The 119,890-nt window shown below is 45.5% G+C and overlaps 3 protein-coding genes across 3 annotated transcripts; 2 read left to right on the top strand and 1 right to left on the bottom strand.

Annotated features, from left to right (window-relative positions):
- Positions 1-9,161: 9,161 nt before the first annotated feature.
- On the top strand, positions 9,162-23,856 carry GMFB (glia maturation factor beta). Its single transcript, XM_065403602.1, has 7 exons — positions 9,162-9,221; positions 13,776-13,872; positions 14,524-14,573; positions 18,015-18,064; positions 18,928-19,010; positions 20,408-20,481; positions 23,324-23,856. The coding sequence occupies exons 1-7, from the start codon at positions 9,219-9,221 to the stop codon at positions 23,393-23,395; spliced, it is 429 nt and encodes a 142-aa protein (XP_065259674.1). The 5' UTR covers positions 9,162-9,218; the 3' UTR covers positions 23,396-23,856.
- A 23,413-nt stretch (positions 23,857-47,269) lies between these two features.
- On the top strand, positions 47,270-57,676 carry CNIH1 (cornichon family member 1). The gene is made up of 5 exons (XM_065402380.1): positions 47,270-47,426; positions 50,877-50,945; positions 54,331-54,443; positions 55,725-55,868; positions 56,787-57,676. The coding sequence occupies exons 1-5, from the start codon at positions 47,346-47,348 to the stop codon at positions 56,812-56,814; spliced, it is 435 nt and encodes a 144-aa protein (XP_065258452.1). The 5' UTR covers positions 47,270-47,345; the 3' UTR covers positions 56,815-57,676.
- Positions 57,677-62,165: 4,489 nt separating this feature from the next.
- On the bottom strand, positions 62,166-69,695 carry CDKN3 (cyclin dependent kinase inhibitor 3). The gene is made up of 6 exons (XM_065404170.1): positions 69,627-69,695; positions 67,114-67,158; positions 65,722-65,944; positions 64,820-64,851; positions 63,606-63,709; positions 62,166-62,252 (listed from the first exon to the last, which is right to left on the bottom strand). The coding sequence occupies exons 1-6, from the start codon at positions 69,670-69,672 to the stop codon at positions 62,166-62,168; spliced, it is 537 nt and encodes a 178-aa protein (XP_065260242.1). The 5' UTR covers positions 69,673-69,695.
- Between the last annotated feature and the right edge of the window lie 50,195 nt (positions 69,696-119,890).

Raw genomic sequence — 119,890 nt, 5'->3', positions numbered from 1 at the left:
TAGATTTGCAGTTGGAGGTTATTGAACTTCAGTGTTCAGCAGTTTACCGAAATAAGCACAGAGAAAGCAGCTTGCGGGACTTCTACAAAAGTCTGGACAATGAAGTTGCACTGAAAACGTTCAGCATTTTTGGACGCACTTACATATGTGAACAAACATTTTCCATCATGAACATGAATAAAAACAAGCAACGTTCTTCTCTGACTGACGACCATTTGGAAGACATTATGAAAATATCCACTTCAAATATGACCCCCAAATGCGACAAGCTTGTTGCCGAAAAGAGATGTAATATTTCTCATTAAATTTGCAAGGTAATTATGAAAAGTACAAATGTTTTCTTTCAACGGAACAGATGTTTTTAATTTTTCCATGATTAATAAAAAAATTTAAAAGAATTAAAAAAATTGTTTGATTTAATTGAAAAATTCTTAATAAAGTATCACACACCCTCCCCCGCAAACCTTAGCTGTTTCGGCGGTGCGGTGCTGGGGAAGGAGGGTTTGTTTCCGCGGGGCTGGGCGGTGCTGGGGGAGGGGGGGGGGTGTTTCCGCGGGGCTGGGAGGTTTCGGCCCTCAGCTGTTTTCTTTGGAGTAATATGGCCCTCGCCGCTTTACGAGTTGTGCAGGCCTGCACTAGACTTAATGATAAGTAGTTATTTACAACTAATTTAATCAAACAAAAGGGTTCTTCTGATCCCAAAGGACCAGCCACACACCCAGGTCAATATATAACTCAGATCTTATCCAATAATAACGGTGTTGCCAATCCTGTAGTATCTAAAATCTAAAGTTTATTGAAAGAAAGAAAGAAAGAAAGAAAGAAAGAAAGAAAGAAAGAAAGAAAGAAAGAAAGAAAAAGATGAGAGTTAAATTTGGCTAAAGGAATCAAATACATACAATAATTGCAAAATTCTTGGTTCAGGCTTGTAGCAGTGATGGAATAAACTGCTGGCTTGTTAAGTCTCTGATTCCTTCCAAATCACTGGAAGGTCCTCAGTCCCTTGGTTAGAATGCTCCCATTAGTATCAGTTCATAGTCCAGAGGTTTGAGCAGGAAAGAGGCAAAATGGAGATGTTTCCAGGGCCTTTTATAGCTTCTGCCAAGTGAAGGGAATCCTATTGTTCTTACTGTGAAAAATTACAGGTAACAAGATGGTATTTGGAGTCATATGGACAAGTCACATGTCCGTGCATGATTTTGGTTAGTCATAGCAGAAGCCATTAAGTGTAGATAGGCGTCTCCCATGGTTCATTGTGAGTTAAGTGTTTCTTGATGAGCCATTTAACTTGAATAGTCCCTTCAAGATGTGCAGGCTAAATACTTTGTGGGTGTTACATTTGAAATACAAGTACACAGTTAATATTTATAACTTCAGATACAAAAATTATACATGCATACAAATAGCATAATCACATTCAGCAAATCATAGCCTTTTCATAGACACCTTCCTTGACTTTGTAAAGATTTGTTGCAATTACTGTATATAACAGTGGTAGCATCAATGAGCTACATGCTCATATTTTAATCACATAATGTCACACAAGGCCATTGTGGAGAAGCTAAGGCTCATGTCTACACTACAGAGTTAAGTTAACTTAGGTTATGTCGATGATCATAAATCACTTAAATAACATTGGTTGTGCATATCCACGCAACGCACCTTGTGTCGGCAGAGCATGTTTACAGTCATTGTTCTTGCATCAAGAGAAAGAGCATGCATGGTGGGTAGCTATCCCACTATGCAACTCGCCACCCTCTGCTACTGGGTACTCTGGGAACGGATCGTGGTGCATCATGGGGACGTGCTCACCATCCCATGATGCAGTTCTTTCCGTCCCATAATTCCATGGGCTTCCTATTTTTTTGTGCCGTTTTTCAACAGCCCTTGTAAACTGTGCACCTGCCATTTCTGCCTGATAGTATGGATTCTGAGCTGCTGGCCAGTCTGGTGATGAACGTTATGAACACAATGCAGCTGGTCTTAGCAGTATTTCATGAACTGTGAAACAGAGAGTGAATTGGTGATGTCTGCCATGAAAACTAATAATTCAGGATTGCTGCTGGCATTCACGGAACAGCTTGCCACAGTGGACTGTCAGTACTGGGCTCGGGAAACAAGCACTGAGTGGCGGGATTGCATTGTGATGCATGTATGGGATGACAAGAAGTGGCTGCAGAACTTTTGGATGCGCAAATCCACCTTCCCGGAACTGTGTGCCGAGCATGCCCCAACACTTTGGTCCAAGGACACCAGAATGAGAGCTGCTCTCATTTTGGACAGGGTCGGATTAATGCAGAGGCTTTAGGGGCTGCAGCCCAGGGCCTTGGGCTAAGGGGGGGGCCCTGCAAAAATAAATCCATAATTATATACAATTCAGTGCTCACCAACCTGTCGATCACGATCAACTTGTCGATCCTGGAGCCTCTGCCAGTTGATCGCGATCTCCAGGCCACTAAAAGTCCAGCGGCGGAGCAGGGCTCAGGCAGGCTGCCTGCATATCGTGGCCCCACACCGCTCCCAGAAGCGGCTGGCTGCTGGCACATCTCTGCGGCCCCTGGGGCGTGGGAGGCGGCTCAGCGCGCTGCCTCCACCCCCACCACTGTCCCTGCAGTGGGGGCGGTGCTTGTGGGGGTGGACACGCGCAAGCAGCACACGGAGACATGGGCGCACAGAGACATGCCAGCAGCCAGTCGCTTCCGGGAGTGACGTGGGGCCATGACATGCAGGCTGGCATCTTGCCTGAGCCCTACTGCACCACCAGCCAGGAACCGCCTGTGGTAAGCACCTCCCAGCCGGAGCCTGCACCTCACACCCCCTCCTGCACCCCAACCCCCTGCCCCGGGTCAGAATCCCCTCCTGCACCAAACTCCCTCCCATTGCCTGCACCTCTCACCCTCTCCTGCACCCCAACACTCTGCTCCAGCCTGGAGCCCCCTCCTGTACCCAAACTCTCTCCCAGAAAGAAACTAATATAACAGCTCTTCTAAGGTAAGAAGTAGGCTATTTTGAATTAACGTAACTATATTCTACATGTTTTAAGACTGAAATGTAACCACAGAACAGCTTTATGTTAATTAAAAGGCAAGTTTAGTACAGCTTTAATAGCCTCAATGCCATAATTGTGATCATTTTGTTTTAAATTAGGAAAAAGACTTGTATACAGGGGCCCCACAAAATCTAATAGCCCCAGGCCCACAGGAGAGCTAATCTAGCCCTGACTGTGGAAAAGCGAGTGGCAAGTGCTGTCTGGAAACTGGCAACTCCAGATTGCTACTGGTCAGTCGTGAATCAGTTTGGAGTTGGAGAGTCCACCATGGAGGTTGTGGTGATGCAAGTGTACAGGGCCATTAATTGCCGCCCGCTATGAAGGACTGTGACACTCAGTGATGTGCAGGAAATAATGGATGGCTTTGAGACAATGGGATTCCCTAACGGCGGCAGGGTGATAGATGGAATGCATTGCATATCTCAATTTTGGCCCCTGACCATTTGCGACAGAGTACATCAACCAAACACAGCTACTTCTCCATGGTCTTGCAGGCGCTGTTGGATCACCAGGGCCGTTTCACTGACATCAATGCAGGGTGCTCCGGGAAGGTGCATGATGCATGCATCTTTTGGAACACTCGACTGGACTATGTGGAAAGCTGCACGCTGGGACCAAGAAGGCTAACGGGATTTTGGGCTGTATAAGTAGGGGCATTGCCAGCAGATTGAGGGACATGATCATTCCCCTCTATTCGACATTAGTGAGACCTCATCTGGAGTACTGTGTCCAGTTTTGGGCCCCATACTACAAAAAGGATGTGGAAAAATTGGAAAGAGTCCAGCGGAGGGCAACAAAAATGATTAGGGGGCTGGAGCACATGACTTATGAGGAGAGGCTGAGGGAATTGGGCTTGTTTAGTCCGCAGAAGAGAAGAATGAGGCGGGATTTGATTGCTGCTTTCAACTACCTGAAAGGGGGTTCCAAAGAGGATGGATCTAGACTGTTCTCAGTGGTACCAGATGATAAAACAAGGAGTAATGGTCTCAAGTTGCAGTGGGGGAGGTCGAGGTTGGATATTAGGAAAAACTTTTTCACTAGGAGGGTGGTGAAGCACTGGAATGGGTTACCTAGGGAGGTGGTGGAATCTCCTTCCTTAGAGGTTTTTAAGGTCAGGCTTGACAAAGCCCTGGCTGGGATGATTTAGTTGGGAATTGGTCCTGCTTTGAGCAGGGGGTTGCACTAGATGACCTCCTGAGTTCCCTTCCAACCCTACGATTTTATGATACACAAGAGCTCAATCTACTCTCACCGTGCAGTATCAAAGCAAAATAGTACTTACCGGAGCTCCCCTCTCCAGCATCCTGCGGGCCAGAGCCAGAGTGCTGGGACTGGCTAGACCTCTCCAGAGTGGAAAAGAGGACTTGACTCGCTGTGCTACCAGATGACCCTGATGTGTGCTCCACATTGTCCTCCAACTCCACTTCCTCGTCCAGCACTTCATCATCAGGGTTGAGCCCACTGGGCACTGCCTCCAGTCCCCCCAAAGTATCCACGGGGATGTTAGTGGTGGAGGTGGGGTCGCCGCCGAGGATGGCGTGCAGCTCCTTATAGAAGCAGCTTGCCTTCGGCGCTGCACCAGAGCGATGGTTGGCTTCCCTGCCTGCCTCAGCTCCTTGATCTTAGCACGGCACTGCTGCCTTTCCCTTTTGTGCCCCTTCTCCTGCATACCACTAGCAATCACCCCATAGGTATTAAAGTTCCTACAGCTGGACTGAAGCTGTGACTGCACAGCCTCCTCTCCCCATAGACTCAGCAGATCAAAATGTCTCCAAAGTGCTCTTCACAGGAGAGTGGGTGCTGTGGAAAGCCGGCATGGTCAGCTACGAAGATTCTGTGTGAACTGTGCACGCTGAGCAAACAGGAAGAAGAACTGGTGCGGGACGTGATGTCATGGGTTGGGACTTGGTGCGGGATGTGATGTCATGGGGATGTGACGTGCTGCTGTGGCACAGGGACTTGATGCGTGACGTGATGTCACGGGGCTGTGATGCACTGCTGTCGCGCAGGGACTCGGCGCGGGACGTGAGGTCACGGGGTTGTGACGCACTGCTGTCACGCAGGAACGTGGCGCGGGACGTGATGTCACAGGGCTGACGCGCTGCTGTCACGCAGGGACGTGGCACGGGACCCGATGCCACGGGGCTGTGCTGCGCTGCTGTCGCGCAGGGACTTGGCGTGAGATGTGATGCCACGGGGCCGTGACATGCTGCTGTCGCGCAGGGACTTGGCGCGGGACGTGATGTGATGGGTTGGGACTTGGTGCGGGACGTGATGTCATGGGGCCGTGACGCGCTGCTGTTTCACAGGGACTTGGTGCGGGACGTGAGGCCACGGGGTCGTGACGCACTTCTGTCGTGCAGGGACGTGGTGCGGGACCCGAGGCTATGGGGCCGTGACGCGCTGCTGTCGCGCAGGGACGTGGCGCGGGACCCGAGGCCATGGGGCCGTGACGCGCTGCTGTCGCGCAGGGACTTGGCGCGGGACCCCATGTCATGGGGCTGTGATGCGGTGCTGTCGCGCAGGGATTTGGTGCGGGATGTGATGCCATGGGGCCGTGATGTGCTGCTGTCGCGCAGGGACTTGGCGCGGGATGTGATGCCATGGGGCCGTGACGCGCTGCTGTCGCGCAGGGATGTGGCGCGGGACCCGAGTCCATGGGGCCGTGATGCGCTGCTGTCGCGCAGGGACTTGGCGCAGGACCCGATGCCACGGGGCTGTGCTGCGCTGCTGTCGCGCAGGGAATTGGCGTGAGATGTGATGCCATGGGGCCGTGACGTGCTGCTGTCGCGCAGGGACTTGGTGCGGGATGTGATGCCATGGGGCCGTGACGCGCTGCTGTCGCGCAGGGACGTGGCGCGGGACCCGAGGCCATGGGGCCGTGATGCGCTGCTGTCGCGCAGGGACTTGGCGCGGGACCCGATGCCACGGGGCTGTGCTGCGCTGCTGCCGCGCAGGGAATTGGCGTGAGATGTGATGCCACGGGGCCGTGATGCGGTGCTGTCGCGCAGGGACTTGGTGTCAGATGTGATGCCATGGGGCCGTGACGCGCTGCTGTCGCGCAGGGACGTGGCGCGGGACCCGAGGCCATGGGGCCGTGACGCACTGCTGTCGCGCAGGGACTTGGCGCGGGACCCGATGCCACGGGGCTGTGCTGCACTGCTGTCACGCAGGGAATTGGCGTGAGATGTGATTCCATGGGGCCGTGACGTGCTGCTGTCGCGCAGGGACTTGGCGCGGGATGTGATGCCATGGGGCCGTGACGCGCTGCTGTCGCGCAGGGACGTGGCGCGGGATGTGATGCCATGGGGCCGTGACGCGCTGCTGTCGCGCAGGGCCGTGGTGCGGGACCCGAGGCCATGGGGCCGTGACGCGCTGCTGTCGCGCAGGGACTTGGCGCGGGACCCCATGTCATGGGGCTGTGATGCGGTGCTGTCGCGCAGGGATTTGGTGCGGGATGTGATGCCATGGGGCCGTGACGCGGGACCCGAGGCCACGGGGCTGTGCTGCGCTGCTGTCGCGCAGGGAATTGGTGTGAGATGTGATGCCATGGGGCCGTGACGTGCTGCTGTCGCGCAGGGACTTGGCGCGGGATGTGATGCCATGGGGCCGTGACGCGCTGCTGTCGCGCAGGGATGTGGCGCGGGACCCGAGTCCATGGGGCCGTGATGCGCTGCTGTCGCGCAGGGACTTGGCGCAGGACCCGATGCCACGGGGCTGTGCTGCGCTGCTGTCGCGCAGGGAATTGGCGTGAGATGTGATGCCATGGGGCCGTGACGTGCTGCTGTCGCGCAGGGACTTGGTGCGGGATGTGATGCCATGGGGCCGTGACGCGCTGCTGTCGCGCAGGGACGTGGCGCGGGACCCGAGGCCATGGGGCCGTGATGCGCTGCTGTCGCGCAGGGACTTGGCGCGGGACCCGATGCCACGGGGCTGTGCTGCGCTGCTGTCGCGGAGGGAATTGGCGTGAGATGTGATGCCACGGGGCCGTGATGCGGTGCTGTCGCGCAGGGACTTGGTGTCAGATGTGATGCCATGGGGCCGTGACGCGCTGCTGTCGCGCAGGGACGTGGCGCGGGACCCGAGGCCATGGGGCCGTGACGCACTGCTGTCGCGCAGGGACTTGGCGCGGGACCCGATGCCACGGGGCTGTGCTGCACTGCTGTCACGCAGGGAATTGGCGTGAGATGTGATGCCATGGGGCCGTGACGTGCTGCTGTCGCGCAGGGACTTGGCGTGGGATGTGATGCCATGGGGCCGTGACGCGCTGCTGTCGCGCAGGGACGTGGCGCGGGATGTGATGCCATGGGGCCGTGACGCGCTGCTGTCGCGCAGGGACGTGGTGCGGGACCCGAGGCCATGGGGCCGTGAGGCACTGCTGTCGCGCAGGGACTTGGCGCGGGACCCCATGTCATGGGGCTGTGATGCGGTGCTGTCGCGCAGGGATTTGGTGCGGGATGTGATGCCATGGGGCCGTGACGCGGGACCCGAGGCCACGGGGCTGTGCTGCGCTGCTGTCGCGCAGGGAATTGGCGTGAGATGTGATGCCATGGGGCCGTGACGTGCTGCTGTCGCGCAGGGACTTGGCGCGGGATGTGATGCCATGGGGCCGTGACGCGCTGCTGTCGCGCAGGGATGTGGCGCGGGACACGAGTCCATGGGGCCGTGATGCGCTGCTGTCGCGCAGGAACTTGGCGCAGGACCCGATGCCACGGGGCTGTGCTGCGCTGTTGTCGCGCAGGGAATTGGCGTGAGATGTGATGCCATGGGGCCGTGACGTGCTGCTGTCGCGCAGGGACTTGATGCGGGATGTGATGCCATGGGGCCGTGACGCGCTGCTGTCGCGCAGGGACGTGGCGCGGGACCCGAGGCCATGGGGCCGTGATGCGCTGCTGTCGCGCAGGGACTTGGCGCGGGACCCGATGCCACGGGGCTGTGCTGCGCTGCTGTCACGCAGGGAATTGGCGTGAGATGTGATGCCACGGGGCCGTGATGCGGTGCTGTCGCGCAGGGACTTGGTGTCAGATGTGATGCCATGGGGCCGTGACGCGCTGCTGTCGCGCAGGGAATTGGCGTGAGATGTGATGCCACGGGGCCGTGACGTGCTGCTGTCGCGCAGGGACTTGGCGCGGGACCCGATGCCACGGGGCTGTTCTGCACTGCTGTCACGCAGGGAATTGGCGTGAGATGTGATGCCATGGGGCCGTGACGTGCTGCTGTCGCGCAGGGACTTGGCGCGGGATGTGATGCCATGGGGCCGTGACGCGCTGCTGTCGCGCAGGGACGTGGCGCGGGATGTGATGCCATGGGGCCGTGACGCGCTGCTGTCGCGCAGGGACGTGGTGCGGGACCCGAGGCCATGGGGCCGTGACGCACTGCTGTCGCGCAGGGACTTGGCGCGGGACCCGATGCCACGGGGCTGTGCTGCGCTGCTGTCGCGCAGGGAATTGGCGTGAGATGTGATGCCACGGGGCCGTGATGCGGTGCTGTCGCGCAGGGAATTGGCGTGAGATGTGATGCCACGGGGCCGTGACGCGCTGCTGTCGCGCAGGGACTTGGCGTGAGATGTGATGCCATGGGGCCGTGACGCGCTGCTGTCGCGCAGGGACGTGGTGCGGGACGTGATGCCACGGGGCCGTGACGCGCTGCTGTCGCGCAGGGAATTGGCGTGAGATGTGATGCCATGGGGCCGTGACGCGCTGCTGTCGCGCAGGGACGTGGTGCGGGACGTGATGCCACGGGGCTGTGCTGCGCTGCTGTCACGCAGAGACTCCTGTTGGACACGATGCTATGGCCCTGTCACAGGTCGCTGTGCTTTCACAAAGCTCCTCTGTCCACAGCCACTGGGCCTAGAAGGCTCTAGAGGGGTTAGCGTGGGACCAACCCCACCCTGCACGTGCCCTGCCCCGCCTTGGCCGCGCCCGCTGCTCTCTCAGCGCACGGAGCCCCGCCCCCTGAGCCCGGGAGCACCAGCTCAACGCTCCGCCAGGGGGGGCGTGAACCTTCCCGCGTCCCGTAGCCGGGTGAAGACCGCAGTCCGCTCCGGCCGGCCTCGCTGATTGGCTCCGGAGCTGCCCGGCGCAGGCGCACTGGAGCCAGTCGCCGGGAGGAGGTCGGCGGCGCTTTCGTTCTTAAAGTGCGAGCGGAAGGGGCCGGCGGCTGCTGCAAAATGGTGGGTGGAGCCGCCGGAGGGAGCGGTGCCCGCCCGGCCCTGGGAGCTGCCGGCGGCGGCGGCCGCGGCGGGAGGGGCTGCCGGGCAGGGGCTGGCGATCCCCCGGCCCGGGACACGGCGCCGGACCCCGCGCCCCGCCTCGCCCGCGGAGGGGGTGGATGAGGGAGGCCTGGCCGCTCGCAGCTGCCCTGGCTTGGGCACCCTTCGTCCCCCCGCTCCATCCCCTTCCGTGGCAGCCCCAGCGGGCGAGCCCGAGGAGGTTGGCTGGGGCGCCTGTCCGAGGCGGGGGCCAAGCGGCCACCCCCAGGGCCCGTCCTGTGCAGGGCTGCGAACCCGCGTGTAACTCAGGGCGACACCCGCATCATGCGGCTGGGGGTGTAAAAACCGGGCAGCAGAAGCCCGTGAATCCCAGCGCTGGTTGAACCCGGGACACGATGGACGGAGCTCTTAGCTCTGCCTGTAGCTGTTTCCATGGCTTCGCAGCGGCACAGCAGACCGGGGAGGCTTGGCATTGATGTGTGTGTGTGGGGGGGGGGGGGGTGCTGGAAGAGTTGTGTGTATTTGTGCTGCCGTGAGGGTCTGTGTGTGCTTGGGGCTATTATGGGTGCTGGTTGTGTTCTGTTGTGTGGCTGGCTGTGGTGCTTCATGATGATCTGCACAGGTGATGAGTCAAGGGGGTGCTCCGCCCTTAGGGGCTAGGTGTGTTTGGGGCTCTATGTGTGCTAGTTGTGTTGACTTGTGTCTGGATGGGGGGGAGGAGTTGAAAATTCATGTTCGTGTGCACAGGTGGCGAGTGCTGCAGTGAGGGGCTAGGTGTATTTAGCGTGATTGTGTGGGTTGTGTTGGTGCTGAGAGAGTTGTGTGGGTGGTGAATGAGATGTGTGTGTTTGGAGTCATTGTGTGTCTTTGTCTTTGAAGAATTGTGGCAGCTGGGCCAAGTAAGCCACCATCTGTGCAGTCTCCCTCATAGAATCAATGAAATTGTTTTATGCAAATTAGCCGTAGAGTCAGGGTGGTGGTTGGCTGAATTGTCTGATATCACAGTGGTCTAGGAGTCTTGGTAGGTAGTAGATAAATAAATGCCTTGCAGTGGGTGTAATTTATAAACTCAAAATGGCAGAGAGTTTATAAATTACTGCAAATCCCACTAATGATATTTGGAACAAAAAGCTCTCAGCCATGCTTGTAGCTGTTTCTATTGCTTCATGCTGACTCAACAGACATTCTAGGCTTCAGAGTGACAATCTTGGAATCTTATTGTATAGATGGAGCAAAAATTATACCTGAAACCAAATGGGCAGGGTCTGAAGGGGACAGGAAAGGTGGAATCCTGCAGGTGTGGTCTCTAGAGTCACTGCTAGTGTATCACTGTTTTTCCACATGCTTCCCTTTGGGTTTGCTACTTTGTAATAACTTTTGTTAGGTGGAGGTGTGACAAGGGAGAAACAGTTCTAAAATGATACTGTGTATGGAAACAAGATTGTAAACTGAGGGCTTGTCTACACTGGCAATTAACAGTGCTGCAACTTTCTTGCTCAGGGGTTTGAAAAAACATCCCCCTGGGCGCTGCAAGTTGCAGCGCAGTAAAGCACCAGTGTAAACAGTGCCCCAGTGCTGGGAGCCACGCCCCTCGTTGAGGTGGTTTTTTTTTTATTTTAAGAGCGCTGGGAGAGCTCTCTCTCAGCACTGCGCTGTGACCACACAATAGGGTGACCAGATGTCCCGTTTTTATAGGGCCTATCCTGCTTTTGGGGGCTTTTTCTTATATAGGCACCTATTACTCCCCCCCCCCCCCCATCCTGATTTTTTACAGTTGCTGTCTGGTCACCCTACCACACAAGGCACGTTCAAGCACATTAGCATTGCCAGTGTAGACTAGCCCTAAAGTAGTCATGATCTTGCATGACTCCTGAGAAAGCTGCATCCTTTTTTCTTGAAGTAGAGTTCAGAAAGGTCACACAATGAGAAGTTCTTCTAGCTCTGCAGTAACTGAAGATAAATGCTTCAGTTGAAACATGCATTTCTCAGCTTCTTGCTTACACTTGGTGTATTGCTAGAAAGTGATCATTTGTGGCTGTGTGTGTGTCTATGGGGATGAGGGATATGAAAACAGTGTGACTAACTCTTAACAGGTTTCCATCCTGCCTTCCTACAGATGTTGCAATATGAAAAAATTTCTGTGTAAACAGTTTGAAAAGTCACTCTTCTGTGATCAGTTGGGAGGAGGGCAGCTGGCTAAGCTATCAGTTTTGGAAGAATTTAAAGTGTGGTTCTAGCCAGAAAAGGGACATGGTAAAAAAAAAAAAAAAAAAAAAAAATGGCACTCCGTTACTTAGCAGATTTGCTCTCTCTGCATAGACAGTCATAGATCTGCTGGCTTTAGTGAAAGCATATTTATTTATGTATTTATGTTTTACCTCTAGTGCTGGAGAGCCAGCATAGCCAATAGGGAGTGAACTGGATTATGTTCCTCATGTAAACACAAAAGAATTGTTTGTTTAATTCTATTTACAGGGCTAATTTGAGCCACCTGTGGAACCCCAGGGGATTGCACAAGTGGTTTGGCCTGCAGTACTTGCTATTATTGGAGAGAAAAGAACTTAGATAGTCTCTCATCCCAAAATGAGTTTGTGGAGCTGGCAGTTGGAAGAAATGTCTTGCTTTCAAAATGGAAACACTTGATGTGCAGTATCATTTAGAAACAATTCACATGGATCACCATGCAATATTTAATCACTTTCAGAGTAGAACCACAGTACTATGACAGCAGCAGAAGTAGATGCTAATACTAGCATGTGAGTGAGGATGATCCAAAATATAGTCTGGGGAAACAAGCACACAGCCATCATCCTCATCCTTGCAGCAGCCAGGAGCCTGAGAAAGAGTAGAGTAGTAGAGTGCCATCCCAGCAGACTCCTAGGTGGAGGAAGAAGTCTCCATTCCAGCAGTCATAGGGAGCAAACTCAAGACACCTTTCCAGAGGCTGATGAAGATGGAGTCCAAGATGCAGAATCTAGAAACAGCAAGAGAATGCTTGGATGAGGTTTGCCCTTGCTCGTTTTTTAGTGAGGAAACCCTCCTCTCTCCAATATTGGCCTCTAGTAAGGTGTCTGGTAAACTGCTCGAGGCCTGAGTTTAAAGACTAAATTTCTTCTGATCACTAAACTAGTGATGATTTCTTTTACTGAATGATTCATTTAGTGGCTGCCTTCAATAATTTTAGAATTGTTGACTTGTATTTAAAGATAGGTTTTAATTAAACTACCCCAGCAGGAAAGTTCAGGCATGTCTGAGTACTTGCAGGGAAACATTCATGGGACTTCCTCTCCCTAACTAATTCTTGACAAATTCCTCTTTATGGAGGAAGCTATCTGTAAACTAAGATAAGTGGACTAGGACTTTGGTGTAGTTGCATATGGGTTCAGAACCTTACTTCAGTATCTTTCTAAACTCTAACTTATTCCTTTAAAACTTGCTCCTCATAACATGATCATTTAGCTTTATATATGGATTTTGTTAGCCCTGATTTCTCAGGAGTGAGTGTATAAAGGAAACTCCTATGTATGGTGGTTACAGTAGTATAATTGAGCTAAAGATGGTGAACTAATTTTTCTTCCTTCTGCTTGGCAACGGTGTTCTGATATGCTTGGCATTCAGTCAAAGCTACCTATGATGACAGAACATTTGCTGAGCGGTGGAGCTGACTGTTACAACAAGACATGGGAGGGAGTGTGTATAAAGAATGATGCAGGAAATGGGCCCTGGTCAGTGTGGTGCAATTACAAATTATATGTAAAATGGTTTATAACTTAGAGGGCTAGCTGTGAAGGAACTGATCACTTTCTTTCCTACCTTCAACAGGATAATTTTTCTAATACTTCATTTTAGATTTCACTAACTCTAAGTTTTCAAAAAAGTGACTTGTAAATATAATAGTAGGAAAAGTGCACACTTTTCTCATTTAATATAGTTTGTTAAACACTTTGCGTGTAGGCAAAATTTGAAGGTTCAGAGTTCTGCTTTCATACCTAGCACAACAGGGCCCTGATTGGGGCCTCTAGATGCTATTGAAATATTAACCGCTCTTATTACTTTAAATATTCACACTGCTGTACTGGCATTAGTGTATTAAATGTGTATTTAATAGGGTGTCTTATTTCAGGGCTAAACTTGCAAAATCAGTTGCATATCTGATTCATTATTTTAACGTGTAAGTTGCAGAAACAGGATCGCTTGATAAGGTAAAAGTATAGAAATTTTCTGACTTCAGGAATCAAGAATAAATATGGAAAGACATTTGGTCCACATTTTTCTGATATTTAACTTTCCTTTTTTGGCCCAGTATGAAAAGATAAGACAAGATTTGTTTCTTGTGTACCACAAGTCCATTTTTCACTGTGTTTAATGCTTATGTTGTCGTCTTTTGTCTTTTAATACTTATGTTGTCTTTTTTTGTACATCTGAATTTTATGCATGTTCTGAATCTTCAACTAACTTCATGTAGTCATATAATTTTGGGAGGATTTTTGTTAACGGAAATTCTTTTTTCTGTAGAGTGAATCTCTGGTGGTTTGTGATGTTGCTGAAGATCTGGTGGAAAAGTTGAGAAAATTCCGGTTTCGCAAAGAAACTAACAATGCTGCCATTATAAGTAAGCTAAAATCATTGCCAACAAAAGCTACAAGGTCTTACAGAAAATCTTTGATAATTTTTAGGCTGCTGCAGCAAAATGGCGTGGACTATGCTTCTACTATAACACTAACTTTGATATTTTCCCATTCCCTCTTAACAGTAGAACAACATTATTTTATGGTATGGAACTAAAGCTTTCAGAATAAAAGCTGTCACACTTGCTGTTAATAGAAATACTTATGTGCTTAAACACTGCTTAAAATGGAAAAAGTCTACCACTGGCAGCACGAAGGTGGAGGATAAAGCGAATACTTGACCCTCTTAGGTTTGAGTATATTTGACATTCTTAAAGTAGGCTATTTCGAAATTGCTAGTTTTGTAACAAAGTTTGGGAGGAGAAGTCTTGACTGCACTGAAGTTAAAACTCCCATTGACTTCCGTGGGGCCAGAATTCCACTCATTGATTGTTGTCAGAGGGGGCGGGGAAGAAGAGGAGGGAGTGAAACTACAAGATAATGCAGTAGGTGGGTTAAATAAAAAGCTGATTATTATATGCATGTAATTCTAGAAAAGTTGCAATTTTAACCTTTAATTAAAAAAAAAAAAGGTGTGTGTGGAGACAGCACCCCGTATAGATGCACAGTTCACCTATGTTATGTTTTTATTATAGTGAAGATTGACAAGGATAAGCAGCTGGTGGTACTGGATGAGGAGCATGAGGTTTGTTAAATGAACTGTAAATAAGAATACCTTCAGCTTGCCGTGTATTGTTGCTGCTGAGGTGCTGTCTTAGTGTCAAATTGTTCTCAAACTGTTAATCTCATTTGGGTTATGAACCTCCTTCAAATCTATGGTTACTCTGCGGGTGAAGCATGATACGCTATTAATTGAGCTGTACGGTAGCAATTGTATGGCTAATTATCCAAACAAAATGGTTTAAGATTTAAAATGTTAATTAAATTATATTTGAATAAAAATTATGCAAAAAGCATCTCTCTCCATTTGCTGGCTCTCTGGAAGAATTCTTGCTGAGCCTTTTGCTGACTTGTACTCTGGACTCTGCATTGACCTGCCATTAGTTAGAAGTTAGGATTGTCTTAATCCCTGTAGACAGGTGGAATAATAACTTGATCTCAATCTGTAGTGTTGGCCTACACAGGGACAGCATGAAACCTTATGCAATGACTTGAAAAATAACTTTTACCCCTCTCCCAGAATGTTAAAAAATATAATATTTGAAGAGGAGAATATTGGCCACTATGAATGGTTAGGCTTGTTCACTAGTCCAGGAACTGGTCTCTCACAGATGGAGACCAAGGGCTAGATTTCAGGATCAGTTTGTATTGCTGGTTGTAGCAAATCTTGCACGCTCGTGTTCAGTAGCAGAGATTGAAATATGTGGTGAGTGCCAGTATATCTAAAACTAGAGTGGAGCCACAAAACATCAGTTTCTTAAACTGATAAGGACACAAACAGATTTTTTTTTATATTAACATTAAATCTCTTATACAAAATTACTAAAGCAGTTTAGCAATCAATTTACAGTGGAATCGTCCTATGACTGTTCCCATAGGATTGCTCTCAGTTAAATTGTAGCGATGTAACTCTAGATGTAGCAGTGTCTTACTCCCATTACCCTCGTATTCTAGCCCGTATAGTGTGTAGGTCTGAGTTTCTCGATACTTTAAATGACTGCTTCTTGGAGCAGCTGGTACGGGAACCCACAAGGGGAGAGGCAACTCTCGATTTAGTCCTGAGTGGAGCGCAGGAGCTGGTCCAAGAAGTAACTATAACAGGACCGCTTGGAAATATTGACCATAATATAACAACATTTAACATCCCTTTGGTCGGAAGAACACCTCAACAGCCCAACACTGTGGCATTTAATTTCAGAAAGGGAAACAATGCAAAAACGAAGGGGTTAGTTAAACAGAAATTAAAAGGTACAGTGACTAAAGTGAAATCCCTGCAAGCTGCATGGACGCTTTTCAAAGACTCCATAATAGAGGCCCAACTTAAATGTATACCTCAAATTAAAAAACACAGTAAAAGAACTAAAAAAGAGCCACCATGGCTTAACAACCATGTAAAAGAAGCAGTGAGAGATAAAAAGACATCTTTTTAAAAAATGGAAGTCAAATCCTAGTGAGGTAAATAGAAAGGAACATAAACACTGCCTAATTAAGTGTAAAAATGTAATAAGAAAAGCCAAAGAGGAGTTTGAAGAATGGCTAGCCAAAAACTCCAAAGGTAATAACAAAATGTTTTTTAAGTACATCAGAAGCAGGAAGCCTGCTAAACAACCAGTGGGGCCCCTGAACGATCGAGATAGAAAAGGAGCGCTTAAAGACGATAAAGTCATTGCGGAGAAACTAAATGGATTCTTTGCTTCAGTCTTCAGGGCTGAGGATGTTAGGGAGATTCCCAAACCTGAGCCAGCTTTTGTAGGTGACGAATCGGCGGAATTGTCAGAGATTGAGGTGTCACTAGAAGAGATTTTGGAATTAATTGATAAACTTAACAGTAACAAGTCACCAGGACCAGATGGCATTCACCCAAGAGTTCTGAAAGAATTCAAATGTGAAGTTGCGGAACTATTAACTATGGTTTGTAACCTGTCCTTTAAATCGGCTTCCGTACCCAGTGACTGGAAGATAGCTAATGTAACGCCAATATTTAAAAAAGGCTCTAGAGGTGATCCCAGCAATTACAGACCGGTAAGTCTAACGTCCGTACCGGGCAAATTAGTTGAAACAATAGTAAAGAATAAAATTGTCAGACACATAGAAGAACATACACCTCTACCTCGATATAACGCGACCCGACATAACATGAATTCAGATATAACGTGGTAAAGCAGTGCTCTGGGCTGGGGGGGGGCGGGGCTGCGCACTCAGGTGGATCAAAGCAAGTTCGATATAATGCAGTTTCACCTATAATGCGATAAGATTTTTTTGGCTCCCGAGGACAGCGTTATATTGAGGTAGAGGTGTAAATTGTTGTTCCTGTAAAGGGAAATCATGTTTTACTAATCTATTAGAGTTCTTTTGAATGGGTCAACAAACATGTGGACAAGGGGGATCCAGTGGACCTAGTGTACTTAGATTTCCAGAAAGCCTTTGACAAGGTCCCTCACCAAAGGCTCTTACGTAAATTAAGTTGTCATGGGATAAGAGGGAAGATCCTTTCATGGATTGAGAACTGATTAAAAGATAGGGAACAAAAGGTAGGAATAAATGGTAAATTTTCAGAATGGAGAGGGGTGTTCCCCAAGGGTCAGTTCTAGGACCAATCCTATTCAACTTATTCATAAATGATCTGGGGAAAGGGGTCAAAAGTGAGGTGGCAAAGTTTGCAGATGATACTAAACTGTTCAAGATAGTTAAGACCAAAGCAGACTCTGAAGAACTTCAAAAAGATCTCACAAAACTAAGTAATTGGACAACAAAATGGCAAATGAAATTTAATGTGGATAAATGTAAAGTAATGCACATTGGAAAAAATAACCCCAACTATACATACAATATGATGGCGGCTAATTTAGCTACAACTAATCAGAAAAGAGATCTTAGAGTCATCGTGGATAGTTCTCTGAAGACGTCCATGCAGTGTGCAGCGGCAGTCAAAACAAACAGGATGTTAGGAATCATTAAAAAGGGGATAGAGAATAAGACGGAGAATATCTTATTGCCCTTATATAAATCCATGGTACACTCACATCTTGAATACTGCGTACAGATGTGGTCTCCTCATCTCAAAAAAGATGTACTGGCACTAGAAAAGGTTCAGAGAAGGGCAACTAAAATGATTAGGGGTTTGGAACAGGTCCCATATGAGGAGAGATTAAAGAGGCTAGGACTATAACAGCGTTTAAAAGAGAACTTTATAAATTCATGGAAGTTAAGCCCGTTAATGGATATTAGCCAGGATGGGGAAGGAAGGGTGTCCCTAGCCTCTGTTTGTCAGACGGTGGAGATGGATGGCAGGAGAGAGATCACTTGATCATTGCCTGTTGGGTTCACTCCCTCTGGGGCACCTGGCATTGGCCCCTGTTGGTAGACAGGATACTGGGCTAGATGGACCTTTGGTCTGACCTAGTATGGCCATTCTTATGTTCTGAGTTCACCTATTGAAAGACTGCTTGTGTTTTAATATTACTAGGGCATTTCCCCTGATGAACTAAAAGATGAGCTGCCTGAGAGACAACCTCGATATCCTTTTTCTAATGTTGCTGGTATTGTTTTGTTTACTGAAAAAAAATTAAATCTAAAATGCATTTGAAATTGAATTTTCCTTTTTTTTTTTTCTTCAAACAAGTATTTGCCTACAATGGAAATTCTCCCTATGTTAATTCAAAAATTGATTAATTTTCATGATATATTCTGTAGTCACATGCCATTTCTTAGCAAAGACTTGTACAATGGTATAGTGAAGTCTCTACTTCTAAGACTTGGTTACTTTCACCGTGTTTTGAATGGCTTTCAGTCTGCTCTTTTGCAGGGATATTCAGCACATTAATTCAACAGAAAGATTTAAATTAACACTTTAGCTATAGGTTCTCCATTTAAAGGTTAGCAAAGCACACGAAACCATCCAATGTTTGATGTGCAAAGAGCTACCAACAAATAGTTTGCAAAGAGAGCATGCAAAGAGCAGCAAAAATTATCTCTTTAGAAAAAGAAATCTGACTACTTATGAAGTTTCAGCTAAATCAGATATTTAAAACATTGTAGAGAGAAATCATTGGAAAATGACTTGTAGTGAAAAGGACAATATTGAGAACTAACATTTATTTTACAAAATATTCACACAAACACCTGTCTCAGATGTGGGTTATGTTACTGAAAAGCAGGGTAAATCCTCCAATGGCTCAAACTCCAATCGGAATAGAAACTGAGATGGGAGCAAGATGAAACAGTACAGAAACTGATGTATGTAAGCATCTTTTAGAACAGATGGCAAAGGGAGATTTATTTTTGCCTATAACAAGCTCAGCTAATGAATGTAAGGATTATGTTCTAAGAGATCAGTGCGTTGTGGTTTTTTTTTTTAGTTTCCTTAACCTCAGAAAAACATTCATTGTGTATAGTTACAAGTATCAGCATGATGATGGAAGAGTTTCTTATCCATTGTGCTTTATCTTCTCCAGTCCAGTCGGTGAGTAAACATTGTGAATGGTAGTTGCTATATCCTATAAATGTGGAAGTTCTTGTATCTATGAAACAAAAAACGCCTAATGCTTAAGATCAATGGTTTTCACACTTAAGGCCAAATTCATCAGTATGCTCTCTCTGGCTTAAAGGGTTTGCAAATTCACAGTAAGGGCTCCCTGACAAACTTCTTTGGAGGGGGAGTTCCTGGCAGGCACAGAGCCAGTTGTATGCGACCTCCTACAGGAGTGTCAAATATTCCTGTGTCCCAGCTGCCAGAACAGCTGTTGCAGCTGGGGCCCACATTAGAGCAACTCTCATGCTGCCTTAGTCCGTACCAGGGACCGAATGGCCCTGAAGAAACCTAGGAGGGGGAGGAAAAAAGCCAACTCAGCACCTCGACTTTGTTACAAACTCTGTTCATACGCAGGGAATGAATTGGCCCTTGAGATCAGTCTGCACTTTCTGAATTGTAATAGGGTGGCTTTCTGCAGCTATTAAATTACATTGTAATCCTTGAGAGAGAGAGAGAGAGAGAGAGCATTGTTTTACCCTTCACTACTCTGCTTGCTTGAATAACCAGGTGGGTGTTAAAGTTTAGCAATAAAGGTACAGAAAAAGGTGTGGATCTTCAGTAGTTAATTTCTGTAACAAGTTCTAAGCCATGCCTATGGTGCTAGGTTCTGCTCTGTGAGAGCTCGACCCGTGGTAAGATGCTTCACAGGAGACCTTATCTAGAATTTATTTCCGTAATTATTGTATCTTAAGATTTTGTTTGTAGAAGTTCCCCTCTATTTTCAGTGTCTGGTTAAAACTACTACAAAGAGTCAGGACATAGATGGCTTGCTAAATGAAATAAAGCTGGTAATATTATTTTTTTTGTCCAATCAGTTTATTTTTCTTTGTCTTGCCCTGAAAGTTATTGCATGAGATTAGTGGCTAGACTCAGATAAATGCATTCCTTGTATAAGACTGCATCTGTGGTTCAGGAAGAAATTGGAATCTATTAGAAACAGCAGCAAAGGTAACTTGCTTTCTGGTAGATCAACGCTCTTGTAGAATATAAGATAGCAGGAAGAGGTGATGGATTTAGCCTCTGCTTCGCTGGCTGTGCAGTTTGAATTGTGATACAATTGCTCTCTTGAGTCCAGTTTTAAGCAGAACTACAGACACAGCTAGATCTGACCACCGACCCAGCCCACTTTCACATCACTTTAATATAGTCTTGACAAGTACTAAACATTCAAAGCAAAACTAAAGACGATACTGTGTACAAAGAGACAATTGGGTCATTCTGTTGATTGGAAACTTCCTGCATACAAGCTGGATTTTAAAAAAAATCTTGTTCATGAATTTCAGTCCAACTGTCAAACACCGCTTTGCTTTCCTTCCCCACAACTACAGGATGCAAGCCTGAACAACAGATGATGTACGCTGGGAGCAAGAATAAGCTGGTACAAACAGCGGAACTCACTAAGGTATAATTTATCAGGGGGTAACCGTGTTAGTCTGTATCTACAAAAACAACAAGGAGTCTGGTGGCACCTTAAAGACTAACAGATTTATTTGTGCATAAGCTTTCGTGGGTAAAAACCTCACTTCTTCTGACCAGTTGCAAGAATCTTTCATAAAAAGCAGAATGTGAGTGTACATAAGATGCTGTTCTGTCTTGACAGTCTGTCTCACATGTACACAATACAACAGGATCGTTATGTTCTTGCATGTTTTAAATTGCGTTCAGCAGGTGTCCATCTTGCAGGAAGCCTAAAGAAAGAGGAGAGTAAGCATGGAGATTTAAAAAAAAAAAAAAAAAAATCCACAAGAGGACAGTGAGCCCCGTAATTCATGGTTGAACTAGGATGTTTTTAATAGAAGTACATTGTCTTGATTTAAAGATTTCAAATGGTGTGGTAGAACCCCCATCTCTTGATAAGCTGTTGCAGTGGCTAATTACCCTCACTTAAAAATATGTGCCTTATTGTAGTGAACCCTTCATAACCATCGCTGAAGCATGAAACACCTTAGGTGTCTATTTTCTAACAATGGTAGAATGGGTCTTGCCAACTGAAGAAGCATCCTCTGGTTGGATAGTTGGTTCTGACACTGTTGGGTCAGAAATAGGAGATTATAAAATCTCCCCCGGACACCTGCAGTACACCTGAAAGTTAATGCTGAAACTCACAGGTGCTATTCTGCTTTCTTTTCCCCTTCCCATCTTGGTTGCTACCTTTGCAAATCTTATACTTTAGCCAGGGAAGAACAGGCTTAGTGGTCTGGCTTGCAGTCAGCTCCACGATACATTTAGGAAACACCAAGTCTGGAGAAGAGGGCCCTCCAGTTGGAGGGGAGAAGTGGGAGGAAGCAGGCTTTAGAGAGCTGGCTGTTCTGGCAGAAGGAGACTGTCTCATAGGCCTGGAAGGAACTGAGGCATGAGAACTATAGCCTGTAAGAAAAGAGGGGGGACAAGGGGTGGGGGTCCCCTGAGGAGAAAGGTGAACTCAGGTTATGCACAGCTAATCCACTTGGTGAGTGGGGAAGTCTGGTCAGGTTTCTCAGGGGCCAGGGAAGCTAGAGACCAGCTGCATGTGGGTGTTACCCTCTTTTTGGCAAGAACCACAAACCGTTTGAAAATTGCCTGGAGGAAGGCCAAGGAATGGATTAGTCAGATCTGATCTTCTGGAACTGACCCCACTCTGTACCCAGGTCAGAGTGTTAACTTTCTGCTTCAGATTTAGATTTTAAATGTGCTTTATTCATACCTCTCACTGAAGCTTGATTTCATTCTGGCTCATGCTAGGGCCTTCTCCTGATCTGGGTCTCATACATGACTTAATCGACTTACCCCACTTCTTGGTGGCTTGGTAGATTAGCCTAGTTTCTGTTATGCTAGTCTGTGCTATCATATTGATCTTTTTCCCCATCTTTTACTTAACAAATCAATATGCCAGTAGACAGCAGTGAATAACAGATTGAACATGAGAATCCGTGTCTGTAGACTGGGATAGAAAACAAGAAGAAGATGGTGCAAAAGTGGAAATAAACAAAGGGACAAAAAAGATGTAAAAAAACAAAACAAAAGACCTTAATAATAATAATAAAGAAAACCTTGTGGATTACTAAGAAGGTAGAATGGATGGGGAGGAGTAAACAGATGATTCATGCCCTGCAATGGGTAAATTCACTGGTGATTTTATGTATTTTGTTATCCTTTTTACTCTCAGCTGAATACTGTAGTGTCAACATCAGCGCTGTGTGTGTGTACACGTGTATATGTATAGTGCTGAAAAATGTGACTCTTACAATTTCACATTGGTCTTAATAGCATGGTCAAAATATCTTGCATTCTTCTATTAGTATACAGTATGTCTTGTCTTGCTAATAATTCTAACTTGATTCTCCACAACTTCAATTTTTTTGTCTTGATTGCATTAGATAAAAGAATGTTCTCAAGGCTCTGTGGACATGTTATTGATGCAACATTGTTTTATATTGACCTAGCAATTGACTGTCCTAAAAAGATTGGGCATCACTCAAATGAGTTGCAATGATTCCAAATGGAGTGGAATAGTGTAAAATTCATCTATTCTGTGCCAGTATCAAAATCCAGAGTTACTTTCCTGCTAGGTGTGTATTGAGCAGGGAATGGTGTACTTGTTTCTGTTTAATTTGCTGTATCAAGGCCTTACTGAAGACTCTCTTCTGCAAATCTTTGTATGTATTTAATACTTAGATACACCAATGAGTACTGCCACGATACTTTTAAGTATCAGATGAGCAAAATATTATGGTGATACTTTGAGGCTTCTGCCTGCTTACAAGTTAATAATAATCCTGGGCTGAAAAAAATTAAAAGCCTTCAGAGTTAATTCAGCCCAGAATATGGTTATTGTATTGCAAACAGGAAGCACCTTCACATATTATAGTAAATCTATTAGCATCCCTGAGCTGTGACTGACGATGCCACTTCAGAGTCACTTAAAAGATTGTTTGTTTGTTATATCCTTATCATATATAATGTAGAATCTTAAGAGAACTACAAATGAAGGTAGCAAGTCCCAGAAACAGTAATTATGGCTCTCCGTAACTTGACCAAATCGTAACATGTATTTCCATTAGGGTCTCACGTTTTATTCTAGGTTATTAACCTGTCCTTGCAAAAAATGTGCATGAAGCAAAATGGTAACGTGATGATTCCTAGTGTAGAGTGACTATTTTTTAAAAGTACACTAATGCATTTTATCAATAGAAGTGTGGTATAATGTGTTCTTTTCTTCCAAGGACTGAAATGTAAATATTTAACCTGATACAATTTTGTTTTAGGTATTTGAAATAAGAAATACAGAAGACCTAACTGAAGAATGGCTGCGTGAGAAACTGGGCTACTTCCATTAAGAGAACCTCTGTATTAAGTATTTATATACCATCCTGACAATACTGGAACCAGACACGAATACTTACGCCTAAAAATGCACTATATTTACAGCAGTTTCCTGCAGTATATTTCTTGTACAAAGTTTGGGGAAGGAGAGGAAGATTAGTCTCCGTGAAGTAAAACTTTGCAAAGTGTTTCCTTGTGTAGAACTCTAAAAGGAAGCACTTCTCTGCAGGGATTCTCTTTGTGCACTCTTGTGACTAATATTTCTATAATTACTACAGTTCAGTTCAGAAACTGTTAACTATTTACAAACATTTGGAAGCTGACACTAACTTTTCATGAGCTGCAAATGCATCCTTTTGACAGATCCTGTATACTAGCAGTTTGTATGTTAAAATAGCATACGGCCACTTGTTAAAATTGAGAATTTTTTTTGAATTTCCCTAATTAAAGTCTATGGAAGTGTTAATATTAAACTGAAACCAAGTGTTTATATGACAAACATAACTTCACATGAAAAAAATTCTTTTTAGGACTTTTCAGTACTGATTCTCTTTAATTTTAATAAGTATCTCCGTTGATTGTGAGTCAATCTAACTAAATTTCAGGGTAAAGTTCTATGACCACTAGTCAGTCATAAACTAGTTTCTGTAAGACTATTTTATAACTCTTAAGGGCTTAATTACAATATTGGTTACATGCATTCTGGATTTTTACATGCAAGACTTAATATTACACTATTTATAAATTAACCTCTTCACTCACATTACCTGTTATATGAACACCTGTTAATACTGTGTGCCTTTAATTTGTTAGCTTTAAAAGGACTAAGAATTTTACATTATTTACTCCAAATTTGGTAAAAACTAACCTTTTTTAAATGGTCTAAGTAACATGTTTTCTAATGCCTAGTGGTGCAATTAAACATTTATAAAATAAAACACACCTCGACTTAAAATGCCAGCTATCTGCTCCCATCAGTAAAGACCTGGGAGTGCAGGGGTTCAAAGCTCTTAAGATCTTGTGAGTGATTTAGAATAGTCTGATTTTGTTCGTGTCGAGAAACCTTGGCCATATATAGACCTTGTATCTTTTTTTTACGAAAGGAGGTCTCCTAGCTTAATTGCTTGTCAGTCAAAACTACATTCCAGCTAGGACTTCTGCGCATAAGTAACCTCATTCAATCTTTAAGTTTCATCTCTTTTTGGTAAAATAGCAAAAATTCTAATATGAAAATAGTACTTTTTATAATATAGCTAAAAACTAACCTTTTAAAGGGTCTGTTTTATATAAAAGTAGAATAGTATTTTGAGTTGGGATATCCTGGTTAGCCCATGCAGTGGCAAACAGGTACTCCCGTGACAGTATCTCAGTTATGACTCACATGAGTGTTTGTCATGCTACTGAATAAGTGGCTTCTCATGAGCAGCTTCCAATCATGAACAGCTGTAGCTTAAAGTATAGTTGCTCTAATAATGTGTGTTTTGGTGAGGAGGAGGAGTGAATTAATCAGTTGTTAAATTGGGAGGCCAGTATTTCATTCTGTAAAACCTTTGCTGGGAGAATGCATGTTTTCTTGCAAACACATGCTGTGTAAGAGTATTAAACATGACTCTGTTTAAGACGACCACATGGACCCATGCAATGCTCTTCAGTAGCAGCAGTTCATGTTTAGCTTGACTTATTGATTTATTCCTCCTTCATACACACATCTCTCAAACATCAGAGGGCTTTTCAATGTGTACAGGCTATGATGTGATTGAGCGAGACCATTAGTTCAGTGTAGGAAAAGTGACTTTTAACTGGAGGAAATAAGATCCTATGTTGATGTATTGAACTGGAACAACATTTCCTCATTTCCCTGGACAGAACGTGTATTGATTGTAAAAAATGTTCTTTTGTCTTTCTCATGTGCTACAGATCAATAGAAGCAATTTCTTTAGTTAAATAAGGCTTTGGTCTTTAAATTGGTATTACTTGCAAAAGCAATTTAAAAAAAAAAAAATCCGACTTGAAGGTCTTGCTTCACTTGTATTGCATGAACTATAAGGCATTGTGATGTCAAAATCCAGTAGGGCAGAAAGAAGCTGCCAGTTGTGCTGTGAGCCTGTGACATTCTTTAATATTCAGCCTAGCTTGTGGTGGGAAAACTGGATTTGTAAACCACTAACCCAGAGCAGTGTGCTTTGTATGCTATGTTGGACTGGCAGTAGTCACTTTACTACTTGCACAGGGCTTAGCAGGAAGAATGCTCATAAAGGGGGGGAAATGTGCCCCATCAAGAAAACTGTTCTTAGTGTGTCTTTTTAGATGAAAATATGGGGTTTTCTGTGCTAAACTTATAATTGTACTTACAAATTAAGTGATTCTGTGAGAGTCACCTGGGGTGTCACCAGTTCTCTGCACATAGTCTCCTCCTGCCTTGATTCCCCATATCAAGAGCACTTCCTCCTGTTCAGTTCTTCCCATTCCCTTCTTCAGCACTTCACCATTCTACCCACCCCATTCAGATCTCAGATGTTCCTGCTGCCCTATCTTCTAACTTCCCTCCACTGCACCCCATACCCCAGAGTCTTCCCTTTATGCTGCTTCTCAAGAACCTCCATTGCCTAACTCCCAGTCATATGGGACTGCTCTGAAGACTGACGTGATGGGTAGGGCCTACACAGGCAATGAATTCCTAAAAGCCTTGGTGGACCAGGCAGCAGTGTTGCTCTGTAAGTTGTGGGAGTAGAGTGCTGTCTTTGTCCCCTTTCTTCTCAGCTCTGCAGCGAAAGGGAGGGAAGTGTGGGGGGAGTCCTTGCGGAGAACAGCTGCTGTTTTAGGGCTAATCTACACTTAATATATGTCAAGATACTGTACAGTCTCCTGCTGCTCACTGTCCAGTTCTCAAGGTCCCAGGACTGGCTCTGAGATATGGTAGTGTGCAGAACTATAGTACTTTTAAAGTAAAGGCATAACTAACCCCATTCAAATCTCTACTGTGGATGTGAGATTTGTAATGCTATCATATCGCTGACTACCCAATCTTGTTGTTTGAACTGCCTTTCTTTACAGCTACCCATGAAGATTAGCAGGAGGCAGATACATGGTGTTCAGAAAGCCAGTATATTCTAACTTTGTTTATTGTTAGTTTAATTTATGCCTGTCTGATGTAACCAAACTCCTCTCTTCTCTGCCAGTGTTTCGGAGATCTCTAAAGAGTACTCAAAACATGGGGCAGAGGCTTGCTTTAAATTATCACGAGACTTGTTAAGCTTTGTAGCTAAAGGTCACTCAGCATTTTCCATTAGAAACTCCTATTTTTTTTTCAGGAGTCAATCACTCAGCCATAAAAAGGTTTCCTGACCAGAAACTTTACTTAAAGGTCTCCAACAGGTGGCGTTTTTCTGCCACACTTAATTTGGCTGTTTTAAATTTCAAATAGGTGTATGTGGCAGGGAGGAGTGGGAGGAATCTCTTGTAATCCCGTGTGTGAGGAAAAAGCCAAACTGACTAAAGCATGAGAGTTTTTGCATGTTTTCACTTCATAAGATGGACTGGTTATATTGCATATGTTCGTGAAAAAATTAAATGCACTATTCGGTGGTTTAAAAGTATTTCTCGTACTATGTATGCCTCCCTTGATAGACCAGAATGTCAATAATGCTGGGACCTACACCTTTCCAATGTATTGTGTAAAGGTGCCTTGTACATTCCCACTGAGCTGATATTTTTGTATCTTAATCTATAAAATGACTTTTAGTCCAGAAGTTACATAAAATTAATGCTAAGGGTCAAAGTTAAATGTGCAAAAGCAAGGGAATTCCGATTTTAAAAAAATCGCTCCGGGATTTCTCAGTTGTGCTTTGGAATGTAAGCGTGTCTCAGCATTCCGCTCGGACTGCAAAAGTGAGTTGTGATGGGAGTAAAGGCTCCAGTGGAAGCTCTCCACTTCTTCCTTTTGCGTTTATTACGTTGGGTCAGGTGTACAATGTTACCTTTGGGTGCTGATGTATGCTAAGGCAAGCTGCCAGTGCTACGGATGGTAAAAAGATCAGGAGCCTTGAAATATTGATGGTCAGTCTTATTAATCTAACCATTCCATGTAACTGTTAATGTCAATAACTGGCACAACTTCCATCTGGTATTTAGTCTCTGCTAGTTCACACTGCATGTTTATTTTTAAACCAAATCTTTTGCTAAGCATGGTGCTTGTACTGGTTTAAATAAAATGTGAATACTCAAATCACTATTCTGTTTCTTGTTTTAGCTACCTACAGAATGCTGGGCAAGGTCTAAACACGTGGCCCATGTGCAAACTAGCCACAATAGGCCTTTATTCCATTCTCCTTTAAGCAACGGACACTGTGAGTAGGCCCATCTGGGAGAGAAGGAGCTAGTGGACCTGGTGGGTGGGAAGAGTACAAGTGCCATGCCATGATTCTTTCCTCCTCCACCTGTGGGATCAAGGTTGACTGTGGCAATTGGGGAGGTCTCTACCTCTTACCCCTCTGAGGCGTCATCTTCCATAAAATAGGGCTAACTTTGTTGCCCTTAACTAGCATTGTCACAGCTGGGGGAAGCAAATGGAATCCTGATTCTCCATTGCCTTGGGTCACTGTAAAAATATGATCAAATTGGAATGGTAGCACTCTTTACACCTGTGCAACAGGAGTATAAGATGACACAGTCAAGAATGGGCCTTAGCACAAATAATAATTGTGTGGGGTTTCAGGGCAGCAGTCATTAGAGCCCCTTCTAACGGAACCATGCTACCATGGACAGGGTCGATCGAGTTCATCGCTTTGATTCCATAAACCTGCCTCTGCTCCCAGCTAAATGATTCAGAGGAAGCTATGCTGTAGAAGTTAGCTATGTGTACACACAGCTTAAGTTGGTATAAGTTAGAAGTATGAATAAGCTACCCCCCTGAGCGATGTAAGTTACACCAACCTAAGCACTAGTGTGGACAGCGCTATGTCTGCAGGAGAGCTTCGCCCACTGACATAGCTACTGCCGCTTGCAGGGGCTGGAGTAATTAAGTCGAGGGGAGAGCACTCTTCCACCAACTTAGTGCCTGCACTAGGAGCGCTATAGTGGTGCAGTGCACCACTGTAAGCTCTGTAATGTAGCCATAGCCAAACTTCCCCCTTCCTTGCCTACCTCTTCCTTTTGATTTAGCTCTGCTATTGATTAATTCTGCTTCCCTAGTTCTCAGCCCCCTCCCTGCTCTCTGCCAGACAAGGTTCAGATGACTTTTGTACACCCTTCCTCACTCACCTGGGATGGGGGATGACCTGGCCAATCTAGGGAGTCGATAAAACAATAAAACCTGCTAATGTTCAAGAAAGGCTGCAAAGAAATGCTGTGAATAAGCGGAAGTGCTTGTCAAAGCAGAAAACCTGTGGTGAGAGCTATTTGTAGCTCTAAAGATGGAAACTCTTTGGATTTAGCCTCTAGACCTGTGACTGTTTGGCAGAGCAGTCTTGTAACTACTGCTTGAAAGATTTCTCACAGTGCACTCCTTTGGTGCTGGAAGCCTGCCTGTTACTTCTCTGCAGTGGAGATCCACATAGGCAATGAGACAACTGCCTTTGTGTGGACCCACACTATCACTTCTTCCTTCCCCACTCTGTCTGGAATTGCAGAATATTTAGAGGAAGAAAGTGAGTGGTGGTTGGGGATGTTATCCTTTATATTGTATTGGGGTCTGAGGTCCTAACAGTGACGACAGATGCTGCTATTAATGGTTCACGTCATTAACGCAGAGTTAAGATTGCCTTATGATAGCTTGTGCCATTCCAGAACGCGAGTTTGCCACTCAAACTTCTGAAAACCAGGAAGTACAGAGTTAAGGTAAATGCCTACTGTGATAGTCTGTAGCCCCATATTCATCCCTTTTGCAAGACTCTGTTAAATTTTGTACAAAGCATACTGTGTAAGGTATCATTTGAAAATTCATGATTTGCTGAGCATTATTGTCCTGGTAAAATGTGTGGCAACACTGTATGTAAAGATATAAAATTCCACTGTATGATATTACTCAGGACATGTTCTGGAGGGCAGTCACAGACAAGTTCAACAGGGACAAAAGGCTAGCCAGGGCCTCAGCCAGGTGTCTGTGAGATCAAATGGACCACCGCCTGATTGAGTGGCCACTCTTGGGCAAGAGAGATCTATATTTTGACAAAGCAGCAGGTTAAAGTTCCTGGCCACACCAACTTTCTGTCTCTTGAACATCAGCTGGAGATGATTCTTGCGCAAGAGAAAGGGCTATAAATGGAGAAGTTAGACCCCCCCACACACACATTCCCCAATCATCTTCCCCTTGCTCTCCACTAACAGCATCATCAAGACTTGAACAAGGAAGCAGCATTGAACTGGAGGGGCGGGGTGAGATCTTGACTGAAAGACGTTCAGCCAATAAGACGGCTGGAATATGTGGGGTGAGAGACCTTTGCTTTGTGTTCACTTAGCTTGTTAAGTTAAGTGGTGTTTGTGTTTTCCCTTTTATGTCCTTGTAACCAATTCTGACTTATATGCTTCGTTACTTGTAGTCACCTACTAACTATAGAAATAATAGATTTTTAAATTTGTTTTGTTTTTATTCAAATCAGTGTGTTTGGATTGAAGTGGTTGGGGAAACTCCATTTGGGATAACAAGATTTGTGCATACCATTTTCTATTAATAAAATGACGGACTTTATATGAGCTTGTGTTGTCCAGGAGTGTGCTGGGCAGTACAAGACGCACAGTGCTGAGGGAAAGTCTGGGACTGGGAATTCGCTGGTGGTGTTGCCCTGCAGTGTAGTTCATGAGTGGCTGGCTACAGCACTCGTACAATGTAGCTGGGAGTGATTTACATGCTGGGGGCTGTGCGTGAGCTGACAAGGAGTGGTCGCTCTCACAGCGAAGCAGTGTAAAAGGCATCCCAGGTTGGAGAATTGAGGGGGGACAGCTGTTCATCAGTCCAGATTGCACCCTGGGGAATGTCACAGTAAGTAACCACTCTTGGTAATTGGATGGGGGTGGCTTTTGGCTCCCTAGAGGTCATAGGAAGCAGTTTGGGATTGTGGGATGTTTCTGCCAAAATGATCAGCAGTGAAGTCACTACAGATATGAATGTTAATTTATTGTTAGGTTTCAGAATCGACATGACTGAGATGAATGGGCAGTATACACCTCTGAGCTGTTGCTTATGGTAGACAACACTGGACTGGCTTATGCTCCATTTGTGGTTTTCAGGGTTTCCTTTACAACCACAACTCTTTATGAATGCTTAAATTCTTAAGTGCAGTTTGGTGGCAAATTTCACAGCTGTGTAATACACGGGGCTCTGACTTTTGCTTTTAACTTGTTCAATATGTTTTTTTTATTGATCATGACACTTTGTATTGAAAAGTTTAACTGAGCAATTACCCTATTCAAATTTTCTATAAACTGCTGATCTTTATCACTTGTGAGGTAGCAATACTGAGAATACTGGTTCTGGTTCACTTACTGATCTTGATTAGCAGGAGATGAAAAGGCCACTTCCATTCTATGCAGAAATATGCTGTTATCACTGTAACCCTTTCCTCTATTCCCTCCCATCACTCCCTTCACTATTATGATGTGTCTTAATTTAAGATTGTATAAATGCTTTGGAACAAGGGCTGTCTATTATGATACATCTGTACAGCACCTAGGACAATGTAGTCCTTGGTCTGGTTGGAGGCTCTAGACAGCTACTCAATACACCAGGAATTGAAGCAAACATTTTTTTTTTTTTTTTTTTTTTTTTTTAAGAATAGATTTACAAAATAAGTGAAGTTTATCAGCCTCTTTCACCTCTTGATTATTTCCCCACAACCATTTTGTAACATGTCACTCTTTTGGGAACCTCAAACATCCTTTCAGTTAGGTAATTTTCACTGTTGGTGTTGCAGAGATGTCTCCTACCTAAATTAACTGATCCTCATTGAGATTGTACTCCGCCTAATCTGACCCCTCGAATCATTTAGATGTATTAAACAAGTGTTCCCCAGCAGGAAGCTAGAATAGCACAGAGGGTGCGGGCAGAAGAGATGTGGATGTTTGGGATAGGTACAGGATAGTCAGTCCCCCTCACTGCAAATGTAGTTCTGCTCATGGGGGTTTTCTGGAAGGAACATACTATCCATCCCTGCTGCTGTGATGGCCCATAAGGCAGCTAGCTCCAGGAATATGGCTTCTCCGTTCTCATGGCACTTAGCTAAGCTACATTGAAACCCCCATGCAGAGCAACATGTGCTGTAACATTCTCATCAGTGGAGAAATAGGAAGGGGGGATAGAAAAGACAAGAGGGAGAAAAACTAAAAGGGTGGTGGTGGTGGTGGGGAAAAGGATACATCAGCAATTGTGTTTGTGCAAGGGGGTCAGGAGATAAAGGGGACCCAGCTGCCCACCTGTCTGAAGGGAGCTCCAATACAATCAATCTGAGTAGGGCAGGAGTGATACTTTTATGCATCCTCCTTATAAGGATTTATTATTTAATACAGAGCCAGTTGGAAAATCCTAATGGATAATTGGAAGGAAAACATGCCTGCCCTGCTCCCCCATGCTGTGCCATCTGCTCTGACATCCACAAATCCTGCCTTGATTTGTGAATGTGATTAATTCAACTAGGAGGACTGGCTAGCTCAAGGGATCCCCTGAAGATGTACTCTACCCCCAACTGTGAATGTGCAATTGTTGGCCTCAAAAATGCAAAGCAAACTGCCAGCTAGGTTTGTGGAGGAACAGTCAAGTATATGCATCTTCCGTGCAGCACATTCTATCTAGTTTAGATCTTTAGATGTCCTCTCACCACTGTATCTTACAATCTATAATGTATTTACCCTCACAACACCTCTGTGAGGTACTGAAGTGCTCTTACCCCCATTTTACAGGTGGGGAACTGAACCACAGAGAGACCAAGGGCCAGATTTTTAAAGGTATTTAGGAACCTAGTAGGATTTTCATTTTGAAATCAACAGGAATTGGATGTGTAAGTGCTGCTGGGTATCTGCCTCTTTAGGCATCTAAACACCTTTAAAAATGTGATCCCAAGTGACTTGCCCAAGGTCCTGCAGGAAGGCAGAGCAGGGAATCAAACCCAGCTCGCCTGAGTCCCAACTTACTACACTAACCATTGGGCTATTTTCCCTACAGCTAGCCTGTTCCTTAAACCTAACATACAAGGCAGAGGTTCTAGAACTATGCTGCACTCCTCTTCCCTCCACCTTCTCCTCCTCCATTTTTCTACCCCCAATCCAGCTCAGCCCAATCAGTACAGTATCCCTCATGTTACTTATTTTGATGTTAAATTCAATGGTTGAGATTTTCAAAGCAGTGTAAGGGACTTAGACGCATTTTCTCTTGGTTTAAGATGTCAACCCAAGGTCCTTTACTCTGCCCACAAACTTTCAGTTTTCAATGTGCTGCTGATTTTCGTATAGAAGGTACATAATTGCCCTGTAAGAGGTGCTGGGGGGTGGGTGGGGACAGAAGGTTGTGACAGTTGGGTTGGGATTTTTAGTTCCTGGGATGGCGGGGGACGTGGTTGGAGTATTGGGTCCCTGAGGTCAGCTGAGGATTTTGGAACTAGGAAGGGGCTGCATCTCCCCTTTCATCCCTTCTTTTGGGCAGAGGCAGTGGTGACCTATTTTGAGGAGGATGCTTGAATTTCTAATTCTCCATCGCAGTAACTAGCAGTTCATAGTGCCCTGCCCCAACATCTTCAACTGCATCCAGTAGTCATGGGTAAGTGTATATTTCTGCTAAAACAGTCACCAGTGAAATAGTGAAGTGTTGAGTTAAATGTTTAGTTCAAACAAGGTTAGTTAAATTACATTTAAAATGGAATTAGGGATCAGAGTTACCACCACCTTGAGAAGAATGGGGGTGGTCATACCTAGCTAGAACCAACAGCGCTGATATCTGTAGATTCATGCTGATGTCGCTGCATCAATCTATATTTGGTTCACAATTTGAAATCTTTCTCCAATCTAACAAGTATATTATATATACTTTATACTTTTATTTATATATATATAATTATATAAATTAGTGGAATTTTCAAAATGGTCATTGACTTTAAATAGCAATTATTGGGCCCTTTGCACAGCCACATAGTCACGTTACACACACAGCCTTAAATTTACAGGTATCCACAAAAAAGAGCTCTATATAGCAAGACAATAAGCCCTCTTATTAGAATGCTAGACAGAGTATGTAGCTATCCCAGTCTATTCAAAGAAAATTGATTGTCTGTAATACTAAGTATTGGAGGGATTGAAGCCATCACTAGATGGGGGAAGGGATAGCTCAGTTTAGCATTGGCCTGCTAAACCCAGGGTTGTGAGTTCAATCCTTGAGGGGGCCACTTAGGGATCTGCTAGTGAAGGCAGGGGGCTGGACTCAATGACCTTTCAGGGTCCTTTCCAGCTCTATGAGATAGGTGTCTTTTATTTATTTATTTATTTATTTATTTATATATATATATATATATATATATATACACACACACACACCCCGTATCCAAAGATTGCCTGCTGTTGTGATACATTTAGAAATGGATTTTTACAAGTGATTCTTGGGTTTTGGGGGAACTTTTTTTCTTCACATAAAGAATTTATACCATTAACTAGCTTCCATGGCCAGACACACTGTGGCATATTATAAATAGCAACTCATCGAGGTTGGTCAAATAGCTCAACTAGAAAGGATCCTAGCAAATTTGAAGGAAAAAAAAAAAAGTTGGTGTGATGACATGTCTAGGAAACTTTCCATCTAACCAGTCTACCCAGCATGAGAGTATTAATGTCCTTAAATAGTAAATATAAATAGGATAATTCTGATCAAAGATTTTTCCTATTGTTCCTGCTGTGGATTTTCCAGACTCATAAGGTATGTGGAAGAGTGTTCTCTACTAAACTGTAGAGAAGTATTTAGACTCAGTGGTGAAATCCAAACCCTATTGAAGTCCATGGGAATTTTACTGTATATTTCAACAGAATCAGGTTTTCACTCAATATTGCGGAGAGATAGGAAGAAGGGGACACACATCAGGGCCCAACTGGGGCTCTGGATGATCACTACTTCCCACCCCCCAACACAGATGTAATGAGGTTAAGTGGTGTCCGTATAAAGAAATTAAAACTACGGATTATTCCTCAATAAAGGCTTTTAATGACTTACAGCTATAAGTGCAATACAGAAGACAAGCACAAGTACAAGTAAACTTTTACTACTATTTTTAATACTGCAGCATTAATATAATCTGAGATCAAATTATCCTGACACTACCATTCTTAATACTATAGTGTCAGTACAACTTGAGATCAAATCAGCTCGATCAATCCCGACTTCTTTACTCCATTACCTTATTCTGCATGCAACCAGACTATTTTACTTTAAAAACCTTACTCTACCGAGAATATGTTACCTTTCAGTCAACCGCTCTTTGCACTGGCCAGGTACAGATAGTCCGTGTGATTCAGGTTTTCTCGGTTCAGGGGGTGGGAGTCAGACCGATCAAAGAGAATAACCCCTTAGAGAGAGAGAGAGAGAGAGACACACACACACACACACACACACACACACCCGAGGCTCTACACATTTAATCTCATCATCTCGCTGTGTTTTGAAGCAGGTCAACCAATCAGGTTAGGCCAAATCTTCGCTTTGGCTCTATAATTTATGCTTATTTTCTTGTAGCCAATTGCTGTTTTAGTTTGATAAGTTATGCACAAGGAGATAACTTATGTCCATGTAGCCCATTGTCTCGACTGTGGTTTTCCTAATAGCCAAATGTTCTTTAATTTTTGTAAGTTACAAGGACATAACTTACCTCTAAATGGGCTATTGTCTTGATTGTGGGTAAGGTTATTTTGATGACCTATGCCTGAAGGCCTAGCCCATCAAAACCACATAGGAATCAGTTCTTTGGCTGCAGCATCTCTTAACCACAAGTTTCAAAGGAGGTCTTAATAAGCCATACCCATGGGCATGACCTATTTTACCATATAGGAGTCAGCATAAAACGTTGTCTGGTTGCAGGTGTCTTTTGACCACAAGTTGCAGCTTAATTTTGCAAAACTTGCTCTATAAAGCTTCCAGAAGTTTTAGGTCTAACACTGGCAATACTATTGTTCATTTTAAGCTTGACAACACTCTTGTTCAAATTAGAACAAGGGCTGCTAACAGGGAGTTTCGCAAGGGAGTTTAGAAGGGGAGCAGGAAGGGAGCGCGGGTCCCTGGCTGGTTCTATCTTATACCCTTTATTCCCCTTAAAACCTATAAACCAAACTACATTCAAAACTTCTTGCTTTAAACAACCCCTTCATTAACTAGGAGACAATGCAGGCAGAAGCCCAGCTGCAGAGTGGGGGCTATCCAGTTTATTGCACTGAGTGCAGCATGTATGATTACCTGCCCTGTGGGCGGGTGGCGTATGTGTGCATTCGGTGCAAGGAGCTCCTGGCCCTCAGAGACCACGTACGGACTTTGGAGGCCAGGGTAGCGGAACTGGAGGAGCTAAGGGAAGCAGAGAGGTATGTTGATGAGGCTTTCCAGGACACTGTAGAATTGTCCCACCTCCGGTCAGACAGCCCCTGTGCTGTTGAGGAGGATGAAAGGCCCAGGGAAGCAGAGCAGTCAACGGGAGCAGAGGGAAACCTTCCCATAGTTGGGACCCTCCTTCCAGACGGTGCTGGGGTTGCCTCTCGCACTGAGGTTGCCTCTCCAGGGGAGGAAACTCCAGTTGCTAGGAAAAGGCAGGTATTAGTATTGGGAGATTCGATCATTAGAAACATAGATAGCTGGGTTTGTGATGACCGGGAGAACCGTATGGTGACTTGCCTGCCTGGGGCGAAGGTTGCGGATCTCTCGAGGCATCTAGACAGACTTATGTGTAGTACTGGGGTGGAGCCAGTGGTCGTGATACATGTAGGTACCAATGACATAGGGAAGGGTAGGAGAGACGTCCTGGAGGCCAAATTTAGGCTGCTAGGAAAGAGACTGAAATCCAGGACCTCTGTGGTGGCATTCTCAGAAATGCTTCCAGTTCCACGCACAGGGCCAGGTAGGCAGGCAGAGCTTCAGAGTCTCAATGCGTGGATGAGACGATGGTGTAGAGAGGAGGGGTTTACATTCATTAGGAACTGGGGAAACTTCTGGAATGGGGAGAGCCTATACAGCAAGGATGGGCTCCACCTAAACCAAAGTGGAACCAGACTGCTGGCACTAAACATTAAAAAGGTTGTAGAGCAGTTTTTAAACTAGGAGATGGGGGAAAGCTGACTGCTGCAGAGGAGCATGTGGATCAGACAGAGACTTCTCTTAGAGGAGAGTCTATTGATAGAGATTCTCTAGGTTCTAGTCAGGAGCAGAGGATGGAGGAGGATAATGTAGGGGCCAGATCAGATGAGAAACATTCACATAAAAAAGAATCTGACACATCAGAAAAGGGCAGACAAATAAACAGTGACAAGTTTTTAAAGTGCTTGTACACAAATGCTAAAAGTCTAAATAACAAGATGGGTGAACTAGAGTGCCTTGTGATAAAGGAGGATATTGATATAATAGGCATCACAGAAACCTGGTGGACTGAGAGCAATCGATGGGACGCAATCATTCCGGGGTACAAAATATATCGGAAGGACAGAACAGGTCGTGCGGGGGGGAGTGGCCCTATATGTGAAAGAAAATGTACAATCAAATGAAGTAAAAATCTTAAGCAAATCCGCATGTTCCATAGAATCTCTATGGATAGAAATGTCATGCTCTAATAAGAATATAACATTAGGGATCTATTATCGACCACCTGACCAGGATGGTGATAGTGATGATGAAATGCTAAGGGAAATTAGAGAGGTTATCAAAATTAAGAACTCAATAATAGTGGGGGATTTCAATTATCCCCCTATTGACTGGGAACATTTCACTTCAGGACGAAATGCAGAGATAAAATTTCTCGATACTTTAAATGACTGCTTCATGGAGCAGCTGGTACGGGAACCCACAAGGGGAGAGGCAACTCTAGCTTTAGTCCTGAGTGGAGCGCAGGAGCTGGTCCAAGAGGTAACTATAGCAGGACCACTTGGAAATAGTGACCATAATACAATAGCATTCAACATCCCTGTGGTGGGAAGAACATCTCAACAGCCCAACACTGTGGCATTTAATTTCAAAAGGGGGAACTATGCAAAAATGAGGGGGTTAGTTAAACAGAAGTTAAAAGGTACAGTGACTAAAGTGAAATCCCTGCAAGCTGCATGGGCGCTTTTTAAAGACACAATAATAGAGGCCCAACTTCAATGTATACCCCAAATTAAGAAACACAGTAAAAGAACTAAAAAAGAGCCACCGTGGCTTAACCATGTAAAAGAAGCAGTGAGAGATAAAAAGACTTCCTTTAAAAAGTGGAAGTCAAATCCTAGTGAGGCAAATAGAAAGGAGCATAAACACTGCCAAATTAAGTGCAAGAATGTAATAAGAAAAGCCAAAGAGGAGTTTGAAGAACGGCTAGCCAAAAACTCCAAAGGTAATAACAAAATATTTTTTAAGTACATCAGAAGTAGGAAGCCTGCTAAACAACCAATGGGGCCCCTTGATGATCGAGATACAAAAGGAGCGCTTAAAGACGATAAAGTCATTGCGGAGAAACTAAATGGATTCTTTGCTTCAGTCTTCACGGCTGAGGATGTTAGGGAGATTCCCAAACCTGAGCTGGCTTTTGTAGGTGACAAATCTGAGGAACTGTCTCAGATTGAAGTGTCACGAGAGGAGGTTTTGGAATTAATTGATAAACTTAACATTAACAAGTCACCGGGACCAGATGTCATTCACCCAAGAGTTCTGAAAGAACTCAAATGTGAAGTTGCGGAACTGTTAACTAAGGTTTGTAACCTGTCCTTTAAATCGGCTTCTGTACCCAATGACTGGAAGTTAGCTAATGTAACGCCAATATTTAAAAAGGGCTCTAGAGGTGATCCCGGCAATTACAGACCGGTAAGTCTAACGTCTGTACCGGGCAAATTAGTCGAAACAATAGTTAAGAATAAAATTGTCCGACACATAGAAAAACATAAACTGTTGAACAATAGACAACATGGTTTCTGTAAAGGGAAATCGTGTCTTACTAATCTATTAGAATTCTTTGAAGGGGTCAACAAACATGTGGACAAGGGGGATCCAGTGGACATAGTGTACTTAGATTTCCAGAAAGCCTTTGACAAGGTCCCTCACCAAAGGCTCTTATGTAAATTAAGCTGCCATGGGATAAAAGGGAAGGTCCTTTCATGGATTGAGAACTGGTTAAAAGACAGGGAACGAAGGGTAGGAATTAATGGTAAATTAACAGAATGGAGAGGGGTAACTAGTGGTGTTCCCCAAGGGTCAGTCCTCGGACCGATCCTATTCAACTTATTCATAAATGATCTGGAGAAAGGGGTAAACAGTGAGGTGGCAAAGTTTGCAGATGATACTAAACTGCTAAAGATAGTTAAGACCAAAGCAGACTGTGACGAACTTCAAAAAGATCTCACAAAACTAAGTGATTGGGCAACAAAATGGCAAATGAAATTTAATGTGGATAAATGTGAAGTAATGCACATTGGAAAAAATAACCCCAACTATACATACAATATGATGGGGGCTAATTTAGCTACAACAAGTCAGGAAAAAGATCTTGGAGTCATCGTGGATAGTTCTCTGAAAATGTCCACGCAGTGTGCAGAGGCGGTCAAAAAAGCAAACAGGATGTTAGGAATCATTAAAAAGGGGATAGAGAATAAGACTGAGAATATATTATTGCCCTTATATAAATCGATGGTACGCCCTCATCTCGAATACTGCGTACAGATGTGGTCTCCTCATCTCAAAAAAGATATACTGGCACTAGAAAAGGTTCAGAAAAGGGCAACTAAAATGATTAAGGGTTTGGAACGGGTCCCATATGAGGAGAGATTAAAGAGGCTAGGACTCTTCAGCTTGGAAAAGAGAAGACTAAGGGGGGATATGATAGAGGTATATAAAATCATGAGTGATGTGGAGAAAGTGGATAAGGAAAAATTATTTACTTATTCCCATAATAGATAAATGTCTATCAGGGATGGTCTAGACAGTATTTGGTCCTGCCATGCGGGCAGGGGACTGGACTCGATGACCTCTCGAGGTCCCTTCCAGTCCTAGAATCTATGAACTAGGGGTCATCAAATGAAATTAATAGGCAGCAGATTTAAAACAAATAAAAGGAAGTTCTTCTTCACGCAGCGCACAGTCAACTTGTGGAACTCCTTACCTGAGGAGGTTGTGAAGGCTAGGACTATAACAGAGTTTAAAAGAGAACTGGATAAATTCATGGTGGTTAAGTCCATTAATGGCTATTGGCCAGGACGGGTATGGAATGGTGTTCCTAGCCTCTGTCTGTCAGAGGGTGGAGATGGATGGCAGGAGAGAGATCACTTGATCATTGCCTGTTAGGTTCACTCCCTCTGGGGCACCTGGCATTGGCCACTGTCAGTAGACAGGATACTGGGCTAGATGGACCTTTGGTCTGACCCGGTACGGCCTTTCTTATGTTCTTAATCACAAATATCTTTACCTTGGCTCTTCATTATTTTGGGGATATTGGATTGATGCTCAAGAAAAATGGTTAATTTGTGCATTTCTACAAGCTAGGAACCAGTTACATCAAATGGAACTGTTCTTCAATTCCTCGTATCACCAGAAACTGGAATATGGGATTGATTGAAGTGACTGTTAGGTGGAATAACTTCAAGGTACTTGGTAAATGGGACACTTTTGTCAATCTTTGACATGATGAACATGTGTAGAACATCTTATTCATTTAATTGTCTCCTTTTTTCTGTATATCTGTTTTACTATTGGACTTCTCTCTTTTTCTTTTTGATTATAGCATGCTATTAAAATATTCTCTTGTGCTTTTAAAACCAATTAAATAAAGAAACAAGCTTTGTCTCCTATTAATAGGAATTAAAAACATGCTCTGTGTGACAGATCCATAGTACAGCAGCAAATGGGTGAAGCGTCGCATACAACAAACTAATGCTTGAGAGAAAATACTTGGCAGTAATATTTGAGAACTCAGGTGCCATTTATTGTCTTCAAAGTATAGAATTGGAAAATGTTATGCTATGTTATTGGATCGATTTGGTGCTTATGAAAGTGAGTATTGCCTAGGTATAATTCAGAGGAAGTGCTGTGTGATCTCATCCTCCCCCCCCACTCTGCCAATATACTACAGTCATGAGCTGCAACAGGCTTGCCATACCAGTGCTGGGGTAAACCTCCCTTAAGATCAGACTATGAAACATGCTGACTTATGCCTGATTATATTATTATTTTATGATGTGGACAAATGCTTTCTAGGGATTTACAATGAAATCAACTAACATTGACATTTTCACTAGGGATTCAAACCAGGATTAAAACCCATGCATCTATAAGTAAAAGGATAATGCATTAAAGCTTATAGGCCTCCTCCCAGCCTCCATGCTGTGATCCTTAAACATTTGTTTAGTATATATTATATTTTTTGTGGTCTATACGAAGTATATACATGGACATTTCTGAGAAATTAGTGTCAATTGTTGGGTGATCTGAGAAGTGAAATATATAAATGAAATGAGCATTGATTTGACCATAGTCCATAGAACTATTTTTGGAAATGTTTTCCCTATTGTCCTAGAAAGATAATCCTGACTGTAAGTAATCCTTCATTGAACAGATCCTAGTGGTATAACATTGCAGTTGGTTTACTTCCAGTTTTTCCTGCAAAATAATTAAATTTCAGTGACTTCCACAAATGTGTGTAAGTATTAAAGCTGATGAAACACATTCTTTTGAAGCAGGAATAATACTAATAATAAATATAAATTCAGTATATTGTTAACAGTCCCTACTGTATGTATTGCATATCTGTATTGCACATGCATTTTATTGTAAATGCCAGCAATAACATTAGCAACACTATTGCTTATTTGTGTGTAAAAATAAATACTTCCTCCTCTTCTTTTCCCCTTCATGTTTAGGCTAAGAGGGGGATACACATAATCCAAAAATACCAACATCTGCTATCATAAAGTCATAGAACTTAAGACAAGAAGGGACCACTCTATCATTTACTCTGATCTCTTGTATATCACCGGCCACGGGCAGTGATAGGCCTTGTACTGACTGAGAGCTTGAAGGTGATAACAGCATGTCTCTCAACAGGACTTGGGAGGTTTCCTGTCTGAATAATATTGTAGGGTTACTGCCCAACGCAATCTCTAATATTGCAGGATTTGTTTCACGGAGGAAACAATGGACATACTCAATAAAGCTGCAGCTAATGATGGTCTTTATGTCCCTGTGTCCTTTGCTCTAAACAAGGTAAATACACATTTCCTGAATATCTTTGCCCTGGAGGGGCTATGCTGCTGCTTCTCTTCATCTCCAGTTTAAGCCCTGTCTACACTTAGGGTGACCAGATGTCCCGATTTTGGGGTCTTTTTCTTATATAGGCTCCTATTACCCCCCCACCCCGTCCCGATTTTTCACATTTGCTGTCTGGTCACCCTATCTACACTACAAAATTAAGTTGACCTAACTTACGTCAGCATGTAGCCGCCACAGTAATTACATCACTTGTGCATGTCTACACTTTGCTCCTTGAGTTGGTGGTGTGCGTCCTCACCAGACGTGCTTGTGTTGATTGTACTGTCAGTGTGGGGCATTGAGGGACAGCTACTGAAAGCCTGTAGCAGTCAACATAAGCAACACAGCGTCTACACTGACACGATATCGACCTTGATTCTATGTCGCTTGTGGAGGTGGAGTTTTTGAGTAGGCGTAGTGGGGCATTTGTCGGTGGAAGTTAAATTTAAGTGTAGACACTGCCAATTAGGTCAATGCAAGGCAGCTTATGTTGACCTAACTCTGTATTGTAGACCAGACCTAAAACTTCTTATTCCCCTACATCACCACATACAATAGCCCTGCATGCATCCACTGTTGCTTCACCTCCTGTTGCCTCTTCTGATGGGAATGAACCCTCCAGCTGCCTGGGGAGAGCAGTTTGGAATAGGGAGGCGGTCAATCAAATGGCTTTGCTGGTATGTTCGTACCAGCCTGACAGCTCATGGTAGGCCACAGTGATTACACTCCCAGCGGAAGTAAGGGGCATGAGTCTGGTATGCTGACAAAGAGATTAATGCCTAACCAAGGAACATGGCAGCATGAAATAAGCCACATGTGCAATGAGTTACTGGATGGGAATAACAGGAGTACTTGTGGCACCTTAGAGACTAACAAATTTTCCTGCCAGAACAGGCACCCCTCCCCTCCTGTCTTGCTAGGTTAGACACTCCAGTCAGCTTCAGCACAGACAGAGGTTGGGCCACACCCATCTGCAGTTCACTGAAACTGAGATGTACTCAGCTCAGGGGCTTCTTAGTTAACAGAGACATTTCCAGCGCCCATTGTTCAGTCTTTCTGGGCAATTTGCAACTTGTGTAGTTTTAGCTTCTTTTGATCTTCATTCTTACTTATTTTGCTTCCTTTTCTGTCCCTAATTTCCTTTCCCGAAATAAGCAAACAGAAAATAACAAACCAGTAACCACTTTGTCTGTTCTCCAGCCACCACACTTAAAACTCACTTAAAATCGCTACCAGTATCTCAAAGCAATCAGCTGTGCACAGATCCTGTTAGTCTCTAAGGTGCCACAAGTACTCCTGTTATTTTTGAGGATACAGACTAACACGGCTGCTACTCTGAAACCTGTCATTATGGATGGGAATGAAAGTTCAGCAGCACATTCTTCGCAAGCACACACAGGCAACCAGACACACTGCTACAGAGAATGGTAGTGATGGATTGCCAATATTTCAAGAAGGGGCTCCCACACAAATGTGCTGTGTCAGCCATTAATACAAGTGATATTCCCTAAGCAAAAAACACTCCTCCTGGCACCATAATAGCCATCAATTACATATGCCTCTCTCACGGCTCAGAATATTGATACATCTCTTGCTTCCTATCCCTTTCTCACCTCCCCCCACCACGCCGTTCATCAACCCTTGCACCACCAGATGGTTTTCTCTCTCTCTCTCTCACACACACACGTGCTCAGTTTTTACTGATTTTTTTTCCATCCAGTTTCCACATCACCTGAGTCCCACTCCTGATCTATAATTATGGGTTACTTTAACCAGATGCCTACTACCCAGAGCTCATTCTAGAATAATTTATCTTTATTACCCGAACTAACAATACACACACAAGAACAGTGAGACTAATAAGGAACTCATAGTATTTGCATTACTTACCCTGGGCCTTGTGGAAAAACCTGAAGTGTTAGTGCTAGCCTTCATCATCACCATCACCTTCCTCCTCATCACTAGTGACCCTCATCCTAGTGTCTCCCCTACCAAGGGATGCAGGCACGATAAAGCTTTTATAATGTGTTATGCTGACGCCTACTGGGGTACATACAGTGGTATTGTGAAGGTTAAGTCATTTTGGCAAAATTATCTTGGGAGCCTCAGACAGAAGGGGCTATGTAAATGCAAAGTATTATTATTATATTTATTATTCAGACCTTGTTCTTGATTTGATGGAAAGTGTTGATACTGGCTATATTTGTCTGGAAGAATTATTGTGAAGCTGCTAGCCAGGCTTCTGTTTTATTAAATACTATTTTTTTAATTGAAATTACTTGCATATGATTGATATAGCAGGAAAACATCTGAAGTTCCCCTCCAACTATTTGTTTTCTCATTCTCTTGTAGTTGCTGTTTCCTTTGAGTAAATCCCAAATTATATTGATTTTGGATTGTACAAAACTTTTCCTCAGAGTCTTTCATAGTTCTTAACTGGCCTCTTCTCCATCTTACCCTTTTCCAGCCACAGTATGCTAATCTTATAACATCTTATCTGCTGCGTCACTGTATTTATTTTCATTGTATGTCTGTCTTCCTTGTCTCAGTCTTGGGTTTATTCAACAAGAACTGGGTTTTTGTTATCTAACTTCAGAACTTTAGGCTAAATTCTGTGTTCAAAATGCAACAGAGGGTCCTGTGGCACCTTTGAGACTAACAGAAGAACAGGGCTACCCCTCTGATACTTGTGTTCAAAATGTAACACTTTTGGTGATGTTTTTCTTACTTGTCAGTTTCACTTTGCTCAGTTTTGTGTCCAATTGTGTTACATGTCCTCTTGGAGCAGAGGGGGGCAAACTACGGCCTGCGGGCCACATCTGGCCCACAGGCAGGGCCGACGAGGGGGAGGGGGGAAGCCGGTACAAATTACCGGGGCCCGGCGGTGCGGAAGGGGGCCCAGGGCCCGGCTTCCAGGGCCCGGCTTCCCCGGCCCTGTTTAGCCGGTGTGCCCTTGCTGGGGGGCCCAAATTTTTTTTTTCACTGGGGCCCGAACCCGCTCTTGGCGGTCCTGGCCACAGGACCCTTCCCTTTGGCCCCCGAGCTCCTGCCAGGGAGCGGTGTCAGGACAGGCTTGCGGAAGAGCCAGCCCAACTCCCCGGCAGCGCGGTGAGCGGGGCGGAGGCTAGCCCTTGGCCCCTCCCTTTCTGCTCCCCTCGCTCCCTGCCTCCCTCACAGTCACAGTTCCCCCAGTGCCTGGGCAGCGTGGCGCGGTCAGGGGGTGGAGAGCAGGGGGAGTTCCAGAGAGGCTGCAGGGGGGCGGTCAAGGAGCCTGGACCCTGCTGCCGGGGACAGGGGGAGAGCAAACCAGGGCCCCCCTCCATCCCCAGCATGCTTGGCCCCTGTCCCCAGCAGCCAAGCCCAGACAGGGAGCGAGCCCTGCCCGACTGCCAGGGAGAGCAGCCAAACGCGCAGGGGAAACGCACAGGGAAAGGACTGAGCCCCCCTTTCCCCCACCCCACAGGTAACGTGGGGCGGGGAGAGCAGGGAGGGTTGGATAGGAGCCGGGGGTCCCGGGGATGGTCAGGGGGTGAGGAGCAGGGGGGATTGGATAGGGGATGAGTGTCCCACGGGGATGGTCGGGGGCAGAGAGCAGGGGTATTTGGATAGGATGCAGGAGTGCCGGGGGGCAGTCGGGGTGGGGTGGAGGTTCGGGGGGGCTGGATAGGGGGCAGGGGCCAGGCCACGCCTCACTGTTTGAGGCGGCATAGCCTCCCCCAGCCTTCCCTACCCGGCCCTCCATACAATTTCTGTACCCGATGTGGCCCATTCCTGTCTTGGAGTCTCCCTGTGCTTACAAAATGGTTTTATGTAAATTATTTTAGAAAAATTAAATACAGGAGTCGATGAATAATCTTCATTTCAAAAATTAAGGAAATAAAGGTCGTGTGTGTGAAAAATGCAGGCCAAAGCTCCATTTTAAGAGAAAGCAGAGCAGAATGTTTTGTCTGTCATACAAAATTATGCATAGCTCTAAATCATACACACCATATGCTCCTTTGTAGGAGGATTTAAAAAAAAATATTTAGGTCAAAGGATCTGCTCCTGCTCCCACTGAAGTCAATGACAAAACTCCTTTTGACTTCACTGGTACAGGATTAAACTCAAAGTGCATCCTACTTGGATTTGGGATGTTAGTTCTAGACAAGGGACTGACTACATGCTAGTCTCAGCAGCAAGGCCAATCACTGTGTGCAGGCATTGCTTGCTGTGTGGATAAGCTTAAAACTGTTGCTTCCCTTGATGCATTCTGTGGCCAGCTTTGGGCTGTAGCCTCCAGGGATAGAAAGCCAGCACCTTTGTAAATGCCACCTTGACACTAAATAAAATTAAAAACAGAATTGGAGAGGATTGGGTTTTGATTATATTAAAAGCATCTTGTAAATTAAACACACTAGCAAAGTGTGTTTTGTCCCCCTCAAGTGGCTGGTCCACTAGAAGATAATAGCTTACTATTGCTACCATCTAAAAAAGGGGTAGATGCTTGTGCTTAAAGGTCCCAAGGTTGAAACCCTGCTGATGATGCAGGTGATGGTGGTGGGGGTCCTAACTTAAAGTCTGTATCAGCCTCACCATGTGTATTGCAAATTTTCTCTGAGCCATTACAACCAAATCGTGGGCAGTATAATGACATTTTGCACTCTGATAGCATCTTTCACCTGGGGATTACACAACATTTTACAAAAATTTGCTAATTACATCTCACAATATTCCTGTTCAGACCCCCATTTGACAGATGGAGAAACTGAGGCACAGATGGATTAATTCCATGGCAATGTAGTTAAATCATTGCCAGCTCGAGAATAAAACTCTCATCTGTTGATATCTGGACCACAGACCAATCTCCTCCTTCTAGAAAAGTAAAAGATGAGGGGGGGGGGACCATCACCTACTATAGAGGGCAGATGGGAGGTTGAGACACTCTGTACCTCAAAATAGCACCCTGGAACCCCCATATTCACTACTGTAATATGATTATGATATGCTTTGTACAATGCATGCCTTGTGAGGTACCATTTAAAAAGTCTTGATCTGTTGAACACTAATATCCTGTTGAATTGTCTCTACTAGCGTATGTGAGGTTATGAAGTATTGCTATATATTTGTTACTGAAATAGGTGGTAAATGGGAAACGCACACAGCTAGCTTTTCAACAACAAAGGAACAACTGACAAGACAGATTTAGATCTAGATTGGCCAGACAGGTGTTGATGTCCCATTAGGGGAACTCCATGCTCCCCCATACTCCTGCAGAGGGCTGGGTGCTGATGTCCCTGGGTAGAGTGGGGGGACTGTGCTCCCCATATCCCTGCAGGGGGCTGACAGGGATGCCCCGCGCAGGCGCAGCGCCGGCGGGCGCCGCCAGGGGTCGCTGTGGCGCGCTTTTTGCTCAGACGGCGGGACTAAGGAGCCGGGGCGGTGCCGGCGGTTCCTCAGTGCGCCTGCGCTGCTGCATCCCGGGCCCGGCCTCGGCCGCGATCCGGCCCGGCATCCCCCGCGCTCCTGCTGCCCCGCTGGCCGCGCGGCCCGCTCTCGCCGCCATGGCCTTCACCTTCGCCGCCTTCTGCTACATGCTGGCGCTGCTGCTCACCGCCGCCCTCATCTTCTTCGCCATCTGGCATGTGAGTGCCGGGCCGGGGCGCCCGGAGCGGGAGCGGGCGCGGGGCGGGGCTCGGCTCATCCCTGCCCGCGGGGCGGCGGCGGCGGCCGCGGAGAGCCCGGGCGCCGTTTGTTGCCTCCCATTGTGGCCGGGTCGCTTCCCGGCCCCGGGGTGTGTGTGTGAGAGCTGCAGAGTGCCCCCCCCCCCGAGCCGTCTCCAGACCCGCGCTCACAGGGGGGGGGGGCAGATCTAACCGCCCCCTATTGCTGCCCCCCCCCGCCATCCCCCGCGCTCACAGGGGCGGGGGGGGGGGGCAGAGATCTAACCGCCCCCTATTGCTGCCCCCCCCGAGCCATCCCCCGCGCTCACGGGGGGGGGCACAGATCTAACCGCCCCCTATTGCTGCCCCCCCTGAGCCACCCCCCGCGCGCTCACAGGGGTGGGGGGGCACAGATCTAACCGCCCCCTATTGCTGCCCCCCCTGAGCCATCCCCCGCGCGCTCACAGGGGTGGGGGGCACAGATCTAACCACCCCCTATTGCTGCCCCCCCGCCATCCCCCGTGCTCACATGGGGGGGGCAGAGATCTAACCGCCCCCTATTGCTGCCCCCCCCAGCCATCCCCCGCGCTCACAGGGGTGGGGGGGCAGATCTAACCGCCCCCTATTGCTGCCCCCCTCGCCATCCCCCTTGCTCACAGGGGTGGGGGGGCAGAGATCTAACCGCCCCCTATTGCTGCCCCCTTGCTCACAGGGGTTGGGGGGCACATCTAACCACCCCCTATTGCTGCCTCCCCCGCGCTCACAGGGGTGGGGGGGCCACATCTAACCGCCCCCTATTGCTGCCCCCGGAGCCATCCCCCGTGCTCACAGGGGTGGGGGGGCACATCTAACCGCCCCCTATTGCTGCCCCCCCGAGCCATCCCCCACGCTCATAGGGGTGGGGGGTCAGAGATCTAACCGCCCCCCTGTTGTTGTCTCCCCCCCAGCCATCTCCCCTCTCACATTCATAGGGTGGGGGCAGAGATGTAATGGCCCCCACATTCTTATTCCCCCGAGCCATCTCCCCCCCCCTGCACTCACAGGAATGGGGGCAGAGATCAACCCACCCCCACATTGCTGCCCACCCATCCCTGAGCCATTTCACCTCCCCCCCTGCACTCAGGGGTGGGGGTAGAGATGTAACTGTTCTTTCATTGAGGCCCCCCCCGCACCATCTCCACCCTCTTCACTGCTAGGGGTGGGAACAGAGATTGACCTGTCCCTATTTCTGACCTCCCAGAGCCATCTCTACTCCCAATTGGGGGGGGGGGGGGGAGAGAGAGAGAGAGAAATCCAACTCCCCTCCCCAGCCATCTCCACATCTCCGTGTATTCACAGGGGTGGGGGCAGAGATCTAACCACCTTCCCCCTGCCCCATTGCTACTCTCAGAGAGCCAGCTCCATCCCACCTGTGTGCACACGGGGTGGGGGCAAAGATTTGACCGCTCTGCCATTGCTAACCGTGGTCCCCACCCCAGCCCAACTCTGCACCATGCAGAATTGCACCCAGTTGCATGTGACCTTTGGCCATGGCTGGATGTGCTTAGGGATTATTGATTTGAGGAATAGTGCCCTATTTTGTGTATATTTGAAATGGCACGTGTAAAATAATTGATCAGATATGTTTAGTAACTTCCTGTTGGTGTAAACCAGCTTTGCAAAATTGTCCTGAAAACTCACCAGTCCAGATACGTAACCTGCTTGCTTATCATTACCTTAATGATGCAAAACTGACAGTATTCACCTGTGGATGAGTAGAATTTTCAAAGGCTAATGCAAACTGGGTTTGTTTTATTAAACATTTTTGTTGAAAATGTGGGCGTCTTATATTTTTAAATATTGGTGTTTTATGTGAAGGAATACGTGTTTAAAATGTTTCAGTCTCAAGTCAAATAAGTTTTGTAATTAATGGAAAAAGTGAGCTTTTTTCCCCCTGTGGTTTTTAAAATGTAAATCCTGAGTAAATATTACTTATTATTTGAGGTCTTGGATTTTCTACTGCCACAGAGGGGAAAAGACTAATGGTGGAACCTTAGGAAACCTAGTTTCAGGTGGCTATGAGATGCCTGCTCTTGGAGAGAAGCAGTGATAGATCATCTTTAGGAATGAACTTCATAAGTGAATGAGTGGATTTTTTGAAGATAAATTAAAAGATGATATTTTCCTTGATGAGCTTGGAGGACTAAGCCATTAATATCAGCAGAATTTTAAGGGTTATTATTATTTTTTTTTAAATTAAAGAAAAAAGTTTTGGTCCCTGCAGTTGCTAAGATACCTATTTAGATGTGTACCAGATAAACTGATGATTTTTTTTCTGAGTATTTTAACCAATATTTTATAATTTTCTTCTCCATTAATCCACTGCTGAATCTGTCCCAGGATGCATCATTGTGGGACATCCCTGTTACCAGAAGTCTCATATAATCTGAGTGATGCCACAAAGATACATCCTCGGGCAGCTTTAAGCAAACCAGGAAGTACCATTGGATCTGAGGGAGGAAATAAATTAAAATGTGTGTTAAGTGCTTCTCCCCAGCATGAATAGTGTGTGTGAGTATAGAATATATTCAGATTTGTTCAGTTTCAATTTTTGCTTTGTAGTTATTTAATAAGCTTTTTATTGTAACTTAAAGGATGCTATGTAGACATGTTCTAGTTTACATTGAATATAAAGGATACTGATAGTACTGATTACTTGATGTTTTGGTTCTCATACTTATTTTTCTATGGTTCTTGCTTTTTTGTTTATAAATTACCTGTTTGGTCTTGTTTGGTGCCATGGTATCCATTTTACAAAAATGGGTTTGACTCTATTTCACCCTGGCAGGTTCACCTCTTCCTAAGCATCAGTGTATGGTAAAAGTTCTGTCATTAAAAGATGTTCTTGACTATATCTCCCTTGCCTGCCATCTCACACTCTGACCGTGAAGATAACATCCATTCAGCCTCTTCAAAGACTCCGATCACTTCCTTTTAATTAACTGGCTGGCATTAGTGACAAGCACTCAGCACAGAGGAAGTGTGTCATGTGTGCAACCTCCTGGTTTTTTTTTATGCACCATGGATATATTCTGTGGGACTGAATGCTATTTGCAATGACACTATATAACTCCTCTGCATGGTGGGGGGAAAAGGGAATGAAATGCAAAGATGTAATGCCAGAGCATTGTGAGTATATAAAATGTCTAGAATAATCTGAAGCTAATTTAAATGTGCTTGAATGTTTTTTAAACCAAAGCAGACCTGTTTCAAATACTTTGTTGCTCTAGGTGATTTAGTTTATGGAATTATTTCTTTTACATGAGTAAAACGACCGTACTAAGATTGTGTTCGTAGCACTTATGGCTCTGTACCAATAAATGATATTTTGTGGTGAGATGTTTTTTATTGCTTTTTAACTGAAGAGTCCTAACTGTTCCAATTTTATTCTAGATTATAGCATTTGATGAGCTGAAGACTGATTACAAGAATCCCATAGACCAATGTAATACACTCAATCCTGTAAGTTACATGATAAAGAATTCCTCTTTGCATAAATTTATAAATAATTTTTGTTGCTATTATCTTGATTTAATCAAAAAGGCCATTAAACATTCTGTTCTGCTGGTAATGTCTAGTATATTTGATAGAACTTCTAGACAGAATTCTTTATCTGATTCTTCTTTACTTTCAATCTTGAATATTCTGACTATTATTAATCTGCTGATGATCTTGTCAGCTGTCCTACTAACATTCTTTCAATCTGCTTTTTACATTTTCGGCACAAAGACAGTTGAAAAGGTCAAAAAGATTAAAAGAGTCAAAATTGCATTAAAGGTGTGTACTGCTTTTTAGTTTAATGTTTTAATCCCACTTTTACTTTCATTTTGTTAGGAACATTTGTATTACTATTAAGATGTTTTGTTCAGTGTGCTTGCTCATCTGCCTGTTTTGTTTGTTCAGGTTTATAATAACTTCATGAACTTTCATATTTTGTGCAAAATAAGTTTGCTTGCTTACCCACTGAAGTGGGGGAAAACTGTTATATGCCTAAAATCTATTGAACAGTCACAGCAACTGAAGATATACAATAAATGGTATCATCTCTCAAGCCAGGTTCACTGAACTTTCTGATGTTCAGAATCTAGGAGACTAGTTTGTTTAAAAAAAAAAAAGGGGGGGGGGTGTTAATTCTGATCTGGCTGTACAATTTCCGGGGTGGAGGTTGGCTTCCCAAGGATATCCCCAGTGTTCTTTCAGAATACTGTGTACTCTTGGACACAACTCTTAATTATATTCCTATTTGTTAATGCTGTGCCTCAAGCACTTTTAGCTTGCTTGTGTCTTTGACAGACAAATAATATTATGGATGTTAGAAAGTAGGTATTTTCAGTAACGCAATATGTCTTTGCCCATTCACCATCCCTTTCATTTTGACTTGGAGTGGCCAGATTGAGATAAAAACATAGGGCAGCACAGCAGTGAAGTATGCCTCTGGAAGGCTGCGCTGTAAATCATGGTGTTCTGCAGAATTAAGTAGAATCACACCAATGGAGACTGAATTCAAAGCTGAAAAAGAATGTGTCTTAGCCAGCCAGAGAGCTTTGCAGCGTGGGGGTGGGTGAGTGGAGAGATTGCATCTTGGAAAGTGGTGCCTGAATAGCTGTGCATCTAACAGTTTCCCCAACTCAGTCTGTTTTACAGTCATTTCTGCAACAGTATGGGGGAAGGCAAATACTCATTACATTTATGCATTATGATCTTATCACAAATTTAATAAAAGGTTGTTATAATGTGCATGTTCAAAACAAATATTTTATTAACCTAATGTTAATATACCTGAATGAGGTGTTATATGATAGCTTTGTGTAAATTGAAAATCTTGATCGTGGTATTTACTATGCTAGTGGAGTTAGATTAGTCATGAAAAGGTGAATTTGCGATCGTTACTTGTTGAAGAGTATGGTAAATGCACATGATGCTTTACAAATACATGAAGGGACATGATCCATTGTCTTGAAGTTTAAATTCTAGGGGAGAACATTTTTAGTCATGAAAGGTAAATACTTCTCTAGAGTACCATTTTTGGTTCACATAATGCTTAGCATCTCCCTCTCCGTATGCGGCCCCCATCACAACAGTATCCAAGCTTCTCTTGAGTATTTAGAAATAATATTTCTTCCTTCCTAGCCTTTAGGGAAAAATGCATGGTGACCTGTAAACTAATCAAGCTAGTTCTCGTGTAGGCTGGAAATGAAGAAAGATAACATAGTTTTAAATACTTAAAAGGCAGTCTGATACTCTGCTGTGGGGGCAGAACACAAAAACCTAGATGGAAGGGAAATGAATGCTTTGAGACATGGTTAGTCTTAATTTTTGTAGATTTCAGGTCTAGCAAACAGGTCTTGCTTGGTGGTCAGACTTTTTTTTAGTTTAAATAATTGGAATAACATCTAAAAGTTACATATGGTGAGTATACAAGAATGATCTAGACAAGAAGAGTAATTGTTTTACAAATGTAAAGAAAGTTGATGACTTGGGTTTGTGTTGATGTAAGTTGGTTTTGTTTGACAATAGTCATTTAAAGAGACAATGTATTAGAATGTGCATTGGGAACAAAACTCTGTTTGCTTCTAGTTTATAGATTTCTAGTTAGACCTTTTTAGGTGTTTAAAACAAATATTTGCTTTTAGACAGTATTAACTGAAAGAAAACTGCAAAATACATTCTGAGGCAGTCATCCTAGATACACAAATTGGGCAAAGTCAAAGAATAAGAGTTGTCTTGTGTGTGCTTCACTTGGAGAGTAGACTCCTTAGTAATTTAACTTACCGGTAAATCTTTAGTTTATGATAAACCCTTGATTGAAATATGTAGTAGCAATTGAATAATTTTACATGAAACAGCTTGTAGATATTTATCCTGTGAGCATTTCAAATGTATGGATGAACTTTTGGGGAGAATTGTATAATTCAAAAGAGTAGGTGATACGATTCTTTCTGGTATATATGCCTTTGAAGGATTTTACTTTTGTGATGAGCATGGGGTTTTCTTGATTTTTCTGGTATTTCACCTACATTTAATCTACATATGTTTCTATACTGCTTATCTCTTAATAGCACTAGCAGGGTACCTGGTATTTTATGCTCTCAGTAATCTGAGAGTAATCAGCATTACCTCTGTACGCTTCTGCTGGAAAGCACAATGTTAAAAAGAAGGCAGGTGTTAAGTATTTGAAAGGTCTTGTACAAAGGAAAATGGAACTGGCTAATATGCCACAAATTGTATGTGCATTTTACTGTTGTTCCCTCCTACATTGCAGAAAGCATATTGCTTGTATTTGTGCATATTGGTGTGCTTAACAATGTTGATGCTCCTTTTATCTAATAAAGCTTTGCACCAGAAATAAGGTTTTGGTAATAGTCTGTTTTAATAAATACTGCACATATATAGTGTATCAAGTTCAAAGCTTGAAAAATAGTAAAATACAAAACAAACTCTTGCATAAAAACGGTTAGGGATTACTTTTCCCATGGATATGTCTATGTGGGGCATATGCAGAAATAGCTCGATGCTCTACTCTTATGTCACAGAGGTATGTTGTAAAAAATGTGGAAGCTGTTCACAGTGCACGTAGCTAATTAAGTAATAAAAGCTTCCATAATCTGAGCATTCCAGCTTGTAAATTTTCTTGGGTATTCATGATTATACATAAACTTTTCTGTAAATATCAGGGTGTATTCTGCCAGTTGCTGTTTTCACTTTCTGCAGTTTACTTGCCCATTTGAGTGTTTTTCTCTATATAGTAGTTTGGAATTTTTACCAATAATTTACCTTATAAATAGAAATTCAAACCAAGCTGTATGTTGTTTAATTACATGTTCTGATGCATATTTTTCTTTTTCAGCTTGTACTTCCAGAGTACCTCATCCATGCATTCTTCTGTGTTATGTTTCTCTGTGCAGCAGAGTGGCTTACACTGGGTCTCAATATGCCTTTGTTGGCTTACCATATTTGGAGGTAATATTGATAAGTTTGATTTCTCTACTCATGTTAATTATAACTAAGGCTAAGATTTTGTCATGGATATTTTTAGTAAAAGTCATGGACAGATCATGGGCAATAAAGAAAAATTCACAGAAGCCCGTGACCTGTCCCTGACTTACTAAAAATATCCATGCTAAAATGGGAAGGGAGTGGCAGCTGCGGGGTGGCTGGGAGCTCTGGGGCCCCCACAATGTGTGGGAGCTCAGATCTCTAGGGTCTCCATACCCCTTCCCCAGCGGTGGGGAGCTGCGGGGTGGTCCCTCCGCCCTGCAGTGGTGGCCTGGAGCATGGGGGCAGGCAGCAGGGGTACCTAACAGCTCCCTGCCGCTGCGGGAGGCGGCGGGACCCTGCAGCTCCCAGCCACCAGGGCTGAAGTCACAGGGGTCTTTGGAAGTCATGGATTCCGTGTCTTCTGCAACCTCCGTCGGATTCCATGACTTCCGCGACCTCCGTGACAAAATCGTAGCCTTAATTATAACTTACTGTCCTTTTGTGATGTTTAACTGTCCCATTTCTTCAGCAATAAAGCATAAAGGCCCATTGTGATAAGATGGTGAAAATCTTACGCAACAGTTATAAAAAAGTAAAAAAGACTATTTTCCTTTTATTTTTGAAAAGGAATGTTTCTTCCAACTTGATAAGCAAGAATGGGAGTACTGCAGTACGTTTTAAATGGTGCTGAAGTTATCAAAACCATCCTAAGTATTTTACCATACAAATTACGTTTGGTTCTCTCCCATGTTGCTCTCTTCTGCACCTTTTCCAGTTCTTTAAGCCTGTAATATGGTGCCTTAGATCCTACATCCTATTTTAAAGGGTTGTCGTGCCCACCCTTGGTATAGCACCATCTATAATGTAATATGATTTGAAGTTGAGATAAACTATGCTGGTGCAGTGCAGCTACAGTGCAAAAAACCACCATAAGCCCATAAGAACGGCCATATTGGGTCAGACCAATGGTCCATCTAGCCCACTGTCCTGTTTTCCAACAGTGCCCAATGCCAGGTGCTTCAGAAGGAATGAACAGAACAGGCAATCATCAAGTGATCCATCCCCATACAGGCAAGGCCTTAGGTTGGGGTCTCAGACTTTACTCTCATGGTTTAATTGCTGGATGGAGCAAATGTTTAGTGCAGTTAAAGATGCATGGTTCTTTATGCACATTTCTATTTTGTTTTTTGGGGGTGGGGGAACCTACTTTTCCCATAGCTTTCTTTTCCAAACTTAACTGCTAACCTAATTTGTCTTTTCCAGGTATATGAGCAGACCTGTGATGAGTGGACCAGGTCTTTATGATCCTACAACCATCATGAATGCAGATATTTTAGCATATTGTCAGAAGGAAGGATGGTGCAAACTAGCATTTTACCTCCTATCATTTTTTTACTACCTATATGGGTAAGTTTCTTAGTCTGAAACTTTTTGTTTGAGCTCAACCCAGAGGGAAAATTTATATGTATATGAAACTTTTCTTAAAAAAAAAAAAAAAAAAAAAGACAGTGCCCTGACATTTTTATCTTAATGTGTAAAAATATTTCAGACACTTAGCCTGGGATGTAATGTCTCTCTCTATATATTTTTAAAAACAACAACCCGCCCTCCCCCCCAAAGTCTGGATCACAATTTAGCAATACAGCTGAACCAAAGAACCAAAAAATCCCAACCTTTTAATTTTTATTATAAAATATTGGGATTTTAATATGGGTGAAATTTTAATATTTTAAAAGAAGTGACTTTTGTTTTAAAATTTGGGTTTCATTGAAGTTTGCTAGTAGAATGGTGGTCATGGGTGAGAAGATACAGAAGCTGTAAACACAAAGTCAAACTCTCTAAAAAGGGGGGATGTGGGAAGCAACAGCTGGTGATAATGTACTGATATAGTACTATTACCAATACATTGCATAGACTGACTTTGACAGTCAGGTTACAACTGATGTGTCAGCGTTTCTTCATGTGATCATACAAAAAGATTAGGAAAAACATGATTAAAAAAACTTCTTCCGATATATATGCATATAGTGTGTTTGAGCCTATGCAAGACTGCCTGTTGTTACTGCCACTTGATCCCAGTGTCCAGAGTGTTATATACATGACACTTCTGTTCACGGGTTCATTTTTAATGCCTTAACCTGGCTTTTAAAAAGTCATGGTGAACTATCAGTATTTTATTGTAATGACACAATCTGTGTGTCTGCTCTTTTTCAGTGGGGAATGAATCTGTGCATAATATAATGAAATGCATAACACTGTTAACTTATCTAATCAAACTATTGCATCTAAATTTAGTACATTTTAAATTTTTCTTTTCTTTTCTAGCATGATTTATGTTTTGGTGAGCTCTTAAGAAGACACTCTGCAAACTTGGTTCCAGTTAAGTGCATGCAAAAGCCACAAAACAAAAGGATTCTTTCCAACAAGAATCTGTTACCAAGATTAAATTATGGAATCTGATGATCACAGTTGCATTAGGAAAAAAAAATGACTCCCCTATTTTTAAAATGTTTCCACACTTTATACTTGTGGAAAGACTGTTTTCGTATATTTTACTGGGACGTTGAAATTAATTCTTTTTAAGTGTAAGTTGATATTAAATGATTCTCTGGTTTTGAACAGTTTTGACTTTGCGCTCCATAAGGAACAGCCATAACTCTTCAAGTAGTTATTAATTACTGCCTGTCCTTAGTATCCTAGAATTTTTTGTTTACAGGACCTTATAGTGGCTCACTTTGGACTTTTGAAACTCCATTTAACTATAAATCAGCTGTAGCTATAAAGTGCTTCTGAAGGACTGAAAGCTTCATGTATTTTCTCTGCAGATATCTTCACGGATACCCGTGTAGAAAGAGTAGTTCTGTTTTTTATATTTGGGTATCTTTCCCTGTGTATGCATGGTTCTGAAACTTCCCATATTTCCACCAAACACTAAATATCCTTGCTTTAATTTTCAAGCATAAGTTATTGTGATAGGAAACATTGAGTTGTCTGTGAAGGAATGAATTTAAAAGATTTTATTTTTAAATGTTTGTGCAACAGTCTTATTAACCAATTGGCTAATAATGCAAGATTGATCAAATCCAGTGGTAAAAATACTGCTCCTATGGGTTTACAAGTCACACTAAAGACATTTCCAAGACACAGTGAGATTGAGAAACTGCCCTGCTGTTCCTTAGTGGAATAAATAAAAATCTCAAATTCAGAAATGTTCATTTTTTTCCAGTGCCTTGTTTTTTAAAAAAAGTAAGTTTATTTGCTGTACTTAACTGCTTAATTCATAAATGACAGTAGCATTACTATTAAAATTCATATTGAGATGGGCTATATCTGGGAAAGAGATACTTACACAGAACTGTTAGACACTAACAAGGGTTCTGATCTTGTTTCCTGTACTTTCAGTTGGTCCCTATGTTAATAGTTTTTAGTGGGGGGAGGGGAGTGGAAATAGATATGCATTGATAGAACTGCATTGTAATTCCTCTTGCTATGAGCTACTGGTTAGTTTAGCTTCAGAAGTTTAGAAATCTTTCCCACTTAAACTAGTTTAAGAATGGTGAAATGTTTGCCTTGAGGAAGGTGTGTGGTGGTGCAGATAGTGTCTCTGGCTTTGGTAAAATGTGTTTACATAGATTGGTATTTGACCCTTCTGATATGGACCAGATTTTTGGATTCAATGCAGATTGGCCTTCAGTTCTGGAATAAAGGAATCTGAGCACTCTTAGAAAATTTTCTATGTGGATAATGATTTGCCTTAGCCAAATCAAAGGAGACAACTGACAGAATAGATACAAACTCCATGAAATTAAAATCCAATAGCTTCTTAGTTTGAAGTGTCTTTATCATATGGCATGCTTTTGTTGCAAATATGTGTTTTCCTCCATGGGATAGAAATAGCTGTAGAGTTAAAAAAAAATTCTTTTCTATTTTCATAAGGAATAATGTACCCCAAACTGTACATAATTGAGAATTCCATTGAGCCATTCTAATGAAGTATGATTAATTTGTATAGTCTTTTCCCCAGAACCACGGTTTGAAATTGGAGCTTTAAATTATGTACACTTTCAGGATCATAGTTAGCACTCTTCAAAAAGGATTAAAGCGGATTTCCCTATTTCTCTCTCCACCCTTTGCCTACTTTAAAAAATGAATTTGACAAGCTGCTGAGCTGCAAGGAAAGTGTTGCATCCCACAGCAATAGATGAAAGTTAATATTTTTGCTTTTATGGCGTTCAAGCTGTCATGGCTTTCAAAAGTTCTTCCCGCTGTGGCTTGACAGCTTCTGTTTTCAAACTGTTTCCTAAAGTATCTAATTAAATTGTTGTGACACTTTTTTGCACTGTACCCTGTAGATTAACAAACTATCAGACCATGAAATCTAGTATTGAGATGCCTTCGCTAAGAGTTCTGCCGCCAGCCCCCAATCATCCAAAAGTTGGAGCACTGTATTTATCTGCTCTTGGCTGGTGCAGTGTGCGTGTCTCTCTCAAGTAGCTACAGCCTAAACCATGTAAGTCTTTAAAGATCTAAATTAGAGGTGGGGGCTCAAATCATCTTGAATCAGAATATTCCTGACTAAGAGGGCTTGCAATCATATCCAACTCTGAACTTTCCAAGAGTGAACTTGCAGCCAAAATTTTGGTTTGAACTCATCATTCAATATGCTTCTCAGCATGGACAAATAAATGAAATGGAAGTGTCTAGGTTAATCTAACTTAGAGAATGTTCTCTGAAACTTTAGAAGTCTTCATAAAAGAAATAGGGTCAGACTTCTGTGGCATGAGAAGTTGTGGATTGGATTTGGCTAGTAAAAACTAACAGAAAATAGCATTTCTTTTTCTTGTTAAAAATTAAGCTACATCTAACCATAAACTACATGTTTCTCATGAAAGCAAGTATGGTCAGACAAACCTTTGCACATACAAAAAAGGACTAAGGAGCAGAATTTGAGTTTTTCCTCTGAACAAAATTACTGTTCCTGTATTCATGACTGACAGGTATTTAGGGCCCTAATTTTACAGCCTCTCCTGTCTGTGTCTTGCCTTTATGCATGTGAGTATTCTCCTCGGAATCAAATCATGCACGTGGAAAAATGTGCAGAATTGGGGTCTAGAGTATTAAGTTGAATTCCATTTTAAGCAACTGTTAAACTTAAGTGCAGTTTTACCTTTAAAAGTGACTTTGTAAAAACATGGGGGGAGGGGTTTGTCTCCATTATTTCACTGACTGCTGTATTAGAATTACGCAATTTGCCAGTAGTGTCTTTTCTGTCACCCCTCCCGCCTGCCAGTTAAAGCTTCTGCAGGATAAATTATGTCCTCATCAACACTAGTTACTTCCATTAGTGGTCAATGGGGTTGCATAGGTACAGTTAGGGCCATAATTTGGCTTGCAGAATTGTAGTGCTAATGATAGGCAAGACAGAAGAACCCAGCTTGACACTCAGATCTCAGCTTTAGTTTGTAGTGCTGGTACAAATCCAAGTTTGGTATGGAAGTCATTGAGAAATGGGGAACTCTAATCAACTAATCTTTTCAGGATAAGACCATCTATGCACCTTTACTTGTAAACATTAGACAGTGAAGTGGGGAGATCTATAAATGGTCTACTTTTCTTTAATTCTGATTTCTATATTTTATGCTACCTATAAAGGCCCAGGTGCAGCAAGCTACAGTTATTAACTATCTCCAGCGTGATCTAAAAAAGCTTGTACTAACCACTTCACAAGTGGAGAAAAGAATACGTAGTGCAGTCTAAAGACTATGTATGTTACAATTTGTTGGGAAGGAATTAGCCTTCACACATGCGTTCAGTGACTGGGTACAAAATGAACTGGTGGTAAATTTAGAACAAGAGACTGATAAACTTATATTGAAATGAATAACAGACGAAAGGCTGTCTACTGTAATCTTCCCATGTCCCAAAAAGGGTAGTGTAGTTCAAAAAATGTTATTTACACCTTCCAAAATTTAGGTCTCAATTAAATTGTACATGTATATTTGCACAACTCAGTGTCAAGTGCCTGTAGCCTGCTACATTCAAGGCATATGTTCATTTAGGACCATATTACTCAAAATTTTAAAAGTCCCAATAAACCTAACAAATTACAACCTTTAGTCACTTTCCTCCACAAACTGCAAATATTTAGGAGTTAAATATGTGCTCATTTCTTGTTTAAAAGATCAGTGATTGAGTCAGCAGATAAAATGGAAAGTTGTCAAACTAAAATGAGTTCTGGTTATTGTAACGTACCAAGTGTCTGAGCTTTGCTGAGAGAATTCCTTCAAAAACTGCGTGCGCTCTTCTGCAAACCCTAAGGTGATCCAGTTCTAGCATTAAGGCTCTTACAACAGTTAACCTGTCATGTTGTTTACATAGTTAAGTTTCAGAGAACTAAATAGTTTGGAGGAGAGGGAGATTCTTCCATATGACTTATGTATCAGATTAGGTATAAAGACAAAAGCATGAAGTGGTTATAACGGGCGAATAGTGGAGAGATCTTGTCATCTACAAAGCTCCATCCCTATCTTAGCTCCATGATACTGAAAGCAAGAGACTGCTACTGCTGGAAAAGAAGACAATAGCACTATGGCTCAAGTGGAGGGAGAGGATTAGTGTTTAACCCTAGCTGGAAACACTATGGTGCTGTGTATGGCAGAAGCACCAGAGTGACTTTGGATTTGAGGAAGTTAATTTTATTCGAGTGCAAGATCACTGTGGTGGGGAGTAGCCTTGAATGTCATTAAGAACTTCTCCCATTTTGAATTACAAGATGCCGAGCATAAAGAGCAAATACATTCACTTGGGAACCCTCAGCATGATGGCAAAGGTTTGGATAGTATTTGTTTACTCCAAGTCTATTAGATGACTTTTCACTGATTTCAGCTACAATACTGACCTAGTTGTTGAGGATGGAACCAGACCACCCCACACAAGCATATGCCATCAAATTACATTAGTCAAGGACTTGTGGAAAGACCTAGACTACAGCTCTGGAACACTTTCAAAATCATTCACAACAGCAGAGTAAAAGGAGGCCCTTTCTGGCTCTCAACAGCCTTGGCTCTTAGAGCTCAGCTGGCTACTGTTAAGTTCACGGATCTTTTTATTCCCATTTCAATCTTTCCTCCCCTTCCACCCGCCATTATTCTCACTGATTACTTACAAGAAAAAAAAATACAAATAGATAATGCATTCGTTTTATTTCTTATTTGACATCCCCTGTACTACCTCCATTCAGTAAATACATAAAATGCAACATACAGAAAAGGCCCCACACTTTGGGCCTTTTCAGAGTGGTGAAACTTGTATACTGGTAAGGACATACTTGATGAAGGGAATTAATGCATCAGCAGTGAACTGCTCAAGTTACGGTACTAAAACAAGTCCATTAGAAATGGAGGGGACACCAGCATAACATTTCTCCCTTCATGGGTGGAAATACTTGTAGAGAATGAACTTAGAAATTAGTCCTTGGAAGTTTGAAATGCAGGATATTACTATAGCTTACAAGACCCTTTCCAGCACCAGTCTTGTATCTATTTACAGTAGAGAGACTGGGTGTTAGGATAATACTTTGCCAGAAGCAGTGACTAATAAAGTGGTATTAAAGGTCATGTAGGCGAGAGATGTCTTTTTACGTAGAACTTGTACTCAGCCAAAATACCATTTGTACACAACAGATACCATAATGCCAATATTAGTTTATCGTGATACTGATCTTAATATTGCATCTTTTGTTGACAGATGTGCAGCCAGGTTCTCTCGAAAGTCATGGAGATAGTTGTATTGCTGAAAAACGTACAATCATATTTAGCAAAAGTGCTGAATGTGACAGACATGTTAATAAAGTTTTAAAAGAGATATTAAATACTTTGTGGTTTAGGCAAGGCTCTAGCTATTAGGGTAGGATAAGACCCAATTGGGGCAGATTACCCCACATCTGCCTACTGCACAATTACTACACCTTACTCTGAAGCATTTGGTGCTGGCCACTGTTAGGACAGAGACAGGATGATGGACCTTAAGTTTGATCCAGTCTGGCAACTCCTGTGTTCCTATTATAGTGAAGTTGGAGATATTATAATTCTGGTTGTGGTTGGCATTAAATGGGAAACTGCTTCATTTGTGAATAAGTAGCTCCACTCCCTCTGCATATAGTCCAAGAAGTAGAATACTGCTTCCAGCTAGCTGAATATAGGGCACAACAATCTACATAGAGTGCTGGTAGGCCCATTCAGTCTTGAGTAAAGATTCCAAATGGTGTAAACTGCATAACAAGTGTTCAAAAATATTATAGGCAATCGGGAATTAAAACAGATCCCCCATATCTAATAAAAGCAGGGTGGGACTCCCCATCCTCTCCCTAGCTTCAGTAAACAGTGCTTACTCTGCTCTCCACTCTGACTTAGCTGAAGTGTGCCTGCTTCCCAAATCCTATTCGGCTACTTCAACTAGCAGTAGGCAGCATTCTCTGCCACTCCGCCTTCTTTAGAAGGCATTTAAAATAACATTAGATCTAGAAGTTGTGGTGAGATCTTGACTGGTGTACATTCTCTGGCTTTATGAACTACATATAGTCTTGCCCGTTTTATGACCTATGTATTCTGAGTAGGTTTAATACTAGCAATGGAACCTGGGCAGAGGATGACAACAGATGATAAATGGAAAATGACAGCTAGAATAGGAACAATATGTAAGTGTGAGTTGGGGAAGAGAAGAGTTTAAGAATCAAGGCAGATGATCAAGGTGCAATGAGGGATTTTGGTAATATAAAGGAAGAGGCAACAACGCCTACTACGAGCCATAGGTGGGAGTGGGGTGGAGGGCAACAGGGGAGAGAGGTAAAGAACACAGCAACTGGTTGGGGAGGCGGTGGGGATAGAATGGCTATTGGCAATAAAGGAGGAAAGATGTGAAGTTCTGGTGTAGACAGACTGAGGTTGAGTTAGTGTGATAGCATGTGACTAAAAGCAGCTCAATCCCAACGTTCAGAGGTAGTAAGGGCATGAATTACTAGAGACCTGCTTTAACTCTCAGAAAGACAAAGGCATCTCTTCATGAAGAGAGATCCTAGTACAGAGGCACAGTCCCACCAGAGGTCTTCTCCATTTTAGTATTCCCTTCCCCCTACAGCCTCCTTACCTTTATTGTCTGTATTGCCCCAGATCCTCTTAAGTCTCGGAGGCTCTCTATTGCCTCTTGGGGTTCCATTGCATCAGATAATTGAAGCAAAAGACATGCAGCTACTGTAAGGAAAAGAGATGCATAAGTATGCATGCTAACAGTCATCTCTGTATGTAATAAAACTTCTGCTCACTGATGTTTGTGCTTAGACAACCACCGGAGTCTCACGGCCACTTCAGAACTGGAATTTCTTCATCATACGAAGGTCCACAGATCTGTTACAATGGATACTTCAGCCTGGTTGCAGTTGGGGGCAGAACCAGGCCTGCCAGTCATTAGCAGCAGGGAAGTTTGCTCAAGTTTTCCCTGCATCCCCAGAAGCTCCCCCAGCGTTTCTGGCTGCAGAGCTTTTTGGAGGGAAAGTCCAAACTTTAATTCAAAACTTTAACAAGTTGGCCCCGTAACATCTCGAGGGCTGCGTTTGCATTTTGGGAGATTGTTGTTTCAGCTCCGTTCCCCTTCTGCGGTGTTTGCAGCTTTTGGCACCCCTCAGGCTTTGGGGAAGAGAACTAAGCTGAGAAAAAACAGACAAAACGAGAGCTGTCTCCTGCTTCCCCCTCATTGAGGGTCATGCAGGGAGCTCTGCGGGCAGAGTGCAGTCCCCACCCTGGCAGGAATGGAGGCAAGTCACAGTGAAGATGTGGAAAAGGAGACAGAGGCAAGGTCTAGTTTGTTCCCTTTACAAATCAGACAAGAGGTCTCTCTGCACTTCTATATTTGAGTGCACAGAGCTATGGTGCATTGTTCATGGGCTTTTTTTTATTCTTTAACAAGTCTGACTAGAGAAGTTTCTTGCTTGATCAGTACCATGAACTCCTAAATAAATTGGCTTGAGCCTGCTCCATTTATTACAGTGGATGCCTGGTCAGGCCGGATGTGTTCTCACCCATATTTCTGTCAACAACTGTAGTAACCAAGGCCTGTCAAACTATAACCAATCTTCTTATAGGAGGCTATCAAACGTCTCCCATTTTCCACACGACTCCATAAGGCCTCCAGTGTGCAAGGGCACCAAGTTCCATTTCCAACTCAGAAACCTCTGGTTCATAATGCATTTTGTTCCTTTAGGCACCAGACTAATATATATTTTAGTTCTATTACCAGAGGAGAATGTGGCTAAATTGCATCAATATTAAGCAATGACATGGGGGGAGGAGGGAAAAGATGCTTACTGAGACATGAGCGTCCAAGTCCTCCGTAACAGCTGAAAGAAAAGAAGGACTTGTTTTAATAGTGCAGTAGAACTGGGGCCTTGTTGTGCTTGGTAATCCTTGAGAGATCAAGATGGCTGGAAGCTACTTCCCTCTTTTGTGAACCCAGTGGAAAAATAATTCATTCAAAAATACCTTGACTACAATTCCACGGTCTCCTATAATCTAAGGAAACAAGCCTCACAGTACAGGCTTGGGACATTAGAGTTGTGTGAAAATCCAGTCCTTTGGTAAAACCCGTGGGAATCCGCCCCTGCCAAAGAGTTGTGTTCTAGATTCACAGAAAGCAAGATCAGATCATTTTGGTAGATTTTATGCCCATAGCTTCTCTGGTGCCCAATGGGAAAGAAGAAACACTGCATCCAATGGAAATACCTCATCCTACCTCTAGATCAAAATTCCTCTTCCCCACCCAAAGTCCATTTCTTAGTGGATTAGTAGAATGCACCATGATATCCTTATGTAAGGTGGATGGCCTGAAGCAATGTAGACTTATTTTTTAGTAGCCATTAGTGTCTCCTAAAGGCTCAAGGTATGTCACCCTGGCAGCTGCTGTGAATTTTAGTTTCTCTCAGGTAGTACACCCTGGGTCACCCCACTAGACCAGCTGGGAAAAGGGGGGGGAGGCTCCAGGTGTCCAACCCTACAAGGCCTAGCATTATTTCTCATTGAACGGGTCAAGTGTGTGCCAGAAGAAGACACGGTGAAAGAGAGGGAATGTCAGACAGTTTGAATTAACCCTAAAGGAAGCCAGCCAACTTTCATTTGACATTGTTTATTATACATTAAAGTTTTGATTGTTCATCCATCTGGAGGGAAATTGATAGATTCCTTGTGGAGATAGGAAGGAAATAGGAACTTACTGTATTAACGTTTTCCGGTTGTTTTCCAGACAGCCCCTTAGTTCTTCCAGAATGGTACAGCAGTTGGCGATGTCAGGAGTGTCTCCATCAGGAATAGGATGGTGGTGCACAATAATCCCATGCTGCTGGTAGGAGTTTAGTAGGTTTGGCACCCGATATTTTGAGAGTTCTCCTCTGGTACAGAGCACAAATATATCCTGTGTCCCATACCCCTTTAATTCTTCTGCCAACAAACCAAGACACTTGCAAATAAAAAAAGCCTATCAAGTTTAAGATCTACGTAGACAAAAATGCTAATCAATTCAATTTCAGGGATTAATGTGAGAATCAGCAAGAACTAAAAATTCTTCTCCACATTAGCCAAGTCCCCTCTTTTCTGATCACCTTTGAGCAGTCATGAAGGGACTTTTGCTGATACAACACAAGTCTTTGCTACAAAGCATAGGTGTGTTAGAACAAAAGATTGAGGAATCATGTTCACTACCACAGCATTAAACAGCAACCAGTGGAGATGTTGTGGTTAGCACAACTGCTGGTCAGCTAACATTTTGGTTCTAGTATGGTTTACCCATGACCAGCCGACACAAACACTAGAAGAACTGTAGGGTTAACCATGAACACTGTGTTTATACTCATTGGTAGGACCCTGAAGTTGGCAAGTTACTGAAATAAAGATTAGAAGTATTTGTGCTTAGGCTTTGAACTAGCTCTTCTTGGGAAGCTTGCTATCCTACATTGGGATTATCAGAGCTTCCTGTTATGGCAGAGGAAAAAACTAAAGACAACTGCCTCTGGTTATGGGCTGTACGTACTCAGCAGTGAGTACTCTCAATTGGTAGTGAACCCATGTAAGAGGTGATGCTTTTCTCTTGCAAAAGCATCTCAGTACGTTAAACAGTGCCCACAGCTTCGCATTCTCCAAGCACATTGAGCACTACAGAAGCCCGGATTAACACAATTGCCAAATCAATACTCCCTCAGGAACTTTTCACCCAGTAAAAGGAAACACTACATGTATTTGTAAAAGGGAAACTCTGAACACTAATGCAGATGGCACAGCTTAACTGTCATGATTGTTTCATTTCTGAGAAGATACACATGGTATCTGGAAACACAGATTTGCTGGTTAGAGAGATTATGTGATACAATCTCCAGTCTAAGAGAGCAGGCAAGCTTCTAGTGACTAAAATAGTAAATTTATGCACTTTTAATTCACCATGTGCATTTGAAAGTGCTTACTTACAATATGAAAAAGAAAGATCTAAATTAGTGTAGTGGTCCATATATATACAGTATATAAATCGAAAGAGAGCAAGAGCATGTGTTCATGGGTATGTCTATGTAGCATGTGTGTGTGTGTGATATATATATATATATATTATATAAACCTACCTATATCTTTCTGAAGATTTCTTCTAACATCCTTGAACCTACAACCTAAAATAAAATATGAAGTGAGTTGTATGTAATAGAAACATTTGAAAAAACAGTTCACTTTCACAAATAGAGTAGTTGTGTAGGGGAGTGCAGACAGGATCATCATGTTTAATAAAGTAACAGGGCAGCTTTTCTGAGCCTGTAACTAAAATTTAGTTTTTAAGCCTTCCCAAAAGAGAGCTTCTGACATGATTAACTGGGCTACACTTAAAGAGATTGGCAAGATATCAGCAAGAAGTGAGATAGTTGTAGGGTTATTAGTAGGAAGATTCCCTCCCTCCCCACAAGTTCTGGCATACAACGGATATTAAACTCTCCTCCCTACTTGGGTTTGCAGCGTGTCATTATCATTACCTTATTTTCTCCCACTTCATTCCACAAAGAAGAGCTACAAAAGTGCTTTTAACACGATGCATATACCCAACTATGAGAGTTATCAGGACAGAAAATGGGCACAGCAATTCCTGAAACCCAGGGGCAATTGCATGGGTTGCGGTATAGTGTAGAAGGCAAATGTGTGTGGCTAGATTGCATGCTCCAATTACTGCTCAAACTATTCCTCTCCTCTAGGTCTGCTCACTTTAAAACTGCCCTTACCACCTTTAGAATTAGCCGCTCTCTGGAAGACATTTGTTCCCTTCTGAAGATGAGGTGTTGGGATCCTACAAGTAGGAAGCTATAGCTGCCTGCCTCCAACAGGTGGAATTTTGTGAGGCAGGAGCAGGCAGGCAGTGTTTAAAGAACAGACATGAGTTAAGAAGGGACACAGGTAGTTTAAAGACCAACATATCAAACATGTTTTCTATTGAACAGATTTCCAAAGCCTAAATGTTTATATAAAAAAAGTGTTAAACGCATGTGTTTAAAGTGTCAATGAAATTCTGTTTGGAATTAAACAATCCCCATTTTGGCATTTGCAACCCAAACATTACAACAGAATGCTAGTGCATGAGAACAAGACAGTGATAATTGATTCCAAGCTGGGAGAAATACAAGCAGTCAAAAACACAAGTGGTTAAAACACGTGAAATACTTAACTAATATTACATTTTTATAATGTAACAGTGTAGGATTTTTCAGATGTGATCTTTAGTTTGACATTCCTTATAGTGGAAAAATTTGGCTTTGTCAGAGTTGTCCCATTTCATGGGCTTGTATTGCCATTTACTATCATAAAAGGTACTCCAGTTTGGAAAGCACACTAGTTTATCAGCAGTTACCTTTCATCACTTCTCCTGGATTAGCAAAACAGTCTCAGGCATCAAACCAAGAGATCTGATACCTCCACTCTTTCCAATATTGTGTGTGCAGAAGACATGTATATCACTCCTCTAAGCGAGTAAGGTTTAGAGAGATCTTTGGAGACAGCACAATTTCCTCCTAGCTTTAAAACATGCTTTCTACCAAACTTCTAAAACCAGCGCTACGTACCTGGCAGAGAACATACTCCCAGAAACTGAGAACAATAGACAGACGACAGGGCTAACCTACCAAAAGAAAATGCAGAATATAAACTTGAATTCCAGCTCAAGTTTTCAATACTAGACAGCTACTTTCTCAGTGGGGTTGTGGAAAAGTTATTCAGCAGTAGTCCAGTTTGAATAGCAAGAATTACAGCCAGAAAACTTTGTAGCATTTACTAATAAAAGAGAATCACATGTCCACACTACAACATTTTATTTCTGATCACATGTATCATACGCTTAAGTGAGAAGAGGTACATGAAGTGTACGCACACAGTGAAGAAGTTTTAACACTTCTGAGGTGTATATTAAAAGTATCAATACTTCATTCCGAAACCATTTTACTATTTGATTAAATTTCACGTTGCCTCCACTGTAAGAGCTATGGATCAAATCTTCTTAACCTACATCATCTTCACATATCAGAGGGGTAGCCGTGTTAGTCTGAATCTGTAAAAAGCAACAGAGGGTCCTGTGGCACCTTTAAGACTAACAGAAGTATTGGGAGCATAAGCTTTCGTGGGTAAGAACCTCACTTCTTCAGATCATCTTCACAGTGTGTCAGAAATAATTAAGAATTAAGTTGCTCGGGAATTAAAGTAAATGGATTTTAGTCACTCACAAGTTATGTTTTAATCAGAGTCTGGACTAATATCTTCAGGTTGCAGAGAGACATGGCAGTTATACTAGCAAGTTTAATTGTCATGTATGTCCAGTGTTTGATTTCATTACTATTTCTATGACTTCTCTGAAATATCACTGAAGACAGTGGCCTGCTGCAGGTTTCTTTAGGATAGGTACTATCTATTGTCCAGCTGTGTGGTTTTATGAATATTTAGGCCCACATTTAGTGCAGGTATTTAGTTGCAAGCAGCATACAAGTGTTCTTCAAACCCTATATATGTTACTTGGGATATTTCTGAAAGGCCAGAAATTGCTGAGTGAAACATCTGCTAGGGTATCTGATTACAAAGGATTTTTTGCTCAAAAAAATATTTGTCTTACCATGATATCTGAAATGGTGTCTGATCATCTTGAATAGGCTCTTCATCAGATGAGTCAAACTCGTTTGCTTGCATTGCGCCAGGCTTCAATAGAAGAGTAATTGCTATAAGGAATTGTTTGTCAACATTTGAGGTGTTGCAAGCACACTACAGCAGATGAGTTTTTTTTCTTTAGTAAAAGGTTACCATTGTTCATGTAGGATGCATTACTTATAAGACCACTTTGATGTAGCTCAAAAGTTTAGTTTAAGATGATTGACTGCAACATTACTGAACGTTAGCCACTATCTACACTCAGGTTCAATCTTATATAAGATTTTGAATACTTGTCTGTAGCTCTCTGCTATGTAAATAGTTCATCAGGCTTGTGAAAAAAACAGGTTTCAGATAGTAAAAAAATTACATCAGGTTCTTTTTTTTTTTTTTTTTTTAAACACCTGTCACTCTGAAGCATTCACATGAACATAACATACTTGAACAGAAGATATGGATGTTAGAAACAGGCTCTAATTTTAATGTGCGAATAAGAACTTTTTTTCCTCAAGGTTATGAGCACATCAAGGTTCTTGTTATTCCTATTTTGAAAGTTTTAGAACTGTCTATGAAGCGAGAGGGGAATCAATGGTGATTCAGAGCAGTGCATTGCTAATAGGTGATCGATCAACTGTTATCAAATGTTAACAAGAGGGAAGTGGGTGGAGCAGTGAACGTTAGGAGGCCTATAGCTATCTTAGCTGGAAGGTTGGTATGGCACCTACTACACAGCTCTGAATAAAACTGGCTAGCTCATTTTATTTTATGATCTTCACCATATTGATCTCATTAGATAGTTGTTCTGCATTCTAGCTAGTGAATGGAAGAGCTGCAAACAAGCAATTTGTTAGATGTTATCTGACTTAGCATGCCTAATTTTGAAGGAAGTGGTAGGAAACAAGCCACTGAATGGACTAAAGTAATGAAAAAGTCATCTAAAGCAATATGTACACAAGATAGGATATGTGCTCAGCTCAAAGTGCAGAAAGTAGTTTCTTGGATTCTTTAATATCAGATGATCCATCAAATGAAACTGTCTATTGAAGACAACAAAAACATTGATTAGTTTGATGATCCTGCAAATAAGACGTTTTCAATGCTATTGTCATCATCACTCCAGTCAGAATAATTGCTAACAGAGACTTCAATTGTGTCTGTTCATCTTTGTCATCCAGAGATTAGCAATTATGACACTAACAACTGAAAGGCAAAGACTTGAGCCTAAAGTGTTCTTTAACACTAACCTCATCCCCCTCAGTGTAGCACAAAATGAGAAACGAAAAGAGACTGAAGCACTTCACCCTGAATATATCTCCATAAAGATTTTTAACTTACAAGTCCACTAATACATGCTGCTAGAATCAGTAGTAACATTAGTATAGCAGAACCTCTGCATTACGAACACCAGAGTTCCGACCTGACCGGTCAACCACACCCCTCATTTGGAACTGAAAGTACACAAACAGGCAGCAGAAGGCAATAAAAGAAAAGAAAAAAAAAGCAAACAATACAGTACTGTGTTAAATGTAAACTGCTAAAAAAGGGAAACTGAAAGTTTAAAAAAAGATTTGACAAAGTAAGGAAACTGTTTTTGTGCTTGTTTCATTTAAATTAAGATGGTAAAAAGCAGCATTTTTCTTGTGTATAGTAAAGTTTCAAAGCTGTATTAAGTCAATGTTCAGTTGTAAACTTTTGAAAGAACCACCATAATGCTTTGTTCAGAGTTATGAGCAACCTCCATTCCCAAGGGTTTGTAACTCTGAGGTTCTACTGTACAAGACTGAACACTAGCAATGACCTAACAACAGCTAAAAGCATCTATGCAGGGGGAAAAAAGGCATCTCTACTTAATGCTAAGGATTCTACATCTGAAAAGAAAACTGTGCAAGCAGCTGCAAATGCCATCCAAATAGGGAAAAAAATGACAAAGTTGTCTTGTTTCGATAAACTGAAAATAGGCAAGAACTTCAAGTGTTTTCATCTTAAACATCTGACATATAGATGTTTAGCAAACTAGTTAAACCTTGTTGAGAAAGTAGTGACAGTCCTAAAGCACACTGTGGAAGTTTAGAAGTTTTCCTGCAACTGCTAGCAGCTTCTTGGGTTTGCTGGTTGAAAAAGGAGGACAGATCACTCCCACTTCCCAACTACACTTGGTGGAACACAGGAAGGTTATGGCAGTTAGATGCATAAATATATTGAAATTTGCATTAAGCGCAAGGAGAACTTTCATCAAAATATAGCATGTTTTACATAACAAAGGAACTGACAAAGACACTAAGTTTACAAAAGCAATTAAAGGGATTTCACAGATTACAGGCTATCACCCAGACTGCAACAGTAATATAAATCTGTCTTGAACTAATTAAAAGAACTGCAGTCACAAAAATCAAACTCAAAAAACAATTCAGAAATGCTGTAGAACCTTTCCAATACTTAACCAATGTGACAGATCCCAAACCTGGATGTCACAGGTTTAGATTCCCCTGCCACCGTCAAAAAGTCTAAAACATGGTTGCTACCATGAAACCCCAATATCCTTCCTGCTATTCTAAAACTTAAAACTGAAGACCCAGATCTGTTTGTGAAGGAGGTTGCAACAAAAATGAGCAAGTAAAATAAGGGAAGACAGGACAGCTGAATTCAGAATGTTGTCAGTTTTTATGGCTTGTGCTTCTGTCTAGTCGAGTCTGCATCAACCAAATATGTATTGAGCACATTCAGACTGGTTTGGTCAAACCCTTGTAATACATAGGCTTGGTCTACACTGGGGGTGGGGGAAAGACTAGCTGCGATAAATTGACCCCCGCTGGATCGATCGCTAACCGTGGATCCAGCAGTAAGGTAGACAAGCCCATAGTAGGTGATGAAAAAGGTGGTACATTGGTTACATTATCAGTTTCTGTAGGCAGGTACAAGAGTGATAGCCCTAACTAATTAGACTGGAGACACTTCTTGCACTTTACTTAGACAAGTGCAAGATCTCCATTAGAGACAAGGTGTATGCTTTTTTTTTTAAAAAATAGTTGAGGAATAAATAAGTTTACTAAGGCCCTGTCTACACTTACAAGCTTACAGCAACAGAGCTGTATCGCTGTAAGATCGCTTGTGTGGCTGTGTTATGCAAACGGGAGAGAGCTCTCCCGTCGACATAATAAAACCAGTTCAACAAGCGGCGGTAGCTATGTCGGTGGGAGAGCATCTCCCATTGGCATGGCGCTGTGCACACGAGCGCTTATACCAGCAAAACTCATGTCACTCGAGGGGTGTTTTTTCATACCCCTGAGCAACAAAAGTTTTGCTGACCTAAGTGCTAGTGTAGACATGGCCTAAATGAATCATAGTATGCATTTCATTTCTAAAACCTCTGTAGGTTTTTGCCCTCCCTCCCAGGAAAAAGTGGGGTATTTTGTATGATTGGAAAAAAGTCACAATTCTGTACTATTGTCAAACAAAAGTTTCCACGAGCAACCTTGAAGAAATAATAATGGGGGGAATAGCTCAGTGGTTTGAGCATTGGCCTGCTAAACCCAGGATGGTGAGTTCAGTCCTTGAGGGGGCCACTTAGGGATCTGGGGCAAAAATCAGTACTTGGTCCTGCTAGTGAAGGCAGGGGGCTGGACTCAGTGACCTTTCAGGGTCCCTTCCAGTTCTATGAGAGAGAGAGAGAGAGAGAGATTCCCCCCCCCTATATATATAAAAACCCAGAAAAGTAAAATTAGTCAAATAAAACATAGCATTCAAACGATACATGTATGATTGCACTAAAGGTATGTTGAAGATGGGAGCAAGTGTCAAAACATCAATCATATAGCACATATTAATATTTATCCAGGAACACAGCCAGGGGCTGCTCTGAAGAATTCCCCATGTCTTTAAATGATTGGAGTTTACTCCAAGAACACAGAGATGTGTAATTGTGCCTTAGATAGAACAAGTGTAATAATTCATTTCTACAAGGTTCCTCAAACATATTTGTGAAACAAATCCATCTGGATGGAAGATACATAAATTCAGTCTACACATGTCAGGGCACCTCCATTAGCAGTGTTGCCTGTTTTTGTTTGAGTTGCATGCATGAAAGTAGCACTTCTGAAAATCTGTGACATGAAAGCCCTGAAGACTGAAATCCTCTATCCACAGAACAGGTACAACACTGGCACCTGCTGTGCATCCTCTTCTACCTTTTCATGCCTTTGTCTCAACCTTATCCTAGAGAGATTATCTTTAGGGATGAGAGAGGAATTTAGTTCCCAGGCCTACTCAATATTGAGTGAACAGTTATTGCTAATTGGGATGATGATGGTTTGTCACGTGAACTGGACTGACACCACTATACCCATTTCAAACGATAGACCACAAACAGGCACTAGATAGTAACAATTTCCAGCCACTACCAACCAGGGAAGAATTCAAATGGTTACCCTAGCTGTCAAAGGCTCCATACTCATTACTTGTCTGAGCCACTCAGTTACGCTGCCAGGCAATTGCCAGCTCGCCCATGTCAGAAACAAGAATATGGAGATAGGCAACAGTGTGCTGGGCTTTAGGCTACGTAGCTAATAAGAAACTTCAATGCCTGTGGTATACTTAGAGTGGAGGTGGAAACTTCACAACTGAGGGCTAAGTGAAAGCAGCACCAACCTGGCACAGGGTCAGGGTTGTGGCAGCCCCATGAAAATCTCAGAACTGTAGCGAGAGGCAAAGAGCCCTGGCATTACTAGAACTATTCCCTAGCAAGGGAGGTAAGTGGTGCTGCAACACTCTTCACCAGCAATATTACAATCTCAGAAAGGATACATCATACGGATACTTTCATGTACAATAATTGTGGGGGCAGGGGTAGCAGACAGCAGGGCAGAAATACAGTCCGTAAAGTGGAGGCCTTACAGCTTGTTAGCAGCCAGACTATTTCCCTGGGGGGCGCGGGGCGAGTGTCACATTTCCTGGGTTCCCAAGTCACTGACCCACAGATTCAGGAAGTAACTAAATATTCAGAAGAGTTATGGCAGAACAGAGGGACGTTTTACTGGGGTGGGGGGAACCCTGTCCTCCCCCCACAACTCAGGAATGGGGGGGAGGGAGGAAAGATAACCCTGTCCCCTCCCCCTCGGGGCTCAGGACGGGGGGGGGGGGAAGAGAGGGATATCCCTGTTCCCTCCCCCCGGGCTCAGGACGGGGGAGGGGGGGGGGGAAGGAGGGATTACCCTGTCCCGGGGCTCAGGACGGGGGAGGGGGGGGGAAGGAGGGATTACCCTGTCCCGGGGCTCAGGACGGGGGAGGGGGGGGGGAAGGAGGGATTACCCTGTCCCGGGGCTCAGGACGGGGGAGGGGGGGGGGAAGGAGGGATTACCCTGTCCCGGGGCTCAGGACGGGGGAGGGGGGGGAAGGAGGGATTACCCTGTCCCGGGGCTCAGGACGGGGGAGGGGGGGGGAAGGAGGGATTACCCTGTCCCGGGGCTCAGGACGGGGGAGGGGGGGAAGGAGGGATTACCCTGTCCCGGGGCTCAGGACGGGGGAGGGGGGGGGAAGGAGGGATTACCCTGTCCCGAGGCTCAGGACGGGGGAGGGGGGGGGAGGAGGGATTACCCTGTCCCGGGGCTCAGGACGGGGGGGGGGGGGGGAAGGAGGGATTACCCTGTCCCGGGGCTCAGGACGGGAAGGGGGAGGGGAAGGAGGGATTACCCTGTCCCGGATCTCAGGACGGGAGGGGGAGGAGGGATAACCCTGTCCCCTCCCAGGGCTCAGACAGGAACGCGCGGGGGGGGGGGGGGGAGGGGAGGGATTACCCTGTCCCGGGGCTCAGGACGGGAGGGGGGGGGGGAGAAGGAGGGATTACCCTGTCCCGGGGCTCAGGACGGGAGGGGGGGGGGAAGGAGGGATTACCCTGTCCCGGGGCTCAGGACGGGGGAGAGGGGGAAGGAGGGATTACCCTGTCCCGGGGCTCAGGACGGGAAGGGGGAGGGGAAGGAGGGATTACCCTGTCCCGGATCTCAGGACGGGAGGGGGAGGAGGGATAACCCTGTCCCCTCCCAGGGCTCAGACAGGAAGGCGCGGGAGGGCGGGGGGGGGAGGGGAGGGATTACCCTGTCCCGGGGCTCAGGACGGGGGGGGGGGGGGGAAGGAGGGATTACCCTGTCCCCCGGAGCTCAGGACGGGAGGGGGGAGGGGAAGGAGGGATTACCCTGTCCCGGATCTCAGGACGGGAGGGGGAGGAGGGATAACCCTGTCCCCTCCCAGGGCTCAGACAGGAAGGCGCGGGGGGGGGAGGAGGGATTACCCTGTCCCGGGGCTCAGGACGGGAGGGGGGGGAAGGAGGGATTACCCTGTCCCGGGGCTCAGGACGGGAGGGGGGGGGAAGGAGGGATTACCCTGTCCCGGGGCTCAGGACGGGAGGGGGGGGGGAAGGAGGGATTACCCTGTCCCGGGGCTCAGGACGGGAGGGGGGGGGGAAGGAGGGATTACCCTGTCCCGGGGCTCAGGACTGGAGGGGGGGGGGAAGGAGGGATTACCCTGTCCCGGGGCTCAGGACGGGAGGGGGAGGAGGGATAACCCTGTCCCCTCCCAGGGCTCAGACAGGAAGGCGCGGGGGGGGGGGGATTACCCTGTCCCGGGGCTCAGGACGGGGGGGGGGGGGGAGGAGGGATTACCCTGTCCCGGGGCTCAGGACGGGGGAGGGGGGGGGGGAGGAGGGATTACCCTGTCCCGGGGCTCAGGACGGGAGGGGGGGGGGAAGGAGGGATTACCCTGTCCCGGATCTCAGGACGGGAGGGGGAGGAGGGATAACCCTGTCCCCTCCCAGGGCTCAGACAGGAAGGCGCGGGGGGGGGGGGAGGGATTACCCTGTCCCGGGGCTCAGGACGGGAGGGGGGGGAAAGGAGGGATTACCCTGTCCCCCGGAGCTCAGGACGGGAAGGGGGAGGGGAAGGAGGGATTACCCTGTCCCGGATCTCAGGACGGGAGGGGGAGGAGGGATTACCCTGTCCCGGGGCTCAGGACGGGAGGGGGAGGAGGGATTACCCTGTCCCGGGGCTCAGGACGGGAGGGGGGGGGAAGGAGGGATTACCCTGTCCCGGGGCTCAGGACGGGAGGGGGGGGGGAAGGAGGGATTACCCTGTCCCGGGGCTCAGGACGGGAGGGGGGGGGGGAGGAGGGATTACCCTGTCCCGGGGCTCAGGACGGGAGGGGGGGGGGAAGGAGGGATTACCCTGTCCCGGGGCTCAGGACGGGAGGGGGGGGGGAAGGAGGGATTACCCTGTCCCGGGGCTCAGGACGGGAGGGGGGGGGGAAGGAGGGATTACCCTGTCCCGGGGCTCAGGACGGGAGGGGGGGGGGGGAAGGAGGGATTACCCTGTCCCGGGGCTCAGGACGGGAGGGGGAGGAGGGATAACCCTGTCCCCTCCCAGGGCTCAGACAGGAAGGCGCGGGGGAAGGAGGGATTACCCTGTCCCGGGGCTCAGGACGGGAGGGGGGGGGGAAGGAGGGATTACCCTGTCCCGGGGCTCAGGACGGGAGGGGGGGGGGGAAGGAGGGATTACCCTGTCCCGGGGCTCAGGACGGGAGGGGGGGGAAGGAGGGATTACCCTGTCCCGGGGCTCAGGACGGGAGGGGGGGGGGGAAGGAGGGATTACCCTGTCCCGGGGCTCAGGACGGGAGGGGGGGGGAAGGAGGGATTACCCTGTCCCGGGGCTCAGGACGGGAGGGGGGGGGGAAGGAGGGATTACCCTGTCCCGGGGCTCAGGACGGGAGGGGGGGGGGAAGGAGGGATTACCCTGTCCCGGGGCTCAGGACGGGAGGGGGGGGGGAAGGAGGGATTACCCTGTCCCGGGGCTCAGGACGGGAGGGGGAGGAGGGATAACCCTGTCCCCTCCCAGGGCTCAGACAGGAAGGCGCGGGGGGCGGGGGATTACCCTGTCCCGGGGCTCAGGACGGGAGGGGGGGGGGGAAGGAGGGATTACCCTGTCCCGGGGCTCAGGACGGGAGGGGGGGGGAAGGAGGGATTACCCTGTCCCGGGGCTCAGGACGGGAGAGGGGGAGGGAAGGAGGGATTACCCTGTTCCGGGGCTCAGGACGGGGGAGGGGGGGGGGAAGGAGGGATTACCCTGTCCCGGGGCTCAGGACGGGGGAGGGGGGGGGAAGGAGGGATTACCCTGTCCCGGGGCTCAGGACGGGGGAGGGGGGGGAAGGAGGGATTACCCTGTTCCGGGGCTCAGGACGGGGGAGGGGGGGGAAGGAGGGATTACCCTGTCCCGGGGCTCAGGACGGGGGAGGGGGGGGGAAGGAGGGATTACCCTGTCCCGGGGCTCAGGACGGGGGAGGGGGGGGGAAGGAGGGATTACCCTGTCCCGGGGCTCAGGACGGGGGAGGGGGGGGGAAGGAGGGATTACCCTGTCCCGGGGCTCAGGACGGGAAGGGGGAGGGGAAGGAGGGATTACCCTGTCCCGGATCTCAGGACGGGAGGGGGAGGAGGGATAACCCTGTCCCCTCCCAGGGCTCAGACAGGAAGGCGCGGGGGGGGGGGGGGGAGGGGAGGGATTACCCTGTCCCGGGGCTCAGGACGGGAGGGGGGGGGAAGGAGGGATTACCCTGTCCCCCGGAGCTCAGGACGGGAGGGGGGAGGGGAAGGAGGGATTACCCTGTCCCGGATCTCAGGACGGGAGGGGGAGGAGGGATAACCCTGTCCCCTCCCAGGGCTCAGACAGGAAGGCGCGGGGGGGGGGGAGGAGGGATTACCCTGTCCCGGGGCTCAGGACGGGAGGGGGGGGGGAAGGAGGGATTACCCTGTCCCGGGGCTCAGGACGGGAGGGGGGGGGGGAAGGAGGGATTACCCTGTCCCGGGGCTCAGGACGGGAGGGGGAGGAGGGATAACCCTGTCCCCTCCCAGGGCTCAGACAGGAAGGCGCGGGGGGGGGGGGATTACCCTGTCCCGGGGCTCAGGACGGGGGGGGGGGAAGGAGGGATTACCCTGTCCCGGGGCTCAGGACGGGGGAGGGGGGGGGAAGGAGGGATTACCCTGTCCCGGGGCTCAGGACGGGGGAGGGGGGGGGAAGGAGGGATTACCCTGTCCCGGGGCTCAGGACGGGGGAGGGGGGGGGAAGGAGGGATTACCCTGTCCCGGGGCTCAGGACGGGAAGGGGGAGGGGAAGGAGGGATTACCCTGTCCCGGATCTCAGGACGGGAGGGGGAGGAGGGATAACCCTGTCCCCTCCCAGGGCTCAGACAGGAAGGCGCGGGGGGGGGGAGGGATTACCCTGTCCCGGGGCTCAGGACGGGAGGGGGGGGAAAGGAGGGATTACCCTGTCCCCCCGGAGCTCAGGACGGGAAGGGGGAGGGGAAGGAGGGATTACCCTGTCCCGGATCTCAGGACGGGAGGGGGAGGAGGGATTACCCTGTCCCGGGGCTCAGGACGGGAGGGGGAGGAGGGATTACCCTGTCCCGGGACTCAGGACGGGAGGGGGGGGGGAAGGAGGGATTACCCTGTCCCGGGGCTCAGGACGGGAGGGGGGGGGGAAGGAGGGATTACCCTGTCCCGGGGCTCAGGACGGGAGGGGGAGGAGGGATAACCCTGTCCCCTCCCAGGGCTCAGACAGGAAGGCGCGGGGGGGGGGGGGATTACCCTGTCCCGGGGCTCAGGACGGGAGGGGGGGGGGGAAGGAGGGATTACCCTGTCCCGGGGCTCAGGACGGGAGGGGGGGGAGAAGGAGGGATTACCCTGTCCCGGGGCTCAGGACGGGAGGGGGGGGAGAAGGAGGGATTACCCTGTCCCGGGGCTCAGGACGGGAGGGGGGGGGGGAGGAGGGATTACCCTGTCCCGGGGCTCAGGACGGGAGGGGGGGGGAGGAGGGATTACCCTGTCCCGGGGCTCAGGACGGGAGGGGGGGGGGAAGGAGGGAGTTACCCTGTCCCGGGGCTCAGGACGGGAGGGGGGGGGGAAGGAGGGATTACCCTGTCCCGGGGCTCAGGACGGGAGGGGGGGGGGAAGGAGGGATTACCCTGTCCCGGGCTCAGACAGGAAGGCGCGGGGGGGGGGAAGGAGGGATTACCCTGTCCCGGGGCTCAGGACGGGGGAGGGGGGGGGAAGGAGGGATTACCCTGTCCCGGGGCTCAGGACGGGGGAGGGGGGGGGAAGGAGGGATTACCCTGTCCCGGGGCTCAGGACGGGAGGGGGGGGGGAAGGAGGGATTACCCTGTCCCGGGGCTCAGGACGGGAGGGGGGGGGGAAGGAGGGATTACCCTGTCCCGGGGCTCAGGACGGGAGGGGGGGGGAAGGAGGGATTACCCTGTCCCGGGGCTCAGGACGGGAGGGGGGGGGAAGGAGGGATTACCCTGTCCCGGGGCTCAGGACGGGAGGGGGGGGGGGAAAGGAGGGATTACCCTGTCCCGGGGCTCAGGACGGGAGGGGGGGGGGAAGGAGGGATTACCCTGTCCCGGGGCTCAGGACGGGAGGGGGGGGGGAGGAGGGATTACCCTGTCCCGGGGCTCAGGACGGGAGGGGGGGGGGAAGGAGGGATTACCCTGTCCCGGGGCTCAGGACGGGAGGGGGGGGGAAGGAGGGATTACCCTGTCCCGGGGCTCAGGACGGGAGGGGGGGGGGAAGGAGGGATTACCCTGTCCCGGATCTCAGGACGGGAGGGGGAGGAGGGATAACCCTGTCCCCTCCCAGGGCTCAGACAGGAAGGCGCGGGGGGGGGGAAGGAGGGATTACCCTGTCCCGGGGCTCAGGACGGGGGAGGGGGGGGGGAAGGAGGGATTACCCTGTCCCGGGGCTCAGGACGGGGGAGGGGGGGGGAAGGAGGGATTACCCTGTCCCGGGGCTCAGGACGGGAGGGGGGGGGGAAGGAGGGATTACCCTGTCCCGGGGCTCAGGACGGGAGGGGGGGGGGAAGGAGGGATTACCCTGTCCCGGGGCTCAGGACGGGAGGGGGGGGGAAGGAGGGATTACCCTGTCCCGGGGCTCAGGACGGGAGGGGGGGGGGAAAGGAGGGATTACCCTGTCCCGGGGCTCAGGACGGGAGGGGGGGGGGAAGGAGGGATTACCCTGTCCCGGGGCTCAGGACGGGAGGGGGGGAGAAGGAGGGATTACCCTGTCCCGGGGCTCAGGACGGGAGGGGGGGAGAAGGAGGGATTACCCTGTCCCGGGGCTCAGGACGGGAGGGGGGGGGGAGGAGGGATTACCCTGTCCCGGGGCTCAGGACGGGAGGGGGGGGGAAGGAGGGATTACCCTGTCCCGGGGCTCAGGACGGGAGGGGGGGGGAAGGAGGGATTACCCTGTCCCGGATCTCAGGACGGGAGGGGGAGGAGGGATAACCCTGTCCCGGGGCTCAGGACGGGGGAGGGGGGGGGGGAAGGAGGGATTACCCTGTCCCGGGGCTCAGGACGGGGGAGGGGGGGGAAGGAGGGATTACCCTGTTCCGGGGCTCAGGACGGGGTGGGGGGGGGGAAGGAGGGATTACCCTGTCCCGGGGCTCAGGACGGGGGAGGGGGGGGGGAAGGAGGGATTACCCTGTCCCGGGGCTCAGGACGGGGGAGGGGGGGGGAAAGGAGGGATTACCCTGTCCCGGGGCTCAGGACGGGAGGGGGGGGGGAAGGAGGGATTACCCTGTCCCGGATCTCAGGACGGGAGGGGGAGGAGGGATAACCCTGTCCCCTCCCAGGGCTCAGACAGGAAGGCGCGGGGGGGGGGAAGGAGGGATTACCCTGTCCCGGGGCTCAGGACGGGGGAGGGGGGGGGAAGGAGGGATTACCCTGTCCCGGGGCTCAGGACGGGGGAGGGGGGGGGAAGGAGGGATTACCCTGTCCCGGGGCTCAGGACGGGAGGGGGGGGGGGAAGGAGGGATTACCCTGTCCCGGGGCTCAGGACGGGGGAGGGGGGGGGAAGGAGGGATTACCCTGTCCCGGGGCTCAGGACGGGGGAGGGGGGGGGAAGGAGGGATTACCCTGTCCCGGGGCTCAGGACGGGGGAGGGGGGGGGAAGGAGGGATTACCCTGTCCCGGGGCTCAGGACGGGGGAGGGGGGGGGAAGGAGGGATTACCCTGTCCCGGGGCTCAGGACGGGGGAGGGGGGGGGGAAGGAGGGATTACCCTGTCCCGGGGCTCAGGACGGGAGGGGGGGAGAAGGAGGGATTACCCTGTCCCGGGGCTCAGGACGGGAGGGGGGGGGAAGGAGGGATTACCCTGTCCCGGGGCTCAGGACGGGAGGGGGGGGGAAGGAGGGATTACCCTGTCCCGGATCTCAGGACGGGAGGGGGAGGAGGGATAACCCTGTCCCGGGGCTCAGGACGGGGGAGGGGGGGGGGGGAAGGAGGGATTACCCTGTCCCGGGGCTCAGGACGGGGGAGGGGGGGGGGGAAGGAGGGATTACCCTGTCCCGGGGCTCAGGACGGGGGAGGGGGGGGGGGGAAGGAGGGATTACCCTGTCCCGGGGCTCAGGACGGGGGAGGGGGGGGAAGGAGGGATTACCCTGTTCCGGGGCTCAGGACGGGGTGGGGGGGGGGGAAGGAGGGATTACCCTGTCCCGGGGCTCAGGACGGGGGAGGGGGGGGGGGAAGGAGGGATTACCCTGTCCCGGGGCTCAGGACGGGGGAGGGGGGGGAAAGGAGGGATTACCCTGTCCCGGGGCTCAGGACGGGAGGGGGGGGGAAGGAGGGATTACCCTGTCCCGGATGTCAGGACGGGAGGGGGAGGAGGGATAACCCTGTCCCCTCCCAGGGCTCAGACAGGAAGGCGCGGGGGGGGGGAAGGAGGGATTACCCTGTCCCGGGGCTCAGGACGGGGGAGGGGGGGGGAAGGAGGGATTACCCTGTCCCGGGGCTCAGGACGGGGGAGGGGGGGGGGAAGGAGGGATTACCCTGTCCCGGGGCTCAGGACGGGAGGGGGGGGGGAAGGAGGGATTACCCTGTCCCGGGGCTCAGGACGGGAGGGGGGGGGAAGGAGGGATTACCCTGTCCCGGGGCTCAGGACGGGAGGGGGGGGGGGAAGGAGGGATTACCCTGTCCCGGGGCTCAGGACGGGGGAGGGGGGGGGAAGGAGGGATTACCCTGTCCCGGGGCTCAGGACGGGGGGGGGGGGGAAGGAGGGATTACCCTGTCCCGGGGCTCAGGACGGGAGGGGGGGGGGAAGGAGGGATTACCCTGTCCCGGGGCTCAGGATGGGAGGGGGGGGGGAAGGAGGGATTACCCTGTCCCGGGGCTCAGGACGGGGGAGGGGGGGGGAAGGAGGGATTACCCTGTCCCGGGGCTCAGGACGGGAGGGGGGGGGGAAGGAGGGATTACCCTGTCCCGGGGCTCAGGACGGGAGGGGGGGGGGAAGGAGGGATTACCCTGTCCCGGGGCTCAGGATGGGGGAGGGGGGGGGAAGGAGGGATTACCCTGTCCCGGGGCTCAGGACGGGGGAGGGGGGGGGAAGGAGGGATTACCCTGTCCCGGGGCTCAGGACGGGGGAGGGGGGGGGAAGGAGGGATTACCCTGTCCCGGGGCTCAGGACGGGAGGGGGGGGGGAAGGAGGGATTACCCTGTCCCGGGGCTCAGGACGGGGGAGGGGGGGGGAAGGAGGGATTACCCTGTCCCGGGGCTCAGGACGGGGGAGGGGGGGGGAAGGAGGGATTACCCTGTCCCGGGGCTCAGGACGGGGGAGGGGGGGGGAAGGAGGGATTACCCTGTCCCGGGGCTCAGGACGGGGGAGGGGGGAGGGGGGGAGGAAGGAGGGATTACCCTGTCCCGGGGCTCAGGACGGGGGAGGGGGGGGGAAGGAGGGATTACCCTGTCCCGGGGCTCAGGACGGGGGAGGGGGGGGGAAGGAGGGATTACCCTGTCCCGGGGCTCAGGACGGGAGGGGGGGGGAAGGAGGGATTACCCTGTCCCGGGGCTCAGGACGGGGGAGGGGGGGGGAAGGAGGGATTACCCTGTCCCGGGGCTCAGGACGGGGGAGGGGGGAGGGGGGGAGGAAGGAGGGATTACCCTGTCCCGGGGCTCAGGACGGGGGAGGGGGGGGGAAGGAGGGATTACCCTGTCCCGGGGCTCAGGACGGGGGAGGGGGGGGGAAGGAGGGATTACCCTGTCCCGGGGCTCAGGACGGGAGGGGGGGGAAGGAGGGATTACCCTGTCCCGGGGCTCAGGACGGGGGAGGGGGGGGGGAAGGAGGGATTACCCTGTCCCGGGGCTCAGGACGGGGGAGGGGGGAGGGGGGGAGGAAGGAGGGATTACCCTGTCCCGGGGCTCAGGACGGGAGGGGGAGGAGGAATAACCCTGTCCCGGGGCTCAGGACGGGGGAGGGGGGGGGAAGGAGGGATTACCCTGTCCCGGGGCTCAGGACGGGGGGGGGGAGGGGGGGAGTGGAGGAAGGAGGGATTACCCTGTCCCGGGGCTCAGGACGGGAGGGGGAGGAGGAATAACCCTGTCCCCTCCCAGGGCTCAGACAGGAAGGCGGGGGGGGGGGGGCAGGGATTACCCTGTCCCCTCCCCCCCCGGGGGCTCAGGAGCGGGTGGTGGGGTAACCCGGTCCCGTCCCCCCGCCACAGGGGCGGGGTAACCTCCCCCCATACATCCCGGCCCGGCTGTGGGAGGAGGCCGAGCGGCGCTCCCCGCCACACCGACCCCTCAGGGCCCGACATGGCGGGCGCCCCTCACCAGGTTCACCATCCCGGCGCGCTCCCCAGCGCTCAGCCCCGGCCGCCGCCACCGGTTTGAACAGGCCTCTGTCCCGCCCCTTTGCGTTCGGCCCGGCCCAGGGCGCTCATTGGTCAGTCCCTTCCCGCTCTCACCCAATCCCCTGCAGGCAGGCAGGCAGTTCGCGCCGGATACATATAAACCCCGCCCCCTGACAACGCACGAGCCCCTTCTCCTCCCAAGCGGCATGAAAAGTACCTTCTGATTGGCTGAAGTAGGCGGCCTTTGGAAAACGCGCCCAAGCTTTAACGGGATTGGTTAGCTGGGAGGAAGGGGCGGGGATTATGGCTGGTCAATGCTGAGTGGTTAAAAGGGCGGCTGTGGGCGGAGCAGTTGCCAGGGTGCAGTAGGGGGAGGGAAGATGGTTGCTAAGGAGCAGCCCCTGGTGGTGTTGGTAGGGTTCCCTTTGGCCAAGGAAGGCAGGGGCTGAAGATGGCTGCTAAGGGGTGGGGCAGCAGCAGGGTACTCACGGGCAGGGGTAGAGGACAGCTGCCAAGGGGTGAAGGAGACAGTAGGGTCCTTGCTAGCCAAGGCCGCCCCTGCCAGACCCAGGGCATGAGCATCCTACAGCTCCTTTGACAGCTGAACGGGTGGAATTTGAATAGTTTGGTCAACGCTGTTGTCAAAAGGGAAAAAAAATACGGTCTCCCTCCACAGGGTGTATTGATCCTTAGCTAGCCCTGTCGTATGTGTCTAACAGGCTCTTCTGGAGAGAGCGGCACAGAGTGGCCATAACCAACCTGTAGGGCTCAAAGGTCATCACACACTCTGTGTGTGCTGCACCAGTCTTGCCCCTGTGGTTGTCTTTGGCATAGCAATGGCCTGATGCTCTGCTGAGCACAAAGGAAGAGGGAGGGAAGTGTTGGTTAAGTGCAAGGGTGAACTCCCTACCACTTACAAAATGTGCTATGGTGGTAGATTCTTCATGCACAAGATCAGAGGCTGAGCTTGAAAAGATGAGCCTGAGTTTATACAAAGAGTACATGGGAGAGGAAGGATGTTCTTGTGGTTAGAGTACTGGATGGGGACTCAGGTAATCCCTCTGGCTCTACTGCAGACTTGCGGTGTGGCCTTGGGCATGTCACACACCTGGAAACGTTCAAAGGGCCTTTGACTGTTCTGCGGGGTATTTGGCTAGCCAATTTTGGGTGCACAGAAAATAGGGAATTTTCAAAGAATGCAGGCAGTGTTTGTTATTTCAAATTATGCACTTAGTATTGGATGCCCAGTCCTCAGCTGGACACCCAGTCACTGGGATGTCAGAAACTCACACTATATGATGCTATGCTCTCCAGGCACTGCTGTTCTCCTAGGGGCAAACTCACCATTGCAGCAGCAGGGAAAGAGAGAAGGCAGCTTGCACTGTCTCTGTTCAGGACTAATTTACCCCTTTCATAGGATAGGGTAGTCCTGAAGATTGCCATAACTTGTCTTTGTTGTGATGGCCCCTGTTAGAAATTGCTGGGGCGTAGAAACAGCAAGATGCTGGTCTGCCCCATCCACATCTGTGGTCTAGAATGCCCTCTGCAGCCAGGGCTCTTGTGAGGTGGCGCACAGATGTCAAACTTGCTCTACACATGGTATAGAGGCTCTAGGACTACAGAAATTGCACCTGTCCTATGGCATGTTTGCCCCAGCCTAGCTGGCAGAAAGGGGAGACCACAGGCCAGCAATGAATCTCATCTGGCCCCATTTTAAAAAGTCACAGCGTCCCCCTCATTCAAAGTGTTTCAGCCAACCTCTTATGGGGCATCTATGGCTTATTGGGACAGTAATTTGGCTCTCTAGACAAAGATTGGTCAGGAACAAATAATGGTTGGTAGAGGAGGAATTGGGGATAATTTTATATTAAATAAATCACTGTGGGACTAATAAGAGGTGCATATTTCACCTTGATTGCTTTGCTTTGTGTATTGTATCCCCTTCCTTTGTATGTCTTTTAGTCTTCGCTCTTGCATTTTGCTCTGCACAGATGAACCCCTATACTGGTGCAGGGCCTGTGTCTTCCCTCTGCACTAGGCAAATGCCTAACACATGGTGGGTGCTGTCATAATCTAAATAAAGAATAGTGCAATATTTCCTATATAAGCATGGGAAAAAACCCTGCTATCTCAGATACCACTGTGTGGTGACTGTTGACTTTAAGGGTTCCATCTACTGTCTAATTTATCTGTGCACCAAGCGCCGAAGTATCTGCACTGTATCCATAAATAAGATTCACACTGAATGTTTTGGAAAAAAGACAAAGTTTTTCACCCCTCCTTTTATTTATATGCTCTCAAGATTCCATCTTAAAAGTTTCCTAATGCTGGAATTGATGTTTACATCTCCTGTTCCTGATAACCGTTCTATTTTCAAAATACTCGACAGCAATAAAAAATTAAAAAAACAGCTTGGCTTATGTTAAAGTTTCTGTTTACGTTGTGGCTGCTCAGGAATAGATATCATTTAGCTTTTTCAGGGAATAATGCTTGTATCATGTACAATCTGTCACCAAGCGCTTATGGCTCCCAAGCAATAAATAAATTAAAAAATTCTCCCATACGCATCTAAGAATAATTTACAACATGAAGGATCAAACAGCAAGATTTTTCCAAGGAGTCCTGTATCCAAAGCTCTAAACACAAAGGTAGGAGGGGTTTGTGGTCTGGCACCAAAGCATCTATGTGAATTTTGTAACATACAGAAGCTGTGTGTGAGAATCCAAAGGGTTATGCTGAGTTAGTGGAGAATTTTCCATGCAGACACAGTCATGACTGCTATGAAAGCAATCCTGTTTGAAACCTTTTGGGTTTTGGACCCTTTCTGTTTCTCATTTGATAGCAAGCAGGCTCCTGATGGCTGGCTCAGAGACCGAGGCCCATGCTTGTTGTATTGAGGCCTAAGTGCTTTGCTGAATCAGGGCCCTAGTGAAGGCATTTATACCCTGAATATAGGGTATGTACAGGTAAAGGGTTAAATTTATGACTGTCAGACAAAGAAGCATCCCACTCCAAGATAGAGGTTTGATGGACAAACTATACTCAACTTGTGCAAGGAGTTGAAAGGAGATCTGGAGAGTAAGAAGCATCATTGTCGTACGTTTCCTTTGATTGGGAAAATAATGGGTAAGAGGATCCTTCCAAGCTACCATCATGCTTGTTAGTCACCTACCACTGCATCGCTCAATTTCTTGAAGGTCTTTTTGGAAAAAGGTTGTTTCGTTTTCTAAGAGATCCATAGTAATGGGGTTAGAGAGCTCCAATGGTGATATTGTCAGAAATCCCAAGGTGGCGGCATGTCAGTTTTTCATATTGTTTTGAAAAAATTATAGGTGGAACTGAGAGTTTCAAAATCTCTCTCTTCCCTCTCCCGTTCTATTTATCTTCCCTTATCTCCTTTTCCTTCTTCTTAACCACCCCCTCTTTCTTATGCCATTACAGGAGAAGTCCCCAAACTGTGGGGTGGAGAGGAACGTTTAGTAGGGTGTGGTGGGGCCCAAGCCAGCCCCCATGGGGGGCAGGGAGGGAGTGCCACCCAGCCCTGCTCTGCTCCCAGTTCTGCTCCGGCCTGCCCCCAGCTGCGGCTCCGATCCAGCCTTTGCTCCTGACCGTGGCCTGGCCACGCACCCAGCCCTTGTCCCGCACCCAGCCTTGGCCCTTGGCTGTGGCTCCGTTCCCGGCCCTGGCCCCAGACCCAACCCCAGCTGCAGCCCCAGCCTCGGCCCCCTTACCACTGGGGTTGTTCCCCCTTCTCGCCCCCTTCCCCCAGAGACAGATACCCACTCCTGGGTGTGGACAGGGTAAGGGGTGGAGTGACCCTGAAAACTTTGGGGACCACAACATTAGAGTGATATTATGTGTAACCCCGTTTCTCATGTATTGTTGGACAATTACAGCTCCCAAGAAGGTACGTTTTTAAGGTGCACAAGCTAGTCAAACAGACTTGTTTGCAGAGCATGAGTACCGCTATGCTCTAGGGCTCATATTATGCTTTATAATGAAGAAAATAATGGAAGATTCATATTGTATGTGATAAAAATTGTTTGTCCCATGTTTGGAGAATGTTACTTTCTTGGTACACAAAAACTCAGAAGTCGCTGGTGGAATTTATAGGAGAGTCTATATGTTTTCCATGCTATTACCTAAGCATAGTTTAACAATTGATTATGTTTTGGTAGGGTTTTGTTACAAAGTTCTGCCAACAACACTCTGATTGTTAAAAATACATTTGGATAGTGAATATACACTGAAAGCCTAAATGTTTGCTGCAGGCAGACTTTGCAAGATGTCATTTCAAAAAAGGGCAAGCAACTGAAACTGCAAAATATGAGGAAGCTTCATTGTTTGTTTGTTTTTTAACATGCATGTGGTTTTACATTGCTTTCAGCCACCACCCAAGTGCAGATGTGGTAGACATTTGGCTGGAATTATAAAACTCATTGATTGGCTGTCTTTTCCATCAATACAGTTTCAAATGAACATGATTTCTCTGCAGTGCAGAATGAAAACATACAACCCCTTGAGAACCATTGCTAGCTAAGTGACTTCCTTATGCATACAATGTTCCAGGATGCTGCTGACACAGTAGTGGACTCAAGAAAGCCATGGGTTATTTTGTATTAGTATTTTAGTGTTAAAAATTCAGGGTAAAACAGAACGGGACACAGTCAAGCTGGATCTGCACCTCCTGTAATCTCATTGAATCAAAATCAGACCAGAAATTTGGCCCCATATCTGGTGATCAGCAACAAATTTGTAGATTAACTGCTGAGAACCGTGGTAAATTAGTAGCCTATGCCATTTTAATATAATTAATATTCATTATTCATTTAAAGAACAACGTACTCTTGTTTCTACAAAAAGGGTCCACTCTTGCTCCTGTTGAAACCCATGCCATAAATCCCATTGGGAATGGGTCCAAAGAAAAGTAATTATTCTATTTGACATCTTCACTGCAGAGCTCCATTGCATATTCTGGACTCATCATTTCTGTGTGGAATGAGTGCAGAATTTCAATAGAGATTTAGTGAGGTTTGGAGAGGGGAATTTTGCTTCTGGCTGTAATTCCATCAATGGAATCTAACAGCACAGCAGGACTGAAATGATGCATGTGTCTTGTGCTGGTCCTCTGCACAGGAGTGAATTTCATCCTATTATCACAGTATATGCGCTGTTTTTTCTATTTATACTAAACACAGAAATTGTCTGGTTTCCCCAAAGCATTTTCTGTAACTTCTAGCTTTTACTGTTTGCACTTTTGTTCCTTTCACAGTGGCTTCCTTGTGACTTTTCCATAAAATTGCTTGGATAGATTCATAGATTCTAGGACTGGAAGGGACCTCGAGAGGTCATCGAGTCCAGTCCCCTGCCCTCATAGCAGTACCAAATACTGTCTAGACCCTCCCTGATAGACATTTATCTAACCTACTCTTAAATATCTCCAGAGATGGAGATTCCGCAACCTCCCTAGGCAGTTTATTCCAGTGTTTAACCACCCTGACAGTTAGGAACTTTTTCCTAATGTCCAACCTAAACCTCCCTTGCTGCAGTTTAAGCCCATTGCTTCTTGTTCTATCCTTAGAGGCTAAGATGAACAAGTTTTCTCCCTTCTTATGACACCCTTTTAGATACCTGAAAACTGCTATCATGTCCCCTCTCAGTCTTCTCTTTTCCAAACTAAACAAACCCAATTCTTTCAGCCTTCCTTCATAGGTCATGTTCTCAGGACCTTTAATCATTCTTGTTGCTCTTCTCTGGACCCTCTCCAATTTATCCACATCTTTCTTGAAATGCGGTGCCCAGAACTGGACACAATACTCCAGCTGAGGCCTAACCAGCGCAGAGTAGAGCGGAAGAATGACTTCTCATGTCTTGCTCACAACACACCTGTTATTGCATCCCAGAATCATGTTTGCTTTTTTTGCAACAGCATCTGTCGACTCATATTTAGCTTGTGGTTCACTATAACCCCTAGATCCCTTTCTGACGTATTCCTTCCTAGACAGTCTCTTCCCATGCTGTATGTGTGAAACTGATTGTTCCTTCCTAAGTGGAGCACTTTGCATTTGTCTTTATTAAACTTCATCCTGTTTACCTCAGACCATTTCTCCAATTTGTCCAGATCATTTTGAATTATGACCCTATCCTCCAAAGCAGTTGCCTCCCAGTTTGGTATCATCTGCAAACTTAATAAGCGTACTTTCTATGCCAATATCTAAGTTGTTGATGAAGATATTGAACAGAGCCGGTCCCAAAACAGACCCCCTGAGGAACCCCACTTGTTATACCTTTCCAGCAGGATTGGGAACCATTAATAACTACTCTCTGAGTATGGTTATTCAGCCAGTTATGCACCCACCTTATAGTAGCCCCATCTAAATTGTATTTGCCTAGTTTATCGATAAGAATATCATGTGAGACCGTATCAAATGCCTTACTAAGTCTAGGTATACCACATCCACAGCTTCTCCCTTATCCACAAGACTCGTTATCCTATCAAAGAAAGCTATCAGATTGGTCTGACATGATTTGTTCTTTACAAATCCATGCTGGCTATTCCCTATCACCTTACCACCTTCCAAGTGTTTGCAGATGATTTCCTTAATTACTTGCTCCATTATCTTCCCTGGCACAGAAGTTAAACTAACTGGTCTGTAGTTTCCTGGGTTGTTTTTATTTCCCTTTTTATAGATGGGCACTATGTTTGCCCTTTTCCAGTCTTCTGGAATCTCTCCTGTCTCCCATGATTTTCCAAAGATAATAGCTAGAGGGTCAGATACCTCCTCTATTAGCTCCTTGAGTATTCTAGGATGCATTTCATCAGGCCCTGGTGACTTGCAGGCATCTAACTTTTCTAAGTGATTTTTAATTTGTTCTTTTTTTATTTTATCTTCCAAACCTACCCCCTTCCCATTAGCATTCACTATGTTAGGCATTCCTTCAGACTTCTCGGTGAAGACCGAAACAAAGAAGTCATTGAGCATCTCTGCCATTTCCAAGTTTCCTGTTACTGTTTCTCCCATAGTTCCATAAATGACCATTTAAAAGCAAGATCTTCCTTAGTGTGTGGACCCATCATTTCACAGTTAAATTATCTAGGAAGAGGATTCATAAGGGGCAAACTTTTTTTTCCTATTTCTTGCACCGTGGGGCCCATATTCTGATTTGGGCTTGGATTGGCCTGGAGTCTCCAGGAATTAAAGATTAAACTTTAAAGATTATGTCATGTGATGAGATCTCCAGGAATACATCCAACCAAAACTGGCAACCCTACTTTTGGGTACTACTGTAATATAAATAATAATAAGTAACTAATGTTTCAGGTCAAAGATACAATGGGTGAGGCTGCAAAAATGCACCCATTGCAGCAAAACCAGCTTTAGAAATTTGGCCCGTCAACAGCATATTCTAAATTACTAGTAAATTTTTATTGTTTGCTCCTTGTTCTATATGAAAAGAGATTTTATTTTGCTTTTTTATCAGAAGGGACTATTCGTGCTTTGTTAACGTATTAAAACATGCTTTATTACAACTCATTATTGTAAAGCCTCAGGACTACTATAAATATGAAAAGTTCTACATGCAAACAAATTGATTTATATTCTGTTTAGTATTGTTTATGTAGCTATGCCTTTGAAGGAGAAAGAAGTCTACAAGCCCATCAATAAGAGAAGAAAAATCAGACTTTGACTAAATATTATTTATATAATCTCAGTGTGTAGATTTGTACCTGTGTATCTATGTGTGGGATGGGGGCCCATGTTATGAGTTTGTCCTGGGCCCAGCAAAATTTTGTTTGGGGCTTGCTACACTGATTTAGTCCAGCTGAGGATTTGGTTTTCAGTGTCTAACCAAGAGAGTTCATACTGAGCGTTTTCTTTTTGGGGAATCCCACTAGTGTTATGTTTTCCCTGTTTCAGGCATAATAAACATGGTTATAACCTTCAGCTGATAGAGAATTGCACAATTTAAATACAAAAAATTCTTTATACTCAAGAATGTCCAGGAGAAAACGTTACCCAATGTATAAATGAATTTGCTTTTCAACTGTTCTCTCAATGCACTTCCCAAATTGTTAGTAACCAAGCCAAGAAACATGCTTGAAACTAGAACTCTTGTGCATTGCTGGCTTGTTCTTCCATGCACTGTCTGTTCAATGATACTTGAATACTTGGTCTATGACCACATGGTCTTCTGCAGAGGGAATGATATGAAATCCCAAACCGACAGCAGAGTTATTACTTCATTCTTTGTGAAAGCAGCAGGGGGTGAAGTTACGAGTGAATCTCCGTGAAATAGCTTCACGAACTGTAATGGAGGTGAAGGATCCAATCCAAATATTTAAAAGGTGGACTTGCATTTAAATTATGTTTAAAGTTTGACAATCCAAGAAAATTTCTGAAGGTTCTGGTGAAGCATTCACTTTTTGTTGAATGTATTAGCCAGTGGGTGTCCTATCAGAGCATGGAGTTGAGTGGATTTACTTGCTTCCTCCTCCTTCTTCTTCAATCTTTTCCTTTGTGCATTTTATGTGGTTTTAGTGAAAATGAGCCACATTCTTGTCAATTTAAGTGAGGGTGTCTGGTAGGTGACAGGAGAGAAGGAGGTTACAATAGTCTGTGCAGGACATTACTAAGGGTAAGTGTTTTAGCTCTGGAGTTAGAGAAGAAGGGATGGAATTTGAAGATGTAGAAGAAAAGGCAACAAGATTTAACAACAGCTGGGATATGAGGGGAGAGGGAAAGAAAGGAATCAAAGTCCTGAGATACAGGGCGGAACTATCTCTTGTGATGGGGAATATTTTTGATTGGGGAGATGAGTGGTGTGTTTTTTGTGTGTGTGTGTGTGTGTGTGTGCCATGCTGTGTTTTGCTTGTTGGCAGGAAAAGATGCTTAGAATTAAAGGAATTAACCTACCAACTAAACAAAAGGCAAATAAACAATGGAAGAGTTATTGAATGTTTCCTTTCTGAAGGCTGTAATCTCAATTTGTACCCATAATTCCTGTTAACAGAAGAGCCATCATATGAGGAATCAGAAGAGTCCTCCCAATGTTTTATTTGTATTGCAATAACACATAAGAACCTCAGTCATTGACCAGGACCCTATTGTGCAAGGCGCTGTACAAACAGAACAAAAAGACAGTCCCTGCCCCAAAGAATTTGCTTATTCTGCTTTTTCATGTTACAGTTCTTTTCTACACTGAACAGCCCTAATTACCTTTGATCATCTTTTTTGTCTTCCTCTGAATATTTTCCAGTTCCTATATCCTTTTTGAGATGGTGTTACCATATTTGCTCGTTACTTTGAGGTATGCTCATTTATTAGGGTTACTCTTGGGGCGGAGGGGGGGATTGTAATTCTATCAATGTACTGCTTGTATCACTTGTGTTCTCATACAGAACTCTACTTCTCCCTGCTGCAAGTTGTTCTCATATGGAGCTCTACTCCCTACTGCAAGTTCCCTGCAAGTTCCCTCCCAGTGGAGCTAGCCTGCAGGATGTAGGTTCCTCAGGGCTGGGTACTTCCAGCCCCAGAATCAGACGCACACACACACATTAACAGAGCGCGTTTGAGAGGACCGAGTTAATCAGCACTCCCAAGCTGACCCCTGATATGTCCCTGGACTCAGTAGGCTGGGTCGAGCAGCACTTCCAAGCTGTCACCCTCATAGGCCCTTGGATTCAGCAGGCTGGGTTGAACAGCACTTCCAAGCTGCCACCCTCATATGTTCCAGGTTCACCACATCCCTATCCCCACTTTCACATTACAATTGTTCTGGTAGTAACCCACTTGATGAGCAAACCCCACAGGAGTTTTGGGCACTGCAGGGATCTTTAGCTTAGATACGTGGAGCGTTGCTGCAGAGCGAATGAGGAAGCCAAAAAACACCCATGGGGTGGAGGGGAGGGGATGGGAGAAAGAGAGAGAAGCAACCAGCTTAACCATGAAAGTTATTTATTGCCAGGTAATAACCATAGGGGAGCCAAACAAACAAAACAGTGATAATATTAAATCTAACTTAAATTTGATTATAAAACTCAGGTTTAGAAAACTATAACTGATCACACAAGTCAGGGTCAGAAGGCTATACGAGTGAGAGAGCGAGAGCTGGGTTCTCACCACTCTGTGAAGCTTGAATCGATCAGGGGTCCCAGGTGGTGGTGGTAGCTGAGGGTCTGGAATGCAGGAGACAGGCAGAGCCCCCAGCATGATCAGTCAGGAGAAGATGAAGTCCCAGTGCAACTGATGCAGATTTTGGATCCAGGCATCAGAACACTTACTAAAGAATGGGTTGGGGTTTCTGTAGAGAAACAACAATGGTTCAAGGGAGAACACTAGATTTGTTTATGGGTAAACTGATGGCTCAAGGGAGTATACCAAAGTTGTTTTGTTCAGGCTAGACAATAGGAACTGATCATTCCTGGCTATGGGCTGTGTTCCTTGGAGGGAGCTCACAATGCAATTAGGGAGCTTCACTATTTTGGATACCAATAAAGGATTTATTACTAGAATTGGTCTGATAACTACTGAGCTGGATGTGAGTAGGCGTGGGTTCATTAACATCTGGAGCAGAGATCCCCCATCATGCAGTGCTTCCCTGCTTTTCTGGTCCCAGAGTTCTTTGCCATTCTTGCCTTGGAATCTGTGTTCTCTATTCTGTATGCTAATGGAGGTGCCTCCCTGTCCCATCTTTGATGCAAATGAGACTAGGGGAGTTTCCTTAATCCTGTCATCCTTGTCTCAGGGGTTTAGGGGTGTCTCCCACGGCCTTTTCATTGCTTTTGTAAGTTTGTCTTCTGATCAGTTTTGGTTCAAGCAGAGGCTGGGGGGGGGAGGGTCTTTCATGAGTCAGACAGGCTGGGTACTGCACCCTGGTTCCCCAAGAACACAGAGCTGATAGGTAACAATGGGGCGACGAGAACTGGACACACAGGGCCGTCCTTAGCCATAGGCAGAACAGGCAGCCGCCTAGGGCACCACACTACCTGGGGGCACCGCTCTGCCCGGAGCCCGGACAGAGGGGAAGCAGTGGAGCATTTAACAGCAGGGCTGCTGGGTCCTAGAGAGAGCCGAATGCAGCACAGTCTGAGGGAGGGGATTGGCTGCTGGGGTCTCAGGGAAGGGGAGGGGTGGGGGAAGGAACTCACCTGTGAGTGAGACTCTTTCCCCCGGCGTGAGGTGAGGCAGGCTCGGCAGCTCTGGCACCAGTATCCTTTGTTGTCCCCCATAACGTCCATTCTTCTCCCCCCCACACCCCACGGAGCACTCCCCCTTTCTCCCCGCCAAGGAGCACCCTTCTCTCTCTCTCCCCTCCCCTCCGGCAGGGCTGGGTTGGGTGAGGTGCGGGGAGGGGGGGGGGGGGGCGGGAGGCTGGCTGGCTGCCTGCTGAGGAATGAAAGTGAAAGTAACTCACTTCCTCGGCAGCCAGCCAGGATTGGAATGGTCACACATGGCTGGGCTGGGGATAGCCAGATAGCATGTGTGAAAAATCAGGACAGGGGGTTGGGATAGGGTGAGCAGATGTCCCACTCTTATAGGGACAGTCCCAATTTTGGGGTCTTTTTCTTATATAGGCTCCTATTACACCCCCCCCCCCTCCTGATTTTTCACACTTGCTGTCTGGTCACCCTAGGTGTGGGTAATTGGTGCCTATATAAGACAAAGTCCCAAATATCAGGACTGGCCCTATAAAATCAGGACATCTGGATCTGGTCACCCTAGCTAGGAAGCGCGTCTCTCCCCCGGGCTGGCAGCGATCCATCTCATCCGGGGGGAGCTGCGCAGGGCAAGATGAGCTGCGGTGGCTCCATGGGTGCCCCGTCCCTGAGATCAGATGCTGTGCTAACTTCACCATGGTCCGTGGGGCTGGCGGTGGTGCCCATTGGCGTGTGATCGGACCTGAGGGTTTGCTGCTGCTGTTGCCACTCTGCACCCCAAGAGGTGGATTTTGGGGTCCTGCAGTTTTCCACCTATCTCCTCCTCTACTGCAGCTGTTGGACCAGCAGGCTGGGGGGTGAGCCAAGCATGAAAGCAGGACTGTGTTGCCATTTAGATTGTCATTTAACAACTTTGTTTGTCAAAAATGCTTGCTAACAATCCCTGAATTCAATTTCAATATTTTTTTTAAAAAAATCAATATCTTAGCCAAAAACAGAAAATTAAGTTGTTGACAATTATTTGTGACAAGTTTGGTTTGGGGCAGGGAGTGGGCCAGTTTTCATCAGAGAAACAAAAAATGTTGACTGACTTTCCTATAGCCCTGTTACTGCTAAATAGAGCCCGACTGTTGCAGGCACAGAGGCCCGAGGACAGCAACAGCTGGTTCGTTGCCCGGCGTGCTTCGCGCCAATAAACATACCGGGGTGGAGAAACAATCAAAGTTTATTTGAGATCTCAAAGTGGTGCAAGGAGACAGGCAAGTCTCAAATCGAGCACACCAGAACAAAACAGCTTCTCTCTTCTTATACTTTACAACCAAGCCCCCACTTCTCTCCCCCTGTACCACCACCTCCTACTCCCCCTCCCCTCTCTACCGAAGACATGTTTATACATTTAAGCCGTTAAATCATTCTAGGGCTATAAATCTAGCTTGTTAGTAACATTCCTCTAAACAATCATTTGGTTCTGTTTACCCTAGTTTACTACCCCTCCTCCAGCTAGAAACATGCAAACCTCATCATTATTGCTTAGGACCTGGTTATGAGCAAGGTCGTAATAGGTAACTGGCTATTTACACATTCCAATTCCTGTCCTTGGCTTTTGAGGCCGATTAGAGTTAAACATGGAAGGACAGAGTTTAAACATGGAAGAACTCTGGTTCATATATATAGGCCTAGTAACCCCAACACTCCAACAACTGTAATATGCTCATCTCCTTACTAGTGTATAGAGCAGGGGTTGGCAACCTACAGCACACGTGCCAAAGGTGGTACACGAGCTGATTTTTGATGGCACGCCGCGGCGGGCTGAGCGGCTCAGCCCACCGCCGCTCTGGGGTTCCGGCTGCTGCCCCATTGCCAGCCGGGGTCCCAGCCGCCGGCCCCACTCAGCGCCTGCTGCTGGCCTGGGGACCCCCAAGGAACCCCAGGCTGGCAACGGGCTGAGCAGGCCGGCGGCTGAGACCCCGTCTGAGCCACTCAACCCGCTGCCGGCCTGGGGTTCCATTCACTCAGCTGGCAGCGGACTGAGCGGGGCCGGGGGGGGGGCTGAGCGGAGCAGGCGGCAGGCTGAGCGGGGCCGGCGGCTGGGACCCCGACTGGCAAGGGGCCGGCAGCCGGAACCCCAGAGCAGCAGCAGGCTGAGTGCTGCCGGCACCCCAGACTGGCAACGGACTGAGCCACTCAGCCCCCCCGCCGGTCCCGCTCAGCCCGCCACCAGCCCGCTCAGCCTGCTGCCGGCTGAGTGAATGGAATCCCAGACCGGCAGTGGGCTGAGTAGGGCCAGTAGCTGGACCCCAGACCGGCAGTGGGCTGAGCGGGGCTGGTGGCTGGAACCCCAGACAAGGATCCCAGGCAAGGATCACACTAAATTGATAAGATCTGCATTTTAATTTGATTTTAAATGAAGCTTCTTAAATATTTTAAAAACCTTATTTACTTTAAATACAACAATAGTTTATTTATATAATATAGACATAGAGAGAGACCTTCTACAAATGTTAAAATGTATTACTGGCATGGGAAACCTTAAATTACAGTGAACTTGGCACACCACTTCTGAAAGGTTGCTGACCCCTGGTATAGAGTGACCATATGTTGTACTAAGATTCTCTTGCTTTTTTTCCCAGTGAGTCAGTATAGCTTTTGCCAGCCCAGAGGTTGGGCAGCCAAGGTCTTACGTTTTCACAATGTTTTGTCCAACTTTCATAAAGTAAATACATGGTTAATATGAGTTAAAAAGGCCAGGGACACTTCCTTGTGAAGAATCTGGGTAGCAGATCATGCTAGAGCTGTGAAAATGTCAGTTTTTGATGGAACTTTAGAGGCAGTGATTTATCATGTATTTCTGGCAGTGCCCAAAATGTGCTGCTATTGCTAATGTCTTTCCAAACAAAAATGAGGCACAATAGGACTTCTGTAACATTTCTGTGCTACCTTAATCTAGATGAGATGATTCTGTGCTGACTTCATTTTGGTCACTTTGTGCTTTACCTAGGAGTAAAACTAGGGGTTATATTTCCCCACTGCTTGGAAACCCAGTTTATTAAACTGGATAATGCCTTTGATCTATTTACAGTAGAAGGTTGATATAGAGTTGTAACTAACATTAAGACTGATGCCCACTATACATTTAAAACTAAAAAGTGGCTTTGTAAAAATGACATGGGTTTCCAACTCTATTGTGTCTCAGTCAGGGCGGAGCGCCTTGTGAGGTGTCTTCACACTAGCTCAAGGTCACAGCGCAAGAACCTAGAGAGCCTCCTGAAGCACGGTGATAGTTTTGATTTAAATGGTCTTGAACTGTACAACAAATTGAGTACACTGTCACCAATGTTGCCACATGCAAAATCGGTGATGGACATTGTACAGTTTATTCATACCAGCAAACTTGTTGACATATATCCTAATGTGTACATTGCCACTCGTATTCTACTGACAATTCCTGTAACAGTAGCATCAGGAGAATGGAGTTTCTCAAAACTAAAGCTCATTAAAAACTATCTCCGTTCTACAATGAGTCAGGAATGCTTGACTGGTCTTGCTATTCCTGCAATCGAACAAGACATCACTTTGTCTTTGTCATACAATGACATTATTACTGATTTTGCAGCCAAAAAAGCCAGAAAGATTGCTTTTAATTAAAAACAAATCCTTGTTTCAATACCTCTTCATATAAATTTCCAATAAAATGTTGACAAATTAAAAAAATTATATTATTTGCATGATTCTGTCAAATCAGAATTTTTTCTATAGCGCTACTTCTTTAGTGCTAGTCCATCAGCATTACAGTGTGCTTAATTAAGTTAAACTGGGTTTAATAACATGCATGTGGCAAGTTTTCCAATACTGTAAGCTTATGTTTGTGTTGTGAAGAGCAAGTCAGGCACAGGGGCACCAGTTTAATAATCCCGCCTAGGGCACCATAAATCCTAAGGACGGCCCTGTGGACCCAGTATTCAAGGTGTGGGCACACAATGGATTCATATAGTGGCATTGTGATATTTTCTGTCTTATTTTCTATCCCTCTTCTAACTGTTCCTACAGTTAGCCTTTTTGACTGCTGCTTCACATTGAGCAGAAGTTTTCAGAGAACTATCCACGGTGACTCCAAGATCTCTTTCTTGGGTGGTTACAGCTGATTTAGAATCCATCATTGTATATGTATAGTTGGGATTATTTTTCCCATTGTGCATTACCCAGTTTTGTGAGATCCCTCTGTAACTACTGTCTGCAAATTTTCCCACTTCACTGTTTGTCCCCTTTTCCAGATCATTTATGAATATGTTGAACAGCACAGATCCCAGTGCAGATCCGTGGGACACCCTGTCGTTCACCCCTCTATATTGTGAAAACTGGCCATTTATTCCTACCCTTTGTTTCCTGTCTTTCAGCCGGTTATTGATCCATGAGAGGACCTTCCCTCTTATCCCATGACTGCTTAATTTCCTTTCTGAAAATCCAAGTACACTATATCGACTGGATCACCCTTATCCACTTGCTTGTTGATTCCCTCAAATAATTGTAATAGATTGGTGAGGTTGACTTCCCTTTACAAAAGCAGTGTTGACTTTTCCTCCAACAAATTGTGTTTATCTAGGTGTTTGATAATTCTGTTCTTTACTATAGTTTCAACCAGTTTGGCTCACTGGCCTATAATTGCCAGGATTGCCTCTGGAGCCTTTTTAAAAAATCAGTGTTGCATTTACTGTCTTCCAGTCATTTAGTACAGATTTTATATAAAGTCTTAGGACAGCTTCTTAAGTCTATGGATGATCCTTCTTTTTAATTGAGGAGAAATTGAAACATATGCATCTATACAGTCTCGTAACAGTAGAGGGCATCCTTGTCTTAAAAACATTGGTACAAAATTCTTTAAAAACGTATCAGTGCTTTTCTTTTACACATTGTAGCAGATAGATTTGAGGGTTTTATCTCTGGAAATACATAGGATCAAGTGTCTGTATTATTGTCTGTAAATGTTATCTTTGTTAAAGATACTTGCAATAACTCTCAGGTTTTAAACCACACTGCAACATTTCTGTATATTTAGTAAGAGGTAAGAAAGTATTACTGAGTGATGAAGCAAATAATAAAATCAACTGCTTTGGGAATGCTATGTAGATTCACTGCAGTGGGGTCATATTCGGGAGGCAATATGAAATAAGCTTTTCAAGACTTTGAGAAAAAGTTGAACATGAAAATATGTTAATATTCTTCTTATTATTTGCCATCTAAGGCTTAAAAGAGTGACTTTATCCTAAATGTATTTTGCGAAAAATTTGATACAAAATGCTTATCTGTTTTTGATGCTTGTGAATGGACACAATTGATTGCAAATTAAGGCACTGAGCCAGAAACTACTCAGGTGAGTAGTTTATTGACGACAGTGGGGCTGCTCTTGTGAACAAGGACTGTTCACGTGAGTTAGGATTACAAGATTGGGCCCTAAATTACCAAAATACAAAAATAAAGTGCAGATAATTTATCATATAGTTATATTTTGAAGTATTTTCCCTAATGGCATTAGTGAATTCTTTTAAAAACAAAAAATATCTCAAACAAATGACTTTTACGTTGCATTACATTTCATGTTCCTAACATGTCAGTTGGTGACAAGTGCTAAAACATTTGGTCCTGTGATGGGGGAATGACTGAGCTATTGTAGATGGCCCATCTTGATAAACATCTTTGTGAATGAATTTGCTTGCAAACGCCCTTAGTCTTCCAACTGTGTTTTCCTCTCACAGTCTTGTGATAGTTACCTATGGCTCCAGGATGGAGCAATCCAGGGCAGTAAAGAGATTGAGATAATGACAGTTCATGGTGACAGCAGGACTGGCAGAGCCAGCCTGGGGGAAGAAAGTCACATACTTGTCAATAGAAATATCTCCATCCTTTGGGAATTGTGGCTTGGGAATCAAAGCTGACCTCATAGGCAAGAATGATGGGGAACAAGCTTTTGATTTATGACTAGATGAAGCTCAAAGTCTGCCCTTCTGATCCTTCCTCACAACACACCTTTTGTATTTTATTTCAGCTTTTTCACTTTATTCTCAGAATCTTATCTTCTGAGGTATCATCTTTGGGTCTTTCGGTTTCATAATAGTTCAGTCATCTGTTTCCTAAGAGGATTCTCTCTCTTTTTCTTTTTTAAATGAAACAGAAATCCCTTTTTTATAATCACAAATACCCCAGCCATTTATATTTTACATGGCTGATTGGCTGCTTTGCTTTTCATTAGTGTGGTGAAGTCTTATAAAAGCTGAAACCATTTTTGCCTTCAAGACCCTTGATTCACACAGAGATCCCAGTTTGCAAATGTGGATGCCTTGCTAGGGCACTGCTTATTTGCACCTAGGTGTAAAAAATGGGCCTTTATCTCACTAAGTAACAACCTTGGCTTCCACACACATAATTTATAGGACAGATCCTTAGCTATTGTACAGCCCTCAGTGGAGCTATACTGATTTACACCAGCTGGTGATGTGGGCTCACAATTCCTAATTAAGGCACCTACAGCTGTAATGGGCTCAGTATGTCCTGCTGTTAGTGACTCCTACTGTTTGTGTCCTATGGTTTGTGACTCTATCTAATTGAATCCTAACCAAAACCCTCAACTTCCCCAAACTTGAGCGTGTTCAAAATCTAGATCTGGCTCTGAATTTTGTAGTGAGTGCCTTTCTCTAGTTTATGCACCAACTAGGTTATCTTTGCTTTAGGAAGGTTAATGTTTGTGGCCTGAATGACAAGCTGCAAGGCATAAAAAAAGGCATTTGCAATAATGGCTATTATAAAGAGGGATAAAATTATTATGGCTTAACATCAAACATTGCTTTATAAAAGGGAACTGTACTACATATCAGCACTGGTATATCTGTGTTTAGGGTGCCTGTATTCTATATGTCTGTCAGTCTGTCTGTCATCTGCCTGCCTGTCTTCCCAACTTGCATATATATACTGTAGATAAATATGCTCCTTTGGTGATTAAAAGGAAGTGACCTCATAAGTTTGTCTTTTCAACCACAAAGGTTTGGTTGTAATATGACATTCCATCCGATTACTCTGGTTTACACCAAATTCAACAACTTGTGGCCTGCAGATACTCAGAATAAAGAGCAGAAAGCGACTGACCTTGACAACCTCATTTCTCATTCCTTTCTTGTTATAGGTAATATAGATGAAAATGTGGTTTTAATTATAGCACTAATGAAAACTGAAAATCCAGACAGACACTTGACAAACTCTGGTACGCTTTATATTACATTTGTGCTAACTACAAAGTATCCAGCTGGGTGTAACATTATCTCTCTTTTCCTTGAGCATCCGCCTGACTTAAGCTGTATAATTAATGTGTACTTTGGCTGGAGGTCAGCTTACAGTTGGTTTTTTAGAATTTTTACATTTTTAAAGATGTTGTAATGAAACGAATATGTTTATTACCTCTGTGCCTGCATTCTCCAGGGGGAGTTAATACCTGTGGAGGAGCACTGGCTGGAAGAACTCTAACAAAGTGCCTAAGCCAGCTGAATCTGAAGCATCAGGCAAAAATATTTTCAGAACGTTGTGAAGAAACATGACCAAAATCTGTAAAAAGCAACAGAGGGTCCTATGGCACCTTTAAGGCTAGGTCTACACTACAGCGGGGGTCCGACCTAAGATACGTGAATACCGTAGCTGAAGTTGCGTATTTTAGGTCGGCTTACCTGGCGGTGAGGACGCGGGAAAGTCGACCGCTGCCGCGCTGCCGCCGACTCCGCTGCCGCCTCTTGCTTGTGAGCATGAATGATAAACTTATCTCCCAAATACCGCTACACTTGAAACCTGTTTGTTGGTACAGGTTTCTATAAAGTGTTCAATTTTCTTCAAAGAGCCTCAAACGGTCTCTTTATTCTTTCGCTGAGTTCTGTGTGATCGCAAAGCCAAATATGAAAACAAAAGAGTAGTTTCTTACACAGAATTATTCCCACGCAGTTTTATTAATGTCTAGTTGTCTGTGAAATGGCCTAATGTTACCATCTCCTCAAAAAGCTCTGCAGAAGTAATGGATGGATAGTCTTGGCTGTTGCTTCCCTAGAAGTGGCTAATGGGCCCAGTTCACTAAAGATATCTATATTGTTTATGACAGTATTTTGAAAACGATGTCCCCAAGATCATGAGTCTTCCCCCTTGCCCAAAAGACTCCATTCTATAGGTTCTGAAAATTAAGGGTGAGATTTCAAAAGCACCAATGTGACTTAGGGGCACATGGCCCATTGAAAAACAAAGGGATGTATGCTTCAGTCGCTTAGGTACTTTTGAATATTCCACCCATTATTATTATTTATTTGTATTACAGTAGCACTAGAAGCCCTGACTGAGATCAAGGTCCCATGATGCTAGGTGCTGTACAAACACAAACTCTGTAACAGTCCCTATCCCAAAGAGTTTATAAACCAAGTAGACAAGACAGACAGACAAATCCCAGCCTTCTTTCTGCCTGCACTGCTTAGCTGGCTTCTGTATTGCCTCACGAGTGCCCATTCAGCATGAGGGTTGTGCACCGGCATTAATAAAGGGATTTCCCATCTCAAAGAGGAAATAACACCTAGTCTCCAGTTAGTTAAAAGTTCCCAAAATGAATTAAACCAGATGTTGCTGGGCTCTCGATAGTGACACACTTGAGAGTGCAACCTTAAAAGTGTCCCTGCTGTGGCCCCTGTAGATGTATTAAGATCTTATTTCCATCCTATAAACATCTAGTAGAATAAGTAAGCAACAGTATTCCAGGTGTATCCCATGTTATACCAAAATAGTTTGTGGCTGTATTGTTCCTGGAGGAAAAGTGTGCTGGCTGGGTAAAGGGATGTCATTTATTTGTTGGTTCATTAATAATTAATTAACAAACTTGCAGGACAAAAATGCCTGAAAGTGAATAAGATCTTTTGGGCTAATGTTTGTGCATTATATTGTTTGCTGTTCCACTAAGTGGAATTTTGTTGGGGCAAATCTTCCTTGCTTTACCCATGCAGGTGAATAGCCCCATTAACCTCAATGGAACTACTTGTGTGAGGAACGTGAGGAGGATCTGGTATTTTCATTTCCGGATTTGGAATAATGCTCAGACACTAATTCTACAGTTGGCACCACTTACCAAGGATGTGCATTAAAGTGAGTACTTTCATAGGATGGCTCATTATTCCTCTATCAGTCCTTCACAAATAACCACGAGTGCCCTTCAAGACAATAAAATGGATGTTTTATTGTCAAAAGGTTCTCTCCCATACCCAAGTAAAGAAGGCTATTTTGTTTTCCTTTGGTGTGTCTTGTTTTCTTACTATTGTTGAGAGAAAGCTAAGGCAGAGAGACAGGTCTTGCGCCTGTAATTGAAGGCAATATCTGATTGATCTGATACATCTCAAAATGTAATTGTTAATGGGAAATAATCAATGAATGTGAGTGTTTCTAGTGGGGTCCTGTAGGGATCAGTTCTTGGCTGAACAGTATTCAATACTGTTATCAGTGATCTAGAAAAAAAATCTTTGCTGATAAAGTTTGGAGTTGGAATTGATGCAGTGGTAAATAATGATAAGAGCAATCTTGACTGTAAAATGGGCATAAGCAAGCCACATGTAAGACAACCTTGCATTTGCTGTATCAAAACACATCTAGATAAAGAATGTAGGCCACATGTGTAGGTTGGAGGACTGTATCCTGGAAAGTAGTGACTGAAAAGGATTTAGGAGTCAAGGCAGATGACATGATTTTCAAATGCAATGCTGTGACGAAGAGGATGAATGCGGTCCTTGGATGTATCAACAGGGGGAATATAATTAGGGGTAGAGAGGTTATATTACCTCTTTATATGGCATTGCATGAAGATTTATGATACTTTTGCACTCTTTAATCTAGTGGACAAATGCCTAACAAGATCCAACAGTAGAAAGTTAAAGCTAGACAAATGCAAACTGGAAATAAGGCCCACATTTTTAAGTCCAACTAATTAACCACTGGAACCACAGTAAGGGATGTGTGGTAGATTCTTTAACTAAAGATTGGATATCTTAAGATATGCTCTAGTGCAACCACGGGCTGCTGGGCTTGATACAGGAATTACTGGGTGAAATTCTCTGGCTTTTGTTAGACAGGAGGTCAGATTAGGTTTGGTCTCTTCTGGTCTTAAAATCTATGAGTGTGTGAGATCTGAGGACATTCCAATCTCCTCTGGAAGGAGTATCTGTTGTTGTGGGCTTGTGTCATGGGGTTCTCAACTCACCATTGAGGCACCTATTGTGGCTACGTCTGGGGAATAGCTCCACCTGGTCTTATGCCCTCTTTTATTTCTTGTTTGTGCTGAGTGTCCGTCCACGCTCCAGGAGTTGCATTGTTTCCTCTTTGTGACTCAGGATGCTCTTTCTTTGTAGCTTGGCCCTCCATCCAGGTCACTATAGTGTTCCCCTTCTGGGATATCAGACTGTGACTGGACTGCCTGTCTGGGTATCATTTGTGGCAATCCTCTAAATCAAAGCTTTGCCATTTCCCCCACTCATTTGACTGGTAGGGGAACCCGGGTCCATCCACTACTCCGGTTTCCAGCTGGGAGACGCTCAAATCAGTGGTCAAGGTCCACACCATCCCAAACCTTGCTGCCATGTCTTGAGCCTTTTCCTACTCCACTTCTATCAGGCTTCCATTAGCTTTCTGGGTACTTCCTTCCCTCACGGCCAGGATCCCAGGGCTCCTACTCTATCCCTGGGTTTTCTCCTTTTCTCTCTCTAAGCCCAGAGAGTTCCTCACTGTAGCCCCTTGCTGCTGCAAACTTCCCAGCTTTATACTAGGCCCGTCTGCTCCTACTCAGGTGGGCTCCATCCTTAACCAGTACTTACTCATCAAGCATAACTCTTCCTCAAGTGTGACCTACTTAACCCCTCCTGGGGCACGTTTAACCCTTTCCAGGCTAGTGTGTGGTGAACACCTCATCACAGTTTGGCACTGAGAAAGCTTTGCCTTCTGCTCTCATGTTTCTTAGTCTGGTTGTAGAAAGCTCCATTGTTCCTGAAAACTGAAAACTGCTGTCATGGGAGGCCTGGTCATGCAATGAGAGATGATGCTTTAGGTCAGTGGTGGGCCACCTGTGGCCTGAGGGCCACACACAGTCCGTCAGGGTAATCTGCTGGTGGTCTGCGAGACAGTTTGTTTACATTGACTATCCGCAGGCACGGCTGCTCACGGCTCCCAGTGGCCGCGGTTCGCCATTCCCGGCCAATGGGAGCTGTGGGAAGCGGCGGCCAGCATGTCCCTGCGGCCCGCGCAGCTTTCTGCAGCTCCTATTGGCTGGGAACGGCGAACCACGGCCACTGGGAGCTCTGGGCGGCCATGCCTGCAGACGGTCTATGTAAACAAGCTGTCTCGCGGCCCGCCAGGGGATTACCCTGATGGGTCACGTGCGGCCTGAGGGCTGCAGGTTGCCCACCACTGCTTTAGGTGCTTTGCACTCAACTCATGGAAGGATTTGGAAATTAGGCCTATAACCTTGAACTAGATCAAGTGAGTAATGGAGATTCAATTATGCAGCACTGGAGTGATGTGCTTTCACCTCCTGCTGTTGCTGAGCAGTTGAGCAGACACATTCTGGACCAGCAGGAGTTTTTCCAAGGTTTGCATACACATTCCCATGTATAAGAGATTACACTAACTGAGCCTGGAGGGCATGACATTCTGGATTGCCATGGCCATGTGTGTGTGGTGCACTTGGGGGCAGTTTCCTGCCAGTCACAAGTGGAAGATAACCTTTCAGGTGGCCATTGCTATTTGGGTTTCTGGTACTGATGAGGACTCAGAAGGACCCAAAGGCTGTGTAGCTTTGTGGCAATCTGTGGACTGACTCTCTTAGTGTTAGGTGATATGTAGCTAGAGAGCTCTATGAAATGCCTATCTCTTCCACCAGTACCACTTCCATCTTGCGTAGGTTCAGCTTCTGGCAGAAGGATGGGCACATGCTTCCATTGACTTTGATCACACTTGATTGGGAATAATTAATTATCTTGTCAGGCTTTATTTCAAACCCATGTAAACAACCATGGGCAGAACTTAGCTTAATGTACTTCACCATTCCATGTCTGGGTCCTTCCAGACGGGTGGCGAAGGGCCTTGCCTTTTCTGTTCTGCATGCATTATATATAATTACACTGCAATATTATAGTTTTATTGCAATATACTATTTGTGTTTTGCATTAATTATGTACTTCTTGCATCCGAAGAAGTGGGCTGTAGCCCACGAAAGCTTATGCTCAAATAAATTTGTTAGTCTCTAAGGTGCCACAAGTACTCCTGTTCTTTTTGCATTAATTATGTACTTATAAAACCTACAAAAGTACATAGAAAATGGATATAGAGGGTCTCCTTGTCACCACCTTGTATACTAACATGAATTTAAAATTTATACACTTGACAAGCTGTTCGTGATCTTGATTTAAAGTGCACAGAACACAGTATTCATTGGGGTGAATTTTCACTCATGGAGAGGTGCTCCTTATTTGAAAATTCAGAGTGCTGATTTGAAGAAAATGGAGACAGTTTTCCTTTACATAATATGAGCAATGTAGGAGAAAGATTAGATTTGACCGAAATTTAAAAAAAAGTGATATTTGTGTCTCACTGGAATCAGTTCAATGGTTTGTGGGGCCAGAATCTTCCAGGAAGTAGCACAAATCCATATGTGTGCCTGAGTGGTTTTGCATTTAGACCTTTGATTTACTTGACCTGGCTGATTTTATGGCTAGATTTTTAAAGCTTGGCTTCCTTTATTATAGTTCCTGCTGATGTCCTTTAGATGTTTTGGTTCCTGACTTGCAGAAGCAATCAGGTACCTCATTCTCTAAATGAGAACAGTTTCACTTGCAAATGACTGTGTGTGCAAAGAGGCACATGGAAATATTTTTACTCAAACAACAGTAGGCTCAAAAAGGAAGGCCAGGCTGCAGGTCCATTTAAAATCAGCCCATAAAATATCATGTAGCTGGACAGTTCCCTGTTGACTCCACAACTGAGAAGGATCAAAAATGTAAATTATTCTAACTATTATTTTTTGTTGAGCATTGTCAGGATGCTCAATGCTGGACAGCACAAAGAAGGCTTTGGGGGAAAGCCGACAGGTATGGAGGAGCACATAGTTCAGACAGAGACATCCCTTAGGGGAGGATCTATTAATGGAGATCTCTATGTCCTAATAAGGAGGAGAGGATGGAAGATGATAAAATACAGGTCGGATCTGATGAGAAACAGTCAAATGAAAAAAACTCCCATTCAATTACATCATGTAATGGCAGACAGCTAAAAAGTGACAAGTTTTTAAAGTGCTTATATACCAATGCTGGAAGTCTAAATAATAAGATGGGTGAACTAGAGTGCCTCGTATTACATGAGGATATTGATATAATAGGCATCACAGAAACTTGGTGGGATGAGGATAATCAATGGGACACAGTAATACCAGGGTACAAAATATATCGGAAGGACATAACAGGTTGTGCTGGTGGGGGAGTGGTACTATATGTGAAAGAGCATAGAATCAAATGAAGTAAAAATCTTAAATGAATCAACCTGTACCACAGAATCTCTATGGATAGTAATTCCATGCTCTAATAATAAGAATATAGCAATAGGGATATAATAAAAAAATATGGAGATATACCTATCTCATAGAACTGGAAGGGACCCCAAAAGGTCATGGAGTCCAGCCCCCTGCCTTCACTAGCAGGACCAAATACTGATTTTGCCCCAAATCCCTAAGTGGCCTCATCAAGGATTGAACTCACAATCCTGGGTTTAGTAGGCTAATGCTCAAACCACAGAGCTATCCATCCCCCTGACCACCTGACCAGGATGGTGATAGTGATTGTGAAATGCTCAGGGAGATTAGAGACGGTATTAAAATAAAAAAATAATAATGGGGATTTCAATTATCCCCATATTGACTGGGTACATGTCACCTTAGGATGGGATGCAGAGATAAAGTTTCTTGACACCTTAAATGACTGCATCTTGGAGCAGCTAGTCCTGGAACCCACAATAGGAGAGACAATTCTTGATTTAGTCCTAAGTGGAGCACAGGATCAGGTCCAAGAGGTGAATGTAGCTGGACCACTTGTTAATAGTGACCATAATATAATTAAAATTAAGATCCCTGTGGTGGGGAAAACACCACAGCGGCCCAACACTAGCATTTAATTTCAGAAAGGGGAACTACACGAAAATTAGGAAGTTAGTTAAACAGAAATTAAAAGATACAGCACAAAAAGTGAAATCCCTGTAAGCTGCATGAAAACTTTTTAAAGACAGCATAATAGAGGCTCAACTTAAATGTTAACCCCAAATTAAAAAAACATAGCAAGAGAACCAAAGAAGTGCCACTATGGCTAAACAACAAAGTAAAAGAAGCAGTGAGAGGCAAAAAGGCATCCTTTGAAAAGTAGAAGTTAAATCCGAATGAGGAAAATAGAAAGGAGCATAAACTCTGGCAAATGAAGTCTAAAAATATAATTAGGAAAGCCAAAAAAGAATTTGAAGAACAGCTAGTCAAAGTAATAGCAACATTTTTTTAAGTACATCAGAAGCAGGAAGCCTGCTAAACAACCAGTGGGGCCACTGGACGATCAAGATGCTAAAGGAGCACTCAAGGACGATAAGGCCATTGCGGAGAAATGAAATGAATTCTTTGTGTCGGTCTTCACAGTTGAGGATGTGAGGGAGATTCCCAAACCTGAGCCATTCTTTTTAGGTAACAAATCTGAGGAACTGTCCCAGGTTGAGGTGTCATTAGAGGAGGTTTTGAAACAAATTGATAAACTAAAGAGTAATAAGTCATCAGGACCAGATGGTATTTACCCAAGAGTTCTGAAGGAACTCAAATGTAAAATTGCAGAACTACTAACTGTAGTTTGTAACCTATCATTTAAATCAGCTTCTGTACCAAATGACTGGAGGATAGCTAATGTGATGCCAATTTTTAAAAACGGCTCCAGAGGTGATCCTGGCAATTACCTGTCGGTAAGCCTGACTTCAATACCTGGCAAACTGGTTGAAACTATAGTAAAGAACAAAATTGCCAGACACACAGATGAACATAATTCGTTGGGGAAGAGTCAACATGGTTTTTGTGAAGGGAAATCATGCCTCACCTATCTACTCCAATTCTTTGAATGGGTCAACAAGTATGTGGACAAGGGGGATCCAGTGTATATAGTGTACTTAGATTTTCAAAAAGCCTTGGACAAGGTCCCTCACCAAAGGCCCTTAAGCAGAGTAAGCTGTCATGGGATAAGAGGGAAGGTCCTCTCATGGATTGGTAACTGGTTAAAAGATAGGAAACAAAAGGTAGGAATAAATGGTCAGTTTTCAGAATGGAGAGAGGAAAACAGTGGTGTCCCCCAGGGGTCTCTACTGGGCCCAGTCCTATTCAACATATTCATAAATCATCTGGAAAAAGGGGTAAACAGTGAGGTGGCCAAATTTGCAGATGATACACAACTACTCAAGATAGTTAAGTCCCAAGCAGACTGCGAAGAGCTACAAAAGGATCTCTCAAAACTAGGTGACTGGGGAACAAAATGGCAGATGAAATTCAATGTTGATAAATGCAAAGTAATGCACATTGGAAAACATAATCCCAACTATTCATATAAAATGATGGGGTCTAAATTAGCTGTTACCACTCAAGAAAGAGATTTTGGAGTCATTGTGGATAGTTATCTGAAAACATCCACTGAATGTGCAGCAGCAGTCAAAAAAGCAATCAGAATGTTGGGCATCATTAAGAAAGGGATAGATAATAAGACAGAAAATATCATATTGCCTCTCTATAAATCCATGGTACGCCCACCTCTTGAGCACTGTGTGCAGATGTGGTCACCCCATCTCAAAAAAGATCTATTGGAAGTGGAAAAGGTTCAGAAAAGGGCAACAAAAATGATTAGGGGTATGGAATGGCTTCCAAATGAGGAGAGATTAATAAGACTGGGACTTTTCAGCTTGGAAAAGAGATGACTAAGGGGGGATATGATTGAGGTCTATAAAATTATGACTGGTATGGAGAAAGTAAATAAGGAAGTGTTATTTACTCCTTCTCCAAACACAAGAACTAGGGGTCACCAAATGAAATTAATAGGCAGCAGGTTTAAAACAAACAAAAGGAAGTATTTCTTCACACAACACACAGTCAATCTGTGGAACTCTTTGCCAGAGAATGTTGTGAAGGCCAAGACTATAACAGGGTTCAAAAAAGAACTAGTTAAGTTCATGGAGGATAGGTCCATCAATGGCTATTAGCCAGGATGGGCAGGGATGATATCCCTAGCCACTGTTTGCCAGAAGCTGGGAATGGATGACAGGGGGTGGATCACTTGATGATTACCTGTTCTGTTCATTCCCTCTGGGTCACCTGGCATTGACCAATGTCGGAAGACAGGATACTGGGCTAGATGGACCTTTGGTCTGACCCAGTATGGCCACTCTTATGTTCTTATGAAGAAGAGAGACAATGCCTGCACCAAAGAGCTTACAAACTAAATTACATAAACAACCTAGAGGCATACCATAGTTTCCAAGGAAATGAACTATGAGCCACATTAACTTAAGCGCGGTATTTTCTCTTTAGCCTTTTGTTTCATACATTATCATTAGGACTGTCGATTAATCGCAGGTAACTCATGCAATTAACTCAAACAAATTAATCGCGATTAAAAAATTTAATTGCAGTTTTAATCGCACTGTTAAACAATAGAATACCAATTGAAATTTATTAAATATTTTGGATGTTTTTCTACATTTTCATATATATCTGTATTCTGTGTTGTAATTTTAAATAAAAATTTATATTATTTCTTATTACAAATATTTGCACTGTAAAAATGATAAAGAAAAGAAATAGTATTTTTCAATTCATCTCATACAAGTGCTGTAGTGCAATCTTTGTCTTGAAAGTGCAACTTATAAACGTAAATTTTTTTTGTTATATGACTTCACTCAAAAACAAACCAATGTAAAACTTCAGAGCCCACAAGTCCACTCAGTCCTACTTCTTGTTCAGCAAATCGCTAGGATGAACAAGTTTGTTTACATTTACAGGAGTTAACGCCGCTCTCTTCTTATTTACAATGTCACCAGAAAGTAAGAACAGGCATTTGTATGGCACTTTTGTAACCGGCATTGCAAGGTATTTACGTGCCAGACATGCTAAACATTCGTATGTCCCTTCATGCTTCGGCCACCGTTCCAGAGGACATGCTTCCATGCTGACGATGCTTGTTAAAAAAATTATGCGTTAATTAAATTTGTGACTGAACTCCTTGGGGGAGAATTGTATGTCCCCTGCTCTGTTTTACCCACATTCTGCCATATACTTCATGTTACAGCAGTCTCGGATGATGACCCAGCACGTTGTTCATTCTAAGAACACTTTCACAAAATGCAAAGAAGGTTCCAATGTGAGATTTCTAAAGATAGCTCCAGAGCTTGTCCCAAGGTTTAAGAATCTGAAGTGCCTTCCAAAATCTGAGAGGGACGAGGTGTGGAGCATGCTTTCAGAAGTCTTAAAAGAGCAACACTCTAATGTGGAAACTACAGAACCAGAACCACCAAAAAAGAAAATCAACCTTCTGCTGGTGACATCTGACTCAGATAATGAAAATGAAAATGCGTCGGTCCACACTGCTTTGGATTGTTACCAAGCAGAACCCGTCATCAGCATGGACGCATGTCCCCTAGAATCTTTAGTGCATCTGGCACGTAAATATCTTGTGACGCTGGCTACAACAGTGCCATGAGAACGTCTGTTCTCACTTTCAGGTGACATTGTAAACAAGAAGCAGGCAGCATTATCTCCTGCAAATGTAAACAAACTTGTTTATCTGAGAGATTGGCTGAATGAGAAGTAGGACTGAGTGGGCTTGTAGGCTCTAAAATTTTACATTGTTTTATTTTTGAATGCAGTTTTTTTTTTTACATAATTCTACATTTGTAAGTTCAGCTTTCATGATAGAGATTGTACTACAGTACTTGTATTAGGTGAACTGAAAAATATTTATTTTGTTTTTTACAGTGCAAATACTTTTAATAAAAAAAATACAGTGATCACTGTACACTTTGTATTCCGTATCGTAATTGAAATCAATATATTTGAAAATGTAGAAAACATCCAAAACTATTTAAATAAGTGGTATTCTATTATTGTTTAACAGTGCGATTAATCGTGATTTTTTTGTCACTTGACAGCCCTAATTAGCATATAAATTAATATTGTTCTTTACTAATTATTTCCACTTGTACTCAAACAGCACTTAGCAAAGACATGGAAAACACAAGATCTGGAGATCTACCTGTGTGGAGGACAGAGCCATAGCATGGCCTAAGCATGCACTTAAGTATATCTCTATTCAGAAAAGCACGTAATCATGTGCTTACGTACTTTCCTGTGGATTCTGAGGACTTCTCTCCACAGCCCCTTAGGTTATGTCTACACTTAAAACACCACAGCGGCACCACTGTAGTGCTTCCATGTCGACTCTCACTACAGTGAGGGGAGGGGTTCTCTGTGGCGCTAGTGCTGTCTACACTGGGTCTTAGGTTGGCTTAACTATGTCATTCAGGGGTGTGGATTTGTCACACCTCTGATTGAGGTATCTGGGTCGATCTAATTTTCTAATGTTGACCAGCCCTGAGCCTTGTAACTAAAGCCAAATTTCTAAAGGTATGGATAGCAGATTTGACAATACCATTTGGCACTTACGACTAAAACATTATGGGCAAGAAAAATGTGCAGCAATTTGATAGTGTGCTATGGTTGTGTTTAGACTTTTTACTACTGTAGGAAAAAGGAAGGATGGTCTTGTGGGTACAGCAATGGAGCGAGACTCAGGAGACCTGCGTTCAGCTCCTAGGGTCTGTCACAAGACTTCCTCTGTGACTTTGGGCAAATCACTCTTTGATTCACTTTCCCAGCTGTAAAATGGAGTAATACCTCTTTTGTGTGACTTTTTTATTTAGATTGTATGCGCCTTGCAGGGCTGGCTCCAGGCACCAGCTAAGAAGCAGGTGCTTGGGGTGGCCAATACAAAGGGGCGGCACTCCGTCTGCTGTTGGGGCGGCCCATCCGGGTCTTCGGCAGGAATTCGGCGGTGGGTCCCTCAGACCCTCTCTTCCTCTTTGAGCTGCTGCCGAAGTGCCGCCGAAGAGGAAGAGAGGGAGTGAAGGACCCGCCGCCGAACTGCCGCCGAAGACTGGAGCGGCGTGACTGAGCTGCCGCCAAGGTGCTGTAGATCGGCTTCCCCCCCCCCCCCCCCCGCCACTTGGGGCGGCAGAAAACCTGGAGCCGGCCCTGGCGCCTTGGGGCAAAGATTGTCTCTTACTATTTGTTTCCACAGCACCTAGCACAGTAGTGCCCCAATCTCAGTTGGGGGCCTGCAAACACTACCATAATACAAATAATAATTGATAAAGTAAACACCTTACTATCCCAGTATTTCTCAGTTGAATTCTGCTACAACATTGCAGTAGGTGATTTGCTTTTAAAAGCAGCAACAATTTATGGTTTCACAGAGTAAGTTCTAGTCGTAATGACAGACATAGTTCGGCACTAATCAATGGAGGTATATATTCAGCATGGCAAACAATATACTTTCTGATACCTGTTTGAATTATGATGCATATGGTGGCCTCTGAATTACGTGTGGAATAATTGTAGTGTTACTCGATGTGGCATTTTGTACATGGGATGCAGAACTTTTATGATGGCCAATAGTCTGAAACTCATTCAAGCAATAAATTTACTTGCCTTTGAGTTTACAAGGCAATAAACAGTTAAGGCCTTTGACCTCAACATTTACCAAATACATTTGCAGCAGTTGTGTTTATTGACAACTATTTATAGGGAAGTATTTTATATTGAATTTCACATGTGAAATAAATAGTGATTTAATTTTGCAGATCTCTTTTTCTTCCTTTTGGTTTCCATTTCTACTTCCTGGCTATTTGATTTGTTTCAGTTTATTGGAGTTTCAGGCTAATGCAGCAGAAAACTCTTGCATTTGACTGGGACAGTTAATTTAAAACTTTGTGTCAGATGTTAGAAATTCCTCTAGCGTTATTTAGCTGGGTAGGTTAAAAGTACGTTTATGCTACATTTTCAAAGCATTGTGTGAGGTTTTATCTACGAGACTCTCATTAGGCTCAATGGGAGTTACTGGTTTGGAAATGGTCCCTTTATTTGACCAGGAAGTCCAAAGAGTAAAACAATAACCATTAAAGCCCCTTTCCCAGGAGTTGTGGGAGTAGAGAGTATGCCGCATCTTCCACTGGGTGCTCAGAACCTTGCAGGACCAGGCTCTGAGACACATCCAGAATGTCTGTCATGGAGGTTGGTGTCAGTAGTGCTGTCATACAGACCAGGGCCTCAGTCCTGCCCTATGAAAAGTCCCTTTTGCTGCTCAGGATTCCCCCCCTGTTGCAGCATGTTGGAGGTAGGAAAGGGTGGGTTGAAGAGAGGGAGTTGACATACAGGGGTGTGAGGCAGTGGTACACAGCTCTCTGGCTGATCCTCAGTTGCTGGAATTTTAGCCAACACTAGAGCCTGGTGAGGCTGCTCTGATTTATACCAAGGGCTAAACTAGACCTTGGCTGGCCACAGGTTTGCTAGGAGCAGAAAGGCAGTACTCCTTCTCTCCCATCTGTCAAATGAGTGCATATCAGGTGCACCTGAGGATTTAGCCCTGAGTTACTGTTCCCAAAACAAGTCCTGCTTTTGGAGTTGACACTTTTAAAATGGCATTGGCCTTAATCCAGCCAAACACTTGAGCAGGTGTTTAAGGATGAAACATTGACTTCAGTGGGACAATGCACAAGTTTAAAGGTAAGCACATGCTTGAGCACTTTGCTGGATCAGAGCCAGCGGGCTCATTACCTTTCAGCATTGAGCCCATAAGATGCTGGTTTGAATCGGTTGAGCTGTTTTGACTTGACGGCTTTTGAAAACAATGATCTTGTTTCAGATGGAATGAAAATAATTCAAATTTTAAAATAATGGGCTTGATCCTCAGCTGGTGTAAATGAATGTACCTTCAGTGACTTCAGTGGAACTACACCCATTTACACCAGTTGAGGATATGGCCCAAAATTTGGAGGTTAACGTATCCTTATCTCTTTTTGTAACTTTTTTTTTTTTTAAGAACAAGGTATTTATATATAAATACCTACAGAGCATGTGCAGTAATTTGCATAAGGCCTTGGCATTACAAAACCTTTTAGAAAATCATATGCACTTGATGGCCAGAGCCTCAGCTGAAATTGGTCCATTGAAGTCAGAGGAATTATTGTCAGTGGTTAGGCTGCTGGTGTGCTGAGACCAGGGCCGGCTTTAGGCCGATTCCCCCGATTCCCCTGAATCGGGCCCCATGCCTAAGAGGGCCCCGCGCCTGCGTCTAAGAGCGGCCTGCACCCTAAAGAAGAGCGCCTAACTTTTAAATTTTTACTCACCCGGCGGCAGTCCAGGTCTTTGGTGGCACTTCGGCGGCAGGTCCTTCACTCGCTCCGGGTCTTCGGCGTCATTTCGGCGGCGGGTCCTTCAGTGCCGCGAAAGACCCGGAGCGAGTGAAGGACCCACCGCCGAAGACCCGGACCGCCGCCGGGTATTCGAATCGGGCCCCGCACTTCCTAAAGCCGGCCCTGGCTGAGACTACAGCCTATCATGCTGACCAACATTGTCTCATTGTTTCCTTGTGTTCCTCCATCTGTCTGTATCCATCTTTTGTTTCTTGTCTTACTCTTAGGCTTGGTCTACACTTACCCCCCAATTCGAACTAAGGTACGCAACTTCAGCTACGTGAATAACGTAGCTGAAGTTCGAAGTACCTTAGTTCGAACTTACCTCGGTCCACACGCGGCAGGCAGGCTCCCCCGTCGACGCCGCGGTTCCCCCATCGACGCCGCGGTACTCCTCTCGTCTAGCTGGAGTACCGCAGTCGACGGCGATCACTTCCTGGTTCGACTTATCGCGTCCAGACAAGACGCTATAAGTCGAACCCAGAACTTTGATTCCCAGCCGCCGAACTAGCGGCTGGGTGTAGACATACCCTTAGATTGTAAGCTGTTTGGGGTAGGGACTGTCTTGTTCTGTGTTTGTATAGTATTGGGGTCTGGGTTCATGACCAGGACTCCTAGGTGCTATAATACTACTATGATTAATAATAATAGCGTCATGTGTTATCATATAATGGTAAGTTTCAATCACAAGAAATAAGAAAATAGTCCTCAAATATTTAAATTAGTAAGTAAGTAAGAGGCTTTATTAATGCAGCTTCCCCAGCTTGCTTTGTGAATTACACTTCCATTCCGTATCCTGATTTCCCAATGTATGCATTAGAAATCTGTGGAAATAACCTGAAGTGGAGCTGACTCATGTTGAAGTGGTGACACACCAGAGTTTTGGGGTGGGCTGCATTATTTTCTTGGCACCTCTGTCCTCTGGTTAATGAGGTGGCAGTGATGGCTGGCTCAGAGTAAGGCACTGTGAGATGAAGGTGTGGAGAAAAGCCCATTGCCTTGTTGGGCTGGGCTTATAGTTGGCACCAGATCCCTATTAAGGAAATCCCTTATAGGGGGCCCCTAATAAAGACATTAGGCCACTATTGTTGCATAGTATTAAGAGGGGACAGACATGTCAATTTGAAGGGACAAATGCATGCAGATTCATTAGAACCAAATATGAATCCAATTAAAAAAAATGACACGAAGGAGGACCATCTGGGCAGCCTGACCATATGACAAAGTAAAAGGCAACTCCGGAGCTGTCAGCACAACTGTGTGTGGCGCATGCCAAGAAGCCAGATGCTGTTCCTGCTGCAGAAAGATTATTTTCCACAGCTCAGTGCTGGGGCCTTCTGATGTAAATCCCTGCCCCATGTGTGGCCATGGGCGCGGGACCCTACTGCTGGATAAAATAATGAAGGCGGGAGAAATCATGTACTTACTGGGGATGATTTATAAACTAAAAACAAATTAATTGGAGCCATGGAGTCCACTTAAGGGGGAAAAAAAAGTTAATCTGTGTTATAATATTTAGTGATTTATGTGTGTGGTTAACAGCATCTGCCTTTATCTCTAGGCCTCTGAACTCTAGTCCTCCCCACAAAGAGCGTTAATGTATGTATTTTTTTTATTTTGTGTGTTTAGTTAATTTAAAAATACATGTTATAGAATTGTGGAACTAACAAGATGCATGCTTAAAATCACTGATCATTGCTCAGCTATCTGCCTTTGTCACTTTCCATCCCTTTCTCTCTTCTATGCATCCATCTATTGAGAATGTAAAATGCTTGCGGCAACAACTTGTCTTCATGGTTTGTTCAAGAATCCTCTATCACACTATTGGCACAATAATGATAATTAATAATTTTGCAATTATATGGCATCCTTCATCTCAACGATTATGAAGGCCTTTTAAACTAGTCTTTGCACTTACATTTCCACTGAAAGGCAGGCACCTCTGAAGTGGAGGGTGGTACTTAGATGGCCATTCAGGGTGAAATTCACCCCATGCAGAAGGCCAGCACAAAGATCTATGTTATAGAAGTGCCTAAGCCAAAAAATGTGAAGTTCCCCAAATTGAGAGCTTTGTATCTGGAATTCTGGTTTGGATGGTTTATTCTCCTCTTGGCATTTGAAGATTTTGAATATATCCTCCCATATGAACCCATTCTCCCAAGATTGTGCATTGACACAGACAGGATTTGAAGACATCAGAAGGAGAATCAGCATGAAAAAACTTTCCCCCTATCTCCCATTTCCTATGGGACAAATCCTCAACGTGGTGCATACACTGGGTACATGGGCTGTGCTCATAGATATCCCACTGAGGCCTAGGGGCAGGAATCCTCCCCCTACCTCCCAAACTGCAGAGTAGCAGTGACCTATTGCAGTCTTGGAGTTGCAGTGGCTTCCATCACTAACAGGAAACTGCAACAAATAAGAGAGGAAACAGGGAAAGATGAAACGCTGGGAATCCTTAAAGAAGTGATAATTAAAGGGTGGCTTGAAGAAATAAGCAGTTGCTGTCCAAGTATAAGAGCCTATTGGAACTGCAGACATGAACTTACTATGATAGATGGGGTGATATTCCTGGGCAGTAAGATTGTAATTCCAATGAGCTTCTGAAAAGAAATGCTATGGAAGCTCCACAAGGGTCATTTAGGAATTGAGACATGCAAACAATGAGCATGAAAGGGGCTGTATTGGCCGCGGATCAATCACAAAATCACTAATGTTGTAGGAAATTGCTTTTCCTGCTTGAAATACAAGCCATGCCAACAAGCAGAGCCACTGAGACTTCATTCAGTTCCACAAAGGCCTTATGAAAAGGTTGGCACTGACTTATTTACCTGACAATCAAAGGATTATTTAATAG

Source organism: Emys orbicularis, chromosome 4 (genome assembly GCF_028017835.1).
Source record: "Emys orbicularis isolate rEmyOrb1 chromosome 4, rEmyOrb1.hap1, whole genome shotgun sequence".
Taxonomy (NCBI): Eukaryota; Metazoa; Chordata; order Testudines; family Emydidae; genus Emys; species Emys orbicularis.
The sequence above is the reverse complement of the archived record's forward strand: the minus strand, read 5'-3'. Positions and strand labels throughout refer to the sequence as shown.

Excerpts from the sequence above, each read along its gene's own strand:
- GMFB (XM_065403602.1), top strand. Across the intron at positions 13,873-14,523 it reads TAACAATGCTGCCATTATAA|TGAAGATTGACAAGGATAAG; the intron begins GTAAGCTAAAAT and ends TTTTTATTATAG. Across the intron at positions 20,482-23,323 it reads AAACAGCGGAACTCACTAAG|GTATTTGAAATAAGAAATAC; the intron begins GTATAATTTATC and ends ATTTTGTTTTAG.
- CNIH1 (XM_065402380.1), top strand. The coding sequence starts at position 47,346 with ATGGCCTTCACCTTCGCCGCCTTCTGCTACATGCTGGCGCTGCTGCTC. Across the intron at positions 54,444-55,724 it reads TTGGCTTACCATATTTGGAG|GTATATGAGCAGACCTGTGA; the intron begins GTAATATTGATA and ends TGTCTTTTCCAG. Across the intron at positions 55,869-56,786 it reads TTTTTTTACTACCTATATGG|CATGATTTATGTTTTGGTGA; the intron begins GTAAGTTTCTTA and ends TTTCTTTTCTAG.
- CDKN3 (XM_065404170.1), bottom strand. The coding sequence starts at position 69,672 with ATGAAGAGCCTATTCAAGATGATCAGACACCATTTCAGATATCATG. Across the intron at positions 64,852-65,721 it reads AACCGGAAAACGTTAATACA|CTGTTACGGAGGACTTGGAC; the intron begins GTAAGTTCCTAT and ends CTTTTCTTTCAG. Across the intron at positions 63,710-64,819 it reads ACTTGGACGCTCATGTCTCA|TAGCTGCATGTCTTTTGCTT; the intron begins GTAAGCATCTTT and ends TTTTCCTTACAG.